The 126,324-nt window shown below is 38.6% G+C and overlaps 1 protein-coding gene across 1 annotated transcript; it reads left to right on the top strand.

The window, feature by feature from the left end:
* The first annotated feature begins 8,935 nt into the window (after positions 1 to 8,935).
* On the top strand, positions 8,936 to 119,894 carry MYOM1 (myomesin 1). The gene is made up of 37 exons (XM_081096938.1): positions 8,936 to 9,249; positions 21,966 to 22,106; positions 26,727 to 26,958; positions 29,056 to 29,213; positions 38,104 to 38,196; positions 40,152 to 40,240; positions 40,349 to 40,411; positions 41,481 to 41,645; positions 43,503 to 43,664; positions 50,262 to 50,403; positions 53,281 to 53,480; positions 55,328 to 55,384; positions 60,290 to 60,414; positions 65,438 to 65,621; positions 66,463 to 66,637; positions 72,736 to 72,857; positions 74,060 to 74,347; positions 77,176 to 77,372; positions 80,562 to 80,688; positions 81,658 to 81,842; positions 86,475 to 86,589; positions 95,211 to 95,367; positions 97,040 to 97,146; positions 97,269 to 97,313; positions 99,791 to 99,927; positions 102,211 to 102,355; positions 103,088 to 103,147; positions 103,672 to 103,739; positions 107,186 to 107,299; positions 107,918 to 108,005; positions 109,032 to 109,070; positions 109,161 to 109,266; positions 112,421 to 112,587; positions 115,098 to 115,134; positions 115,393 to 115,415; positions 117,682 to 117,737; positions 119,131 to 119,894. The coding sequence occupies exons 1-37, from the start codon at positions 8,939 to 8,941 to the stop codon at positions 119,419 to 119,421; spliced, it is 4,971 nt and encodes a 1,656-aa protein (XP_080953064.1). The 5' UTR covers positions 8,936 to 8,938; the 3' UTR covers positions 119,422 to 119,894.
* Positions 119,895 to 126,324: the final 6,430 nt, after the last annotated feature.

The raw sequence follows: 126,324 nt of genomic DNA, 5'->3' as shown, positions 1-126,324 counted from the left end.
TTTTTTTTTTTTAATTATATTTTATTGATTTTTTTACAGAGAGGAAGAGAGAGAGATAGAGAGTCAGAAACATCGATGAGAGAAACATCGATGAGAGAGAAACATCGACCAGCCGCCTCCTGCACATCCCCCACCGGGGAAGTGCCCACAACCCAGGTACATGCCCCTGACCGGAATCGAACCCGGGACCCTTCAGTCCGCAGGCCGACGCTCCATCCACTGAGCCAAACCGGCTTCGGCTGGAATTTGCATTTTCTTTCTGAGCTACCTCGCTACCATGGTTATTCATGGTATGTGTTGGTCTCTTCTGTCTAGGCATCTATGTATAGTATTGACCCTTCTCTAGCAGGTTTCTCTGAAGAGGTATTTCTACTGTTTTCCAGTAGGTGGCGCTGAATCACAAAATTTTTACTTCTGTGATCTACCTCAGCTAACTTCCCTGGCTGCCATTAGACAGTATAGCCATGCTGTTTGCTGCTTGGAGGTGGGGGTTTGTTTTGCCCTCACTGTAATGGTGACCCTGGACCTCCAAAGGGTACTCTCCCTCCCACCCCCGATGCATCCGACTGGGGATCAGTCACAGAGGGATTCTGCTGCAATAGCTGTCCATTTACAGGTAATGTACTCCTCAACCCAACACCAAGGGCGACAGAAGGCGAGTTTTGGGAGTCCAAGGGGTGACAGGGCTCTGTGGTCCCATTTCTTTGTCTGAAACACCAATCACCTGGCAGTGGATGCCATGGCAGAACCCTTGTGCTATGTCCTTGCCCCAGACTATCAGCAGAATCAGCCTGCTCTTCACACCACTCCCGCTGGAGTGCCCACCAAGATTCCCTTTTGCTCATGCTTTCTTCAGTGGAGTAGCCAGGTTTTTGGTATGGTTTTTCAAACATTTTTTTCTTATATTTTTATTGATTTCAGAGAGGAAGGGAGAGGGAGAGAGAGAGAAATATCAGTGATGAGAGAGAATATTTGATCGTTGCCTCCTGCACGTCCCTGCACTGGGCCCGCAATCTGGGCATGTGCCCTTGACCAGAATCGAACCTGGGACCCTTCCCTCTGCAGGCTGAAGCTCTATCCACCGAGCCAAACCGGCTGGATTGTCGTAGCCAGTTTTATTATCTTTCTCAGAGGGCTGCCAGATATATTTATACTACTGGGGATGTGGGTTAGCTTGGTAACCAGCTCCTCTTCCTCAGAGATCTTAAGAACATGGGCTGTATAGTCAACCACCATAGTGGGTAGGTCAGGATGGCCAGAGAGCTCAAAGATGTGCTCAGTGTAGGAGAGGTTGTCTTTGTCCAGCTTGTTGTGGCTTTCCAAGAAGCTAAACCAGGCACTGCCTGTTGTGATCTCCTCAGGCTTCTCACCTGGGAATGTCCTCCTGATTTGAGCTGTTCCAGATCATCGAGGGTGATGTTGTTGGTCAGGTCCTGGAGGAGGGTCCTGTACTTGGCCTTGACACCTCTGAGCTGAGTGCACATGGTACAGGCACTCCAGGGTCCCTGGTTCCTGAGCAGTGTCTGGAGCCTCCTCCTCGGGTCCCACCACCCCAGAATTGTATCATTTTTAAGTTGCTCTGATAGCACAGAGGATTAGCAGAAGGTAAGCCTAGGAGAAGAAGAAATCAGGATATCTGACAATAATGTCAGTCACTGAAATAAGGAACATGGGAAGAAATAGTTTGGAATAAGGGGTATGGTAATGGTAGGAAATGACAGTTTGAGGTAGTGGATTAGAAGACAGTATTGAAGCTTACCTAAAATAGCACAGAGAGATAAAAATATAAAAGAGCTGTCAAAAGTCATGGAGGATGTATTGAGATAATCCATTGTATATATAATAGGAAATCCAGAACAAAATAAAAAAGGGAATGGTGGAAAACAATTTTAAAAGAGATAATGACTGAGAGTTTTCCAGAATTGAAAGAATAAAAAGTCTTCATTCAGGTTGAACGTGCACGTTGAATATGAAGCAGGAAAAATAAAAGTAAATCTATACCAGGTCACATCACAGTGAAACTTATGTACATGAAGGGCTAAAGGAAAATAGTAAAAACTTCCAGAAAGAAAAGACAGATTCCCTACAATAGAACAGTAATTAGACCAGCAGTATGCTTTCCTCCAGCAATAGTAATACATGCTGAAGGTGGTGCAGTAATATCTTTAAAGTGCAATGAAAAGCACCACCCACTCATCACACAATGTGTGTGTGGAATTAATTCACAAAATCCTTACAACTCCCTCCAGAAAATTCTGGATGCTCGTCTTTCTAAATTCTCTCAGGTTTAAAGATTGATCTCTGCCTCTTATCATCCTGAGGTAGATTATTATTATTTTTAAAATATATTTTTATTGATTTCAGAGAGGAAGGGAGAGGGAGAGAGAGATAGAAACATCAATGATGAGAGAATCATTGATTAGCTGCCTTCTGCACACCCCACTGGGGATCGAGCCTGCAACCTGGGTATGTGCCCTGACTGGGAATTGAACTGTGACCTCCTGGTTCATAGGTCGATGCTTAGCCACTGAGCCATGTCGGCTGGGCCTGAGGTAGATAATTAACTAAAACTCACAAAATTGATTTCAAATGTCTTGAATTGATTTGGCGTGTCCTGAATTGCTCTTCTATTAATGCCCTCAGCCTTTGGGACATCTGCCAGAATTCTGAAATAACATTAACCTCATATTTACCATCCTATTGCACTAAAAAGTATTAAACCAATTTTGATTGCTCTCTATTTTTTTATTGACTTAGAGAGAAAGGGAGAGGGAGAGAGAAAAACATCAATGATGAGAGAGAATCACTGGCCGGCTGCCTCCTGCATGCCCCCACTGGGGATCGAGTCTGCAACCCGGCTATGTGCCCTTGACCAGAATCAAATCCAGGACCCTTCAGTCCGCAGTCTGATGCTCTACCCACTGAGCCAAACCAGCTAAGGCAGATTGCTCTCTATTTTCTAAAAAAGTTATTTTTTATTTTGGCAGTATTACAGATGTCCCCCATTCCCCTCCTTACTGCCCTCTCCAGCCAGCCCTTGCCCCACCCCAGGCCTTCACCATACTATTGTCTGTGCCCATGGGTTATGCATATATTCATATAAGCTCTTTGGTTAATCTCTTCCCTCCCCGCTACTCCCCTTCCTTCTGGATCTGTCAGTTTGTTCCATGCATCCATGTCTCTGGACCTATTTGTTCATTCATTGTTTCGACTCTAAAACAAACATTGCTAGGTGGCTAAATACAATTTAGACATTTATTTTAGCTTCTAGGATACAATACTGTTAGTTAAACTCATCACTTCACACTTATAAAAATATTAATATGCTTACAGTTAGTTTAAAGAGAAAATGTATCTACTTAAAAAATTTCTTAAGAAATGAACTATAATTCTGGAAGCAAATATTTTCTTAATTTCCAGACTTTTGTAGCTACACACTTCTTTTAAAAATATATATTTTATTGATTTTTTTACAGAGAGGAAGGGAGAGGGATAGAGAGTTAGAAACATCGATGAGAGAGAAACATCGATCAGCTGCCTCCTGCACATCTCCCACTGGGGATATGCCCGCAACCCAGGTACATGCCCTTGACCGGAATCGAACCTGGGACCTTTCAGTCCGCAGGCCGACGCTCTATCCCCTGAGCCAAACCGGTTTCGGCGGTAATAGTTTTCTTTCCTTCTAATTGACATTATTGGCACATGGCTCACTCTGTTATCTATCTATCTATCTATCTATCTATCTATCTATCTATCTATCTATCTATCTATCCATTTATAGACACACATGCACACACATACAAAGAGCTAAATGGTTAAAAGCTAATATAATATGATAGGAGAGCAGGCTCTGTGTAGAACAGACCTATATTTGAACTTTCTGTCGTATTCTAGTTGTGTAACTATAAGAATATTAATCTCTCTAAATCTCAATTTCCTAATTCATAAAAAGTTTTTATGTGTGTGTGATGACCAAATAAGATATTGTAAAGCAGTTAGCATTAAGTAGCATATAGCAAGTGATCATTAAATATTAGCTTGTATTGTGACCATTTATATCTCTTATTTTTGTTTATTTTTCCTCTTTCCTGTTTGGCGTTTGTAGCAATTTACCATGTTCTTTAGAGAAATAGCTCAATGGGAACCATTCCAATGGCTGGTGAACAAAACTTAGAAGAGCCACTGCCATTTTGTTTTGGGTGTCTAGAGAACAAATGAATAATTGGGGAACATAAAGCTTTGGAAAATTCTCCTGTGGATTCCAGACCGCTAAAATACACTTATACACACCAACAAGGGGTGTATTTAGATAAAGAAATGCCAGGTTAAATTTTATCAGAACTAAGTGAAATACATTCTTTTATATCATTTAGGAAGCTCAGAAGCTGACCAGTTGTAAGTGGAGACCTATATTGCAATTGAAAAACTATTTCCAAATATTTTGTTTCTAATAAACAAAGTGTCACTGGAGGGTGGATATGACAATGCATGACAAAAAGTTTATGGGCTTTGGAATTCACATATCTCTGAATGTATTGCATTTATGTCATTCACCAGCGGTGTGCTCTTTGGCAAATGACTTGGCCTCTCACAGCCTCCGTTTTCTCAGCTATAAATTGAACCTAATGATACCTGCCTTTCAGAACATTATGAGAAATAGTGAGGTTATGTATCTAAAGTGCCTATCACAGTGTCTGCACTTGATAGGTCCTCAATAGTGTTAACTGTGGTTATCAAGAAAGTACTTATAAAGTAGACTACAACATAATAGCGCTATCAGAACATAAGCTGCTCAATACAATGACTTTAAGATTATTGCTATCAGTCATAATAATTGACATTTACTTAGTCTTTATTCTATGGCAATCCTGGGCTGTGTGTTCTCTGCATTATCACATTTAATCTCCACAGCACTCCCACCATTTGGATGTTGTCATCCCCATTTTAGAGAGCAGGAAAATGAAGCTTAGGGAGAAGAAATAAAATGCTTGAGGTTATGTGGCTATTAAGTGCAAAAAATAGCCTGGGATCTAGGTTGAGTCTGAATCAAAAGTGCAGCCTCTAACTACCAGGTTTTACCACCTCTTACTTAGTTATACAGCCTGAAAAAAACAAAGAAAAAGAATCTCTTGTTAGATAGAATGACCCTACTCAACCTTTAGCAAAGATAAAACATGTTACTTCTCAAAGGCCTTAGTTAATGAATAGGAAATCAAACATTCAAACTTTAAGCTCTGACTTTGTAAATTTTCCTGAAATGAAAAAAAAAACAACCCATGGCTGTATCATCAGGTCACAATTGCCATCACGTGTAATTCATTTCTTACTTGTTTTGCCTCTGGTTAGCCTCCAGTTCTTTTTCACCTGTATCTTTTAAGTGTAGTCTACATGCGTTATGAACAGCACACCCAGAAACATATCTTGGCATTAAAATTCCATGAGGTCCATGTTGGGAATCAGATTACTACCCTTATTTTTAGCTCTCAACATTGTACTCTTTCCATTGCACTTTTAAATATCCAGTGATAAAGTGATATTGAAAATAGCTCTTCTAGCCAAATAAATATCCTAACTTTGGTTTAATCAAGCCAGACCCATTGAGTGGCATTAATGTAATTACATTAGTGAGGCAGCTACCAGCCTGTGCCTTTCTTTTCCTCTCAGTTTAGGACTACCCTCATTTGCTGCTATATTTATCTGCCTTCTTGGCCATAAAAGGCTGGCTGTGTGGCTCTGACATTCTACTGCCTGACCACATGCATTATTTTTGAACTGGCCCCCAGGGTCCTGTCTTCAGCCCTGCCTCTTAACTTTTTCTGGGATTCAAACTACGTGGGTTTTTCATCTCTCATCCAGTCCTACAACCACGTCGGAACGTTTTTACCACCGTCACTCTTTTGGAAACTGGTAAGTGTGACATTGAGACAGAAAAATGCACTAGATATTTTATGTGCTTAACAGCACTATGATGTGTGTGGTTTCTTACTATTTTCTGAGCTCAGCAATTCTCTCTAAGAGATGTCAGAATAGCAGAGAAATAGGAAAGTGGAGCCCCTGGGAAGGAAGACAAGAGCAACCAAGTGCCAGTTTTTGCTGGCACAGCTATTCTCTCAGCTCATTGTATTATTTTTAAATCAGGCTACCATTCCTGGAAATAATGGCTGTCTCAGATGGAACTGTAAGCGTGAGTTAGGTACTCTTTACAACTTACAATTCAGTGGTTTGATTGAAATATGGAATGGAGATGCGGTGACAGGAAATCATGTACTTTCTATCCTCCGTATGCCCACAATACTCCCTGATTACAAATCAGACCTGAAGGAAGTAAATTAACTCTGAAGTCACCAGTTTCCAATTCAGTGATTTTGCTCTGACAGTGCCATGTAGGTAAATGTAAGAGTGCATTATTATGATATTCCTGACCTGAAAAGGGCCAGACAGTATTTCAGAGGCAACATAGATCCCCACGTAATGACCCTGACATTAATTTAACACTTTCTGTGAATAATTTTTATCAGCTTTTGGCCTCTAATGCCTGCAACAAAAGTATCATATCAGGATTTCAACTATGGGGTTAGCATTTCTTCCTAAATTCCCAAATTATTTTCCAGCAGAAAACACAGGTCTTAGAGGAACAGAAGACAAACAAACCATCTTTCCTCCCCACATACTCTAGATGTCTTGTGTTGGGGATAATCCTCGCTTACTGAGGAAGAGACAGTAGTTGTACCTTGGTTCCAGAGGTCAGAGCTGTGACAATCAGCTCTGCTGACTTAAAGCCAAACCCTGTATACTTGTAATTCATTATCTATGTGCTTGGAATATTAGGTCTTATTAAAAATAAATATATCGGGGGAAAATAGAAATTGAGTGGAAAGTGTAATTGGGGCAAGATATTTAAAACTTTTATTTTGTGAAAATAACAGCATTTCAAGTCATCTGAGTTGTGAATTTAGCTTATAAAATAAAACATAGGAAGGTCATTAATTATTTATTTGAATCTTATTCTAATAACATTTGCCATGTTGCAGTGCAGTATGTATATTACAGAAATATCTAATATCTTTATAACTTCCAAACATGATATACTTTTATATGAATATATTCTAACCCTTTTGTTTTATCAAAATTTATGTAATAATTATTCATTACAAATGATAATTATGTATATTTTAGAACAGAAAACAGCAATCTATTTAAGGGTTGAAGCAAAGTTGCTTGCTAGTCGCTATTTCTTTCCTCTTGGGAAATGCGATATAGACTGATATCTTTCATGAGCCCTAAGGTAAATATTTCTGGAGTGAAGTTTACTGGATTTTCTTCTCTAGGGAATACATGCTGACTTTTTAAATAGTTTAAATAAAAAGTAGATTTAAACTTTGACAAACAATATGGCAAATTTCAAAGGATTCACTCCTCATTTAGAACTTAAAAACGTTTTGGAAAAAATGACCATTTTACTTGTAAAATTTAAAAATAACATTTCAGAACATAGGAAACGCATTAAAATTGGAATGGGGACTCCATAAAACTGTTACTACATCCAGGATTGTCAATGTGGCTGATAGGCTTCTGTCAGTGGACAGATTATTCAAGAAAACTAATGAAATCTCCCCAGTCTATGCTAAGCAAACATATTTAACTTTCAGTAGAACTGTTAGCTCAAGTTCACAATGCAAATTGCTACACTGATGACTTCTTTATGTTAGAGAATTAGAAACCTTCATATTCTTAATGGAGCAAATTTCTATGGTTTGACACTATACCTTTTTTAAGTATTTGTGAGAACTCATTATACAATATAAGCACACTCCAGGGTTCAGTCTTTGGACTTCCTTTTCCATATACAATGTCTCTCTCTCTCTCTCTCTCTCTCTCTCTCTCTCTCTCTCTGTCTCTGTCTCTCTCTCTCTCTCGATTTAAATATCATGTGTAAGCTGGTGAGTCCCAATTGTTGGTCTTCATCCTGGACCTTTATCCTGTACTCCAAAGTCACATACCCAACTTTCCATTTTACATCTCCACTTGGATGTCTAGCAGGTATCTCAAATGTACAATGCCTTAAATCAATCTTCTAACTTTCAATCCAAACTGCTACTTTCTTACATTCTTGCCCATCTGAATTAATAGCAACTTCAGTCTTGCAATTATGCAAAAAACTTGGAGTCATTTCTCACTCTTTTCCCTTCACATCCCAAACCAGTACTTTCAGCAAATACTACTGGTTCTGCCTTCAAAACATGTGGGGAGTCTGATCACTTCTCACACTTCCATTGCTGCCACTATCATCTCTAGCCTGGACTATTGCAATGGCCTTTATATTAATTTGCTAGGGCTCCCAAAGTACCATAGTCTGGGTGGCTTAAACAACAGAGATTAATCTTCTCACAGTTCTGGAGGCTAGAGATCAAGGTGTTGGCAGACTTAGTTTTTCTGAGAAGGTCACGTTTGATTTCCATTCAGGGCACATGCCGTGGTTTCAGGCTCCATCTCCAGTAGGGGGCGTGCAGGAGGCAGCTGACCATGATTCTCAAAGTTGATGTTTCTCTCCCTCTCTCTGAAATCATAAAAATATATTTTAAAAAAAAGTTCTGAGGAAAAGCACAATAGCCAGGAAAGGGAAACTTTGTAAAAACCTAATATATATATGAAAGGAAGGAGGTAAGGAGGAAAAGAGAAGAAGGGGAGGGGAGAAGAGGAAGAGAGAAGAAAGGAAAAAGAAAGTTGCACAAGGACAGCTGGGCATGAAGTAGGAAGTTCATTGAGTAGCCAGTTAAGCAGTATTTCACATCAATTTCCACTTACTCTTGGGAAAAGATAAGAGTATTAATGTTTACACATTGGTTTTGATTACTTCTTCTATAGGATTTGTTCCTTAATAATTTACTCAAAAAATGGTTACTTTCTTATAGGTTGCCTGGTTCCCTGGGGGCACACGATGTCTCTGCCGTTTTATCAGAAATTGCATGAGCACTATGATCGCAGCTACCGTAACAAGGACCTTCGCACCACCATGAGCCAGTACCATGAGCAGGAGAAGAAAAGTTCTGCCATCTACACACATGGCTCAACAGCCTACAGCAGCCGCTCATTGGCTGCGCGCCGCCAGGAATCCCAGGCCTTTAGCCAGGCGTCCTTGTCATCAGCCTCCTACCTGCAGCAGGCGTCCCAGGCCACCACCGAGTCCTCCCTGTCATCTGCAGTCAGTCGGAAGGCGGCCTCAGCCTACGATTATGGTTACTCCCATGGGTATGTCAAAAGCAGCCTTCCAACCTTAGGGCAAAGGCTCATTCTTCAAATACCCCTCCCACATCACGTTTTCTTTTCTTCTTAAATCTGGCATCTCTGCAAGTGTGTGTATTTGGGAGAACTGGGACCTCCTATTTCCCTTCACCCCATCTCTTTGAGTTTCTCAAAGTGCTTCACAGTCACCCTGGGAATCCTTGCTTGATTTTTAGAAGCAGATATGGTTTGCCACAGGTTGCATTTGTAGTAGAGAGCCAGAAAATATCATTTCAACACTCATAACAGGTTTCCTGGCTTTCAGAATGTTTCTACTTAGATGAGAAGGCAGTAGAGAATCTAAAATTCACAGGTCACAGGAATCCACAACACCATGAAGATGGGTTCTAATTTTTCAGTATCTGAAAGCCAGTGTTAAAATTCAGCACTGTTATTCAGGCAGCAGACATTTTCTCCAGCTGGAGCATTTAATTAAAACATGCCCCACCTCACTCACTCAGCCTAAGAATACCAGGAACAAACCTGGAGTCCCACAAAATTACATTTATCGACCCATTTCAAAGAAAGAGTTAGTATAGGACTCTAGAAAGAGTGGAATTTAGATGCAAGTCTGGTCTGCAAAGGGAACCCAGGATGCTGTTTTTTGGAAACAGTGAGTTGAGGGAAGCATGGACTGTCCTATTAAACCCTTTATGTGGAATCAGCTCTGGGCCTGGGGATCAAGCTGCTTTTCTGTGTCAGCAGCTCCTGAGGTCTTCCAGGCAAGAGTGCGATGTCACATTCTTACTGATAAAATTTCAAACAGCAACCTGATAGTCTTTTTTAAAAAAATATATATATTTTATTGATTTTTTTACAGAGAGGAAGGGAGAGGGATAGAGAGTTAGAAACATCCATGAGAGAGAAACATCGATCAGCTGCCTCCTGCACACCCCCTACTGGGGATGTGCCCACAACCAAGGTACATCCCCTTGACCGGAATCGAACCTGGGACTCTTCAGTCCACAGGCCGACACTCTAGCCACTGAGCCAAACTGGTCAGGGCCAACCTGATAGTCTTTATATTAGAGATGAAAGTTTCAGTGGTCACTCAAAGAAGGAAGTTGCCATGACACTTTATAGCACTAGTGTTCCTTGGGAGAAATGTTTCCTGTGACTTTGCTTTTGGCTTCTCTGTCTGTTGTTCCAGCCTGCTGAGTAGATATTTACTTTCTCAGTCCAAGCTAATTTTAATTTGTTCAATACCCAGAATGAAATGTTTTAGGGGATTAAAGCCCCCTGGCAAGATGCATGTGATTTTTATTAAAAAATCAAACTATTGTCCTCACAAAGAATTGCTGAATTTCAACACTGGGCTATGTGGTAAATAATGACCTGCTGCCTCAAATTCTTTCCAAACCATCTGACATAGGTTGCATTTTTGTTCTAAACATAATGAAAATTTAAGCCTTACAAAATTTGACCCCACAAAATATCTGTTAGGACACCTGGAAAAGGCATGTATTTCTGGGAATTAAAATAGTTATTGAGGAAATAACACAGTGGTTTGTATGAACAAAAGTGAAGAAGGTTTCTGAAGGCAGAAATTCCTGATTTCTTATTGGGATTAAGGAGCACCTGAAGTAGGGCTGTCATTTCATGGGCACTGACAGTGACCTCCTGGGAGCTTCTGCTATGTTCAGTAACAGAGCCAGAGTCCAGTGGGGTTTACCTGGAATGTATGATGTCAACATTCTTAAATTCCATTTAAAATGGAACAGGCTCATTTTGCAATCTCACTTTCATGAGTCATATTCTGCCATAGGATATTCATTAGGATCTCAAATTGGCTGCAAATGTGGAAATATTGTCACTGACAGAAATTCATTTCTTTTAGCACTTGCTTCAAATGAACTGCCTTGCAAAGGAAAGTTGGGAGGAATTAACACCGTCTGTATGTGATAGCATCATTTTGCTCTCCTGAACAATATTCCATAGATATGTTTAATAACCTCATTTAGGAAAGCAGCTGTCTTATAAAAGAGGAGGGTTGTATTTTAAATATCCATTTTCCTGCACTATCTGTGCTGAGTCTATAGAAGATGGGTATTTTCATTATCATACCACTATTAATGTACTTCCTTGTGTACTTACTGATGCTTGTAGAATCTATAGAATTTATGAATTTGTGTTTTTGTGTTCTTTACTTCAACTCTATTGCTAAATTTTATGTTAAAATTATTTTAACTTTACACAAATACTTTTAACCACATATGCAGTATTTATATTTATTCATAATCTGATCTATTACACCAAACATTAGTAATTAATCTTTTGAGAATTTTTATATTTTATTTAGAAAACATTTGCTCTATGTAATCATTGGAAGACTTAGCCATTTTAGCTATAAAGAGTCTCACATAATAAACTTTCTATAGGAAACAGTACTGTAGTTATTTTTCTATAGTCAACCTCATATCTTGTTCCTTCCTGCTATGTATGTATTTATGTAGGTAGGTATTTATTAATGGCTTTTTGTATTTGAATAACTAAAACTTCTTGGTAAAAACATGTTGACCTAGAAATGAGAGGGAAGAAAATGCCACTATTTTTCCTTTGTATAATGCAATGTAAAAGAAAAGAAAGCCAACCTAATTCTGGGAGTATTTTAGTCTTTCTTTTTTTAGACCTAGAGCTAATAGGTGCAGATAATATTCCTTGAACATTTAAAAATCTTCATAATTCCTATAAGTCCTATTTAACCTTTTCAAAGTGGAGCAACTTTTTCCTGCTAAATGAAATATCTCTCTTTAGATTGTGGTCAATGTTGTTTATTAAAACCCCTAGGGTTGAAACTACAATTCTTTGGAGTATATGTACGTACTAGGTGTGATCTAATTTTAGCCTCTGCTTTGTAGTTAGATGTCTAGTGTTAAAGTGGAAACTACAGAGATTTATACTGTGCTCAGGATTTGGCTGACCTCAGTTTTACAAACAATGGCTCATCCAGAGTCAATGTGGTTATAGCACGGATCAGTTACCAATTGCATTCCGAGCCAAGGGTTATCAAATAAATTCTGGAGGCTTATTCTAAATGCCTTTATTATTAGTCACAGTGACAAAAGAAAGTATTTCAGGAAAACAAAATGATACAAATTACTGTTTTATGCTAGTAGTCCACAAATATTATCAGGGACTAAAAGAGAAATGGTACTCATGGCCACTTTATAACCATTAGGCAAAGGTTCTTAAACTCTGTCCATAAATAGGTTTCAACCGAATCTTGGATGATCTGAAATTATGTGCAAAATTAGGCACAGATGAGAATTTTTTTGTTGAAGCTTTTATCAGATTCTCAGAGAACTTTGTGACTCAACAATGGTCAGAACCACTGCACTAGAAAGTCAACACATGTACCAGACAGCCCAGTGCATGGCCTGAGGATCCCTTTCCTAATGCCAACAGTATTAGGAGTTGAGATGAAATAAGGCAGAGGCCTACAGATAATATGGCATTATGGAAAATAAGTTACTTTCTTTTCTTTTGAGTAAGCTGGATCACACATTAAGGTGGAAATAATAGCCCTGGACGGAGTTGGTAAGTGGTTAGAGCATTTGCCAGTGCACTGACGGATCGAGGGTTCAGATTCCTGGTCAAGGCAAGTACCTAGGTTGCCAGTTCCATCCCTGGCTCTGCTCGGGTTGTGTGCAGAAGGCAACCAATCAATGTGTCTCTCTTGCATCAATGTTTGTTTTTTTTCCTCTCTCTCTCCCTCCCTCCCACTCTCTCTAAAAATCAATGGAAAAAGTATCATCAGGTGAAGATAAAAAAATATGGAAATAAAAAATATTTTGTTATTCTTGATAAGTAGGAATGAATAACTTAAAAAAAAATAGTAACAACATAGCACATAGTTCTTGAATGATAGAAGAATTTGGGGATGTCTCAACCCTCTGTGGTAATGGTAGACATTTAATTGTCTGATTCTAAACAAATTAAAATTCGGTCCCCATAATGTAATTAACATAGCATCCTCTGTACCACTATATCTTTATATTAGCCCTGAGAAGTAGAAATTCTTATCCTTACTTTACAAAAGAGAAAATTGGAGGCCAAAAAGATTAAATGACCTTCCTTACACGAAAAAGGGATGGAATAGCAATTTGACCCCCTTTACGAACGTTCCCCACCCCTTTCCATGGGAACATGAGCCAGTTAATGGTCAACAACCCCCCTTGACCACACTGCCACCAGTTTTTTCTTGAAGCATCAATATATAGGTTTGTGTTATGCTTATTTATTTGCCCTTCTCCTGGAGAAGCCATTAAACACCAAAATAACCAAGATTTAGAGCAGGGAACAATAGATGGAAAGGCACAAATTCTAAGACAAAAAAATCCCAGGGCATTTATTAATGGAACCTCTCTTTCCCTCTCCCTTCCTCTCTGAAATCAATAAAGATATTAAAAAAAAAAAAAGACCAGTGAGGAAATAGAGGAGTGAGGGGAAGAATAGATGGAAAGATGTCCGAAAGGTCATGGACAGAGTAGGGCCAATCATGTAGGCCCTTGTGGGCCTTGTAAAGACTTTATTCTGAGTTAAAGGGGGCTGGGGCAGAGTTTTGAGCAGGAGAGTGACATGATCTGACTTAAGTTGTATTGGGATCACTGTGGCTATTGTGTGGAGAACAAACTATGGGACACAATAGAGGCAGGTCAGCCAGTTAGGAGGTTAATGCTATAGTCCAGGCAAGATCTGGTGATGCACAATAAAAAAGGCTGTGGTGATCAGTGGTCATGTTTTTGGATCTATTAGTTTTAGCCAAATTCTAAATTCCATCAGATTTTTCACGGAGTTTTAAGTTCCCTTAAGCTCTTAAGTTCTCTTAAGTTCCTATGGAGTTTTGAGGCTGTGAAAAGATCCATGTGGATGTTCTGTATACAGTGGATCTTTTGAGACTACCTAGCAGTATGATGATGATAAAACCATTTGTTTATTCTCCATTCCAAAGATTCCAATGAAGTATCTTGTTTTGTTGTTACTGCTTTTTATGGTACTTAGTAAGAAAAACACATGAAATGATCATAATTGTATGGAGATTAAAACCCATCTGTAGATTTAAGTGGCTGAACCTGAATTATGTAAAACTACTGAACCAATCCGTGGCTTTCAACCTTCCTAATGCCGTGACCCTTTAATACAGTTCCTCATGTTGTGGTGACCCCCAACCATAAAATTATTTTTGTTGCTACTTCATAACTGTAATTTTGCTACTGTTATGAATCATAATGTAAATATCTGATATGCTATATGTGTTTTCTGATGGTTACGACCCACAGGTTGACAACTGCTGCAATAGACTCTTATGGGAAACTAGAGGCCCGGTGCACAAAATGCATGCCCCGGTGCAGGGGGGAGGAGGGTCCCTCAGCCCGGCCTGCACCCTCTCTCAGTCTGGGAGTCCTTGGGGGATGCCTGACTGATGACTTGGGCCCAAACATCCGCCTAAGCCAGCAGTCAGACATCCTCAGTGCTGCGGTGGAGGCGGGAGAGGCTCCTGCCACTGCTGCTGCACTTGTGGTGCTCCCCTTGTGGGAGCGCACTGATCACCTGGGGGCAGCTCTTGCATTGAGTGTCTGCCCTCTGGTGGTCAGTATGTGTCATAGCCACCAGTTGTTCAGTCATTCAGTTGATTTGCATATTCGCCTTTTATTATATAGGGTAAGTTTGTTTGAAAGCTGCTGTTATATCAGGGTTTTATATTCTGGAAATAGTCATATAGCCTCTTCTATAAATAAAAAGTATTATTCTATATAATAAAAGCCTAATATGCTAAGTGTCTGACCGTTTGTTTGCCCATTCAACCAGTTGCTGTGACGTACACTGACTACCAGGGGGTAGATGCTCCGACCGGTAGGTTAGCTTGCTGCTGGGGTCCGGCTGATCAGGACTGGGCAAGATGGGCCAGACATGCCCTGGAGCACTCCTACGGTTCCTCCCCGCCCTCAGTTGTGCACCAGTGGGGTCCCTCGGCCTGGCCTACGGGGATTGGGCCAAAACCGGCTTTCCAACATCCCCCGAGGGGCCCCAGATTGTGAGAGGGAGCAGGCTAGGCCAAGGGACCCCAACGAATTCGTGCACCAGGCCTCTAGTTATACATAAGGAAAAATATACATATATTGTATATTGGGTATTGCAGCCTGCACCCTACCCCAATATAACACTTTCATTTCTGCTTAAAAATATTATATATCGGGTGAATAATCAATACGGCAGGTCCTCAAATAATTTTGTTTCATTCAATGTCATTTTGTTATAATGTTGACAAGGAAAAATAAATTGATTCTCAGCCGAAGCTACTGTCTGTGTGGAGTTTGCATGTTCTCCCCATGCATGTGTGGGTTTTCTCTAAGTATTCCAGTTTTCTCCCACTTCCCAAAGATGTGCATGTGAGGTGAGTTGGCTTGTCTATATTGTCTCAGTCTGAGTGAGTGTGGGTGTGGGTACTTCTCGCAATGGAATGGCATTCTGTCCAGGGTGGGCTCTCACCTTGCACCCTGAGCTACCAGGATAGGCTTTGGCCACCCATGGCCCTGTTTTAGGATATGGACGTTAGAAAATTATTATCTTACTTGTTTTTATTAATCTTTCTTAAATGTCTGTATAGCTTACATTTATTTCAATACTTAATATTAGAAGTGCTTGAGTCTTTATTTAGAAGTTTAGTGATATTTTTGTGACCAAAAATATGCTGTAGGAATGTAAGAATTATTCATAATTCTTATCTATATCAATTAATCTATGATAAAATAGGTTTTATTATACACCCTTTCACTTAAAGTTGCAGTTTCCAAGGACCTATTGAAGATGTTCAGTGAGGATGTACTGTACAACATTCTGGGATTTGTCTTCCAGAATTTAAGAAATTTAAGAAATTGACAAGTCGCATTGCTTCCTATTCAGTAGGAGAAGGTCAGAGGAAAATCAAATGCAAGCAGAAAAGCCACTTAGTTCTTTAAAAGGCAGTTATGTTCTGAATCCCAAAGATAAACGCTGAGTCCCAGGAGAGGAGCTCTCACCAGGCACCAATCTCCTGCGTCCAGTCTCACGGCTATAAATGTGCAGCTCGTTGGCAGAAAAAGAGTCTCACTTCTGGTGATACCAGTTTCATATAATCAGCAATTTGTAGATGAATAGAACTGTGGAATGTTAAAGCAGGAAGAGACCAAAAGTTCACCTAAATCAAGCCCCTCCTTTTATAGGCATTTTAACTGAGGCCCAGAAAGACGTGATTCATTCTCTGCTTCCTGTGCAAATACTATTTGCAGGTAAAACTCAAGTTTAGATGATACAAGATACTCTCAGAATGACATTAATCTTCCATAGGCAGGTGAGTTATGCTGTGAGAAGGAAAGCATGTCCTTTAATAGAGTAGGAATGGAATGAGTCAGCTAAAGGTAGGGGAAGGACAAAGCCGTTACCTCCCAGAGCTTGGAGGTGAAATGTTAGCTGTGTCCACTGTTAGCTCTGCCACGCAGTTGGGTGTAACTGAGCTTCCCTGCAGAGATCTCGGAGTTCTGGAGGGTCAGAGGATCCATTGCAACAGGCTTGACCTTTTCCACAACCGCCTTTCTAAATGAAACGAGAGAAATCAGGAGCACCTCAAATGAGGAAGGGAACTTTCATAAAATGTCTAGTAAACCACAGGGACCATCCCCAAAGTGGAGTGGGATGTGGGTTTCTGGGTGACCTTGTAAATAAGTTAATAAGACTAACCTTTATAAAAACCCTGGACAATGTTTGGTCTGCAGACTTAGACTCCCTAAGGCATCTCCCATTGTCAAGTGTCCTGCATAATATGATTTCTAGGAAATATGAAGTAAATTCTTTCACTTCTGCTTAAAAATAGGTCATAAGCTAGTCTACTTAAATTAATTTCTTAAATAGTTAGAAACAGATAAAAACTGAATAGTGTATGTAGATAAGAACCATAAAAAATTTAAATCTCTCAGTGTTTTACCCACATACCCTTTCTGGAACACATGACTGTTCTACATTTATGGTGAGAAGTGTTTCGGACCCTCATGGTATTTGCTTTTAGTTCAGCTGAGAAGAGTTACTGAAAAGAAGAGTTCAATATTACTTCTCAGTGGAAATTTAAATAATAAAAAAGCAATAACTACAAGAAAAAACTGTGGTTATATTTCTATTTAACCTCTCAGTTTCTTCATCTGTAAAATGAGGAAAGAAATTGTCCCTTAAGTTGGGAGATCTTAGCTAAAAAAATTTTTTTTAAAAACTAAGAGTGAGATTTTTATGGCCATGAGATTGAAATGAAAAGGGGGGGAAAAAAGCTAAGTGTATGGTAACTAATGCAAAAAATAAAAACAAAAAGCCAAGGGATACTTATTTATTATGACACTACATGTCAATAAATTTCAAGGGTGATGTTGGTCAAACTAAATTCATGCTTGCCCAGCTGGTGTGGCTCAGTGGTTGAGCATCAGCCTATAAACCAGGAGGTCATGGTTCAATTCTAGGTCAGGGTACATGCCTGGGTTGCAGGCTCGATCCACCGTAGGGGGTGTGCAGGAGGCAGCCAATCAATGATTTTCTCTAATCATTGATGTTTCTATCTTTCTCTCCCTCCCTTCCTCTCTGAAATAAATAAAAATATTTTTTAAAAAATAAAAATAAATTCATGCTTGTATCTTACAAGATATGTTTTCTGCAAAGTGTATTAACACAAGATGGGCTCTTTTTGGTATCCTACATGTCTACTAACTTTGATGTTTTCCTGAGACCTACATAAGTGTCCATATTAGGAAACCAGAGAATGAAAGGTCAATAGACAGTATTGAGGCTGACATGATGACAATATCAAAGGAACAGCATAGAACAAAACTGCTCTAATTCAAAAGTATACCGAAAATAACTTTTTCACAAAAGCCTAAAGAAAGTATTTTCTTTCAGGGGAGGAAATATGGGTGATAGAAAAGTTGAGATGAGAAAATAGAATGTGAAGTTCAAGTGCTTGTTTCTGACCCTCCTGGAAGTTTTGAAGGTGAAATAAATGGAACTTCAGATACCAGAAGTCCTGAGTAATGATAGCCAAAAAGTGCATTCTTGAGAAGCTGTCCCATAGGTCACTAAAACCACTGCCTCTTTCTCCTCTGGTAAATAGTTGTTTATAAGCAACAGTACTAAGTTGTAAATGTATATAAAGATTTTAGTTTTAAAGGGACAATTTTAGAATAATAAAAATGAGTTTAGCTCTTTAATGGCCACTCAGTAAAGTCTAATGGCAAAACATAGATAATTCAGCAATGAAAATTAAGCTTTAATTTTTAGGCTTTTGTACATACAGCCCATTCTGGGATGTCTTACCCATCTTCCAGTGCCCAGCTTTTCACAAAGGATTCCCTGATAAGCCCAGACAGAAATTCTCTGTCAAGCCTGTGAATTCTAATTTTGTTTGCATTTGTCTTTCTGCTTATTTGCCCACCTTCCTTCTGTTCTTCCATCCTTTTTTCCATTGACATAATACAACTTGCCAGGCCTGGTAGCATTTACTCCCCTACTAGATATAAAGCTCTCAGAAAACAATGGTATTTATCTTCATATCTCCCTCTCATCCCAGTGTTAAGCACAGCACAGTATTTTTCATACAATGAACGCTGAATAAGTTTCTGTTGAAAAATGAAATTGCTATAGAAAGTTCAAAAATAAATCCTGAAAATTTCAGTGGTACTCTAACATATAACACAATCTGAAAGTCTATTGTTCCATAACATTTGAATTGAACTTATAACTGTACTTTCTAAAGTATCAGCTGGTTTGGATGCTAAGTTTATGGTCAACTTTATAAGGAACTACACCATTGTTTTCCAAAATAGTTATACCATTTTACATTCCCAAAACAATGTATGAGGAGCCCAGTTTATAAATATTTTCTTTTATTCTGTGCCTTGTCTTTTCATTCTCTTAACAATGTCTTTAAAAGATCAGAATTTTTAATTTCAATGAAGTTTAATTCTCCAATTTTTCTTTTGAATCATGCTACTGGTATTATATCTAAGAACTCTTTACCTAACTCAGCACCATAAGGAGTTCCTCTTATCTTCTAAGAGTTTTATAATTTTAGCTTTTATATTTAAAAATATAGTCTACTAGTATTATGAATTATTTTGTGTGTGTGATGTTGAATAAAATTATAAATTCACCCTTTGGCAAATGGATGTACAATAATCTCAGCACCATTTGTTGAAAAGATATCCTTTTATTCATTAAATTCCTTACCACCTTTGTCAAAAATCAATTGACCATGAATGTAATGGTTTACCAATATTTCTGGACTCTCAATTCTGTTCCATTGAACTATATGCCTATCCTTACAATGTAAATTTTTTTTTAAGACAAATTGCTTTGGCTAGAAGCATCAATAAAATGTTGAATAGAAGTGGTAAGAACAATATTATAACCTTGTTTCTAACTTTAGGAGGAAAGCATTTAGTTTTTACTATTAGATATGATATTAACTATAAATTTTTTATAAATGGCCTCAATCTGGCTGAAGAAGTTTCCTTTTATTCCTCTTTTGGCAGGAGTTTTTAAAATGAATGAATGCTGAATTTTGCCAAGTATTTTTTCTGGATCTATTAATTGATAATGTGGTTTCTGTTTTTTATTCTATTATACTAATTGATTTTTCAAATGTTAAATAAACTTTGCACTCCTGTGATAAACTCCACTTGGTTTTATATGTTGCTGGATTTAGTTTGGCAACATTTTTTAAAGGATTTTTACCTCTATGTTCATGAGTAACATGGGTCTTAGTTTAAAACTTTTTTTTAAATGTTTATGTTTTTTAAAAATTGATTTGAGAGAGAGAGAGAGAGGAAGGGAGAGAGAAATATTGATTGGTTGTTTCACTTATTTATGCATTCATTGGTTGCTTCTTGTATATGCCCTAACTGAATATGGAACCTGCAACTTTGGCATATCGGGACTATGCCCTAACTAACTAAGCTACCTGGCTAGGGCACTTTGTTTAGTTTTGATATTAGGTAACTAGAGGCCCAGTGCATGAAACTCATGCACTCGGGTGGGGGGGAGTTCCCCCAGCCTGGCCTGTGCCCTCTCACAGTGCGGGAGCCCCACGATCAATCTTCCCAAAGAGGTAGGCCCCGCCCACCCATCTGGGGCTCCTCTATGGATTGCCCCAAAGAGGTAGGCCAGAGCTGGGGGTCCTGCCCCCAGTGTCGCTGTGCAGAGCTGCCAGGACCCGCCCCCAGCATCGCTGTGTGGAGCCGCAGGACCTGTCTCCATGCCACACATGCAGCCTCAAGTCCCCGCCCACCCACACACACTCACTGTGCACACAACCTCCTGGTGATGGATTGTAACCATGTGAGGGTGTGAGGGCATCACAGCATTAGGGCGTGACAACCACATAGGCTTTTATTAGTATAGATAGTGGCCTTATAGAATGAGTTGAGAAGTGTTCCCAACTCATTGGCCTAAAGGCCCTGCATCTGAATTGCCTGAGCTCCCTATCCAGAATATTTTTTAATCCCCCAAAAGATTTGGATGCACAGTGTATACAAACCATTTATATATATACTAGAGGCCTGGTGCATGAAAATTCGTGAACTGGAGGGGGTGTCCATCAGACCAGCCTGCCCACTCTCACAGTCCGGGAGCCCTCAGGGGATGTCCTACCGATGGCTTAGGCCCACTACCTGCTCTGTGGTAGGTGACCAGCCAATCAGGGTAAGGTGCCACCCCCATCACCCTCTTGCTGCTGCTGCCTCTGGCCTCCCTCTGCAGGAGGTGACCGGGTGGATCAGGGGAAGGCAACACCCCCATCATGCCTCTGCTGCAGCCACTGCTGGCCACCACAGTTGCCTGATCCTTGGCCCAGCCCTCACAGCGACAGCCGCCATCCGCAGCTTGCCTGAGCCTCAGGCAGCCACTGCGGCTTTGTCTGGAAGGATGTCTGGAAGATGTCTGCCCTAATTAGCATATTACCCTTTTATTAGTATAGATATAGACTGTCTACATTGTGGACATTAACTTAACAGCAAAAAGTATTTGGAACTATTACAAAAACACTGCCTCGACCTGCATGGTGGGGTTCAGGATCTGTAGGAGGGGCCAATGTGCAAATGAAAATGCTATATAAGAAATATGAATTTTGGGGGCCAGGTGGAAACCTCTTTTGTGAAGAGGCACAGAGAGACCAAGACCTGTCCATCTGCTTTTACTTACTTTGAATACACATTTGCCCTTTAACAATGCATACAGGCAGATCAAAGGTAAAGTTTGGTAAATAATGTAAGGGTTATCAGGAAATCGCCTTGAGCCATTGCAATCACAGCAGGGAAGTCTTGTGCTGATATTCAGCCTTGCTGAATATCAAAGTCCATTGGTCTTCCAATGTCTCTTTTGTACTTTTATGCTAATTGCTGTTTGCTTTAGCCTCTGGCAAAGCACTGCTGTTTTCCCTTGAAACTTAGGTGGGAAAGCCATGAAATTTCTATAGGCCTATTTTTCTCTTATGTCTGTCTAGAGGGCTTTCTCATTCACTTTAGTTCTAAAGATAAAAGATAATTATAACGTTAGAGATCTAGGATTCTGTGACACCCCCCTACCACCCCCCAGGTAAAACCTTATTTTATAAGTATTTTGAATATTTTAAAGACATTTTTTGTTATTGTCTGATATTAGGGCTTTTGTTTCAGACTTACAGATTCCAATCTGATGTTAGAAGATTATTCATCCAAGTTGAGCCCCCAAATGAAGAGAGCCAAGAAAAGCCTTCTCTCTGGGGAGGAGAAGGAAAACCTGCCAAGTGACTATATGGTACCTATTTTCTCAGGACGGTGAGTATGCATTCTGTTCCTGGCCTTAATTATAATAAAGTGGAGAGTAAATGTCAAGTAATAATAATAATAGCAGCTACCATTTATTGAGCATTCACTATATACTATTGAGAAAAGTCTGAAGAACCTTGGAACTCTATGCAGAGGGAGATGTGTTCATTGTTAAAGTCTTTACCATCACATAGGATGGCTACATGAGAAAAGAGAATGATCAGGAACTTTAAAAAAAACTGATTTCTAAAAGGAAGGGAGAGAGAGAGAAAGATAAAAATATTAATGATGAGAGAGAATCACCGATTGACTGCCTCCTGCACACCTCACACTGGGGTTTGAGCCCGCAACCCTGGCATGTGCCCTGACCTGGAATTGAAGCTCAACCACCAAGCCAACACCAGCCAGGCAGTAACTTTATTCTACTTATGTAACTAGTTGAAATTAGAAAGAGACTGTTGGATGCTAGTGATCAAATACTATATCTAGTCACTATAGAGTGAAAGAAAGATTCAAAACTCTAAGATGTTGGATGAACTAAAAAAACAAAATAAAATGATATGTTAGGTAAATGGAAAATGTCTTGGTTGCCTGTGTGGTTTTAATTATTATTCATTAGGAGGAAAAAATGTTAGAAAACATAGACTAAGTAAAAGAATTACATCATGCCGTAACCGATTTGGCTCAGTGGATAGAGCGTTGGCCTGCGGACTGAAGGATCCCAGGTTCGATTCCGGTCAAGGGCATGTACCTTGGTTGGGGGCACATCCCCAGTAGGGGGTGTGCAGGAGGCAGCTGATCGATGTTTCTCTCTCATGGATGTTTCTAACTCTCTATCCCTCTCCCTTCCTCTCTGTAAAAAAATCAATTATATATATATATATATATATATATATATATATATATATATGAATTACCTCATAATTTGATGCCTGGCTTATATTTATTGAATGTAGAATAGATTATTTGAGGTAAATATCAAACAAAATAATCACTAAATCACAAGTCTGAGTAATGCCAAATTTCAGTGTTTATAATATAAACATGTTTTTTGAATGATAATAATATCCAAAGGAATCTTGAAAGGAAACTTGTCTGAGACACCAAATTAAAATTTAAGGGGAACTTTATGAGCTTTCTCCTGTTGATTTTCCTTTGAATGGAGGACTATTAACAGAGTTAATAGTGATACTCAAAATGAGGTCATTCTCTCAGGAAATTCAGTAGGCAATAATGTAGTTATGATTTTTGTTTTCCTGTGTTTTTCTTCCCCCTGCTCTCTGATGGCTCCTTTCTGAATCGTTTCAGAGGCTAATGTCACAATTGCTCTGAACCCAATTAGGAAGGTAAGGGAATAAATCATATCCTATTTTTAGCCTTTTATTTGATATCTTTGATTTTTTGATACCTGATTTTTAAGTGAACTCTCCAGAGAAACCTGCTTATATTACTAAGTATGCCTGCTCAGACTTAAGCCTCTTCACAGTTAGTGTAATATGTATTCACATTCGTTATAGGAGATGGGTAGGAGAGAGGAGTGAGCTATTTTATTTTTTGTTTCATCCTCACTGTTTTAAAAAAATTATTTAAAAATCATCAACTTAGCATTAACCATCATGGCATGCTTCTCCACCTGTGTGGGCATGAAATGAAGCTTTCCACTGTCTTCTCCCACCAAACAATTTTGTGTTTTCCAGGCCAGTCTCAAGAAATCATCATTTATAAAATAAACTGTGATAAAAGAAAATGTGACTTTAAAAAGATCTTATAGGTTTTATTTCCAGTTCTCCTTTATTTTTTAAATGGAGTCATCTCCTATACTTATTACTATTTTGAAAATAATACTTCATAATGTGCTGATGGTATTAGCAATCTAAGAGGAGGATGGGAAGGAAATGAACATTTGTTGAGTACCTATTTTTTTTCTGGGAGTCATACTTTATAGAAACTATCTTGCTAAATCCTCAATACAGCCCTGGAGAGGTATTAGTATATCAATTTTTGGAACAGAAAATCAAGGTTCAGTGACTTGCTACAAGTCTCATGGCAGATGGTAGAAGAGCTGAGAGTCCCCCTAGCATTGGGCAATGCAACATACATGCATAGTATGTGTATTTCTGGAAAATACAATTTTTTTTGCATGGCACTTGAAAATTCTACTTCTTATACTGACATACTTTGAGCTTACTGTGTCACCACAGGTTTTAAGTTGAGACCATCAGAGGTAATCACAGCATCAAGGAGGATTTAAATTTATTTTAAACTAGAGGCCTGATGCACAAAATTCGTGCCAAAGTAGACCTTCCTTTCCCCAGCTGCCAGCACCGGCTCCCTCTGTCACCTGGGACCCGGGTTTCCCTCCAGCCACCAGCAGGCACCCAGGACCTGGGCTTCCCTCACAGCCCTGGCTTTGTCTGGAAGGTCATCAGGAAGGATGTCTGGTCTAATTAGCATATAATGCTTTTATTATGATAGATTAGTAGCAGCATATGTTTGTCAGCATGTTAGCATCATATTCTTGTACCCAGATTATAGCAGGGTTATCACTGATCTGCATTTATATTTACTTAAAGGCAAATATTCTTGCTGTTCTGGGTCAAAAATATTTTTTAAGTGTACTTGAGTTCTCATGTGAAATACTTAAAGCTTTTTTTAGGTTAAGCGTATTTGTAAATGGAAAAGGCATAGAAACTGTGACTCCATTCTGCCCTCTAGAGCTATGCCAACATGTCTCGGTTAGAGGTAATGTGAGTTAAAATTAATGTTCTCTTACATAGAGTTATCGAAACTCAGGGCAAAACTAGCACTGAATATAATCCGTTAAATATATATATGTATATATATATATATGTAAATATATATATATGTAAATATATATATATATATATATATATATATATATATATATATGAGAGAGAGAGAGAGAGAGAGAGGAAGTATCCTATTAGAAGTTCATTTCAAATCTTTCTATTGTATTTTAACCTCTATAGAGAATTCCAGGCACTTTCATTATGGTTTGTTTTGTATTCAGTTATTAATTCATTCCCAATCTCACTAAAAAGAGAGAGAGAGAGGTAATTATATCAAGACACTAAGCTAAAACTGTTTCATTTTTCTTTTTCTCTTCCTAAATTATACTGGATATACTACTAAATTCCTTAGTAGAGACTGGGTTATTCATATTTGGAGAAATAGAGATATGGAAAATGAAATTACAACTTATTAAGTTTAGTGAGAAACAGAGTAGACTAGTCTTGTCTACCAGATATTTTAGTAATATTCCATATGAAATTCCAAGCTTGAGAAAATGTTGATTCATGCTCTTCAGCAAGTTGCATAGATTCAGGTGCCAGGAACTTGTAAACACAATGGCAGTGTTTGCTTAAATTTAGAGGTAATTATTATTATAAGAAAAGCAAATATACAATTCTGCCTTGAGAGGTCTAGGGAGACTCGATTTCAAAAGAATCTTCAACCTAATCAATATACTTACTCACTGAAACATCTAATGGGGTTCATGACAAAGGTATTGAAGAAGGTTAAAAATAATCCAAATATTTTTGACAACATTAATAAACCACAGCACAAATTCTATCATAAACTACTGCAGAGCACTTTTGGGTGTTACTACTCACTTGGCCTTATAAAGGTCACTTCAAATGCAAGTTTTAACATCTCATCAGAACTATGTGCAAGTATAAATAAAGACCATCATATTAAATATATACACATACATGTATACATACACAATCATATATGCACATGAAATCTTTATTATTTAGAAAAGAAACCCAGTAAGCATAAGGATCTCAGGTAAATTTAGAACTTATTTATACATGCAACAGCTCTGGCCAATGCATTACATCAATTGATTTATAGATTCAGATTAAGCACATTAGTCATGTATCAGAATCAAAGCACACAAACTGCATTTTGTTTTATAGTATCACTAGAGGCTGGTGCATGGAATTATGCACTGGTGGGGGGCATGGCCTGCGGGGATCGGCCCCCTGTGGGAGCGCCGCTCATCCCAGTTAGCCAAGCGGCGTTCCCACTGTGGGATCGCACTGACCACCAGGGGGCAGCTCTTGCATTGAGCCTCTGCCCCCTGTTGTTCAGTGTGCGTCATAGCGACTGGTTGACTGGTTGTTCTGGTCATTCCACAGTTCAGTTGCTGGGCTTTTATTATATAGGATGTTTTCTGGAAGGAAGTCATAAATTAATCTTTTATTATAGACTCAATCATATTTATACACACCAAGGAAATGACCATGGGCAAGTTATCTAACTTCTCTGAGCCTTGTTATCATATATCTAAAATTGAAATGATAAAGTTTTAAAGTTTACCTCATAAGGTTGTTGTGGTGGTAAAATGAGCAAATGTGTGTAAAAAGCACTTGGCAAAACTCCAGGGCCACCATAGATATTATTATCGTTGTTACCACTTTTTGTTAAGGTGACAATCACTTCATACGTGAAGAGTTAGTTCCTGATTAACAGGTTTTTCTATCAAGTTTTCTTTGGGCATGGTGCACAATGTCTGAGGCCTGGTACCTTGAACTTAGTAAAATTAGGCAATATTATCACTGCCATCCACAATATCTCTATTTTGCCATTGTTATATTCTAGCCAAGTGCATGTCAGTGGAATAACAGACACAGAAGAAGAAAGAATTAAAGAAGCTGCTGCTTATATAGCCCAGAGGAATCTTCTTGCTAGTGAAGAAGGAATCACAACATCCAAGCAGTCCACAGTATCGAAACAGTCTCTGTCCACTCTCCACCAGGAGGAAGTTTTTGAGAAGAAGTCAAGAAAAGTTGCAATTCGAGAAAAGGCAGAACGTCTGTCACTAAGAAAAACAGTAAGAAAAGACAAGTTAATATAGCTTACAAAAGTAGAAATGCATATAGTGTGTGTGTGTGTGTGTGTGTGTGTGTGTGTGTGTGTGTGTGTATAGATAGAAATTGACTTGTTTCAAATGAAGAGATATGTGATCTTGTGGAGAAACAAAGAAACTAAGAAGAAGACATCAAAATATATAGGTCAGAGAAAGACAAACAATCATTTTAAACTCCATGTAATTTTAGGTTCTACAGAAATTAAGGTTTTAAAGAATCTTAAGAAGTCCACCTTTGGGAAATAAAATATGTACCTTGGCCTTAAAATGTTAAAAATTAAATGGTGTAGCTTTTAAAATTTTTCTTATTTTTTAAATCATTGTTTATTTTTCAATTACTGTTGACATGCAACATTATATTAGTTTCAGGTGTACACCCTAGTGATTAGACATTGTATAATTTACTAAGTGATCATCTCACTAAATCTCATACCCATCTGATACCATACATAATTATTAGAGTATTATTGAGTCTGTTCCCTATGTTGTACTTTACATCCCATGACTATTTTGTAACTTCCTAATCCCTTTCACCCATCCCCAGAACCCCAGCCCCCCAAATCTGACAACCATCAAAATGTTCTTTGTATCTATGAGTCTGTTTCTGTTCTGCTTATGCATTTATTTTGAGTTTTAGATTTGGTTGTTGATATATATATTTATTGTCTTTTATTATCCATTTAAAAATATTTTTATTAATTTCAGAGAGGAAGGGAGAGGAAGAGAGAGTTAGAAACATTAATGATGAGAGAGAATCATTGATCGCTGCCTCCTGCATGCCTCCCACTGGGGATCAAGCCCACAATCTGGGCATGTGTCCTTGACCAGAATCAAACCTGGGTCCCTTCAGTCCACAGGCTGACACTTTATCCACTGAGCTAAACCAGCTAGGGTCATATTTTTTAAAATTTATTTTCTTCTTCTTAAAGAACACTCTAGTATTTCATTTAATACTGGTTTGGTGGTGATGAACTCCAGCTTTTTCTTGTTTGGGAAGCTCTTTATCTGTCCTTTAATTCTAAATTATAGCTTTGCTGGGTAGAATAATCTTGGTTGTAGGTTCTTGCTTTTCATCACTTTGAATATTTCATGCCAGTCCCTTCTGGCCTGCAAAGTTTCTGTTGAGAAATTGAGTACCACATTAACCTATACTGCCATCTTTTTTTTTTTTTTCATTTCTTATAAATTTATTACATAATATTATAATAATTATTATCAATAATAATAATAATATAAGAAACATAGATCTCTGTGGGGTGTATCACAACATCAGGGTCAGGAGGCCTCAGGACTGGAGCAGGGGGAAAGCCCCTGGATGGAACTCCATACAAAAGGAGGGTGAAGCGGTACTGACCCTGTAAAGTTAAAAACCCAAATTGAACGGAACCAAAAACCCACAGGTGAGTGTGAGACCGAGTGTGTATGTGGCAGCCTGTTACAGTCACAGTTGCTGTGTGATCTGGTCTGTTAGTGAAGCGTGGCTGGATGTGACTCTGCCCAGGGAATGAGACCGCTGGGCTGGGATGGGGTGGGCGGGCACAGACTGGCGTGCCAGGCCCCTGGGCTGTGAAAATGTCTGTTTTCTGGGTTTTTTATTTTTATTTAAAAAAGCTAGAAATATAAACAGAAACTTGTGAGTGACGTGGATGGAGCTTAGTCCAGACGCCAAACCCTAGGTTTAAAAACGTCCCAGGGCCCCCCCACCCCACAGGTCATTGCTGAGTGTGGGGAGTCACAGTAAGGGGGGCTGGGATGCCCTCGGGGGTCTCTGCTTCTCCCCAGGGTTTACGGTGGCCTGACTCTAGGGTTCTCCCTAGGATCCCCCAGAAGCCTGGTAGGGGGTATACTGCCATCTTGACCAGAAGTCTTAAATGGTGTATTTATTTTAAAAAGGAGCAAGGAATATGCATTTGATTTAAATATAAAAATCAGGCTCCAAATGGAAAAATTGTAATTTTGGTTTCTGCTTGTTATTTTTATTTTTGGCTGCTATTTTTTTCTTGCGTGTTATTTTTATAGTACAAGTTACTTTGAGTTTATAATACTTTGATTTTTTTCCAGTTAGAAGAAACTGAGGCATTTCATAGAAAAATGAATGAAGATCATCTTCTCCATGCTCCTGAGTTTGTCATCAAACCTCGTTCCCACACTGTTTGGGAGAAGGAAAATGTGAAGTTACACTGTTCGGTATCTGGCTGGCCAGCACCTCGTGTCACATGGTATGTTATCTTTTTGAAAACTACTCCTATAATCAACTATACAAAATTAATTTAACCTCTAGTGAAAATATTCAGCATTATAAATATGCAGGGGTCATTGAAAGCATTTACAAATTTGTATAGATTTTTAAAATAGTGAAGAAAGTATACTGAGATTAATATTTTATGTATGGGAAAACAGTATTGCATACGTTATGATACATTATAATTATATTAGAGGCCCAGCGCATGAAATCGTGAGCCGGGGTTGGGGGGGTGGGGGGCAGGGACCGAGAGGTGGTCAATGCACCTCATGGCGACTGGTGGAGCGGTTATTCTGGTTGTTACACTTATGGTCCCTGGCCTTTTATTATGTAGAATTATACGATGGGTCTTTATCTTATTAAAGTGTTAAAATTTTATCAACATATTTACATACAAAGAAAATGTATATCTATAATTTCTATAGATCATAAAAATTTGTTCTCATTAAATATAGGTATCATTTTGTGATGACAAGCAATACTGCCTTTTAAAAAATAATTAAAACCCAAAGGGTTCCAATTCTACTAATCATCTGAGCTGAGGTTCAATGTGTTTTTTCTAAAGCCAAGAAAAAAGAGGGGATTTGATGGGAAATATTACTTAATATGGGGCCTGAAGGAATCTTCTTTCCATAAAGAATAAATGCTCCCTTTCCCCTTCCATTATATATGGTAGCTCCCCGCCCCCAAAAAATTATACACACTAAGAAAGATTACAAAGTCCGTATTTGTTAACATACAGTTCATTTTAAAATTTTAAAAGAATCTACAGAAATGGGTAACTTTTTTTGTCAATGCCTGTTTTCAAACTGATAACCATTTTGGTCCAGGCACTGCTGATAATGTGTGCCCTCAGTTCATCAACTATTGCTTGTTTTGTACTGTAAACTCTATCCTTTTGTAACCCCATAAAAAAGTCTAGTGGATAAATTTACTTTGTTTAAAGCTTAGTCTGGCTTCACCCATTATTTCAAATCAGTTAAACCTGAAAAGGAGCGAAAATTGAGTTATCAGCTGTTAAAGTATGTATGCATTTATGGGGGGACACCCTGTGACCCCAAAAATGTATGCACACTTTGAATAATTATAAATGTATACATACTTTGAAAATGTTTGTACTTCAACTGCATTTTCAAACTTCTAGTAGCATTTTAGGATGAATTTCTTTTGTTCAAAGCTTAGTCTGGCTGAAAAGAGAGAAACATCAATTGAGCTATCAGCTGTTAAAGTGTGTATACATGTTTTGGACATCCTGTATATCCTATTGCAATTGTCAGTGATATTTTGATTCCTAAGCTCAGAATTTTCTTATTATGTGTCATGCATATCTGCCACAGAGAGCGGAAGTATGAAAATGATTGAGCCAACTCAAAAGGCATTTTTCACTTTATTCTCTGACATGGATATTTTGCATGCTATTTTTTTTTTTTATCAGGAGTGGTGGTAAATGCACCCTATATTGCAGTATAAACACTACACCGAAGGACATTGTCACTTGCGGAGTCCCTGCTTCCTTCTCCTTTTTTCCCATGATCTCTAACGTTGGTCAGACACATGGCTAGCATAAATGGAGGTAGCTGACAAGATAGATCCAGTTACCTGACTAAGGTTATTCTTAAGAAGCAGGTGGAGAGTTTTTAAAAATTCACCTATGATGTCAACCTGCCTTTAATAACATTGGCTTTACTTGCAATTTTTCTTACATGTAAACTTTTTTCAGGGTTCTTGAGTTTGAAAATCAAAGAATGAAAATCCAAGCCATATATATTATCAAGGCAAATAATTTATAATACTCAAAGGTGAGAAATGTAGGAACATATTTCAATGCAAATAAAGTTAAAAAAAATAAATTTATAAACTTTAAAGTCTAAAAGTATACTATAGTAAGCTAAGAATCAACTTATCTTTGCCTCATCTCTCTCTGTGACTACAGAGTTGCATAATTTGGCCTATTAAAGGGATATTTCCTCTTAAAAAATGGATGACATGTCACCTAAAAAAAAGAAATCCAGACTTTCCTATAGAAATGCATGAAGGATAACAAATTTCCAGCTCCGAGAAATATTATTTGGTCATTAAAAACTCTTCTTTCATAAAATTCAAATGTACTGCTAATAAACAAATACTCAGAGTCCTTAGTTAGGTACGTATATTTATTACATAGCATCCTATCTCTGCTTTAAAAAAATTAGAGTTAAAGGTGATTTTTAAAAGTAAAATCTGGCAGGTAAATATTCATTTCTTAAGCATTTATTTATTCTACTAAATTCACAGCAACTAGAGTACAAGCATGCAAGTGGACATTGATGGTGTTAATTATTAAACTGGAGTTACAGGCTCCACAAAGGCAGAGCTCAGATATGTCAAAGATTAAACTTCTTATATTCTGTTTTGTTGGCTGGAAAATTAGTGATTTAAAAACAAAATATTTATATAAAAAATAAAAACTCTCCAGAAAAATTTGAGATGACCAAACTGTCGACTCTTAGAATTCCAGTTAAATTGAAAAATAGAAATACTGTCAATTTTTAGTTATCCTCACTAATGGAATTGAGCAGTAGTATGATTTTTTACTAAAATTTTATATCTGGCTTTGGAATATTCATTTCCTCAACATGTGAATTTTATGTCCAACAGGCTCCTTTTAAACAAAAACCAAGGGACAGAGGCAAGATTTGCCTCAGGAATGATTGGGAGACTGTTAATTTACTGGGAAAGCCTTCCCTAGTTTCTACACTCCCTTTAGTGCTTGGAGAAGACAACTTCATTCTTACCCCAGATTCTTCCAGTAGGGGCAGATCAGAGCATTTCACAGAAAGTCCTGTTGTCCTGCAAGTCAAAGAAAAAGTAAATATTAAAACAAAAGAAGTAGTGGACCACCAAGAAAATATTTAACCATACTTCTGAGAGCAAGATTTTCTCTCCTTCTGAAAGCTGAAATTTGGACAATCAGCTAGTAGATAACTGAAAATTGCCTATGGCAATAAAAAAGGTCAGATCCAGTCTTTGTGGGGCATGAGGTTTATTCATTTTGGGGGTAGTCTTTACAAAGAAGAACATAAAGTTAGTGTAAATTAGACATACAGTCTTGTGGAGACCCGTGCTAGTGGGAGACGGTACAACTTCAGCCTTATTGGCTCCAAGGTAGATAAATCCACTTCTGGAAGTAAACTTCTGTGTGGGATTAGTATACATTCCTGCATATGTTGTCTATTAATGAAGCTCTGACTTACTTTGCAATACTGCTAATGCAATCTTCAGAAGTCATCCATCCCCTCAATGAGCAGGGAATCCACAGCCCAAGCAAGAACCCAGGTGGTTGGTGATTTCTTTGCTGGCATTTATGTTTTTGTGGTTCCCAACTTCAGCTTCCTGGGTCTGACACTGAAGACAAGTATGAAAGAAATAATTGAGAATGACCTTCCTGAATAGAAGGAGGTAAATAATAGGATAAATGTGTGATAATGCTTCATGTAGTCATGTTGCCTCTGTTTGCAACAGTTAGTCCTTAGCCACGTATTTCAAAGGCATGTGTGCCTGGTGCCTGGTGCCTGGCTCCCTTAGAGCCCTTTCCAAACTTGATTCCAAGTTTCCACTAGGCACCCTCAGGTCATGGAAGTCCCTGAGGTCTAGCAAATGTTACGCACATGCAGCAGCTGCTCTTTGGTCAGTCCCACGTTGTTTTTCTTAATAGGCAATATTTATGTAATAACTTGTATGGCAGGCTATATATTGGTTTAAAAGGTAGGGGAACATTTATATCTGTATAGTCAGGAAACTCCATATCCACAGTTTCACACCCACGGATTCAACCAGCTGCAGAATGAAAATATTCCGGAGAAAAAATCCCAGAAAGTTCTAAAAAGTAGAACTTGAATTTGAAACATGCCAAGCACTATGCTGAATCCACACAAATGAAGTTATGTGTAGACATGCTTTATTGTAGCCTATTTGCAAATATAGGTTACATGCAAATATTACACAATTTTATATAAGGGACTTGAGCATCTGTGGATTTTGGTATCTTCAGGTGTCCTGGAACCAACCTCCTGTGCATACCAAGGGAAAATTGTATTTGTTTTATTTGTGTAAAGGAACTCTGGAAGAAGAGGTAAAAATGGTTGAGAGTTGATCTATATGAACCAGGAGGTCATGATTCGGTTCCCAGTCAGGGAACATTCTCAGGTTGGAGGCTCAATCCCCGATGGGGGATGTGCAGGAGGCAACCAATCAATGATTCTCTTTCATCATTGATGTTTCTATCTATCTCTCTCTCCTCTCTGAAAGCAATAAAAAATATATTAAAAAAACCCCACGAATCTAAGGGGAGCAATAAGCTGTGGGAAGGAGCTGGGTAGAAGGCAGACAAGTGTGAGGAAGGAGACTGTTCCCTGGGCACCCTTATACTTTCTAGTTCTTGGACCATACAAATGTATTGCTTAGTCATTTTAAAAAATTATATGAATTACCGGAAAAGAGAACAATTCTCTTTAAAAGAAGGAAAGAATTGAGTTAAAAAGAACCAGATTTCATTGGGTTTCCAACCCAAAGTCTAGATCAATTTTATCAATGAGAATATGGATTGTAGTCTGCAAGGAGATTCACACAAACTCACTGGAGCATGTGTTGGTATTGGTGAGCAGCATTCTTTCAACACCTTTTTGAATCTATATGTGGATACTGGGCTAGATCCTTAAGCGAGACACTTAAAAATACATGTTTGGAATTCTTCACATTGCTCCTAAGGTCATTGGCAAATAGACACTTAAAGAAATTGTCATTAGGCATGATAATAATTTAAAATGTAGGAATGAAATAATATGATAAATATATCGTAGAAAAATGGAGATTTGGAAAGGTCTTATTCTATTTTTGCATATTATGAGAATTTATAAATTCTATTATAGACTATGTATTGAATTTGTTTATAAGAGTAGAGTTATTCACAATATATTTAAATTTAGTATTTGCTGCCATATTATTTTAGGAAAACAACCTACATTTAGAATAGTTAAAATTATTTGTAATTTTTAATTACCTCCCAACATAAGGGTTGGGGTTTTATTTTAGATTTTTTTCTATTTATATAATTTCAAAATCTATCCAAATGGGATAGATCTCTCTCAGCTCTTTGGTTTTTAAATTGGGTAATAACTATTTACTCAAAACATAAGGTTGAATTCTAAGCAACAGTCACCTTTGTGATGGGATTCAATATGATAAATACCATTTTGCATGCATTATTTGCTGATAGAAAAAAATTAGGCTGAAGCCTTTTTACTTGACAATGTTTTACACCACCAAAGACCTTCCATTGTTACCTTTGTATCCAAACAGACATTTGTTTAGGGGCATTTAGTGTGTGTTTTACACACATAAACTAAGAGTTTATTCTAGAAATAGTTATAGTAAAATGCAAACTCATTAATTGTTTATAAAAGCTACATGAAAATGATAAGTGAAATAGTATACATCTGAATATTCATGAGAATTTCAGAAACCTCTTGACAAAATATCCCAGGTTGTAGATTGCTCTCCAGAATTAGCTGATGACTGGCCAGTTTGGAATTTCACTTTCCAGAAATAACAAGCTGTGAAGCATTTACTAATACAGAGTAGGCCAAACATCCTTCCTTTCTTTTCTGACTTAATACTGAAGATAGCCAATGTCAAGTGACCCAGAATTTGAATGCCTCAGTGACTTCCTTGGAAAACAGAGTTGAATTGCTTTTTACTCCTTGCCTGGTGATTTAAAACAGACGTTTCTTACAGTGACAGCTGGCGTACCAGAGGAAAAACTAGGAAGACCCTCAAATGGTGTGTGTGTGTGTGTGTGTGTGTGTGTGTGTTTTAAACTGATTTCATGTGCCATGTGGTCAACTTAAAAAAGTCGTCAGGTGCTAAGTTGGTTAGTACTGGAGAGCAAGGAAGGGGAAACAACCCTGGGAGCTGCAAAATCCTGTTCTAACTCAAACTTTATGGAGATATGAACAACATTTTTGTCAGAAGCCAAATTGAGTGTCACCCAGTTGTTGGGTCAAGTAGCACATACACAGCCTTTGGTGTCATATTTCTCTTCTTATGCTAAAAGGAACTACTGAAAACACCCAACACATGAAAACTGAGAAAGAGGGAGCTTTGAGTCAAGTGTGAAATTACCTAACCTAATTCAATCAAAAGAACATGTCAATTAACAGATTCTACCCTGTCATTCGTCAAAATGAGGCATGTTTGGAATTAGAAGCCGCCAGCAGAGTTCTTGTTACAAGCCACCTGATCAGATAGTCCTGTCTGCCTGGGGCCCTGTGGGGAGGGAGGCAGCTGTCTGAAGCTGCTTCTGGGCTAGCAGGAAGCAGCTGGCAGTGTGTTCTATGGGTTGGGTAGGTTATGCCGCTACAACTGCCACACAACGGCAATTCTTTTTCCACTTAAAAAAATTTTCATTTTCCAATTACAGTTAATGTATAATATTAAATTAGTTTCAGGTGTTCAACCCAGTAATTAGACATTTACATAGCTTATGAAGTGATCACCCTGATAAATCTAGTACCCACCTGACATCATACATGCAACTGCAATTCTTAAGCCAGTCCAGCCCTCTCATTTTAGATATGAGAAAACCGAGACACAAAGAGCCTCAACTTACTGTTCTCATATGCACTTATTTTAAATTATCCATACCAGAACTCTGTTTCTTTGGCCCAAAATTATAAAGCTATAATTAATCTATTGCATTACACAATAATTCCATTCAATTTAACAAACACAGAGTGCCAAATATGTGCCCATGACTCAAATTCCCATGAGAGTGGGAATAGAAGTAAATATGGATCAGACACAGTCCCCATCATCAAGGTACTGGGAGCTTAGTAGGAGTGATACATAGTTAGCAATAATTTAATATGTTATACCTTGCAATTTGATCCAAATAACAGTGATGCAGAGAGGCAGGAAAAGGTAATATTGTGCGGGGTTTTAGGGAGGAGTTTATTGAAGTGGCATTGGATATGAACCTTGAAGGATGAGTTGGGATTTTGCTAAATGGAGCAGGAGAATGATAACATTTTTAAAAAGTATAGAAAATGGTCCTCGTGGGGTGGCTCATTTGGTCATCCCATGCACCAAAAGGTTGTGGGTTCGATTCCTGGTCAGAGCACACACCTAGGTTGTGGGTTAGATCCCCAGTCAAGGCACGTAGGGAGGCAACCAGTAGATGTTTCTCACCCATTTCGATGTTTCTCTCTTTCTCTCTCTTCCCCCCTTCCTCTCTCTCTAAATTCAATAAAAACATATCCTCAGGTGAGGATTAAAAATAAAATAAAGCATAAATACTAAGTATAGAAAATGGATTTGTGTTTTAGGGGCATAGAGCCTGTGTGTACACACGTGTGTGTGAGTGTGCAAGTTGGCAAGGGGAAGGAACTAATTGAAGATTATTATTATTTTCTTTCCCCTTTCACCACTTTCCCTGATCCCAAACCTCTTTATAACCATTTCCAGAAGTCTAAAGAAATAAAATGCAGCTAAATAGAGAAAATGGAAGCATCACGTGTTGTCAGGAGCCAGACTGACTGTGTTCAAATCCCAGCTCTGCTATTTCTAGCTGTGTGAACTGGGACAAGTTATTTAGCCTCTTCATGCCGGGGCTTCTTCATCTGGAAAATGATGTTAGAAACAGTTCTGCCTCATGTGGTTGTTGTGAGGGCTGGATTTACAATCTATTCATAAAGCACTTAGGACCTTGCCTGGCTCTACTAAATGTTCTGTGTCAGTTGTGGTTATTCGTGTTATTTATGTTACCTGTGCACATAAAGTGGCATGTCTGAAAGGAAAACAAGTGAAATCTAGCTCCTCTTTTGGGAGGAAATGGCTTAAGCAGGAGAGACTGGTTTGGCACCGTAGCCACCGGCTATTCAGACCTTGAGGACACGGTAGAGAATCAAGGTGCCACTTCTAGACTTGGGAGACAGTGTCTCAGAAAGGACCCTTCCATGTAACCTCTCTCTCTGAGGTCTGAGAGGCTTAACTAGGGGAGGGACAGTCAGAAAAGGGGAATCCTTCAGCTTATATTTGTCAGATTTTTTTTCATGATTATTATTTTAACTTCTTCCAAGCCAAGAGCCATGCTTGCTTATGAGTGAATAAAACACTTAAATATAATGAGCTTTCAATACAACTGATACTGTTTTTTCACAACATGCAAGAATGTTAGTAGGAAGAATGTTTTACTTTCATCCTACATAGACAGCCAACAATAAAACCCCTAACACGAAAACTTCCCCTCTGTCGTGTCAGCAATGGTTAAGTTTTTCTTTAGCTCTTTTACGAAGGATATGCACACCAAAAGTGCATATTATATATGAATGTAGAACTTTGATGGATTTCTGTAGGCTGCACACACCCATGTAACCAAGCATGCAAGCTGCCTCCTTCATAATTCCCCCACCCACCCCACTGCCCTCCCTCACCCCAGGGGGAAATCACTCTCCTGACTTCTAGCAGCATGAATCGGTCTTTTCTGGTTTTGCACTTTATATAAAAGCAACCATTGTACTGTGTACTCTCTTGTTTCTCTCTCTTCCACTCAACATTATACATGTAAGATTCAACCACATTGTTATGAATGGTCAGCTTCTTAAATGTACTTTTTATGATGAAGGACAGGAAAGTAAGTACATTGAGAAGTTTTATTGCATTAACTGTGCATTTTATTTAATCTACTGTAGACTTGCCTTTATTGAACAGAGGTTGCTGCTGACCTCAGTGCCATGTTTACAGGTGTTCCTTCAAGAATTGTGTGTGCTTTTAATCACGAAGCTATTTATATACACTTCAACTTACTCCCCCTTGTTTCCATTGTCTCGTAGGTATAAAAACCAGGTGCCAATAAATGTCCATGCAAACCCTGGAAAGTATATTATCGAAAGTCGATATGGAATGCACACGCTGGAAATTAACAAGTAAGAAAACATCAGGGTCTGTATGTGTTGCCTTACAGTCACTCAGGAGGCACCTCGCCGCCCCAATAACAGCTGCCCTCCCCCCTTGTTCCCAAATGCAGCATGATCATAATGGGGGCACGCACATGCATTGCTTCTCTAGGTGCCCAACTGAGAATGCTATGCATGACTCATTCTTACCAAGCCCACTTTACCTACTAAAGTGATCTTAAGTTTGAATTTAGTCAAAGATGAGAAAAAATTCACATCTTTTAATTTATCTCTTATATACTGGAGAGTTTTTCTTAGACATCAGTAAGAAAATGAGTTACATAAATAGACATTAATATTCAATTATTTTTTTAATATATTTTATTGATTTTTTTTACAGAGAGGAAGGGAGAGGGATAGAGAGTTAGAAACATCCATCAGCTGCCTCCTGCACACCCCCTACTGGGGATGTGCCCGCAACCAAGGTACATGCCCTTGACCGGAATCGAACCTGGGACCCTTCAGTCCGCAGGCCGACGCTCTATCCACTGAGTCAAACTGGCTACGGCTCAATTATTTTTTAGTGTTCCAAATCATCATCATCATCATCATATTCTTTTGCCTTTACTTAGTAAAGGCCATGAAGGTTGGGGTGGGTGGCAATGAAAGAAAGTAAGCTGGACTAGGAGAAATTGCTCTTTCCTTCTGCTCACCAGGAACTGTGGAAAATGATGCATCTGCCTATCAGCCTGTAGATGGAGGCAGGGTGGACATTGGGATGTTTTTAAAGCAAAATTCGAAAGCAAAACCCACATTAAAATTTCTAAGTCCTCAAAAGTTTATTGTGTCTCCTCAGATGGCTTTGCTGTCCAACCCTAGTTATGTGGATAAAAAGTTAAACAAGCTCCCACCCTCTTCAGTTCATATAAAACCACGACATGCTGAGATGTCAAAGTAAAACCTACAGCATTCTGATCTCAAGAGATTTATAGCCTTCTCTTCAGGTCAGAGCAATTGACACGTGATGCTGGGCTTCAAAGAGTTGCCTGGCACCATGTGACATTCACCAAGCTCTGACCCTGACCTAAAGTCACGTCAATTCTGCGGGTCAGTTGTTCTATAGAGACAACAGTGAGCTGTGTGGCTGCTTGATAATTAAATAGTTATGAGAAATACAATTGCATTGACCTTCCTGGGGTTCTATTCATGTCTATAAAATTTCAGCAAGAAATAAGTTTATATGACTGAAACTAAACTTTCAGGGACAATGAATAACACAGACACTGGTAGTGATAAGACACAAAACAACCTGCTTGGTAATTTTAGCCTGTTCACCTCTCTGTGAGATCATTGTCTCCCTAAATCCATTATTAAGATATCCCAATTTCTGTATTATAACTCAGGGGACCTAACAAATGGCAGTTCTTGTGTCATGCTGTGGGCCAAAACTCCAAGTGTGGCCTGAACCTTAGTAGAATTAAGGGATGAATAACTTATTTGTACTTTGAGGCTAGAAACACACATTAGGCCCACCTGGATCTGGTCTGGGCTGAGGGAGGCCGTGGAAGTCTACAAGGAGAGGTTGTTTCTTTCCCTGTCGCCCCCAGACTGAAACTCACCCTGAGGGAAGCCAGCAGGGAGGCTGTGTCCCCAGTTTATCTATCATAATGCTCTTCATGCTGTAATGTATGTGCTTAGCATTTTATTAACATTTTTTGGACATTAAAAATGAATCCGGGCAAGGGTAACAATGGACTATAGATCTTCTCCCATTCTGTGCTGCTGGCTTGAATCTGCTGTAAATCTCTGGAGCTACATAAAATCCCACAGGGAGCCAGATCAGAGAGTAGCTTCTTCAAGTTCCTTAGAGCCACGCTAGCCACTGGCTTACAGTGTGCCGTGGTAGCAAAGACCCCTTGCAGGAGCAGCTAGTAACTGCAGGGAGTGTCACTGTGACGGCCACGCATTTCTGTACGTTCTTTCAGGTGTGATTTCGAGGACACCGCGCAGTACCGGGCCTCGGCGATGAATGCTAAAGGAGAGCTTTCAGCGTATGCCTCGGTTGTGGTAAAGAGTAGGTTTGCTGACTTGTTTTATTCAAAATGCACCTTTTTATTATTTATTCGCATTGCTAACAAGTAAATTAGAAGAAGTTCACATGCATTTATGCTTTCTTTTCTAGGATATAAGGGAGAGTTTGATGAGACTCGCTTCCATGCTGGGGCTTCCACCCTGCCCCTCAGCTGTGAGTTTAAAAATAGATTTGCTAAGTGCCATCTCCATTTAAAATACAGCATAATATGCTGTACACCTGAAACTAATATAATATTGAGTATTATTAAAATAGAGATAACAATAGCACTTACCTAATAGGGTTATTATGTAGCTTGAGTTAATAGATATTAAACACTTGGAACAATACTTGGCACAAATTGAACTCAATAAACGTTAGCTTGCCTTTTCAAATTAATACTAAGAGATCTTAGGAAGAGAGATGAAACATGAGAGAAAGGGCCTAAGTGTTGGGAGTTGAGCAGTTATAGGTTTGAGTTTTAATTTCACGTGTGATACCTTTGAAACCTTGTCATTAGCTGTATATTTGTGAACTACTATATCCTATCTGGAAGAGAGGAAAAACTAATATTTATGCCAAGGTTTAAATGGCATGCCAATGGTAGCTTGCCTGGCATATAATAACCCACAAATAAATAGTTGTTATTTTCTCAAGCCCTTTCCTTTGAGAAAAGAGAAAATAAAACCTGGGAGAGTTTATGATGCAGGCATTTATACAATCTATTAATAAGACATTTCTAAGAAAAATATTTTTAAAGTTACCATATTTTAAGCTTTTCATTTTCTCTATTGACATTTCTTGTAATATATCTTTTACTCAGATTTTTAAAGAAACTAAAGCAACTTACTGAAAAACTCAATTTTTATGATGAATTGATATAGCTATTTGTTCCAAGATTACAAGCAACAAAGTTTAGATGACTCAGAATCTAAAATTAAAAAGTGAAAGTGTATATTGCAACTAAGTCTAAGCTAAATGTGGTATTAATTTATGTTTTATATACAATGACCTTTAAATTATATTAATTATAAATAAGCTTTTTTGACCAATGAAGCAAGAATTTTCATGCATAGAATTTCCATTTCTCACAATGTACTTCTTTTATAAGACTTAATTTTTGCTTAGATAAATTATTTGATCAGTATTTGTTGTGACTGCTCTCTGCCTGTGGTTATTAAAATGCTTGTGTCTCTTTGATGAAAAGAAATAAATTGCTGATATTTGTTTTTGTTGTACCCAGTTGCCGTGACCCCTTATGGTTATGCATCCAAGTTTGATATCCACTTTGATGACAAGTTTGATGTGTCTTTTGGGAGAGAGGGCGAGACGTTGAGTCTAGGCTGCCGTGTAGTTATCACTCCTGAAATTAAGCATTTCCAGCCGGAGATCCAGTGGTACAGAAATGGTGAGCCTTGATAATGAATTCTCACTTAGGTTCTTATTCACAGAAGGTCACAGACTGGGATTGGCACCACAGCATGAACGTCCATGAGACTGCAGATCTGTTTATCAGGGCTGGCAGAATTTGAACGTTAGAGGATGTTTAAAAAAGTTTTTACACATACATCAAAGTAGTAGAACTTTCATAATATTTGTGAAAATTATAACATTATCAAGTAACATGGAAAGGATTACAAAAAATGTGTTTTTGCTGTTGTAAGTTGGATATACATTCATTTTGTAAGTTACTTTTATTTAGTAAAATAAATGAAGTTTATAAACCAGTGGGACTAGGAAGCATGCTAGTTGTGCATGGGGCACCTGGGCAGTCTGGGACAGCGTGGGGTCCCAGGGCAATGGCTGGGACCTGGACCTGGGCTTGGACTGAAACCAGCATGGCAGCAGTAGCAGCAGCACTGATGGGGACATGTCCCTAGAGGAGGAGAGGGGCACCACGGGAGCCACCGTGGAGGCCAGCTTGCCTGTCCATCCCCAGGACTTACCTTTGTGGCATCTGCATAGATATGAACTCCCTGGCCTGAACGCTGTCAAGAACTGCCAGCAATCAGGCAGTTAACTTTGTCAGTAAAATATTACAAAATAAATGTGTGTACGTAGACATTGCAATAAAGCACATAAGATAGTTGTTAGGATTCTTTAAAGAATTTAGAATCTCTGGTTATGAAAATTGCCACAACATTGCAAAGCAACTATCTACAGACTTAGAAATAGAAACTAAGTTTAAAGATTGTCCCATTCAATGTAAAGAACACTATTTTTATATAGAACTTTGGATGAAGCAATTATTAACAAGGAAGACAATTTTTAAATTAATTTTTCCTCTTAATTGAAGAGATAATGATAGAATGCATAAATAGGTGTTTGAATTATATAGAAACCATGAAGTTATTTTCAGTTTCTTGTATGACCACCACAAATTATGGGGCATGTAAAAGAAAACATTAAGATGCAATTATATAAATTACATTTAAGTTAAATTTAAATATACATGAAACTTATTTGTATGGAAGTTAAATCTTTTTAGAAAAATTCTTTTTCAAGAATAATCAGCTCTAGAGTAGTAAAATTTATATTTTAAAATAGTTTATCAGAAAGTTAACTTTATAATCCCCTAACTATATGGTACTATTTAATATAAATTTATGTAATACTATAAGTAAGTAACACTCTTAACAGCTGTAATAGTAGTGGCATCTTTGAGGAAAGATTCTCCTCAAAATGAAAAATTTTTTAATCTCCTTTGTGATCTTGCATTTGTACAGCATGAGTGATGTTGCTTTCAATTACATCCTCTTAAAATGAAATTATTAAAGGTATGAATTTGATGGCCTAATTAACTGAATTGCAGAAAATCAAGCCAGAAATATTAACAGTCAAGATATCACAGTAATAAAGTATTATTTTTTTGTAAAATCATGGCACAAAAATATTAGTTCTTGCAGTTTGTATCATTCCTATTATATTTTATAAGTGATAAACTTTTTTAGAAGAAAAAGCCTTATATTTTTTAATGTACTTTTTTCTCTGCCTTTTGAACAAGAGGCCTTGCCATTTCATTTGCACTGGAGATTATGCATCTGGCACTGGTCCCTCGCTTCTGATTTAGTATTTTTACCAATATAAACATGGCAGAATGACTTAAAGCCCTAGAGAATTGCTCTTGTAGTCAAATAGCCTTCAATATAGAAGGAAAGGAATAGAGAAAGGGTAGAGGGGGAGAGAAAGAGAGCATTGGAGGGGAGAGAGGAAGAAGGGAGAAATAGAGGAAAAAATCAGTTAATTTGTTGACTTCTTTCCCCAGGAATACCTGTTTCTTCATCAAAATGGGTGCAACCTCATTGGAGTGGAGATCGGGCAACACTGACATTTTCTCATCTCAATAAAGAAGATGAAGGCCTCTACACAATCCGTGTACGAATGGGAGAATATTACGAACAATATAGTGCTTATGTCTTTGTTCGAGGTAAGACCTAGCAGAAAGCATCTTTAAAGAATATTTAAAACACCGAGACCAAATCAATCTACCAAAACATGTTTTATGTAATGATTAAAGAGCCGTTTGGAAATTCTTCCAGATTACATGGCATAGGTATATCAACTTCCAGACATGATATAAAAATTAACTCTGAAGGCACCAACCCAAAAGTAACTAGTTTCAAAACTGTGTTACTATCCCTAATGTTAGTACTTTCCTCGTCAGTTCTCTATAGGTGTTCGAGTAGAGATGTTAAATCCTTTATGAAAAGCCATCTTAGTTTATGGGAGCTGCAACAAAAGGATGATGTGTTATTTGGGAACTTATTCTTTAATATCTATTTGGGGAGCAAATTTATTATTTCTTATCTTTAAAAAAATAGTTTTAGCTTTAATGAACTAGTAAACAAAGTGCTACAACTTAATTCTTCATTTTTTAAGATTTAAAAAAATCGATTTTTAGAGAAAGAGGAAGGGAGAGGGAGAGAGAGAAACATCCATGTGAGAGCAAGACAGTGATGGCTGCCTACCTAGGATTGAGCCTACAAACCAGGCATGTGCTCTGACTGGGAACTGAACTAACAATCTTTCTGTTCACAGGATGATGCCCAACCAACTGAGCCACACCGGCCAGGGCTATAACTTAATTCTTAAGACAAACTATAATCATCAATTTTAGGATACTTTCTTTTTTTTTCAGCAGTGTCCTGAATGGATCATATATGTACAAGTGGGAATGTTATTTCTACATGAGGCCCTAGCACATTGGGAGGACCATTAATACCTCCAGGCTACAAGGGTGGTTTTCTGTGTTCTTTTTTGTGATGATCAGCCAGGTGTGGCTACAACAGGAGTCAGAGGAGAGGCTCAGGGAAACAGAGTATTTAATTTTATTTTTTATTTTTATATATATTTTTTATTGATTTCAGAGAGGAAGGGAAAGGGAGAGAGAGAAACTTCAGTGATGAGAGAGACTCACTGATCAGCTGCCTCCTGCAAGTCCCCTACTGGCATTTTAGTCTGAAACCCAGGCATGTAGCCTGACCAGCAATTGAACTGTGACCTCCTGATTCATAGTTCAATGCTCAACCATTGAGCCACACTGGCCAGGCAAAACCGAGTATTTATACTTACAAATCCAGAGACAGAGGCAGGGCATACCATGCAGGACCACATGGGAAAGAACCTGCATTGATTGGTCAGGAGGCAAGAGTTAGGGGAGAGCCTAGATCATGGCCTTTACTGAAGTTTCTGTGGGAAAGGCAAGACAGAACAAAGCAGTTTAGGATTGAGTTGTGTGAATAATTTAGGGATGGTACCTAGTTACGTAGTACCTGGCCCTGGGATGATTAAGGCAGAGGAATATTTCCCCCTAGGGTGCATGGGCCAGACAAAAAAGGCCCGGCTCTGGATGAATTAGTTTACATATCAAAGACATGCTCCAGGCTGAACCCTCTTTTATCTCCAAGAATTGGCTAGCTCCAGCCAGAAAGGTGTATAAGATGTCAAAATATATGTTCAGAAAATAAAAATATAAACAATACAGGTTGACTTGCTAATTTTTTTAGACTTACCATGGGAATGGTCCAGATAGTTATCTTCAGTCTTGTTTTTCAGAGTCTTAGATCCCATCTATGTTGTTCCACTACCCACTATGATGCTGTCCCATGATCCCATTCCAGTCTATGGGAAGAGGAGAGGAAGGAAGCGGAGGAGGAGAGCAGAGATGCACACAGCACTTCTGCATGTGAACACTTAGCCACATGCACACATCTCACAGTAAGGGAAGCTAGGGCAATGTGTTCCCTGCTAAAGCTCAGTAGTTTAAGTACTAAAAGGAGGCAGGAAGAGTGGATACTGAGAACAGTTAGCAGTTTATACCACACCAGTATTCAACAGCAATCAATGTTCATTGAATTTAGCCACTGACCAGCAACTGACAAAGATACACGAATATCTATACCAACGGAAAAATGTGTTAGATTTTTCTCCTACATGAAAGCATTATGGGAAAAGTCATTATTGCCACAGGGAAGAAAGAAGCTAGCCTTCTGGGTAAATTGCAATGAAAACAGACACATGGGAATTTATCAGCAAGTAAGTTTCTTTAACCAAACCATCTGGATAAACCTGACTAAATGAGGACTGAATAAGCAGTCTTTGCTTTTGTTCTCAGTTATCTTACCTGAACCAGAGAATATCCCTGATGACCCCAAAATACTTAGTTATGCCTTGGTGATTTCTCCTGGACTCCTTCTGGGCACTCTGACATAGTCTAGAGTACCCCAACATTTTTCAGTGCCCACGCTCAGAACTGTAGCTCTCTGTCACATTTAGGCCAAACTTCAGATAACTAACTATAGATGGGGCTGGGGGGGGGGGATTTAAATTAGAAATTTATACTTAAGCCAGTTTTCAAATTCATAAAATAAAGAAATGGAAAGATTCTAAAATTTGTCAGATAGTGATATGAGAGAATTGAAAAGGTAAATAGGAAAGACAAAATTGGAAAGACAATTTCAGCAATTCCTGAATAAATTATGTATTTTAGATTCTTTTTTTAAAATCTTTTTTGAGGTATAATTTACATCTATAAGATTCAACCATGTTAAGTGGACAGTGCTTTTTAGAATATGTATGGAGTTGTGTAACTATCATCCACAATCCAGCTTTAGAGCATTTCTATGACACCAAGGAGATTTCTTATGCCCATTCTCCACTTATCCCCAGTCTGGCTCCTAGGCAACCTCTAATCTGCTTTCTGTCTCAATAGATTCATCTTTTCTGGACATTTCTGTATATATGATCTTTTACATCTATCTTCTTTTCTTGAGCATATATTTTGAGGTTCATTATGTTAGTAGTTTGTTCCTTTTTATTGCTGACTAGTATTGCACTGTATGGATATGTCTCATTTTGTCTATCCATTCACCAGCTGATAGATTGTTTCTACTCTGGCTATTATGAATAAGACTGCAATGAACATTTGTGTTCATATTCATGGACCTCGGTCTTAATTTCTCTTGGGTAGATAGATACCTGTAAGTGGAATTGCTGTGTCATGTGTTAAATTTATATTTAACTCTTTAAGAAATATTTAAATGACATTTTATGTGTGTGCTTTTTAAACTTTGCATCCATTAAGCTGCATGAGGCCATTTCAATGCTAGAGCTCTGGTATTTTTGCTGCTTAAAAAATAGCTTCCAAACTATAACGTGCAGTGTATAAAGCACCATATGTCATTTCCAAAGACATATGGTGCTTTATACACTGCACAAAGACATTCCAAAGCTGTGCTCATTTGGACAGGATTTTATTCCATAGATAATACGTGTTCTTCGTGGGGAAGAAAAGAGATAATATAAATAAGAAAAAAGAGAAAAGCCTATCATTAGTTTACCATTTAGAGATATCCAGTGTTATAATTTTGTTACATAGCTTTCTAGACTCTTATATGTGGGGTGGGCAAATATAGGTTTATAGTTGTGAATACACAAAACAGTTTATTCTTGTATTATTATTTTTCAATTATTGTATTATTTTCCATACTAAAACTATAAACCTACTTTTGCCCACCCCTGTGTTCTTTCCTCACCATTCCCTATAGAGAGAGGATGGAGGGAAGAGTTGATAATATGATAAAGGATGGGATAGAAATGTCATGAAAAAAAAATTACAAATGGCAAATAAGTATGTAAAAAAGTTATCATTAGCAATCAAAGTAATTAAAATGATACAATGTGCTAATCTATCATATTGAAGAGAATGAAAATATTTTTTTATTAATTTTTATTTTTTTAAATATATTTTGATTTTTTTACAGAGAGGAGGGGGAGAGATAGAGTTAGAAACATCGATCAGCTGCCTCTTGCACAACCCCTACTGGGGATGTACCCACAACTAAGGTACATGCCCTTGACCGGAATCGAACCTGGGATCCTTGCATCCGCAGGCTGATGCTCTATCCACTGAGCCAAACCAGTTAGGGCTGGGATAAAGGAATGGAGGGACCAATTCCTATTGTAGTGAGTGTAAATCTGCTTGACTTTTCTCAGTGTGTTTTGTCACTATGCATTGTAGGCACATTTTCAATAATTCTAGGAACTTGAGTGGACAAAGTTGAAAAACAAGTTGTATGCTTACATGAAAACTAATGATGTATACTTATATATATACTAGAGGCCTGTTACAGGAAGATTCCTGCAAGAATAGGGCTTCCTACGGCTGGAGCGAAGCAGAGAAGGGAGCAAAACCCGCTGAGGCAGGCTTTGCTCCCGTCTTTGCCGCCCAGCTTGTTTTGCCCCCGCCTCCCTCCGCCGCCCGGCTTGTTTCACTCCTGCCTCCGCTTCCCGGCTTGTTTTCGGCCGCCTGGCTTGCTACGCTCCCAGCTGGTATATGCAAATTAACTGCCATCTTTGTTGGCGGTTAATTTGCATATCTTGCTGATTAGTCAATGGGAGGCATAGCGAAGGTATGGTCAATTACCATGTTAGTCTATTATTAGATAGAATGGTAATATATCTAAAAAAATCAGTTTACATGAAATTACTAGTATATAGTACCATTCCATTTTATTTTAAAAACAGTTACTTTTGAGTTATAAATATAGGGAAAAGAATCTAGAAAAATATAGGCCGTTAGTAGCAGTAATCTCTGAATTATGGCATTTAAAAGATATTTTCATGTATTTTTTGACTATCATATATTTAACAAGCATGCAGTACTTTTATATATATAAACATTAGAATTATTTACATTTTGGAAAAAGTTTTTAATAGCCTATGTCAGATGTCAAAAGATAAAGAGTAGCAGGATAGTCTTTGACCTAATTAATCAAACCTACAAAAAGTTTGGCTATTTGGAGGGTTGGGAGAAGGCAGGGCAGAGACTAAGGAAAGGATTCACATTGACTGATGGGGCTGTGAGCCAGATAGTCCATAGCAGCTGCTAGGAGCCAAGAGCACAAGTGTGAAGTAACATAACACAGTATTTGGATTTGGCTTCCAGCAGCTGCTAAAGAGAAGCTGTTTTTGAAAGATCCTCAAGCCCACATCTTATAAGCAATTTTATAAAAGTGCTGAAAAATGACTCCCTAAGCGCCGACTGTTAAATACAATGGATATTCAGTGAACTAAATTTCTTTTAATGTATTTTTAAAAATATATTTTTATTGATTTCAGAGAGGAAGGGAAAGGGAAAGAGAAATAGAAGCATCAATGATGAGATACTCATTGATTGGCCACCTCCTGCATGCCCAACTGGGGGTGAGCCTGCAATTGACTGGAATTGAATCTGGGACCCTTCAGTTCGCAGGCCAATGCTCTATCCACTAGCCAAACCAGACAGAGCTTAATTTTTTTAAAAAAATATATTTTTATTGATTTCAGAGACGAAATCACTCCCTGTTGTGTGGCATGTAGGCATTCTGCATTAGGTTTCAGGCACCGATTAGTTTTCCTATAGCAGGAGACATTTCCCCAGAGACACTTTCCTGCAGATCTCATGGGGCAGGAAATAGAATGTTCAAAATCGAAGTGACTTGAACTATTCACAGGTAATGTGCACCTATTAAATTCAGAAGTAGACAAATATTTCTGCCCTGATATCAAATGTTTTAGTAACTCAGAAGACTTCACAAGTGTAGCAGATAGAAAAACAAAGTGTTTATTCAGTCAACAAGAGTGTTTTCCCTTGGGTAAGTGGCTCCTGCATGGCTCAGCCTCCTTTCAGACTAACTCCAATTATGAAAGGGTTGACCAGATGTCAGAAGAAAGTGTCAAACGTGGATTCCTTCCCTTAGGGACTTTGCCTCCTGTCTTAATTGTTCTCATTTAAAAGGCTACTGATTATTTTTATTATTCTTCCTCTCCTCCTAAAAACATCCCTGATTCACCAACTTAGCTGTGCTTGAAGACGCTGCTGAGAGGACCCCGCTGTCAGAGGATCCCATTTCATAAATAGTCACTGTCCTCTGTTGCTTGTATAATCCTGGACTTTTACTAAACTCAGATAAGCCAAACTCAGATGTGGGTATTGCATCAGAGTTCCTTTCGCAAATATCTTCAGTTCGGAACAAACATTTGATTGAAATGAATGTTTTCCTTTCTTTTCCAAAACAGTAGTGCCCAGCACAGGAATGGGCAAAGCTTCATGGTTCTTATTCTCTCGTGGATGCATCCAGAAGGTAACAGAGGGGGCTATTTGTTCCTCTTTGGAGCCATTCATAGTTTCTGAGTAACATTACACAATAAATATCTTAAGAACAGACTTTCTGGCACAACTTACATTTGACTTTTCTGATAGCAATCCTCGACATCTACATATTTATTTTCTTTTAGAACATTTGGACAGTCAGGGTCCATGAGGCAAAGGGCATGGGTCCTTTTTAGAGCCCTTTCTAACATAATGTTCTTTGTACTGATGGTGAAAAGCACACATTGTTATGTTGGTAAGCGAATTAAAAGCCTGAAGCTTGCTCTACTGGGGTCAAAGATGTAGCCACTGAAATGTGTGCACTAAGAACCCAGTCTGAGGGCTTCAGAGCACATCTAAGAGGGCTAATGGGATCCTTCTGTGTCTCCACAGATGGTGATGCAGAGATTGAAGGAGCCCCAGCCTCTCCCTTGGATGTGGTGTGCGTGGATGCCAACAAAGATTATATCATCGTCACCTGGAAACAGCCAGCTGTGGATGGAGGGAGTCCTATTCTGGGATATTTTATTGATAAGTTAGTACTTAGTCTAACTTTAGTTAGAGTGATTTGGCCATAGAGATGCATGCTTGATTTCTCCCACCATTTCTAGGTGAAATATTTTCTTTTCTGGTCTCCTCTCACTCCTTCTCCCTCTCCCTATCTCCCTTTTTCTCTCTCTCTCTCTCTCTCTCTCTCTCTCTCTCTCTCTCGCTCTTGCTCTCTCTCTCATATAAATACATTTATATATATGTATATACACATGTAAATGTGTATATACATATATATATGTGTATGTATAGATGATGTAGACTGATATAGATATAACTATAGATAGGTATATACCTAAATTCCAAAGATAACCTTTGAATTTGATGACCAGCACAAGTCACTAATTTGGCAAGAAAACTATAAATTCATAGACCTAATAGAGGTCACTTTAGAAGTGAAATAAGTGGTATTTAATATATTTAATGTCCATAATCCTAGTATGTCGACAATTTAAGAATATTACATGAATAATAATACTTTATGAATACTAACAAAATTTTATTTAAATCTCAGGAAGTGATTTCAAATTAGAAAAAGAAATCACAAATATCAGTAGTATTAAATTATGTTCTATCTACAAGTGCTTACTTTTTACATTCTCTAAAACTTAGAGACTTTGATTTATGGTAATTGGGTCTTACATATTACTTATACACTAACTTTAGACAACAAAGATAAAAATTTTATATTATCAACCTAAATAAATTATTGTCTGACTTAGTTCCTATTCAAATAGTTGCTCTAATTCTCTTTCCATTTTTTGAGTAATAAAATTTGGTTGTAAAAACTATTAGGAACAGATAATTTAGCTACTATGATACAACGAAGTTGTACCAAGGTATATTAAGCCTGATATTTATAGCAGTAAATATATATATATATATATATATATATATATATATATATATATATATCTCAATACCATCCAGAGAAAACTTTATAATAAATTATATACTATTTAATTGTATACTAAATGCTTCTACATTTTTTATTTTTTGGTAACGAAGAACAGTGAAGTTTTAGACAGATTCTTTTGCATCCTTACAATTTCTGCCTTATTATCTTTGGCAAATTTCTAAGGGATTTTCAAACTTTGATCATTGAAAAACCAGAGACAATAAGTACATTTTGTTTTTCTCTTGCCTTAGTCAAAATAAAAAAATAACAATACTATGAGTAATATTTATTCATCATTTGCCATGTGAATGGCACTGTTCTAAGCCCTTCTCATATATTGACCACTACCCCATAACCATCCTTTGAAAGGTAGGTATGTACTCTTACTATGATTAGGAAATGAGTAGCTGACCGAAGGCCACATGCTAATGAGGAAACACAGTCACATAGTGTAATTCTAGCAGAACTAGAACTCAGAGAGCAGCCCGGCTGTGTGTGTTCTTTCTGCTCCACCATGCTGTAGACAGCTCCAGAGCAGCGGCTCTCCGCTTTTGTCCTGCCCACAGGAGGGTTAGGAAGCATGTTGTAAGATCATTGGGTCACCACAACAGAATCTACAGAGAGAGGGTAGGGGGCAGGGGCAGTTTGGAGAATTGTCCTAGCCTCACACATTCATTTATAACAGCTCCATAATTTCTACAAAGGAAGATTTAGGGGAAAAGTGGATGTAAGGCAAGGAGTGAAGCTATATTTGCTAACACTTTACATAAAGTTGAGGAAAATATTTATCTCCAAGAGGAAGGGTGATGGTAAGGAAATAAAGGTAAATCCCCTGCTACAATCACCTTTGCATTGCCATTGGAACCACTCCCCTCCCCATGAGAATCATTTGGGAATTATACATGTTGGACATAAAGCTGTGCTGGGGAAATGATATAAATGAAAAGTCCAGTACTCTACTCATGAAAAATGATGAGTTACTCCAATTACATGTTGAGCCTCTAAAGCCCTGTGGATCAGGCTATAACATGATAGAACTCACATCTTTGTCTCCTGGGGTGTAGCCACTCTGTCCCCAGGCATCAACTGTTGAAAGCACCCAGTTAAAAATCTGAGGTTTCAAGTGTTTAAATCCAGGCCTGGGAATTTCACTGCATCTCATGAATCTCATCTGCTAAGAAACAATTACTGTACCCTCCTCGCCCTCCCACCTGCACAGCAGGCAGTGGCCTTCAAGTGAGCTCTCTCCAAACTACAGTACAGATAAGGATCTTTTAAGGTGCTAACTTTCTCAGCAATAGTTCCATAATTTAAACAAAAATGCCTAAAGAAGTCGCTAATGGTGGAACTGAAGACATCAGCCAGGCAGATGTTTGACCAATCCTCCCCTTAGTCTATTCAATGTAGAGACTGTACATACCAGCCTGCTTCTCCCCACCAGCCCCATCCCAGATCATATCTCCTCTACTTAACACCCAAGGCCCTTAGCTGCATATATATTTTTTTAAATATATTTTTATTGATTGTTTACAGAGAGGAAGGGAGAGGGATAGAGAGCTAGAAACATCGATGGGAGAGAAACATCCATCAGCTGCCTCCTGCACACCCCCTACTGGGGATGTGCCTGCAACCAAGGTACATGCTCTTGACCGGAATCGAACCTGGGACCCTTCAGTCCACAGGCCGACGCTCTATCTACTGAGCCAAACTGGTTAGGGCAGCTGCATATTTTTAGTGTGGTCAAAGGACATGTCTGTGTCAAGAAGGAGCTGAGCTTCTTTTCCTTGTTAGAGAAGATACATTACAGTTGAGTGGAATTGAGTTCAATTAAATAACTATTGAACCGCGCTGGAGCTGGATATTTTGTAGAAAAATCTGAAGCAACTGGGTAGGTTTGCAGCGTTGAAACTATGAATTTAGCCATACTTCTCTTAACATTCTTATGGATCGCTCTTTTTTCCTTAGATGTGAGGTGGGCACAGATAGCTGGTCTCAATGCAATGACACACCTGTGAAGTTTGCTCGCTTCCCAGTCACTGGATTGTTAGAAGGTCGTTCTTATATATTCCGAGTACGGGCTGTGAATAAATCTGGAATAGGTCTACCATCTCGTGTTTCTGAGCCTGCAGCTGCTCTGGACCCAGCTGAGAAAGCAAGACTTAAAAGTAAGCATTTTTCATTTTCTAGGGTCTTCCTGAACCTTTAAAAAATTTTTTTTAATAGAACTACAGATCTCATTGCAAAGTTATTCCTCCCCCTTCCACTAGAGGGCACAGAGAATAAGAAATCCTTTATTGATCAGAAAATCCTTAAGGTGGGGAGGAGGACTGAGGAGCATGAGAACAAAAAAGTATTTGTTTTTTGACTCATCTATTCACTATTAATATCTCAATACAATGAGTTTCTTTATATTAAAGGAAAAACAACATTATATCTGATCTATACTTGAGTTTCCTTATAGACAGTCAAAAATAATCCGTTCATCCAGTTAGCCTCCAAGTATCGACGTCAAAACTACGGTACATGAATTATGCCCTGCATTTGTTTCATGGGAACCCATATGGCACCCTCAATAAAAGGAACCATAAACTGGCATTAGAATAATTGTTGTAAATTAACATTTCACTCTATACCAGATTTTTCAACCTTGGTCCTGTTGATATTTTAGGCCAGATAATTCTATGTTATGGGGAGTCTACACTGTACATTATAGGATGTTAGCAGCTTCCCTGGCCTCTACTTACTACAGGCCAATAGCACTCCCCCACCCCCTCCGCCCCTTGTGACAAAATTATCTCCAGACATTACCAAATGTCTCTGGGGAGCAAAGTCACCTTAGATGAGGACTACTGGTCTGTGGTTTATTTGCAGTATTGTTGTTGTTGTTGTTGTTAATTTTCACCCAAGGATATTTTTCCATTGATTTTAGAGAAAGTGGAAGGGAGAGGGAGAGACAGAGAGAAACATTGATGTGAGAGAGACACATCAATTGGTTGCCTCCTGCACGCACCCCAATCAGGGCCCAGGAACCTGCAACTAAGGTTAGTGCCCTTGACCGGGAATCAAACCTGGGACCCTTCAGTCCACAGGCTGATGCTGTATTCACTGAGCCAAACTGACTAGGGCTGCAGTGTTACTTTTTTTTTTTCTTTTACCTTAAGTACATGTAGTAGCATCATAAAAATCTAAGTAAAATAATGCTACTTTTTCTCTGGAGACTTTTTCTAATCACACTACTTGACAGCTCTCTGATCACTTTTCACCTAACATCCAGCTTCCATCTCTTTTTCCTAATTCCATCTCATATATTCATTTACTCTTTTTCTATAAATTCCAATAAAAATAAGATTTTTTTGAGCTGAAAATAAGTTATACTGTTTATTACCTTTCTGTTTTTGCACAAAATCTGGTCAAAAGTCCTTTGATTAGAGCAGGAGTTGAATAATTTTCTCTTTCTGGTGCCTGTGGGATCACAGACATGAATTTCCTTTTTAAGTTTATACTCCTCATCTCATCCATTTCCCACACTTAAGATCTAAACTGGTTTCCTTTGTAGACAACAGTTTTTGAATGCAATGGCAAGAAATCGCTTTTGTTGAGCTTTACTGCACCATCAGCGCTCCATTCCTCTTTCATCTTTGTTATGACAGATAAATAGCTACTGGGCTTGCAATTGTTCCAGAAAGGTTTCTCCCTTAAGAAGGTATGAGAGAGCCCACATGTTTCAAGAGATCTATATGGAACAGTAATTGAACACAGGTTATTTACCTCCCTTGTGTAAATACAATTCTAGAAATGGCGACTCAGTTCAGGCGGGTTCCAAGCTCCAGCAGATTGTGAATTCTTCAAGGACACAATACCGTATACATGCTCAGTAAGGTTCTTTAGAACAATACATAAGTCAACTAGTAACAAACCCATTTGTGACTAACCTGGCCAGTTAATCGGTTTATAAGTGCAGTTGAAACTGCTGTTGTGAATGTTTGCGGTTTTTATTTTTATCTCTGTTCAGGTCACCCTTCAGCACCCTGGACTGGACAGATCATTGTCACTGAAGAGGAACCTAGAGGTAAAAGCTACATTTTCCTCAAATACTATTGCCAGTGTTTTGCTTTGCTGGTTAGCTGTAGTGGATGGTACACTGCATATTAAGATGTTTTGGAAAGAACATTCTGGAACATTTGGATATCATAAAATAACTTATATTGTCAGAGAAACACTTTTCCTAAAACATTTTATTGAGATATAATTGACATACACTAAACCACATGCTTGTAAAATGTACAATTTGACAATATTTACAGATGTGTTCACGTGTGAAACCTGTGATCCGAATAATGAACATATCCATCACCCCTAAAATTTCCTCACATCCCTTTGTAATACCTCCCTTTTATTTCTTCCCCATCTCCAGGCCATCAGTGATTTGCTTTCTGTCACTATAATTTGCATTGCCCACTATTTTAGATAAATGGAATCATACTCATTTTTGTCTGGTTTCTTTTACTCAGCATAATTATTTTTAGTTTTATTCATGTTGATGTTTGTATCAATTCATTTCAGTTTATCCATTCACCATTGAAAGTTTCTATGAAAGCTTTGTGAAGTGTTTGTGTGACGTATGCTTTCACTTCTCTTGGATAAATACCGATGAGTAGAATGGATAGGTCATATGGTAGGTTTATGTTTAATTTTTAAGAAACTGCTAACTGTTTTCCAAAATAGTTGTACCATTTTACATTCCCATCAGTAGTTTCTCTATGGGAGTTCCCCAGTTGCTCCACATTGTCACCAGTACTTGGCATGCAGTCTTTTAAACTTTAGACATTCTAGTAGTGTATAGTGGTACTTCGTAGTGTGGGTGCATAGTGGTTTCAATTTGCATTTCCCAAGTAACGTGGAATTTGATTGCATGTTTGTGGATCTATTTCTGCAATCTCTATTGATAAATTTTATTTTCTCTTTTATGTAGCTATAGAAGCCTTATGGGTGTTTTTATTTTTTAAGTTTCATAGTTTTGAAATCAGATAGTATAAACTCTAATCTCCCCCCACCCCCCAAGGTTTATTTGGCTATTCTAAGTATTTGCATTTTTTATGTAAAATTTAAAACCAGCTTATAAATTTCTACAAAAATCTGCTGGGATTCCAATTGTCTTTTATATCCTTAACTAGAGGCCAATGCATGAAATCCGTGCAAGAGTAGGCCTTCCTTCCCTCGGCTACCAGCATTGGCTTCCCCCTAGCACCCAGGACCCGGGCTTCCCTCTGGGACTGGGCTTTCCTCCCAGCCCTGGCTTCATCCAGAAGATCATCCAGAAGGATGCCTGGTCTAATTAGCATATTATGCTTTTATTATTATAGATGGATTTCTATCTACTGTTCTATCAATTATTGCTAGTGATGAAACCTCTGATTAAATGATATGTTTATCAGTTTCTTGTTTTAATTCTACAAGGTTTGCTTCATGTGTTTTGATGCTGTTATGAGATGCATAAACATTTTTATTGTTATATTCTCTTATGAATTGACCACTTTATTATTATGAAGTAAGTCCCTTTATCCATAGTAATGTGTTTTTTCCTTCTTGGAAATCTACTTTGCCTGGTATTAATATAACCTTTCAAGTTTATATTGATTAGTTTTAGCATGGCATCTGATTTTCATCCTTTTACTTTTAACTTATGTGTGTGTTTATATTTAAATCATGTTTCTTGTAGGCAGTATAAAAAAGCTAGATCTATGCAATCTGGTAATCTTTGCCTTTTCATTGGGGTGTTTGAGCCATTTACATTTTGTGTGATTATTGATATGATTTGACTTAAACCTACCATCTTGCTATTTGTTTTCTGTCTATTCCATCTGTTTGTTTTTCTTTTCATCTTTTTCTACTTTCTTTTTGTATTAAGTATTTTTTATTATTTTGTTTTCTGTGTTATCTTATTAGCTATAATTCTTTGTTTTACTTTATAGTAGTTTGGAATTTATATAATACATTGTGTCACAACCTATCTTCAGGTAATATTATATTACTTCACAAGTAGTATAAGAACTTTCAATGGTATTATTTCATTTCCCCTCTGAACCATGGTGCTATTGTTATCATATATTTTATTTGTGTATTTATTTTAAACCATATAGTACAATGTTATTATTTTTGTTCAAATCATAGCTTATCTTTCAAAAAGACTTAAAAAGTAAGAAAAAATTTTCGATGTTCACTCATTTTTACCATTTCTGTTGCTCATTTCTTTGTATAGATCTCAATTTCCATCTGATATTACTTTCTACCTAAGACATTTCATTTAATATTTTTTGTAGTGCTGGCTTCATGGTTATGACTTATTTTATTTTTTCTTTGTTGAGTCTCTATTTCATCTTCATTTTAAAATATGTCTTCACTGTGTGTATGATTCTGATGGACAGTTTTTAAAAAATATATTTTTATTGATTTCAGAGAGGAAGGAAGAAGGAGAGAAAGGTAGAAACATCAATGATGAGAGAGAATCATTGATTGGCTGCCTCCTATATGCCCCCCACTGGGGATCGAGCCCGCAACCTGGGCATGTGCCCTGACCTGAATCGAACTGTGTTCTCCTGGTTCATAGGTTGACACTCAACCACTGGGCCACAGCGGCTGGGCATCCTTTTCTTCATTGCTGTTTGACCTGCTGTGAATTCCAGCCAGTGGTGTTTTTTTCTTTATAAATCTTTGAATTTGTGTATCATTTTAATATTTTTCATTGTTTTAATTAACATGTTCAATCTTTATCTTCTTGGACATAACTTCTTTATGTCCTTGTCTACTAATTCTATCATCTGTGACATTATCTGGTTTTGTTTTTATTGATTGATTTTTTTTGTCCTCATTATGGTTTGTATTTTCTTGCATACTTGATTTTTTTTAATGAGATGCCAGACATTTTGAATTTACAGTGTTTGGTGATGGATATTTTTGTATTTTTATAAATACTCTTAAGCTTTGTTCTGGGGAAATAATCCTTTCAAGGCTTGCTTTTGTTGAGTGTAATCAGAGAAGCCTTTAGTCTAGTAATTTGGCCTCACTACAGAGGAAATGCCCTCCTGAGTACTGTTCCGGATGCCCCATGAATTAGATTTCCATTCCGGCTGGTGGGAACATGAATTCTCTCAGGCCCAACGTGAGCTTTGAAGATTGTTCCCTTCAATTCTTTTGTGTGGGTTTTCCCCATTTCAGGTGGATTCCTCACATGTATGTGCTGATCAGCACTCATGTGAGCACTCTAGAGGGACCCTCTGCAGATCTCTGAAGCCTGCTCTCTGGGCAGCCCTTTCCTCCAGTGTTCATCCCTATGATTCTTTCTGTGGATGCCTTACTCTCCTGAGAAGTCCAGCTTCTCCTCCACTCGGGGAGACTGCCAGGCTCTACCTGGGCTCCTCTTCGTGAGCTGCTGCCTTGAAACTCTCCACACAGCAAGCTAGGACTATAGCAGGACTCACCAAATTGTTTCCTATCTATAGGGAATCATTGTCCTATGCCAGTGATGGCGAACCTATGACACGCATGTCAGAGGTGACACGCAAACTCATTTTTTTGGTTGATTTTTCTTTGTTAAATGGCATTTAAATATATAAAATAAATATCAAAAATATAAGTCTTTGTTTAACTATGGTTGCAAATATCAAAAAATTTCTATATGTGACACGGCACCAGAGTTAAGTTAGGATTTTTCAAAATGCTGACATGCCGAGCTCAAAAGGTTCGCCATCACTGTCCTATGCTGACTAATATCTGATGTCTGTAAACAGTCATTTCATATATTTTGCTCAGTATTGTAGTTGTTTCACATTTAGGGATCACATTGATGTCAGGAACCACGGAGGGTCTAAAAGTTTACCCTACTTTTGAGCTAATGTTTCCTATTAGTTTCACAGATACTGGCAAGAGACATGAGACTCCTGGGACTCTTCTCCTCACAGCACTGCAGACAGCATGAGCTTCATATTCTCATTAGTTTCCCTTGCCCCTCCCCACCAATCCCACAGGGTTATGTGGGGCAGCAGAGGTGGATGCTGCACACACAGTAGATTTGTGTGTCTCAACTGAGAAGCCTTACACTAAGGAAACCACAATCTTATTAGGGGGCGTCTACCAAACCTAACCATACTTTCTCTGGAGAACTATATCACCTTTTGTTATCCTGGTCAGAGAACAGTCAACTCTTTGCCCTAGAGCAGTCGTCGGCAAACTGCGGCTCGCGAGCCACATGCGGCTCTTTGGCCCCTTGAGTGTGGCTCTTCCTAAGCCTTAGGAGTACCCTAATTAAGTTAATAACAATGTACCTCCCTATATAGTTTAAGTTTAAAAAATTTGGCTCTCAAAAGAAATTTCAATCGTTGTACTGTTGATATTTGGCTCTGTTGACTAATAAGTTTGACGACCCCTGCCCTAGAGGATATGCTGTCTATATTCCAATGTTGTTTGCTATTCAAACATCCTTGAAAAGATATTCTATTTTAAAAAAGCTAATAGAAGTTGTGCCCCACTCTGTCCTGTAGTAACTCTGTATTGTGCCAGGTGGGTTCTAGGAAGAGGGATCACCTTGTAAACTATATAAATGTCTAACCATATGTTGTACAACTGAAACGAATATATTATATAAATTGTAATTTAAAGAATTAGAAAACTCTAATCAATCAATCAATTGCATTAGAAAACTATTATTCCACTCCTTTTGGTAAATATATAAAAGATAACTTGTGTCATTACAGCTGCTTTTTAGGACTAATAAAGAAATTAAAATTGTCCAGCAAAGAAAGTAAAACTGTGGCTTTGAATTAGGAATGACTGTCTTAGGAGGAATTTTAGAAACAAGGTACTTCTTTATCCTACGAAGCAGTAACTAAGTCTTCCTTCAACGATAGAGAAACATCTGTGCCTGAGTGTCCTGGGTTTCCCAGAGTGTGTGCCCCTCACTTTCCTTATTGTTTTTCAGAGGGTATTGTTCCTGGACCTCCCACAGACCTCTCTGTCACCGAGGCAACCCAGAGTTACGTGGTGCTGAGTTGGAAACCCCCTGGCCAGCGTGGCCATGAGGGCATCCTGTACTTCGTGGAAAAGGTAAGACTCTGGGAGCAGCATTATTACCTCATGCCACTTTCTGAAGACTTCTTTTAAAAGTAGAGATTACATTTTCATTTTGTCCTGAACTCTTTAAAACTTTATAAACTGTGAACAACCTCCACAGAAAAATATATATCACACAGAACTTTGCTGGAAAGTTGAGGGGATTTCTGGACCCTAAGACTCATCCATTGACTTCTAAGAGGTCCACGGGCCCCAAATCATGATCCCTTTATGAAGAGAGGTTCCTGAAACTGCAGATTTCCTGTAGAACACAGTTTTCTGGAGACTTTCTCTGCCTCTCTTGCCCTAGTGATGGCTTTTCACCTCTCTACCCCTTGTCCCTCTGCAGTAGGGAATGAGCATCAGCAAGGGTAGATGCATGAGAGGAGTAGAAGTTAAAATACTTTCTAATGGCTGAGAAAGTTGAAGACAGAAAGTCCTCACATGCTGCCACACATTTGACCAGCACTACTCTATGTACAGTTTGTAGGATGCAGTCAGAGATTAAGAAACAACATAACATATTGGCTAGTTCTTTCCCTCAAATATCTTACAAGTATATTGTACTTATGTTAGAAAGGGCAGCATACAATGCAGGCCTAAAATGAGTGAAATCGTGAGAATTGTTTGTGAATCTATCATATACTCATACTTGAGGAGAGTTCTAGAAAGTATTTATGCCCAGAAAATGGAGAAGAGCCAATACCTGCACAGGCCATTGTTTGGGGAGCTGCCCCAGCTGCAAAGGCAGATCCATAGGAGACCTAGCCAGGTACAGTGCCTAGGAGTGGAAGAAGTTCTTGACCAAAAGGATAATTGCTACTAGGAAAGATATGTAAAGAGAATTTGACTAAAATGAGGTTTAACTCTTATAGATCATTGGTGGAATGTAAATTGGTCCAACCACTAGAGAATACAATATAAAAGTTCTCAAAAAATTAAAAATATGTCTACTGTCTATCCAGCAATCCCACTTCTGGGTAGATGGAAACAGGATTTAAAGGAAGCACCCAGGCAATAGAAATCAGATACTGGCTACATTTAAAGGTAAATCCCATAGATAAGGACACTAACTTCACAAGTAGTACTGGAGGTGACTCAGTGTCTTCAAAAAATACATGGCATGGGGGTGGCAGGAGGAGGGAGATGAAGAAAACATATCAAAGCAAAACAGGATTTTGATGAGATATATGCACTTACATGTTTATCGCAGCATTATTTACAATAGCCAAGATATGGAAACAACCTAATTGCCCATCAGTGGATAAAATGATGTGGTGGTAAATACACAATGGAATATTATTCAGCCATGAGAAAGGAGGATATTCTCCAGTTTGCAAACAACGTGGATGGACCTTGAGGACATTATGCTAAGGGAGATAGGTCAGATAGAAAGCCAAGTACTGTATGATATCACTTATATGTGGACTCTAAAAAAGTAAACTGTTAAAAACAGAGAGTAATATTGTGGTTTCCAGGTAATGGGAAGGGAGCATAAGAGTGATGGTGTTTAAAGGTTCAAACTTGTAACGAATAGTAAGTAAGCCATAGAGATCTACTGTATAGTATCATGAACATAGACAATAATATTATACCATAATTATGCAATGTGATAAATATTGCTATATTGGCAACTATATTACAATATACAAATGTATCAAAGTAACATGCTGTACACCTTAAATATACACAGTGTTATAAGTCAAATATATTCAATAAAAAATAAATATGATAAATTAATTAAAGAGGTTCAAAATCCATTTGTTAGAAAAGTTTTGATTAAGATATAATTTTTTTTCTTAAGATATAATTTTTAAAATGAAATAAAAATAAGTTTATATATAAGAATATTTACATTTTTATTGGCAGCTCTGCACCATTTTTTTAGAACAATCAATGAAACAAGCGTTTATACTTTTTTGTGTGTTTTATTTATTTTTTACAATACGGTATTATTAACTATAGTCACCAGGTTGTACATTACCTGACATTTGATAACTGGAAATTTGTATCTTTTGAACCTCTTTACCCATTTTGCACAGCTCTCCACACCTAGCTTCTGGCAACCATCAATCTGTTCTCTGTATCATTGAGTTCGGTTTTTGGGAGGATTGTTTGGGATTGTTGTTTTTTTTGTTTGCTTGTTTTTAGGTTCTACATGTGAGATCATACAGTATTTGTCCTTGAGAGAAAATTTTATAAAAGTGTGAAATAGCTTGATAACATATTATTTACTTTACAATTTATTGTCACAGCAAAAATCAGAGAAAATATATATTTTTGCAAAAATATTGTGGGGCTCAATTAACTTTCCTAAAAGCCCCTCTCTTTTCTCTTAATGCTATTCTGACCATTTAATTTCACAACTCTAATTAGGTCACCTTTCCTGACTATTATTATCAGAAAATAAATATAGCTATAGATATATAGGTATATACAAATTATGTAAAATCATAAAATTGATATATAAACATCTTTATGGCTTTTTAATTATTTCAAATCAGTGGCTCTTGAGAAAAATGTACTGGAGCTTAAAATGCTAGGGTCTGTGGTTCCCCTTGATTAATTTCTTTTCTTTGATCAGGACATTTAGCTCAGCCTTTGAGGAGGATGCCTCACTTCCTTCTTATCCGTAGCGAATATTTTTTTCTTCTAATGGAGAGCAAGAATAGAATGATAAATGTTCACCCCCTATTGTGTTTAATACGCACCCTCACTGAATCTGTTTGAAGTGCTCCACAGGAAGAGTTCTGAATAAGCACTGTGACAGCAGTGACAATCTTTTCTGTAGGAATGACACAGTAACCACTGAGTTCTGAGGCAGTTTCTCCCGATGAGTCAGTTGGCTTCTGTTGAACATGTCCTCTGGCCACATAAACTAATTTCTCCACCAAAGTCTGTAACTCCCCTAAGTTTCGCTCCTCGTCATTTCCTTAAAGCATTAAGGGAGGGGAAAAATGGATTCCTGGCCTGGGGCCACTGTCTCCGTGGAGTTTGTAGGTTTTTCATGTCTGTGTAGGTTTTCTCGGGGTACTCCAGTTTCCTGCCACATCTCAGAGATTCATGTGAGATGAATTGGTGTGTCTGAAGTGTCCCAGTCTGAGTGAGTGTGGGGGTGTGAGTGGCCCTGTGACAGAATGGTGTCCTGTCCAGGATACCTTCCTGCCGTGTGTCTTGAGCTGCCAAGACAGTATCAGGTCGCCCACAACCCTGAACTGGAATAAGCATGTTGGAAAAGCATTATCTTACTTGTTTTTATTCATCATTCTTAAATCTGTGTATAGCTCACATTTATTTCAGTGTTTAATATTAGATGTGTTTTAGGTCTTTATTTAGAAATTTGGTGTTTTTTTGTGACAGAAATATGCTGTAGAAATGTAATTCTTTTTTAAAATATATTTTATTGATTTTTTTACAGAGAGGAAGGGAGAGGGATAGAGAGTTAGAAACATCAATGAGAGAGAAACATCGATCAGCTGCCTCCTGCACACACCTTACTAGGGATCGCCCACAACCAATGTACATGCCCTTGACCGGAATCAAACCTGGGACCCTTGAGTCTGAAGGCTGACGCCCTATCCGCTGAGCCAAACTGGTTAGGGCAGAAATGTAATTCTTGTTTATATCAATTAGCCTATGATAAAATTGTTTTCATTATACATCCTTTCGCTTAAAGTTGCAGTTTCCACGAACCTATCGGCAGTGTTAAGACTCACTGTGTAGCCCGAGTAGAGAGGCTTGTACAGGCACAGGTGTCACATTCAAAAAGTCAGAGATGTTAAGGTGTTGGGGGAGCAGCACAGGTCCAGGGCCACATTCACAGAACTATCCACATGCCAGATCCTCTGAGCTGAGTCTCAAATGATTTCTGATAATGGCTTCTCATACATTGACCTCTCAAAGGGGAAATGCTCCCGTGCTCATGTTCTGTGGCGAGTTTCCATCTCCAGAATGCTCAGGCCCACAGCAGTGCTGCCTCTGTGGTGATTGCCATGCCTGCACTTCTCTGTGGAGCTTTTTAGCTGGGATTTGCATGCACATAAAGCACTTGCCTGACATGGCCACAGGCTTAACATCAGTTACAGCATGTCCCTAAGCCCTGAAATGGTTGAAAATGAGGGGTTTATTAACAAGGGAATCAGATGAATTGGTCTCTAGGGCTCCCAGCCTCCTTATCCTACTGTGGTCTTTTCCTTGGGTGTCTTATGTCTTGAGCTCTTCCTCTCATTCCCCTGTCAAAATCTGGTCATGTCAGAGACAGGGGCAGCATCCCTCAATAGCTCTGTTCCTACCAACAGGAATGCTGCTCAGGACCAGGCACTGTTTATAGCACTGCATGCCTGTCAACCCACTTAATCCTTATGGTAACTCTAAGAGGGAAATACTTTTATTTTCATCATGCTTATTTTGTAGATGAGGAAATTGAGGCACCCATCGGGTAGATAATTGACCCAAGGCCACACAGTTAGTAAGAGGCAGAGCTAGGATTTGAACCTGCCGTCTGGCTTAGGTTCATATACACCCAACTATTACACATTGCTGCTTTTAAACCTCCCCAAGCCTAAGTCCTCCCTCAGGAAAACTTTGATAATCACAAAATACTACCCCCACAATGCCTACTTCAGAGCATAGTTTAGATTTGAAGAATGACAATAGTGAATAAAGCTCTTAGCACAGTGAAAGGCAGCTATTATTTTTATTGAGAAAGTATAAATGACTGATAATTGCTTCTGTGTTCCCCAGGGAAGAGTATGTCAAAATGAATGAAAGCCATAAACTAACGGATTAAAAGCATGGGAGAATTTTATTCCTCAGTGGGCAGATCGACTAGGGGGAGTTTACACTCTCTACCCTCACACACACAAATGACATTATCATGAAAGGCACTGCAAGGATTTTAGAGGTTACCCTCTCAACTCAAATAACAGGAAACACATAAATAGCCCTGAGATGCCCTGCCTGGAGTTCCCATTTATTCCTACTGTGCTTTCAATGGGTCTCACTGTTCTGGCTGCAGTGTGACATGGAAACAGAAAACTGGCAGCGGGTGAACACAGAGCTCCCCGTGAAGTCTCCCCGTTTCGCTCTGTTCGACTTGACTGAGGGGAAATCCTACCGATTCCGTGTCCGCTGTTCCAATTCAGCAGGAGTTGGTGAGCCCTCAGAGGCAACGGAAGTGACTGTGGTTGGGGACAAACTTGGTAAGTGTAGAGCTTGGTTGAACAGCTATAAACTTATTGTACTTCAATTCAAGGGAAAATTCCAAAGCAAAAATTTTATTAGAATATACATATATATATATATATATATATATATACATCATATTTATACATATTATGAAGTAAAAGTGGTGACATCTTTATTATCTATTATAAGTTTAATTGATGACTATATTTGATGGATACATTTTTAAAATTTATTATTATGTAGTATCAAATTTTGAAAGTAAATTTCTTCAGGAGTTTCAACAGTATTGATAATGTATTTTTTCTGGAGTGGGTTACTGTGTTCCTGGGTATTTGATTTATCATCATTCTCTCAACCTAATATATTTATTAGTTTTAACAATCCTGTATAATAAGAGGGTAATATGCAAATTGATTGAATGGCAGAATGACTGATCGCTATGACATGCACTGACCACCAGGGGGCATACGCTCAATGCAGGAGCTGCCCCTTGGTGGTCAGTGCGCTCCCACAAGGGGAGCACCGCTCAGCCACAAGCCAGGCTGACAGCTGGCGAGCACAGCGGTGGTGGTGAGAGCCTCTCCCTCCTCCACAGCAGCGCTAAGGATGTCTGACTTTTGGACATCCCTCGAGGGCTCCCAGACTGCTAAAGGGTGCAGGCTGGGCTGAGGGGTCCCCTTCCCCCCAAGTGCACGAATGTCATGCACCAAGCCTCTAGTATATTATAAAATAAAGCAACCATATATTTGATATGATTAGTTATATAAAATTTATGTGTGTGTGTTTGTTCACATGTGTTAAGAATGAATTTTTTAAAGTGACCTTGAGTTCAGCATTATTTTTCTCTTTTCTCAGATATCCCCAAGGCTCCAGGCAACATCATCCCAAGCAGAAATACAGACACATCAGTGGTAGTTTCATGGGAGGAATCCAAAGATGCTAAGGAGCTGGTTGGCTACTACATAGAGTCTAGTGTTGTTGGCTCTGGCAAGTGGGAGCCCTGCAACAACAACCCGGTGAAGGGCCCACGGTAACTGCACTCTGTGTATGTGTGTGTGTGTGTGTGGTCATGTGGTAGGGACATTTGACTAGAGCTACAGAGTCTGTGAAGAGGAAATACAGCCATGGACCCACACAGCAGCAAAAACATCCAATGGAGGGATTTTAAAAAATAGTTCAATACTTCCTTATAATTTTTATTGGGTGACATTGGTTAACAAAACCGTAAAAATTTCAAGTGTACAACTCAATAAAACATCATCTGCATACTGCGTTGTGTGCCCATTACCCAAAGTAAAGTCCCTTTCTGTCCCCGTTTATCCCCTCTTTGCACTTGTCCACCAACACCCACCCCCTTTCCCTCTGGCTATCACCATTTGTTGTCTATGCCTATGTGTTATATATATTATTTTCTTTTTGCTTAACCCCTTCACCTCCTTTTCATCTACCACTTACCCCACACACACAGCCTCTAGCCTACTCTCTACATCTATGCCTCTGCTTCCACCCTGTTTGTTAAAATATTTTGTTCATTAAATTACACATATAAGTGAGATCATATGATATTTGTCTTTCTCTGACGGCTTATTTTACTTAGGATAATACATTACAGGTCTATCCATGCTGTCACAAAAGGTAAGATGACTTTTTTTTTTTTACAGCTGAGTAGTATTCCATTGTGTAAATGTACCACTGCTATTTTTTTTTTATTCTTTTTTTTTTAATTAAATCTTCATTGTTCAGATTATTACATTTGTTCCTCTTTTTTCCCCCCCATAACTCCCGTCCTCCCAGTTCCCGCCCCACCCTCCGCCCTCACTCCCCACCCACTGTCCTCATCCATAGGTGCACGATTTTTGTCCAGTCTCTTCCCGCATCTCCCACACCCCTTTCCCCCCCAAGAATAGTCAGTCCATTCCCTTTCTATGTCCCTGATTCTAGTATAATCACCAGTTCATTCTGTTCATCGGATTATTTATTCACTTGATTCTTAGATTCACTTGTTGATAGATGCATATTTGTTGTTCATAATTTGTATCTTTACCTTTTTCTTCCTCTTCCTCTTCTTAAAGGATACCTTTCAGCATTTCATATAATCCTGGTTTGGTGGTGATGAACTCCTTTAGCTTTTCCTTATCTGTGAAGCTCTTTATCTGACCTTCAGTTCTGAATGATAGCTTTGCTGGATAAAGTAATCTTGGTTGTAGGTTCTTGGTGTTCATCACTTTGAATATTTCTTGCCACTCCCTTCTGGCCTGCAAAGTTTCTGTTGAGAAATCAGCTGACAGTCGTATGGGTATTCCCTTGTAGGTAACTGAGTTTCTTTCTCTTGCTGTTTTTAAGATTCTCTCTTTATCTTTTGCTCTTGGCATTTTAATTATGATGTGTCTTGGTGTGGTCCTCTTTGGATTCCTTTTGTTTGGGGTTCTCTGCGCTTCTTGGACCTGTAAGTCCATTTCTTTCACCAGGTGAGGGAAGTTTTCTGTCATTATTTCTTCAAATAGGTTTTCAATATCTTGCTCTCTCTCATCTTCTGGCACCCCTATAATTCTGATGTTGGTACGCTTGAAGCTGTCCCAGAGGCTCCTTACACTATCCTCTCATTTTTGGATTCTTTTTTCATTTTGCTTTTCCGGTTGGGTGTTTTTTGCTTCCTTGCATTTCAAATCATTGACTTGATTCTTGCGCTCCTCTGTTCTGCTGTCGGGAGTCTGTATAATATTCTTTATTTCAGTCAGTGTATGCTTAATTTCTAGTTGGTTCCCCAATATAAGATCGAGGGTCTCATTAGTTTTCTTGTAGATCTCATTAAGTTTATCGGCGGCTTCTAAACAGTTCTTGAGAGACCTTAAAAGTGTGGTTCTGAACTCTATATCTTCCATTGACAATTTTGTCCTGTTTCTTTGTCTCCGCATTTTGTTATGCTTCCTTGATGCACCCCCTAGTGGTCTTTGTTTGTGGTCTTATAGTTAAATTTTGATTGTTGTAGCTAATTCCAGGGAGGGTTTGACCTCCAGGCCAAGTGGCTATGAGAATCAGCTGTGTCAGCAGTGAGAGAACTTCTGTCCTCTAGGGAGGTGCTAATCTGGCGTTTGCCTGAGGCTATCCAGCAAATGCCTCGGTGCAGGGCTTGGGCGGGGCGGGTCGCACAGGATCAACAGGGTGGGCCGGAGAGAGCAGTTATGGCGGCTCTCAGTCCTGTCCCCGGGGGCTCTGCCTCTCTCAGTCCCAGCAATGGCTGCAAAGCTCGGAGAGAAAGCTGCACTCGCTCTGACCGAAGCCAGACAGTCTCGCTTCTCCCGTTTGAGTCTGGGTCCCTAAAGACTCGCCTGTATCTGGAGCTCAGAGTCTGCGACTCCCTCCCGATTGAAAACGCCAGCCGCGCCCTCGGCCGCCAGCCCACTCCGCGCACTCCGCACCTCAGAATTTGACTTCAGCACTGCGCCTCCTCTGAGTGTCCGTATGCGTTTCTCTTTCCTCCTAGTTGTAGGACTTCCACTCAGCCAGCGTTCCAGTGGTTCTGGGTGATGTCCCTCCGTCTTTTAGTTTCACTTTTGAAGTAGTTGTTCAAAGCAGCAAACTCCGGCGTTAACCTATGCCGCCATCTTGGTTCTCTCTGATCCCACTGCTATTTTTTTTAAAATCCTATCTTGAGGATATTTTTTCTAATGATTTCTATAAGAGAAGAAGGAGGGAGAAGATAGAGAGAGAGAGAAAGATCCATGTGAGAGAGACACATTGATTGGTTGCCTCCCGCACACACCCCTACAAGGGCTGATAAACCTGATATCAAACTATACTACAAGGCCATATCAAACAGTATGGAATAAGCATACAGATCAATGGAATAGAACGGAGAGTATGTGCCCTTGACTGGGAATCAAACCCGAGACCCTTTGGTCCACAGGTCGATGCTTTAGCCACTGAGCCAAACCAGACAGGGCCACCACTGCTTTTTTATTTACTCATCTACTGATGGACACTTGGGCTGTTTCCAGATCTTGGTTATTGTAAATAATGCTGCAGTGAACACAGGGTTGCATATATTTTTTCTAGTTAGTTTTTTAGATTTCTTCAAATGTATTCCCAGAAGTAGAATCACTGGGTCAAAAGGCAGTTCCATTTTTCATATTTTGAGGAACCTCCATGTTGTTTTCCACAGAGGCTACAGCATTCTACATTCCCACCAGCAGTTGTACTAGGGCTCCCTTTTCCCCACATCCTCTCCAACACTTGTTTGTTGATTTATTGATGATAGCCATTCTGACAGGAGTGAGATGGTATCTCATTGTGATTTTAATTTGCATTTCTCTGATGCTTAGTGACGTTGAGCATCTATTCACATGTCTATGGACCATCTGTATGTCCTCTTTGGTAAAGTTCTTTATAAATTTTGGATATTAAACACTTTTCAAATGTATCATTGACAAATAAGTTCTCCCACTCAATTTATTGATAGTTTCTTTTGCCGTGCGAAAGCTTTTTAATTTGATGTAGTCCTATTTGTTTATTTTTCCTTTGTCTCCCTTGCCTGAGGAGATATAGCAGAAAAAATATTGCTGAGAGATAGCTGAGATTTTACTACCTATGTTTTCTTCTAGGGTTTTAATAGTTTGCAACTTATATTTAAATCTTTAATCCATTTTGAATTTATTCTTGTGTATGTTGTAAATTGGTGGTTTAGTTTCATTTTTTTGCATGTATCTGTCCAATTTTCCCAGTGCCATTTATTGAATAGACTGTCTTTACCCCATTGTATATTCCTCCCTCCTTTGTCAAGTATTAATTGACCATAAAGTGTGGGTTTATTTCTGGACTCTCTGTTCTATTCCATTGATCTGTATGCTTGTTCCATACTGTTTTATATGGCCTTGTAGTATAGTTTGATATCAGGTAGCATGATACCTCCAACTTTGTTTTTCTTTTTCCAGATTGATTGCTAAAGCTATTCGGGGTCTTTTGTGGTTCTCTATACATTTTGGAATACTTGTTCTAGATTCATGAGATATGCCATTGGTATTATAATAGGAATTGTGTTGAATCTGTTGATTGCTTTAGGTAGTATGGACATTTTAATGATGTTAATTCTTCCAATCCATAAATACAGTATATGCTTCCACTTACTTGTATCTTCTTTAATTTCTTTCTCATTATCCTATAATTTCAATTAGGGAGATTGAAAAAAATACTGTACTTTAAATGTCCAAATGAATTTAAAATTGAATAGGTCTACTACTATATATTTGATAAAAGGCTTACTTGTTATATTAAACACTTAGAAATACTTAATGCCAGCTATGATAAGAGTTCATTTCGTAGGTCTTTTCTGGTTCTTTCCTTTATGCTATTTGCCTTTTTTACCCCTCTGTTCTTGTCTTTAATAGCCAATGTTATACTAGATTCTAAGGATCTAATAGGCTCTAGCTAACCAAATTGCCCAGGTATTTTAAATGAACAGAAGAAAACATCAAACTCTGAACATCAACATGATTACACTCGGTGCTAATGAGACATAAATAACCAAACCAAGGACACTCCGAATAGTTTGCCAACACTTTGCTTCTAATGTGAGGAAGGTTATTTTTCTTGCTCTCAAATAATTTATCAACCAGCATTGCACGTTGATGATGAACTCTGGCCTGCACCCAAAATCTGGGCCTCCTTTGATTTAGGGCCAGTCTGAGAGGAGAATTCCACCCACACAATTGGCAGCTTATTAGGCAGCTCCTTCTTTGACCACTTGTACCTGCTAAATCCAAAGACGCCCCCATAGGACGCTTCTTTTCTAAAACTTGAGAGAATAGAGACAAACCACTTAATGGGAGAAGGCAATGTGTTTTACAAGAGATTCATTACTCTTGTTTGTTCATTTCACTTTTACTCTGCATTCCCAGCATTTTCCTGGGACTATTTAGAAACATTCATGGAGGAAAGCCTGCCTTTCCAGAAACTGATGGGAGCTTCTCAAGGATGGGCACCATGTTTTATTCGTCATTGTATCCACAGTACCCAGCTTAGTGTCTGGAACACTGATGTGCTCAAATAAATATTCACTGAACTGAGCTGGCCTAAGGGTTGGCCTAAATTTAAGATTGGTGTAAATTGTAGCTGCCTTTGTTAAATATTTCAACATGCAAATAGTAATAGAGTCATTAGCAGATCTGTTATTTCCTCTGGTTACAGTCCTTAGAATGGATTAAAACGTTACAGTGATTCATGAAACAGCTTTTTATAACCAGAATAGCTATTAAAGAGTGAGGTTGTTTTGTGTGAAACTTCCCATGAATTCACACCTTATTGTTGAATTTTTATATCTTAGTGGCAATTCTGGAGCCAATTTTTCACCTTACTTTCAAATTCAAGTAAAATTTCTCAAGTAATTATACCTCCCCTGGCATGCAGAAAGGCAGGGAATAGGCCTCAGTGATGAGGAGCCACCTATGCTAATGGCTATAAGGATGCACCTGAAATAGCCATTAATAATATTATTTATGCCACCTGTTATTTATTAAATGACTCCTATATGCAGGCCCTGTAATAGGTACTTTAAATACTTTATGGACAATATTTACACAAAATTATTATGTAGATATAATTATCCCCATTTTGCTGATGAGCACGCAGAGGCTCAGAAAGGTTAAGGGACTTATGCAGGGGAATACCAGGGCTCCTCATTGTTTGACAATTGCCTTAACAGCCTTCTTGTCTAAAGCACATGTTACCTGCATCTCTCTACACCTTTTTATTCCTTTTAAAAAATGAATCGTGCCCTTAGCCAGTTTGCATCAGTGGATAGAGACTGTCAGCCTGCAAACCAAAGGATCCTGGGTTCGATTCCTATCAGGGGCAAGTACCTTGATTGGACACTTCTCCCTGGCCTGGGCCCTGGTTGGGGCTCATGCAGGAGGCAACCAATCGATGTGTTTCTCTCACATTGATGTTTCTCTCTGTCTTTCCCTCTCTCTTCCACTCTCTCTAAAAGACCAATGGAAAAATATCCTTGGGTGAGGATTAACAACAACAACAAAAAATGACTCTTTTTCATAAAGCCAGATCATTCATTAAGTTAACAACCATCTTCTCTAATTTTCTCCTAGGAAAGTTTTTTGAAACTTCCTTTCCTTTCAGATTTACGTGCCATGGATTGGCGACTGGTCAAAGTTATATTTTCCGGGTCAGAGCAGTTAATGCAGCTGGACTTAGTGAATATTCACAGGATTCAGAAGCAATTGAAGTAAAAGCTGCTATTGGTAAGTTCCTTATGCATAACTTTGCTAAGGAAAAAAAATGATTTTTTCTAAGTTATAAAGGCAGATATCACCCTTTCCAGAAATTGTTTAAAGCTTCTAATATTGCTCCATGATTCCACCCTCAAATGATCATTTTCTCTGACTCCAGGTGACATCTTATTAACCTTCCATAGCTGTCATTTTACAGATCTTCATCACTTATCCAGATTCTGTGCATCTGTAGCCTTTTCATCTTCACAAGTCCAAGTTTCCTCAGATATTTCCCATTGTGGGAAACTCCATTCTAACTTCGTGCTCATCACGGGAATGTGAAGGGCCATCCAATTCCATGAAGTGGTATATCACCCATAACACAGATCATCTTGTACCTAAAAGCCATTTCATCTGCAACACAGCCTGGCTTATTTTCACTAACAGCACATTAGCATGCTTTTTATAAACTCCTCTACAATTCCTGCAAAGACACATGTGGTGGCTTAATCCTGTTTCATCTCTGCTTGCAAAGTAACCAACAGAATAAAACCAGTAACAAAGTAATTCTATGTATGTACGTGATGTACCTCACAATCTTAGATGACATGGGGAATGGTCCCTGAAATTTCAGAGCAATCAAAATGAAATTTGTCATATAGTAACACATTTAAAGAGAAGGGTCATTAAATATCAATTGTCTTCAGTCAGTATTCCATATTACTTTTTAATATTTCTTATAATATGGACAATAGTGAACATGCTGCTTTGAGGTTGAGAGGTACAGACCATTAATATTTCACTAATGTGCATCATTCTGTTATAAAATCAGGATCGTTAATGTTACGTCTTTTGTGTACTTTATGGTTCTTCCCCCCCCCCCCCATTCTGTTGAATAATACAACTTATATCTTCCAAGAAATATCTGAGATTTGCTTTCTCTTGTGTACACTTGGGTTCTGCAAATCCAAAATTGTTCCTGTTCCGTCTGTAGTTTTTTTGTTCTCATTTCTCCTTTTTCCAGAATATGGAGAATTGAAATATTTCCTTGGTGTACATTATGTGAAATCTATGCTCTCCATATTTCTGACAAATCCAAGTGATTTCCATTAAACCGAGATTGTTTTTGTTCTGTCTGTGGTGCTAATGTTTTTCTCTTTGTTCTATTAAGTAAGAGCAGTTTACACTGTGCCTGGGCTTAAAGTGTTTCTGTTGTTATCTGGCGATTGTAGGGGGAGGAGTGTCTCCAGATGTGTGGCCTGAACTGAACGATGCACCTGGTGGACTAACAGATTCCAGGGGAGGCATGCATGAAACCTCCCAGCCAACCTTTAAGAAAGATGCTTTACTTGATAGCAAACTTAGCAAACCTTCACTACCCAGTAGCTCTCACAACCTGGGCCAAAAAGAAGTGAGTAAAGTAAGTGAAACAGTTCAGGAGGAGCTTACCCCACCACCACAGAAAGCAGCTCTTAAGGGGGAAAGTAAGTCTGATGATCCAAAAAAGAAGAAGAATCTAGGTGAGAGCTCAAAGAGTAAAAATGTTCCATCTGTCTCCATCAGCATCCTCACCTCTCATTGTCTAGATCACTTTCTTCCATCTGTGTTCACTTTCATGTTTATTCTTAAGTTTATGTTTTCAGCTATTTATTGCAATACTTTTGTAATCTTTTATGGGTTGGCTTTTATACATAACTCATTGTGCTTAATGATAATAGCATATTTAAAGTAATTTGGTAATACAGTCCTTTTAGGTTTCTGAGACAGATATACCCCTTGCCTCATTTTGCTAAGGGAGTTAGAGATGAGAGCAGGAAAGGTTTGATCATCATAGCTTTGTGAGGTTCTTTGCAACAGTCTTAGTACACGCATAGGAAAAGGATTTCACAAAGAAGGGAGATTTTACCAAGATTAGAGTTATCAACTTCTGTTGTTCATCCTCAGGTTTTCAAATTACCCTTCACATTTAATTAAAATAAGTAAAAGTAACATTACTCCTTGAATTGCCATGAACAGTTTAACAGGGTATTATAATCACATATAGCTATGTTCTATAATATATGTACCACATGTCCAGTACTGATTTATTTAAGACTATCAGTAAGTTAAGGATTTTATGATTAAGATAATTGGTACTTGTGACATATATTCTAGGAGACAATGTTTTTTTTTTAAATAAAATAAAAATGAAATAATAAGCATGTAATGATACATTAAAACATGACTCTCATCTATCCCCTATTTCTACCCCACCTTCAACTTCTGTCACAGCTTCTATTTTTTTTTGACACTTTTATCTGTCCCTTCAACTCAGTGTAAGATGGGATATTCTTGTTTAACATTGCTCTGAAATAGGGAGAAAGAGAGAAAGAGTGCTCTTTTGTAAAATGTAGAGAATGAAGGAGGTTGGGGTTGGGGAGAGAGAAACAAATGTATTTTATTTTTAAAATATTTACTGTTCTGAGATTCTTTTTGAATGGTAATGAGATAGTTTCTTTATATTTGATAAGCCAAATAAATATTTAGAAAATTCTTTTTAGTCATTGCATATCTAGATAGATTTCTTTCTACCACCACATCCTCTCTATCTTTATTAAAAACTATAATTTCAGTAGTTGATCAGCAAAGCCACATAAATGAAGAAAGATTTTTAAAACATCCTCCAAATATTTTTATGGCTAGACATCAATACACACGGAAATAGCTATATAATATTTTTTACTATATGAATAATATTCCAACATCAGGTTAAAAATAATGAGACAAAAAGTATTATGTACTAAAAAAAAATCACATAGAAGATTGTGCCTATTTATAAAAAAATTTTAAAGGTGACATTTAACCTCAGAAGATTTTTCCTGTTTGTAGATAGAACCTATCTACACTAATAAAAGAGAAAAATGGTAATTGGCGTACGGCGATACCGTTTTCATTGGCTAATCAGGGCTATATGCAAATTAACTGCCAACTAAGATTGGCAGTTAACTGCCAACAAGATGGCGGCTAATTTGCATATGTAGGCACAATGCAGGGAGGCGAAAGGGAAAGCAGGAAGAAGCCCCCTGCCCCCCAGCCATGATCGGAGAATCAGGCGCCTTTGCCGCCCTGGCCAGTGATAGCAGGAAGTAGGGGTGGAGCCAGCGATGGGAGCTGGGCACGGTTGAAGCTGGCAGTCCCAGGAGCTAGGGGTCCCTTGCCTGGGCCTAAAGCAAAGCCCACAATCGCGGCGCCCCCCGCTGCCACTGCAGGTCCCTGCTGCCCGGGCCGGACGCCTAGGCCAGAGGCGTTAGGCCTGGGCAGGGGCGGAGCCTGCAACCGCGGGGAGCTGGGGGTCCCCTGCCCAGGCCTGACACCTCTGCCGGAGGCCTCAGGCCTGGTCAAGGGGCCGATCCGGTGATTGGTGATCGGAGGGTGATGAGGGTCAACTCCTCTGGCCAAGGCATCAGGCCTGGATGGGGGGCGGAGCCGGGGGTTGGGGGGATATGATGGTCCCCTTGCCCAGGCCTGAAGCCTGGGTCAGAGGCATCAGGCTTGGGCGGGGGGTGGAGCAAGCGATCAGAGGGAGATGGGGGTCCCCTGCCCAGGCATGATTCCTGGGCCAGAGGCCTCAGGCCTGGGCGGGGGCCAGAGCCAGTGATCGGGGGGAGATGGGGGTCCCCTGTCCAAGCCTGACACCTCTGGCGGAGGCGTCAGGCCTGGGCAAGGGGCCGATCAGGCGATCGGAGGGTGATGGGGGTCAATGCCTGAGGGCTCCCAGTATGTGAGAGGGGGCAGGCTGGGCTGAGGGACACTCTCCCCCCACACACACACCCAGTGCACGAATTTCGTGCACTGGGCCCCTAGTATAGTTATAATGTCTCACCAGGGTACCTGCGCCTGAATGGTTAAATGCTAATAACTCTGTAAATACTTGGAAATTCTCAATAAATGAATTGAAGCAGAACTTGATTTACATATTCCATTTTCCTCAAGGATCAAATAAAAACAAAATGACATAATGAAACAAAAATGTATATCTTGAGGAAAATATTCCTTTTTTAGGGGAATGGAATCATTTTGCTGGATATTGCACCATTTTGCTTTTAATGTTTCAAACTTATCCCTCTTGGGGGCTGGGAGGTAGTTTTTTTTTTTTAAATCTTTAGAATAATAATTGCAGTGCCTTTTTGGCCCTGCGTGAATTTGTTTCTCATACACCAAATCAGATGCCAAGTTACTGATCAGTGCCACATTTTAATTTTATACCACAAGACCCAGTGCCTTCACCATGGAACCAGTGAAACAAGTTTAATGTATATAGAATCATAGATGCATTTCTGTCTACTCACAAGTATTCATATTGCAACAGCGGCACCATCTCCACCCTATGATATCACTTGTCTTGAAAGTTTTCGTGACTCAATGGTTCTTGGATGGAAGCAACCAGATAAGAGTGGAGGGGCTGAAATTACTGGCTATTATGTGAACTATCGTGAGGTAATTGATGGGGTACCAGGAAAATGGAGAGAAGCCAACATCAAAGCTGTCAGTGAGGAAGCATATAAGGTAAGAATGTGACCTTCTGTAGTGTGGAGTGTCACATGTATGACATACTCAACACGCACACATTTGCACATGCATGCACATGCCCAGCACCTTGTAAAAGATCCATGTCATTTCTCCAGTGTTCATTGCCTGCAATGACATGAGTTTTGTAAAATGTATATGAAGATAAATAGGATGTATGTTTATTCATACACATAAGCATAATTTCTTAGAATGTTTATTATGAAATGTATACTTACGGTGAAGACTAATGTTTCTTACAAAAATTAACTTACAAAGTATCTATAACAAATATGCCACTAGCTTCAAGAATCCCAGAATCCAAATGAATCTGGGTGTTTTTTTTAATTGAGAGAGAAAAACATTGATGCAACAGAGAAACATTGGTTGGTTGCCTCACACACATGCCCTGATGGGAGATCAAACCCACAACCTGGTAATGTGCCCTGGGAATTGAACCTGCCACCCTTTGACATACAGGACAATGCTCCAACCAACTGAACCACACAGGTCAGGGCTGGGATTCTCCTAATTTTAACACACATATGTCCTAATCCTTGGGAACCCGGTACTCCCAGGAAAACTGTAATGGTTGGTCACAGTAATAGAGCCCCAAAGCAACCCTGGTACCTAAATAAAGGACTTTGAGATCCAAGTTTTCTACCTCATGGTTTCACCATAATTAAAAAGATGTTTTCTTCTTAAAGGGAGTGTATGTGTTTAATCAAAAAGGGTGTTTATATTAATCTGCTACTATAATACATAGCCACTATATTCTACTTATATCCTAAAATAACTGACAAGAAAAGCCCACTTTTGGATGAACTTATGACTTTCTGATCAAATCAGATGTAGACTGGATCATGGATTTATATTTGTTTTGGCTTAAGTCATACAATAGGTAAGCTTTGTTAATGCAGCTATTTCCAGCAATACTTCCATTTATTAAGCCTTTTTAATGTTTAAAGGATTGTATAGTCCATGGATTTTTTTACACTAATATATTCCATCATTTCTATTTTGCAAATGTGTTCATATTCCTTATTTTATTACATATATTTGCCCTCACAATGACCTAGTTCCTACTGAGGGATATAGAAAATATTAGGTCACTCAGTAAAGAGCAGAAACATTACAAGAATTTGAATTTTTTTATTCCTAGTCTAGAATTCATTTAATTTTCATCTGTACATGCATTAGTTTTCTATTACTGTATAACAAGTTACCATACACCTTGTGGCTTAAAATAATCCATGTTTGTTATAGCACCATTTCCACAAGTTAGAAGTTTAGGCTCAGCTTAGCTAGGTCCTCTGCTCGGGTTCTCACAAGGCAGCAATCTAGGAGTGAGCTGGGCTGCATTCTCCTCTGGAGCTTGAGGTTGTTGGTAGAATTGAGTTCCTGGCAGCTGTAGGTCTGAGGCTGCCCTTCTCCAAATGCCAGGGGCTAGGCAGGTCTCAAAATGGCATTTGCTTCTTGATGACCATTGAGACAGTGTTTCTATTCAGGAAGTTTCCAAACCCCATTTTATGAATCCCTATCTGATTAAAGTCAGTCCTTCAAAAAAAACTCCACTCTTTCTCCTGTGTGTTTCTCCTTTATTCTTTGTTTTTTAATATATTTTTATTGATTTTAGAGAGAAAAGGAGAGAGAGAGAGAGAGAGAGAGAGAGAGAGAGAGAGAGAGAGAGAAAGAAACATCAATGACGAGAGAGAATCATTGATCGACTGCCTCCTGCACACCCCACACTAAGGATCGAGCCTGCAACCAGCATGCGCCCCCACCAGGAATCCAACCGTGATCTCCTTGTTCATAAGTGGACACCCCACCACTGAGCTATGTTGGCTGGGCTCTCCTTTATTCTTACACTGCCATCACACCCAACATTTCCCTGACAACAGCTGGGTGTCCTACAATTTAACTCAATTTTGACAATATCCGGAGATAGAATCAGACCCCACAGGTAAAGGGTTTGATCCCACAAATCTGCCCCTGCTCCTTCAGATTCTAGTGCTAAGTCTAGGTTGTCTCTGAGCTTCTGACCTGACTGATTGGTTATATATCAGAGGTTCCCACAGCCTCCTCCTCAGGTTCCATTAATCTGTTAGAGTGACTCCCAGAATTCAGAGAAACATTTTATTTATTAGATCATCAGTTTATTATAAAGGGATATACAACTCAGGAACAGCTAGATGGAAGAGATGCACAGGGCAAGATATATGGGACAGGCCAATGAGCTTTCATGACCTCTCCAGAGTGCCACTCCCCCAGCACCAACCTGGATGCTCTCTGAACCCTGTTCTTTTGGAAGTTTTATGAAGACTTCATTATATAGACATGGAATAAATCATTAGCCAACTCAACCTAGCCTCTCTTCTCTCCCCAGAGATTCCAGTGGTGAGGCTGAAAATTCCAACCTTCTAATCACATGATTGGTTTCCCTAGCAACCAGCCCAATACCTAGACTACCTAAGGGCTTCCCCATTTCATTAACATTAACAAAAGAACATTTAAAGTTTGCATCACTCTGTAAAACTTAATGGGTTTTAGGAGGCCTGTGCCTGGAATGTTGGCAAAGACCAAATATATATTTCTTTTTTAAAAAAAATATATTTTATTGATTTTTTACAGACAGGAAGGGAGAGGGATAGAGAGTTAGAAACATCGATGAGCGAGAAACATCAATCGGTTGCCTTCTACACACCTCCCACTGGGGATGTGCCCACAACCAAGGTATATGTCCTTGACTGGAATCGAACCTGGGACCTTTCAGTCCGCAGGCCGATGCTCTATCTACTGAGCCAAACCGGGTAGGGCCCAAATATATATTTCTTCTTATAAATTACAATATCAAAGTCAGGCAGGCCCACCAAGGATAATCTGGCTCTCTTTTTATTAACTCAAAATTAACTGATTCAGAACCTTAATTACATATGAAATATCCTTTCTTCTTTGCCTTATAATGTAACATAACTTCAGAACTGATATTCCAATACCCTTACCATATTATGTTGGCTAGAAGCAGGTCACTTGTTTCGCCCACACTCAAGGAGAGTTTACAAAAAGATATGATTCACTGAGAGTCATTCTAGAGTGTGTTCAACACAGGAAGTAAATAAATAAAATGTTGAACAATTATAGAAAACAAACCTGAAACATTCACTCTCTGTGATATTATCTATGTTGCAGATCAGCAACTTGAAGGAAAACACGGTGTATCAGTTCCAAGTGGCAGCTATGAACATCGCTGGGTTGGGAGTGCCTTCGGCAGTAAGCAAATGCTTCAAATGTGAAGAGTGGACCATTGCTGTTCCAGGTAAATCCTGAAAACTCAGACTTTCTTCCAATAGACCCTACCACTTGGAGCTAAATTTAAGTGCTGTATAGACAAGTTCTACGGGAAATGAATTCTCTTGGTTCCTCATGTTTACATAAAATATTTTTACAATACTATTAAATAACTAGAGGCCCAGTACAAGAAATTCATGCACGGGTGGGGTCCCTAGGCCTGGCCAGCGATCAGGGCTGAGATCAGGGCCTTCCTTCCAGCCTCTGAGGAGCATCTTGAACTGACCTTAACCACCTGCTGCCCATACCGGGTCTTAATAGGATGATGTAGAGCAGTGATGGCGAACCTATGACACAAGTGTCAGAGGTGACACGCGAACTCATTTTTTTGGTTGATTTTTCTTTGTTAAATGGCATTTAAATATATAAAATAAATATCAAAAATATAAGCCTTGCCCTGACCAGTTTGGCTCAGTGGATAGAGCGTCGTCCTGCAGACTCAAGGGTCCCAGGTTCAAGTCTGGTCAAGGGCATGTACCTTGGTTGCGGGCACATCCCCATTAGGGAGTATGCAAGAGGCAGCTGATTGATGTTTCTCTCTCATCGATATTTCTAGCTCTCTATCCCTCTCCCTTCCTCTCTGTAAAAAAAATCAATAAAATATATTTTAAAATATATATGTAAGTCTTTGTTTTACTATGGTTGCAAATATCAAAACATTTCTATACGTGATACAGCACCAGAGTTAAGTTAGGGTTTTTCAAAATGCTGACATGCCGAGCTCAAAAGGTTCGCCATCACTGATGTAGAGCAATGAGGAAACTTGATATGTAATGACCACAAAATACCTATTTCTATGGAAATGGTAGATTTGAAAACAAAACAAAAAACAGCCTCAGATTCAGTTGTAAGACCTTAAATGTGGTTCTAGATTTATACGTATTTGAGTTTTCTTATCTCCATTATGACTTTGATGCACTTTCTCTCTCTTTCTCAGGACCACCACACAATCTCAAGTATAGTGAAGTCAGGAAAACCTCCCTGGTTCTGCAGTGGAAGCCTCCAGTCCACTCTGGACGGACTCCAGTCACTGGCTACTTTGTGGACGTGAAGGAGGCCAATGCCAAAGATGACCAATGGCGAGGACTCAATGAGGCAGCTCTTACAAACAAATACCTGAAGGTAGGAGGATGCTCGTCATCTGAGAAACCTGTTTAAAAAGATAAAAGGCTCTTCTAATGATATTAACTTAAAAGTTAGCAAGGTAAGACAATACTTCTGCTTTGGTCTGTGTCAGACATTGGGCTCCTGGTAAGTTTTCATTTGGCAGTGGTTGGGGATTGGCAAGGTTTCTGATGCTTAAAACAATGTGGTTAGATTGTACCTGAATTCCTAGCCTAGCGTTGGAAAACACCCACAAGTCCTCTTCTCTCCAGTCTTCCCCTTCTTGCCTCCACTTACCCAACATTTTGTTACTCACAGTCTTAAGACATTTTTACTTACCATTCCTCAAAGCTGACTTTCTTATTCCTTCGTATAATTCTTTTGAAGGTGTTTTTTGACTTAAGGGTCTATTTTTATAGTTCTCATGCCAGTAAGCCTTTAACTGCTGATTCCTTTGAGTCTTGCCCAGTCTCACTTAACCTGCGCCCTCACGTTTGTGCTCATGTGAGCTCTCAGAAGCGAGTAGAATGGGTTCACTCAACTCTTGACCTTATCCTCACCCTTATCTATGTCATTGCCTTCCAGATTCCTCTAGAGTGTTCTAATTGAACCAGTTTCCAATTCTGTCTTCCAAAGACTGTTCTGCTAAAACCACTGAATCTCTCACCTGTCCCAAATGGAAATCTCAAAAGAATGTTTTCCCCTTATTGTCAGCAGTATCCAGAGACCCTGACTCCACTGTAGGGCCTCAGAAACTAGGGGCTGTCTGATTCTAGTTCTTGTTACTTGGAATGAAATGTGGCTTCACCACAGTCATACAGAAAGCTGAACACTACATTTAGTGTGCCACCCCATCTGTTGACAAAATAGGCACTCTCTAGAGGGTGGGCCTTAAAAGATATTCAAAGTATACCTGGTCTAAAAGATCACTCCTGTAGACCTGCCACTATGGACTAAAGTTCATACCATCTGTCAGCTAATCTCTGGAGTGAAGGCGTTTATAGCCCCATAACAAATGTATATATGTGCTCCAGGAGAAATGACCCTTAAGCCATTACACCCAATATGCCATTGACTCAATTTAGCATATACCAATTTAGCAAAAGGTCAAGGACGGTCTGGAGCCAAGGATGCTGTTTAATTGTCCAGATGATTCAGGAGGCCCCTAGATGCAAAGAAACCCCCAGAGGCCAAAGTAAAATAAAGGCCAGGCGCATCCTGGATAATGGTGGTAAGTGTTTAGGGCCAGGATGACTTCTAAATCAGTCTAGCAAGAGCCTGAAGTTGGACCTGACTGGGGTGAAGTAAGGCCAGAGGTCATTATTCCTTTAAGAGTGGAAGGGTGTTACTGTCACTCCAGTGACTAGACACCAGGATGTGGATTCACCTCCTGTGTCATGATGCAAAAATCTGACTCACAGCCACATGTTACCTTAGTGGCAGGTGCAGATGTGGCACACACCTGGCAACTGTTCTATTTTTATCACAACAAGGAAATGTTTCTGTTCCTTTCTGTAAATCCACACTTACCTGGCATTATTTCTAAACATAGAATTTGAATACTTCAAACTCTGTAAATTTAGCCTGTACCTAAATCAAGTATTTACAGATGAAAATTCACTTCAAAACTCTGTTAGCTACAGTGAAAGCTATCACTACATCGTGACATTCCATCATCATAAACACAATACAATTAAATTATTAGATTAAAATCCTAATGATTTAACACATAGCTCATTTAAATGAATAGTCACAAACACTTTGCTTTGTTTGATTTAAATCACATTTTGGATAATGATCTCTATCCCAACATTATGGGGAAAAATTGTACCCTCTGTGTGTAATAAATTTATCTTTCAAATGAAATATAGCTTTTAAACATATAATAAAAAGATAATATTTGGTGAAATAGTAACACTTTTTATAATAGTAATAAGATTGTGCTGAACCCAAAGAAAGTCACAAAAAGTTATAAAGTGTAACTGTCATATAAAAACATATTTAAATTTTTTTATAACCCTTATACTCCTATAACTCTAGGTCAGTACACACATGTAATAACTTTTTAGCAAACATCTTCTTAAACAATGAAAATCTGGGGGTTTAAAATTTGAAACCAGAGTGAAAGTAGAGGAAACATATCTCAGCATAATAAAGGCCATATATGACAGACCCACATTCAATATTATGTTCAATGGGCAAAAATTAAAAGGGTTTCCTTTAAGATTAAGAACAAGACAGGGATGTCTGGTTTTACCACTCTTATTCAACATAGTACTGGAAATATTAGCCATAGCAATCAGACAAGAAGAAGAAATAAGAGGCATCCAAATTGAAAAGGAAGAAGTAAAACTGTCATTATTTGCAGGTGATATAAAACTGTATATAGAAAACGCTAAAGGCTCCACCAAAAGACAACTGGAATTGATAAATGAATTCAGTAAAGTAGCAGGATACAAAATTAATATCCAGAAATAAGTGGCATATTTATACACCAATAATGAACTATTATTAAGAAACTAAGAAAACAATCCCATGTATAATTTTAAAAAGAAAAAGAAACTAAGAAAACAATCCCATATATAATTTCATCAAAAATATACCCAGGAATAAATATAACCAAGGATGTATAAGACCTATACTTAGAAAACTATGAGATACTGAAGAAAGAAATTAAAGATATAAATAAGTGAAGTCAAATACTCTGTTCATGAATAAGAATAATTGAGATTATTTAAATGTCCATACTACCCAAAGAAAGCAATCTATAGATTCAATGCAATTCCCCTCTCAAGATACCAATGACATATTTCACAAAAGTAGAGCAAATATTCCCAAAATGTGTATGGAACCACAAAACACCCCAAATAGCCTCAGCAATCTGGAGAAAGAAAAACAAAGTTGGAGGTATCACATTACCTGATATCAAACTATATTATAAGGCCATAGTAATCAAAACAGCCCATGATTGGCACAAAAAGAGGCACACAGATCAATGGAACAGAATAGAGAGTCCAGAAATAAACCCATACATCTATGGTCAATTAATATTGACAAAGGGGGCAAGAACACACAATGGGGTAAAGACAGTCAATAAATGGTGCTGCGGAAATTGGACAGGTACATGCAAAAAAAAAAAAAAAAAAAAAGGAAAGAAAAGGAAAAGGAAAAGAAAAGAAAAGAAAAGAAAAGACAGAATCTTCTTACACCATACAAGAAAAAAATTCAAAATGGGCTAAAGACTTAAATGTAAGACTTGGAACCATAAAAATCTTAGAAGAAAACATAGACAGGAAAATCTCAGACATTTATACTTTTCCTGATATATTTCTTTGGGCAAGGGAAACAAAAGAAAATAAATAAATGGGACTACATCAAATTAAAAATTTTTGCACAGAAAAGGAAACCAACAACAAAATGAAAAGACAACCCACTGAATGAGAGAACACATTCATCAGTGATACATCTGATAAAGGATTAATATCCAAAATTTACAAAGAACTTATACAACTCAACACCAAGAAAACAAACAATCCAATTAAAAAATGGGCAAAGGATCTCCAAAGAGGACATACAGATGGCCAATAGACACATGAAAAGATGCTCAATGTCAGTAATCATCAGAGAAATGCAAATTAAAACCACAAGGAGATATTACCTCACACCAGTCAGTATGGCTATCATCAATAAATCAACAAACAAATGTTGGCGGGGATGTGGATAAAAGGAAACCCTTGTACACTGTTGGAATGCAGATTGGTGTAGCCACTGTGGAAAACAGTATGGAGGTTCCTCAAAAAAATTAAAAATGGAACTGCCTTATGACCCAGCAATTCCACTTCTAGGAATGTATCTGAAGAAATTCAAAACACTAACTCAAAAGAATATATGCACCCCTATGTTCATTGCAGTGTGATTTACAATAGCTATGTATTGGAAGAAGCCCAAGTGCCAATCAGTAGATAAGTGGATAAAAAAGCAGCAGTACATTTAGACAATGGAATACTACTGTAAAAAAAGAAAGAAATCTTATCTTTTGCAACAGCATGGATTGACCTGGAGAGTATTATGCTAAGTGAAATACGCCAGTTAGAGAAAGACAAATACCATATGATTTCACTTATATGTGTAATCTAATGAACAAAATAAGCAAACAAAAAATAGAAACAGTCTCATAGATACAGAAAACAGACTATCAGCCATCAGAGGGTAGAAGATTTGGGGAGCTGGGTGAAAAAGGTGAAGGAATTAAGCAAAAAAAAAAAAAAAAAAAACAAAACAAACCCCAAACACTCATAAACATAGACAACAATATGGTGACTACCATAGGGAAAGGGGTATGGGGGGAGATAGAAGGCAAAGAGGGGATAAATGGTGATGGAAAGAGACTTAACTTTGGATGGAGAACGCACAATACAATATATAGATGATGTATTGTAGAATTGTATACTTGAAACCTATATAATTTATTAACCAATCATAAATTCAATATGATTTTTTTCAAAAGAAAGAAAAACTTTGCGCATAATTGACCCATGCAGTTCAAATCTATGTTGTTCAAGGGTCAACTATAAATTGTTATTACAGAGGAAGAGCACTTATGTTTAAGTGACACAAAATGCCCATTGTATTTATACCTGTTTCTTCCAGGTGCAAGGCCTCCAGGAGGGTGTCAGCTATGTGTTCCGCGTCCGAGCCATAAACCAGGCTGGAGTTGGCAAACCGTCCGACCTTGCTGGGCCTGTTGTGGCAGAAACTCGACCAGGTGGGCTTTTGCTCTTTCATGTGTAAGATACCAAAGTAACATTCAACCTAACTTTCTGTGCTTTCCCTAGTTTTCAAAATCATCAATATATGGGTATCTGAATAGTTGATAAGTATTACCTTAGGCATGACAGTCATTTACCACATCATAGGAGCCTCAGTACAGGGCTGAGCCAGGTTTGAGATGGTCCAGGGCTATTCTGGTTCATACCTAAAAACAGGGATGTTCTTGATCAAATTATGAGTCCTGGACTAACTGTTTGAAGCATACATTCCTGGGACATTATTCCTATTATACCATGGTCATAAAATCCACAAGAATGTTTTTCCAGCCATAGGGAAAGCTAGAACAGCAGTTAGCAATCACAATTCTTAAACAACCGCAAGATTTTTAAATTAGTTTAAACCAGGGGTCAGCAAACTTTTCCTGTGAAGGACTAGATAGTAAATATTTTTTACTCTATGGCCACCTGGTTCCTGTTGCAATATTCAAAAGCAGCCATAGACAATGCATAAACTAGTAAGCATGGCTATGTTCCAAGAAAACTTTCTTGTGCGCATTATATGCATTATATAATACAATGTATTATATACATTGTGAAATTTGAATTTTCAATAATTTCACATGTCCTGGAATATTAATCTTCTTTTGATTTTTAAAAACTGTTTAAAAATGTAAAAATCATGTTTAGCTTGCAGGCCATAAAAAAAGAGGCAGTGGGCCATGTTTAGCCCACAGGCCATAGTTTGCTGACCCCTGGGTTAAACTAACAGCAGGTCTGACTGAATGATCTATAGAGTTGAGGCAGCCCTCACTTCACAGTTTTAAGAGCTGTTATGATTGGACTAGGCAAGACAGTCTTTCCCTTTGTTATGGGAACAAAGTCTATAGTGTTCACAGTGCAAATAGTTTCAAATCAATATATGATAATTGTTTGCTTTGTCATTTAACCTCTATCACTTTTCAGTGTTATATATTTCAGTTCATTAAAGTTACATAAGGTAAAGCACTAGAAATTAGAGAGGATAAAAAAATATTAACCAGTTATTTTAAGTTTATATTCATTCTAATCCAAGCAGTTACACTTTAATTTATCCTTATTTTCAGATGAGAAATAAAGAGCAGATAAATAATGTAGTACTTATTTTTATGATGAGAAAACAATGTAAACACAGAAAACTCTGCTCTCACTTTGTTATATGGAGAGTACCTCAAATGTACCCTTTGAAGGAAGTATTTGTCCCTTTCATCCTATTATTCATAACCTGCTTTCAACTATTCTTATTACTTCTCTCTAGAGCTAGGTGGTACAAAAGTGACCTTCTTATAACAAAGTGTGGTAAGTGTGCTGGTGAGAGTGCCATACCTCTATAAGTCCCCTTTGCAAAATTTTACAAGAAAACAGAAAAAATGCTAGGAACATATATGCCAAGTAAAAGGGAATACACAAAGACACCAGCACACATATTCCTATAGAAATCAGATCCTTCATGTGCCAACTAGGAGGAAATATAAGGTGGCAAATGGACACGTAAAAGGACCCAACTACAGAGTCTATCCCTGTAAGTAGAACATTGAAACTACTATAAAAGTAAACTCTTAATCTAGTCATGGGTAAATTAAACTCTTAATCTAGTCACTTTAAGCACCGGAATCCAAATCCGATTGGCTGAAGAAAGCTTAAATTGATTTATTATTTTCTCATCAATAGCTTCTGAGTGGTAGGTGACCATGCATGCCGTAATGAAGCCTTCACTATGAAAAATTTACCACCAAAAAAGGATCTGCTGGTGGGCTCCTGAGTAGAGTTTTGTCTCATTGATTTGGAATAGGCACCAAAAGTCACATTTTGGTATGGCCATTCCATCCCCAGAATGTAACTACAAACAACAGCTACAGACACATTATCACAAAATAGCACCAGATTAACCCCACTTGGGAACCACTGGATCCCAGCCTAGAAAAGAATCCTGGGGTGCACAAAGTCAAAATGTTTTGCCACGAAGAAGCACCAAGACCCAGGAGACACTTGGACTTGTTCCATATGTAGCAGGCACATTCATTCTTGCAACATGTGTTTTTTGAGATGTGGTGTGGACACCAGAAGTAGAGTAATGTAGCATTTGTCATGTATACTAGGCTTATGATCTGGTGGAAAAGCCAGAGTTTACAACATGTGAGAGCTAGATAGATGTTCATAAAATATTTCCTATAGCTGAAAAGGCCATGAGCTAGGTATTAAAGTTTTATAACTCCTTGTAAAAATTTATATGTAGCATAAGATTGTCTGTATTTGTTAATTTTGTTAAATGCTAATATATTACTTTTAACCAGGTATTTATTTTATGTTAGAATGGATGGGAAGAGGTGGGGAGCATGTTATCAATTTCAAGATTTGGGATATAAAACCCACATTGTTATTTCAGAAGAACGACTTCTTTTGGAATGCATTATTAAAATTTCTGATAGAAAATCAAGCTTATCATGTAACAGCAAACCTTGAATACATCTAACAGGACACCTCAAGTGTAATTTGATTTCCAGTTAAAAGTTAACCTAATCCACTGGGTTTGTAGGATCACGGGTATCCCTTTGATGTCAACTAAGATGCCAGTAGAAATAGCTCAGCCACTGCCACAAAATCTAATAGTAATGAGGATCTAGAAAATGGATTGTGCCATGTTCTACCAAGAAATCTATTAGCAAAAAAATACTTACAAGAAGAATAAGCTGAAAATTATTTAGTGTATATTTGTTGGTAGATGACAGGCACTTCTATTCTTGATATTCGATATTTATCAAACAGTATCTGGGTTGATTACATCAGGCCTGGGGTGAGATGGAGATGGAAGCAAGGTGAGCCAGATCAGACGGGAGACAAGAAAGAGACCTGCCAAGGTGTGGCAGGTGATCTGGAGGGCAACAAATAACTGGCAGTACAGGCTACAGCTATTCTTAGCAGAGAAACAGCACTGGGCAGGAGGCTTCAGGTGATGGCAAAAGAACCCAGGCACAAGGCAGAGTCCCAAGCAGAAACTGGATTACTGGAAAGTAGGACCTGGTCACCTAGAGCAAGGCAGGTTAGAAGAACACAGCACCAGATGAAATAATGATCTGGGATTGGGCCGACGTCCCACTAACCAATCCCAGTTTCTAAAAACTGGTTAGTCATAGAACATGGTAGGGCTGAGAATGTAAATATGTGCTCAGTGGCCTAATGGTGGTCTTGAAGGATTCTGAAGGAGGAAGCCAGGCTTACTATTAAAGATTAGGTCAACTGATTTAGAAAACTGCACTTGTATTTACTTAATCACTGGTCTCTTTCATCCATTAAAACAGTGCTTCCCAACCTTCATGCAAATACTTTCTGAAAATACTGCCTGCATTCCAGACTCCATTCCAGGCCATTGTATCAGAATCTCCAGTACTGAGCCTGGGCACAGTTTCATTTTTGTTTGTTTGTTTGCTTGTTTGTTTAACTCCTTGGGTAAACATTATAGCATGAAACTGGCTTGTAAACTATGGCCTCCTTCAAAATAGAAACTGTCTTTACTTTCTATAAGCCGAGAGCCTCGTACCTAGTGTATAGTAGTCACTTATTAAATGAAAAACTAATGAATGACTACCATGTTTAGGTCAGTGAATGTGACTCTGGTTTGAAGCCACAGCATGTATACTGAACCCTAGATATCTTGTAATGAACACCCTGGTCATGAAGCTGGAAGAGAAGCTGGGAGAGAAGCATCAATAGGGGCTGCAATATGGAAGCAAAGTGGTGGGTCAGCCAGCGGTCCTCCTTTAAATATAGGGGAGCCCAGTATTACTTGTAACTGATTACATTAATTCACTTTTTTTCCGTTAAATGTTTATAAAAAGAACCATTCATTTGAATAGTGTATTATATATCTTTTGTAAAATTGGAATAGAATTTTTTGCCCACTCTGCGTCAAGTACCCCTTTATTTAAGGAATCTTACTAATTAACTTCTCTGAGATTTTAATATGTGGAAAAATTGGTCCTTCCAGATTAACATATACACTGTCTTTATTATACAAAGAGAAATCTACAATCCAACATGTCTTTCCTTTTCAGATACAAAAAACTCTGAGCTCATTTTTTAAATTTTTTGTCTACTTTAAAATTTTCCAAGAAATGTCTTTTGTTTTAAACTCTTCTAATTTATTCTTTGTTGTTTCAAATAGTTTTAAAGTATTTCCAAAAATACCCAGAATGCAAGAAGGGTCTACCTTTTTTTCCAAATGCAACTCCAATTTCTCATTCTAGGTATTATTGTAAAATACTTGGTCTACTAAGTCACTCTTTAAAAACACCTTTATTGCCTGGTCAGCATGGCTTAGTGATTGAGTGTCAACCTATGAACCCAGAGGTTACAGCTTGATTCCTGGTCAGGGCACGTGCCTGGGTTTTGGGCTCCATCCACAATAGGGAGCATGCAAGAGGCAGCCAATCAATGATTCTCTCTCATCATCACTGATGTTTCTCTCCCACTCCCTCTCCCTCTCCCTTCCTCTCTGAAATCAATAAAAATATATTTTTAAAAAATAAAAAAATAGCACCTTTATTCAAAGAATTATGTTAACAAATTAATTAAAACTTAATAACAGAACTTTTTAAATTTGAAAAGCCTATTTAAAGAGTCTGATAGCATCAGCATTGTAATTCATGTGACAAATAGGCAACAAGCTTGTAGCACTGACCATTTTTTTTTTGCACTGACCATTTTTAAGACAATAAACCAATAACATTGTCTTATGTTTGCACAGAGATACTATTGAAACTGCATTCTTTCTCTACAATACAGTATTAAGTTATTCTAACTAAACATTATTTTCTAATGAAAATTTTTGGAGTTCAAGAAATATGCTTAAATAACTAATATTGCAATTATTTTCAGTAAATTTGATTTTTCAAAGTTTTGAGATTCTGATTATATTATTTTTAGAATGATATTTTCAGCCAATTTGTGGCAGGATAGTAAGAAACTAGAAAAATTCCTGGGCAAGTGGAATGGGAAAACTGAGACAAGAAAATTAAACAAGGCCAAACAGTTTGGAGAGCTTACAGGCAGCTTGTGAATCAAAAGACCTTATCTTCCCCAACCAAGGACACTTGAGAGCAAATGGTTTATACCTCTCCTCCCTAACCAGATAATACGTAGCTTAAATCACCCTGTTCTGGGAAAATAGAGAACAAAGATCCAATTAATGACATTTGTGCCAGCTAAACCCAAGGACAAATATCACTTGAGGAATGTTAGGCAGGATAGATAGCTGCTAGGGCAGCAAAGTGGGGAAGGGGAGAAGAAGTGGGAATTTTATCTCACCTACTAGGCAAAAAACTCAGCCGGCTTAGAATAAGATAATCAGATGTATGTACAAACATTCCAAGATAAGCCCCAACAATGTAGACGAGAACTTCAAAACCTAGTCTGCTACCCAAGATATCCGGCAGGGGACTTTGAAACCTATAGAAGGAAAGGTGTAAGACCCCTTGAACCTCCACAGGAGGGCACACTCAGCCTAGCTGAGTTGCCCACTTGTGCTTTATGCCAAGTATATTTTTAATAAATTGGCTTGCTTTGCTTCTTTAATAAATTCACTTGCCTTGCTTCAATGCTGCTTTATGTCATTCGCCTGAATTCCTCTCATGAGAGTGACAAGAGCCATAGAGAAGGGGAGAGCCCTCCACACACACTCAGGGAGCTGTCCTGTAACAAGTTGACAGCATCATTGATTTGTCGAAGAGGAAATCAAACTTTGCATTCTGAGTATAAAATTAAGTAGGAAACCCACTGTGCCTAGAATGTTTTCTTTATTGTGACTTTCATTTTATCTATCAAAATTTTGCTTTTACACTCAAGTTTTGAAAACAAATTCCAATAAGTAAATGTTGCAATTCTAAACTGACATTTTTCTTTTAAATCTGTTTGGGTTTTTTTCAATCCAATCCCTGGCACATATAAATACATATGGAAAATATGGAAGAAAAAATCCCTACTCTTGTAGAATTTAACCCTATACTCAATTAAAATAACTAACCAGTGAAGTTTTTGAAAAGTGAAAGTCTAATGAAATACTCATCTTAATAAGTATTTGATTTTTAAAACTGAAGTGTTAAATATAGTTTAAATAAATCAACCAATAGCACTCATCAGAGCCACAACTTTGTGCACAAATTGAAGAAATATTCATGCCTTTCTTTCCGATCCACTATATTGTCTACAATGTGCTGATTTGACCTGATTGATCAAGAAAAGCTTCACAGATGAGAAAAACTCTCTTATGTACTAGTTGACATTACATCTTCTGACTCTCCCGACAATCACTTATTTTTAAATTACAAATTTTAATCTAAAACTTGCTATAATGTCTTTGGGCCTGCTTTTTAGTTTTCTGTCTCCTCTCCTGCTGTCATGTTCCTTATTCTCAGTGTGCCTGTTAATAGTAGCATCTTACTTCTCTCTCTTTGGGGAATTTAATCTACTGAGATTCTAACAATGAGGCTTGTTAGAATCATCTCAAGCTAAGTATAGATTCCAAGTGACAACCTATGGAGTTCTCCAGTGAGTTTCCAGAAATACTACTAATGTGTGGGCTTTGTCACATTAGCACTAGCTCTTAGAGGCTTGTTTTCCTTACTTCTTAGTTTTGGGCAATATTCCAGATGGGTGAAGTATTAGAGTGCAAAGGTTATCTATGGAATTGAGAGAAAGGCTAAGCTAATTAAATTGTTCCTAGTTTTTAAGTTTTATGACTCCTTTGCCAGAAAAGTCAAATGTTTGACTTAGTAAAAAACAAGATTCTTAACCTAAGCAATATTTTTTTCTGTTGTAAACCTAGGGCGTACCTCTAATATAATAAACAGCAATCATATGGGTGATTCACTTCCTTTTAAAAGGGACTACAGATAAGCAATGAATGATTAATATGAACAATTGCCGTGCCTTCAAAATGGGCTTTATACAAATAGCAAGAAAGGTTTAGATAACTTCCATGGCTTTCTTTCCCTCTTCATAACAATACAAATATATAGAATATTTCCGATTTACATTCTCACTGTGACTCAGTCATGCTAACTGTGTATTATAACTGCCTAAACCTCAACACACTTAGGTGTTACTCTTTTCTTAGGTTTTAAGTACAGTACTTGTTCACTATTTGTTATACAACAATGGATTGTAAGGATTAGTCGTGTGTTACTGGGAATAGAAGTAACACATGGTCTGCACTGTCCAATGGAGTAGACACAGCCCCTTAAAAGTAATACATGGTAGACATTTCACTTAAGAAATAACTCTTTAACTGATTATATTTCCTTTTACCCATATAGCCAAATATAAAATTAACCCTGTTTGTTGTTTAAAAAGTCATTTTTAAAATCTTCTAGACCTAGTCTTCCCTAAGCTTCCCATGTGTAAAAAATCACTTTTTAGACATTTATAATTGAAGCACACACTGCCATCAACAAGGACACAAATTAGATCAACTGCCAGGCTTAGGAGCCTCGCACCGCTCACTCTTTGGGCACTCATATTCTTTTGGCCTTCCCTTGAATGACATTTTGCAGTTTTTTCCCCTGACAGTAGGCCACGATGCGAGGTATCTTATGATACCGTATAAAAAGAAAACCTTTGATCCCTTGGGAAGCATCTATTGGAAAAGATTTTGTGCTTTTAAAAAATAAAGTTGCACCTTTTGAGATCAAATATATGTTTTTTCTGATACGTGAAAACACACCACGTTTAGACTGGTAATTGAATGCATGTCAATTTAAAAAGAGCATTTTACCTGTCAAACTGGATTTAGATGTAGATGTGAACATTTTACATGCTGTACAAACTCTCTTTGAATTGCTATATTATATGCAGGTGCAATTTAGTATAACTCTCAAAAATAAAAGAAGTCAAAACATGAACAGAATTGTTTTCTTTTAAATTCTAAATGCCAATCTTGAAACATATGGGTCTCTTGAAATTTGTTTCCATTTAAATTTCCATACAGTTTCATAACAGTCATTTCTAAGTTGCTGTTGTTCCCATTCAGAGGGGCATCTTCAGATTTATTTATGGTTGCCTGATCAGCGGAACAAGTTTTCATCTATTTCTCCATTCTTAAATGATCTACAAAATTTGAACATGTGACTATAGACAGTTCTTAGAGCCTCTACTTTCTCCCCTTCAATTTCTCTTTGGTTTTCTTATCTCTTATCTATCCTTTACTGATGATGAGTTGGATATAGGTGTTTCTAACGCAAAGTCATGAGTTAAGTCCAGATGAGGATCATTCAACCAACTTTCCTTTTTCCCAATGCTGCCTTTCTCTCCTTATTTGTGATCAACCCACTTCCATAACTGAGCCATCAGTCACATCACCTAGTTTTTATTCAGCCCTGGCCAAACATGACACTTTTATTTAATTCCCTGTTACAGTATAAAAGTTGAATTGTAGAACAAAATGTCAGTCACAGTGAGCAGTTGGGGCTTTTCCCTGCACAAGCTCAAAGCCCTGCTTTAAGGCTAAAGTAAAGGATATCAAGGAATTCTTGGTTGATTTTTACCAGAAAATATCAGTGTCTCTTTCTTCTTCTTCTTTTTCTTCTAGGAACCAAAGAACTTGTTGTAAGTGTGAATGATGATGGAATCATTTCCTTGAACTTTGAGTGTGATCAGATGGCTCCAAATTCTGAGTTCACCTGGTCCAAGGATTATGTAGCCACTGAGGACTCTGCACGTTTGGAAGTTGAAAGCAAAGGAAACAAGTACGGACTGTTTCAGTTATAATCATGGGTTTCCTTTTCATAATAGAAGGGTGAAGTAAGCTCTTTGCTTTCCATTTCAAATAGTATAAAGAGATGAATCACAAATATTTTATATCTAGTATGTAATATAAAAAGTAATAATCAGTATAAACCTTAAAAAGTAACAAACCTTGCCCTGTCTGGGTTTGCTAAGTGGTTAGAGCAGCCATGGGCAAACTACGGCCCGTGGGCCGGATCCGGCCTGTTCGGCTGTTCTATCCGGCCATGGGAGCCGAAAGAGCGGAGGGGTCTCTTGCTCTCCCCTCCGCTCCTTCATCAGCAGCAGTGTTAACATGTATTAGTTCACACAAACACTCCGTCCATGCTTTTGTTCCGGCCCTCCGGTCCAGTTTAAGAACCCATTGTGGCCCTCGAGTCAAAAAGTTTGCCCACCCCTGGGTTAGAGTGTCAGCCCATGCAGCAAAGGATACCAGGTTCAATTCCTAGTCAATAGGTCAAGAGCATGTACCTGGGTTGCAGGTTCAATCCCTGGCCCCGGTTGGGGTGCATGCGGGAGGCAACCATCGATGTGCGTGTGTGTGTGTGTGTGTGTGTGTGTGTGTGTGTGTCTCCCCCTCACTCCCTCCCTTTCACTCTTTCTAAAAACAGCAAAGGAAAAAATATCCATGGGTTAGAATTAACAAAAAACAACAACAAAGAAATCCTTATAAAGTACTTTTCACATTATTTCATTTAAAGTGCTATCTCATTTATGGTATTAGAAGAGCTTTGATTGACATAAAAGTAAGCTTTAAAAATGATTCTAATTATACTACAGATTTTGAAATCTTAAAGTAATGGTGAGGATGCTTGTAGGGAGGGAGCAAGGAAGAACTTGCTGGTTGCCAATTCAAGTTAGGGTAAATTAAACGGGGTAGGTATAATCTGCTCTGCTTTTTTCACCACCACTTGTAAGTGACACAGTAATGCACTGGAAAGAACTCTATGTGGGAAGCACAGAATAGATGAGTTCTAGTTCCAGCTCTGCCAGGAGATGGCTGTGTGACCTGGAGCAGTTTTTAATTTCCACAAACCTCCAATTACTTTTCTGTAGAATGGGTGAGAGTGAAGGAGATTGATTTTATGATCTAATCCTTTTAGCCCCAAGAGTCTGAGTTTTCTTTTTACTTTGCCTTACTTATCCAGGTGTATATCTTTATAATACCAATCATACTGGATTGCAAAATATTCCCAAGTATTATTTCTATTATAAAGTACCCCAATATATATCAAAAATTAAAAAAATAATAATTTTGTTAGAGAATGGCAAGTTCAGGGGATGACAACTCAGGCACCAGAATTACCAACAGCAGGTTCTGCCCTGTTGCGGGGAGGCCAGAGGGGTGAACCAGGTTCCCTAGCAAGGTCTGATCAGCTAAAATTGTCTTTATTTGACATGTGTATAGGTATGGAGCATAGCTTGGGCATGGGAAATTTGTACCAGCTCCCCACTCCGATCACCATCACCCCTAGGAAAATGTCAGGAAAGACTTCGAGAAACAGCAAGAATGACTAGGTCACTAAGGACTCCAAAGGAAAGGGGTAACATGTGCAAATGCCTAGAAACAATGCAGGACCCAGGTCCCCAGATGCCATGTGGAGTCATTTATTACACAAATATTCTGTTCTTAAGGACAAAAATTACCTTCAAAGAACTCGGGATGGAAGACTTGGGCATTTACTCCTGTGATGTAACAGAAACTGATGGAATAGCAGCAAGCTACTTGATAGATGAGGAAGGTAAGTTTAAAGCCAGCTCATTCACAAGTCCAAGCTGCTTTGAGTTCTCAATGATGTTCTATCATCAAGTGACGTTTGTTTTAGTAATTCAAGGTTTAATTGTTCTTTTTTTCTCCCTACAGAGTTGAAACGTTTACTTGCTCTCAGCCAAGAGCACAAGTTCCCAAGTAAGTGTCCACAATACTTTCACAGTTTAGCAATCCTACTAGGTGGTGACTTCTGGAATAGGGCAGATAACAACTCTGACAGGATTAAGAGAAGAGGCTCTAGAGAACAAATAATGGAACATAGCTTGATAGCTACAGATGCACTTTCTAGAAGTGCTGCTTTTATCTTTGTCATTGTTCTCAAGAGCTGAAGAGAATACTAACATAGGTACCATATTTCATGCTCTGTTTCATAGAGAAGTGGCAGATTACATAGGCATAACAGCTGCAGTTCTCTTTTTGCCTACACATTTTAGAATCATATATTTTTTTTTTTCTGGGCACATTAATTCCTGTGTCTTTTAGGCAAAGTAATCTCCTAATCAATTTAATGTTGGCACTTAATAGAAGAATCATACCTCTAAATAAAGATATTACCTGCCGATCACTTTAAAGTCCTGAAAAATAAGTCAAAGATGCCTTGGTCAGAAAAAGAATTTCTCTGAACTATCTACAAACCTTCCAATAAAACATTTTCCACATAAAAAATTAAATTTCACATTTGACACCTAAAAGAGAAAGAAGTCCGAAATGACACTCGGAAAGTTCCACTGGCCTGATAAGATCTCTTGTCATTGGTACCTATTGACCAAAATAGGGACTTATCCAGAAAGTTGCACCCTAGAGTTTGAGAAAACAAATAGAAAGGTATTTCATATACTCACTCTTTTACATCACGATTTTTTTAAACTCATTAATCCCTAAACTATAACTCCTTCACTACTATGGGAATTTCAGAACCAGGAAACGATACTGTGACCCAGATTATAGACAAAACTTTGTATGTTTGTATATGTGCATTTTTCTAGGAAGAGGGTGTATGGCTTTCCTGAAATTCTCAAATGAGACTGCAATTTTTAAAAAATTGATGCTCTAAAATCAATTTCCTGGTATCTTTTCCATTCCTAAGGAATGATTGATCATGGTACTTGATAGATAAGGTTGATGACTATTGGCCTCAGCTGTAATGTTCTCAAAACCAACTTTGTTCAGCAAAGCAGCATAGGAAGGTGTAAATGTAGGACACAGACTTCCTGAATTCCAGGGGAAAACCATTTCTCTTTTGTATGCTTTGTCACCATAAAACTGGAAACATAATACCATGAGTGGTGTCTTAACAGTTATATATATTTTAAAATTGTATGGAAGGTAGAGGTTTGGTCTGAGCCTCTTTTTAGCTTTGTATTGGAACAACTGAGTTTTACAGTGAATATAAAAGTGCGAATAAAAGGCATCCCTTAAAGCTTGAAAAGGGTAGTTTTAGGATAAATACAAATAAATATTAATATACATTTGGTACAAGTTTAAGAAGCTTATAATTTAAAATGTAGTAGGGCAACATAAAATTGTGAGATAGGTTTAAGGGTGAAGATTTCTCCTAAAGGAAGTAGAAGGACTACTAAACTTTGAGAAACAACCATGCTTTTCCTGCAAAGTATGCCCTGGAGCCGCCTCTAGTACAGAACTATTGACTGAAGGAGGCTTTGTAGAGAACATTTTCACATTACAGGAAATTTAGAAACTAGTTTTAAGAGATGTCAGCCAACTTTTAAAATTTCACTCAGACTCAAATGGCTTAAGTGATACAAGTATAAATCAGAGATACATGGTTCTTTCACTTTCTTTGTGAGGTAATCCATGTGATATTTTAATGTAGCTTCTCAATAGTGACTCGCTATTTGCCTCTGAAATTTTTTGTTTGGTCTGAGAACTTGAACTGGTATACTATGGGGGTTAGGTAGGGTTTAAATGACAAGCTAGGTTCATCTTATATATATAATTAAAATTAATTCTTTCTAAAATTTATTTTTAAAAACATTTTAAAGAACCTCCAGAGGGAGATAAATTGTTGAAAAAATAAAATTGAACTCCTTTCCAAATATTTTGAAGTAACTTTAAGATCACAGAATGGTGAAACAGGAGAATATCTTGATTAATTAGGACTTTCAGTTCAATTTCATTCATTTATAAATGAATTGAATGAGGCCCAGATATACAAAATGGCCTGCCTACTATCACAGCTTGTTAGTAGCTGACCTTGGACTAGGCTCCAGCTCTCCTGGGGCCAGCCCAAGACTCTTTTCATCGCACTTTGTTTTCATCCCTACATACCAGTATACATAACCAAAGCCACAGTAGAGAGTCACAAAGGTTAACTGAAGGACCTCAGGGTGCAAGTTCATCCTCTGCATTTTTACAGTGGAGACATCTGTGCCTCAGAGAAGGCAGATGACTTGCCCAGAGTGACAGTCAGAATTAGAACCCAGGTCTTCCATCCTTCCATGCCATGCTTTCCCTCCAACACTCTCACTGCCTCCAGGCTTTTCAAGAAGCAAGGTGCTCCATTGCCATTTCCATTGAGTGTGTTTTCACTTGTTGGAAGAATCTGTGTCAATAAAATTGGATACCAATATAATTATTATTTCTATTTGTCATAGCTGTCGCAGTTAAATCAGATTTGGCAGTTGAAATTTTGGAGAAAGGTCAGGTCCGGTTTTGGATGCAGGCTGAGAAGCTGTCTGGCAATGCCAAAGTCAACTACGTATTTAATGAAAAGGAAGTCTTTGAAGGGCCGGTAGGTTTTACACTTCTAGATTTCTAAACATGTTATTATAGAATGTGCTGGGGGAGCCTATTAGAATGTGAAAACCACTAGGTGTGGGGGGGGGGGAGTCTAAATTTCACATGTAAAAAATGCAGAGAAAAACATAAATTGATTGTCTCATACTGTCCAAAGTGGAGCCCTTTTGAGAATGAAAGAGGATACTAGTAATTTTCCCAGTCATAAAACACAACTGTCTCAGGCAAATCAGGAAGTTTAATCACCCATGAAATAGAGCTGCTCCCTTTAGAAGGCAGAGGAGCCAGCACCCTGACCCAAACTCACATCAGAACCCCCAGCAGGGACTTGGTTCTTTATATGGAGGAAATGGCCTCAATTGTTTCAATGGCTCAGAAAAAAACTGCAGTAAGATATATTTATTGCTTTTCTGGTTAAAAATGCAATACATCCTTATTGTAAAAAACTTTAAAGACTTAGAAAGAACAAGTCACAAATTTTTACAACTTTTTGATGTACATATTGGTATGTACTTTTTGGTCTTTTTCTATACATCTGTGTGTATATGTCCATTCGTATCTTATTTACATGGGTGATTGTGTATATCTATATTTACTTCTTCACTTTTAACATAACATAGTTTCCATAGAAGGAATGACAACATCTCTGCTTTGTTTGTCGTCTCCAGTCATCAGTAGAGCCAGGATCCGGCCAGGGCCTGGTGGGACTGAAAAAAGTGGGTTTAGGGGCCCTGGCTCTCACCTGTGTTACCAGGGGTGTAAATGGGAGACTGAAAAGTCAGGGGAGAGATATGGTTTGTGGCCACTATTAACAACCTATTCTCCTCTGATCAAGATATGTTTTTGAAACATTTGAGGGGTCATTAGTGAGGGGAAGAATGAGTATTATAATGAGCAGATGGGTATGCATTTTATTCCTTTTCAACTCATACAGTAATTGTGTGTAGATACGGGTCCACCATGGCCCATCTCTTCCCTGTTTTCAAATGTTCTCATAAACTGCTGTGGCCAGTGGAAAGGAAGGAAAAACTTTGTTGGCATCACTCTGTGCCACCACAGCCATTGAGGGAACACTCGTGCACATGTGTGCAGAGACCCACTCCCTGTCATGTGCTCACACACGTTTACATGTTGCTGCATGCACACACAGTTTATTGTCATTGCATTAGGCTCTAATCATACTGTTTCATTGGGTGGAAAATGCTGTCTTAGGTCAGGTTTTCTAGAAGGAGATTCTGAAGTAGAGTTTCAAGTGATTTATGGGGAACTACTCTCAGGAGAAGAGGGTCAGGGAAACAAGGAAGGTAGAAGAAAGCTAAGCCAAAAGTGATCTCAATTGGAGACTGGCTTCCTTGGGGGAGGCTCCAGAACCTGAATTGCACCACAGAGTTGATCCCAGACCTGAGTCTTCATGGGCACTTTATAGAAAAACTTATTAATTCAAATTCATTATGGAACTTGCCCAAGGGCTAAGATTTATCTTTACACTGAAAAAAACAGTTGCCCAAGCAACAGGATAAAATAAGCATAGTCTAATAGGGCAATTTCATTAGGAGCCAATGGATTTCAAATGCTTTGGAAGCATTTTTTTTCTCATATTAATTCATTGCCTGCTACATACCATGCATGTGCTAGATACTAGGGATATAGCAATAATGAGACAAATACTTCCCTCATACTGCCTATAATTAATTTTGCATTATTCTGGTAATTAAAACAAATGTAATCTGGAATGTAAATGGAAATCTAAGAACAACTTTTTTTACTCACATGATTTATTGGATGCCGCTATAATTAACAGTGGGTAATTAAATTTGGAGATGTTGGACTTTCTAATTAATTAATTAATTATTCTTCATTTTTATTGTTGACCCTATTGTGGATGTTCCCACCCACCCCTTCTTTCCCCCCTTCCCTCTGGTCATCACCACACTGTTGTCTGTGACCATGGGTTATGCATATATGTTTTTTATGAAAGAAGGTGAAGAGATTAGCTAAAAACAACTTTTGGATAACATTTTGTGACTTGGGATAACAAAACTCTATATTTAAAAATTAAATTTCAGTCTTTTAGTAATCATTTCTGGTCACAGTCATATATTCCACATAATATTTTACTTTTCCTGGGTACAAGATTTTGAAAATGTGCTCATCTAAAAAAAGTGTTAACAAGAAATTTTATTAAAATTATGATTCTTTGGAGTTGGTATTTCTTTTATCAGGCTATTGTCATCGTAGCTACCTCATTAATTTCTCTTTTTTCCTTTTCACATTGAAGAAATATAAGATGCATATTGACCGAAACACTGGTATAATTGAAATGTTCATGGACAAGCTCCTGGATGAGGATGAGGGAACATATACTTTCCAGCTTCAAGATGGAAGAGCAACTGGCCATTCTACTCTTGTTCTCATTGGAGATGGTAAGAACTCTGTGGAACATTAACCGGGATTCTTTTAATGAAAATGGCACAAAAGTGGTCATGTGGAAGGTAGTAGGAATTGTTCTTGTTTGGATTCCCTAGCTTGAAATACAATTCTCAGTTAATACTTTCCATAGTACTTCATTACATAGAAGTGAAAGTTAATTTCAAAGAATACCAAATTTATCCCTGGCCTACAGGCAGAACTATATATAAATTATCTCATCTATAAACAAATATTTACTACTAAAAGTAGTAAAGTGAAGACATTGCAGTACAACCAGGATTGTATATGTGTCTCAGAAACAAACTGTGATACTATCTTATGATGTGTGTTTATCTTAAATTGCTTAAATTAAGAAGAAAAATATGCAAAAGTAGAGCATACCTCATTAATTAATCATACATCCGATTGTATTTCAGCTGCCATAAATACCACTGTGGGAACCATCAAGATTTAAAATGTGGCATTTAACAAAGCAATGGGAGGGTGGCCTGCTCTCTTCACTTCCAATATCCAGTACTATTTCACTATTTCCTAGCTCCATGACCTTGAACAAATTGCTTAACCTTTCCAAGCCTATTTCTTCATCTATGAAGACTGAAAATGAATAAAGTGGTCATGATGTACTAATGTTATAATAATGAACATAAATCACTTAGCACAGTGACTGTCATGCACATTTATACCACTCCACTCAGTTTCTTACGTTCTTGTTTTTCAATTTCTAGTTTATAAAAATCTCCAGAAAGAAGCTGAATTCCAGAGGCAAGAATGGATCAGGAAACAAGGTAAAAACAATCAGTGAGTAAAGAAATAGCTTCAGTTTCTTGAACAAAATATTCCGAGATTATTTATACAACAAATTAAAATCAATGTTACTACTTATGTTAATACGGCTACAAATAATTGAAAATATTTATTATTAAATAGGTATTCATCTAAAATGTTTAAAAATGGAATCTTGAATTTTAAAAAATTCACTTTAAATATAAATCACATTAGAATTTAAGAATGAGCTTTCATGGTTGGAGCATTTTCTAAAGACCAAAATGTTGCAGGTTTGATTCCCAGTCCGGGCATATGCCTGGGTTGTGGTTATGATCCTAGTCAGGCGAGTATAGGAGGCAACTGATTAATGTTTCTCTCACACATTCATGTTTCTCTCTCTCTTTCCCTTCCTGTCTCTCTCTAAAAAAATTTTTTTAAATCAATAAAAACATCCTTGGGTGAGGATTAAAAAAAAAAAGAATGAGCTTTGATTTTTGCTTTCATGACTAATAGGGTGATCGCTGATATTATTAATATTTTCTAGGTCCACATTTTGCTGAGTATTTGAGCTGGGAAGTGACTGGTGAATGTAATGTACTATTGAAGTGTAAGGTAAGAAGTAGATAAATTTTTAACATTTGAAACAAGGGAAATAAAGATAAAATAGAATATGAGAAGAGGAAGATCAACTTTTCATCTCCATTTGAACCAAATGATAAGCAACACATCCTTACTGCTGAATGTTACTGTAATGGTTGGTTTGTAAGAAACATTTAACATAAAACAACATAAAAATATGGGAAGGCAACATGATCATTCTTATTCATTACCCACACCCTAGTCAATAAGGACAGACTATTCTGTGTGTGCTTTTAAGTAAGACTTTTTTTCAGAGCAGCTTTAAGTTCACAGTAAATTGAAGGGAAGGTACAGAGATTTCCCATATAACCCCCTGTCCCCACACATGCACAGCTTCCCCCAATGACAACATCCCCCACCAGAGTGGTTCAAGTGTTACAACTGACATTAGGCTTCACTCTTGATGTTGTACATTCTGTGGACATGGACAACTGTATAAATGACATGTGTCCACCATTATAGTATCGTACAAAGTATTTTGACTGCTCTCAAAAGCCTCTGTGCTCCACCTGTTCAACACACCCCCTTTATTTTTAAATTATTTTATTTTATTTTATTTTTTTTATTGCTTAAAGTATTACAAAGGGTATTACATATGTGTCCATTTTATCCCCCCGCCCTAGACAGTCCCCCAGCCTCCCCTATCCCCCAGTGTCTTATGTCCATTGGTTATGCTTATACGCATGCATACAAGTCCTTTAGTTGATCTCTTACCCCCCTACCTCCTGCCCCCCAACCCTCCCCAGCCTTCCCGCTGCAGTTTGACAATCTGTTTGAGGCAGCTCTGCCTCTGTATCTATTATTGTTCAAAAGTTTATAATGGTCTCTATTATCCATGAATGAGTGAGATCATGTGGTATTTTTTCTTCATTGACTGGCTTATTTCACTTAGCATAATGCTCTCCAGTTCCATCCATGACATTGCAAATGGTAAGAGTTCCTTCCTTTTTAGAGCAGCATAGTATTCCATCGTGTAGATGTACCACAGTTTTCTAATCCATTCATCTACTGATGGACACTTAGGCTGTTTCCAGATCTTAGCTATGGTGAATTGTGCTGCTATGAACATAGGGGTGCATATATCTTTTCTGATTGGTTATTTTTAAATTATTAATCTCAGAAGAATCTCACATTGTCTTCATTTTAGGTCAAATCTACATTTTAAGTGGTAGATCTATTCCAGAATAATTCTAGCTACACTGCTTTCCATGAAAATTTAGCAATTTCTTATCTAAATTGTGTGACTAGTACGATAATACTTTTGTGTATTGGCCAGCTCTGCTACTGGTTTTGAGACCACCATGCTGCCATGAGGGAGAGGTAAAGTGTTTGCAGCCCAGAATCAATTGTTTAATTAGGCCTTTGGAAAGATTTAGAAGAAACAATTCACATTGCGTCCTGAATTATTTTGTACCTTAGCACATGGTGTTCAGCTGAGTGAGTCATCAAAATGTTTTGGATAAGGAACTCTGCTGGATGAAGTTGAAGTGTGAAGGTTGTGATGGTGAACAGGTGCTCCAAGGTAGAAGTGAAGCTTTGGCATTTGGCATGTAGTTGTCATATAAAAGCCAGAATCCAAGTGCCCCAGTCTCTTCTATGTCTGATGAAATTTAAAGAAACAGCAGTCTATCATAAATGTATAAGAAAAATAAATTCTAGGTTTTATCCTCTCAGGAAATGGCAAAGCTTAAAAAAACAATTTCTCAGGCAGCAGCTAAAACCCTCACTACCTCTTCTCCTAGCTGTCCACTTCCATGTTGCCCCCTACTGACTTTCTCCTGCACACTGCCTACCCCATAAACCAGGGAGGCCCACATGTCCCTCTTCCTTCTTTCTGTGCTACCTATTGCAGTAGCCTTCTGGGCGGTGAGCTCTAGCGTTCCATCTGATGGCTTTCCTCAGGAGAATTAGCCCCTTACCCAGATTCTGGACAATCAAGGGGAGCCTAGAAAGAGGTTCTGAATATTTATAATACTGTATTGATGTTGTTACAATGTCTGGAATGGCTGCCTTCTTTCAGTTTCTCTGATAAAATCTTTTCTCAACGCCCATGTCAGTCATCTCTTCCATAAAGCCTTCACCTTCTCAGTCTAGGTAGAATGAACCTTTCTCTGTCCTTTTATAGCTCTTTGTTGCATTATTATAGCAATTTATGTACATTTAGCAATTACATATTCATTATAGTTAATGCAGTATGTGTAGCCAAACATTCAGACTCATGGGACTATCATGGGCCCCACTTGGAACTAGTCTATTCAAAAGAATATAGGGTAAGAACCCCAGGTTTCCCGCAAGGCGGTACGGGGCATGCCTCTCCTGTAGGAGTGCATATTGAAAGCGCCACCTCCAGATGACAGCTCAGTTGCAAGGAGGTAAGATCCGCTTTGGTCAGGTATAGGAAACACTGTAGCTTTTAAAATTCCTCACTCCCCAAGGCGCCCATATCCCTTGTAACAACTCCCTAGACAGAGCTTCCAGGATCCCCACAAGGGACATGCACAAGTTACAAGAATCAGTACACTTGAGGAAGCCCAAAGCTATGGGGTCCATTTCCAGTCCTGGGAGGGATGGCTGCAGCTCTCCAGTCAGGGGTACTTTCTATTGTAAGCAATGTCGCCTAGCAACACACGTTCTATAATTCAGAAACCAGTTTACAGGATCATAAAGAGCATTTGTATTGGTTTTACTATGTTGTTACCAGTGTTGGTTCTTATTTTATTAACCAAAATGTTTTAACATTTTAAAACTTGAATAACCTTGTTTTTAATGAGTTATAATTGACATATAACCCAGAAGTTTAAAGTGTACAACATAATGATTAGATGTATGTATAGTGAGATGATTAGCTGAATAACTGGACAAATGTATTTACAATTCCCCAAAGAGGAAATATAACTATAAACAAACAGATGAAAATTTGTAATCTTATTTTTAAAATTTAAACATAGTCCCCCTCCAAATTTCTTTGCAAAGCTTCATTTATCTTTTAAAAAATATTTAGATCTATATTTCGAGGCTTACTTGTTCTGTTCTTTTGATAAGCCATTTGTTTTATCATGTGACATAGACCATACTTTAATCTGATAGGATTTGTCTTCCTATAGTTTTCAGATCTTTATTTTCATTTAAGTCTGTCTGTATGTTAATGTGTATGTATCTATTTTTTCTTTTCTTGTCCACTAGAACTATTAAAGTCAAGTTTTACTGCTGGAAAATAAGATGCTACTGATTTAGGTTTATCCATTTGTATTCACTTTATTCTAAACTCTTTACCAATTAAAATTGCTTTGAATTAATTCCTTTAGCATCTTCTAACTCTAAGGTTAGTGCTTTTCCTTCTATCTGAGGCCACATTAACAACTACTCGTAAGAGCTGCATTCCCTTATTACAAGAAGTGTAATTATGGTTTTTCTTCTAGGTGGCAAATATTAAGAAGGAGACCCATATTTTGTGGTATAAAGATGAAAGGGAGATATCGGTGGATGAAAAGCATGACTTTAAGGACGGTATATGTACCCTGCTTATAACAGAGGTAGGTGACTATAAGTGTAAAATGTATACATTAGTTCTGCACCCTACTTTCTCTCCAGAAGCAGAGACTAGATTCTGTATTCCTTTGTCCTGGGCATTTGTAGTATCTTACTTCTAACTGCTCCAAAGATCCGTGCCCTGACTTCATCTAAAAAGCAAGCTGTAGGAACACAAAAGCCTCTCTCACCTTGTGATATGCATGGATTTGTCACATATCCAACCAATATCAGCTGGGAGTTAAGTGGATCCTTCTTCATTTGCTCTTAACCTAACGATAACTTGTGTCCTAAAAGTACAATCAGAATAGTATTCATATAAGTGTAGATTTTTATCTCCTTTTTGTTTAAAAGAGCATACCTTTCAAATATATGAAGGCAGAGCAAAAGATATGGACTTATTAAGTCTCAAATCAATTATAGCCATAGAGGGTGAAAAATCAGGACTGCTAGGTCAAATTATAATGGATAGGTTTATCTGCAAACTATTCATTGCTCACATGGTTAAATGTTGTTCAGTGTGTGTTTTGATGGCAGTTCTATAAATAACAGGGCTTTAAAAATGCAAACACCAACTCTGAGCCACGATAAGCTACAATGTGGTATATGTATCCCTCCCTTAGTTTTCCAAAAAAGATGCTGGGATTTATGAAGTTATTCTGAAAGACGACAGAGGAAAAGATAAGAGCAGATTGAAGCTTGTGGATGAAGGTCAGTCCAGCAGCTGCTGGGGTCTGTTTTGTGTGTTCTACATACAGGTTACCAGAATTACAAGTGAGACTGAGCTGGTGATCAAAGTCACGCTGATTTTTTTATCCACAGATTTTGCTTTAATGGAAATTCCAGCAGAGTGAACTACTGTTATATTGAAAAATACTTCATTCTAAGTTCCCCTAGAAATCAGAAGTGTACTTTTGATCCTCAGAGAATTTATAGTCCACAGTCCACCAGGGGTTTATTTTCAATATAAATCATCATTTTTGTTTCAACCCTATAAAAAATGTTACAGGATCAAAAACTGTGAGAAGCATGTTGCAAAATAATCCACCCTTAAATGATGACAAGAAAGATTTATATATGAAACTCTAAGCCTCTAAGTTATTAGCAGAGCATGAAAGTAATTTCCACTTTTCAGAGACTACTAAGGACATAATACATCATGATAGCAAAGACCTATATGTGACCCACAAACTTCCAATTTTGTTCCTGAACAAGATCTTTAACATATTGCTAACAAACAGCAGAAGTCTGACTTTGATTTCACCTTCCTAACTCTTGGTGGAGACAGGACTAACTGTGTTTATTGGCAAAAAAACATTATTAGGCTACAAAATATCAGATTTATAGATGGTTAATGTATTATGAATTGATAACACAGATAAGAAAACTTCCTCTAATAGGAACTAAGGCTTCCTGGGACTTAAGAAGAGACTCTTAAAGCCAAGAAACTTCCTGGAAATCTTATTGTGGCTCTTTCTCTAGAATGTAAATGTGGCAAAAGTTAGAGAATTGGAGGGGAAAATATCAAAATAAGAGCAAGGACCTTTTACAACTTGATAAAAGTGGAATTATTCACTCCAAGAACACTTATTTTCAATTGGTCAACAAATTTATCTTGTGACCAGTACCCTCCACCAGATAGAATGTTTTTGAGAGCACAATGCTGATAGTTCCGAGATTTGACCTTAAAATGAGCATTTCTTTGCTAAAGTTTTGTCTGTGAATCTCCATCCACAGCCTTTCAAGAACTGATGACTGAAGTATGTAAAAAAATAGGTAAGTTAAAATGTTCTCACCATGACAGTGCTTCATTATTCTTCTGGATGGGTTTACAGGTGTATGAAATATGCTATTTTCTTCTTTCAGCTTTGTCTGCTTCAGACCTGAAAATTCAGAGCACAGCTGAGGGCATCCGGCTGTACTCTCTTGTTACTTACTACCTGGATGACCTGAAAGTTAACTGGTCCCACAAGTAAGTAATGGGAACTTAATTGCTGTGTAGAAATTCCTTTTCCATTGAAGTGAAGAAAAAAAAAAGTTGGAAAAACAACAGCAACTCTCTGTACTCTCAGCTAAGGAGTCTTCTGACCTCTGAGGCCTGATGTTGATGAGTATAGGACAGAAGCACCCAGGCTATTCCCTTTGTGTGAGTTAGCACTTTGCCTCAACACATATAGGGTGAAACCGGTGAGGCCTAGGAGCATGTCTCTGTGACCAGGGAAGTGCCATAATTCGTGCACATCTTTATAATGTGATCTCCACCTCCAGACAGTTGTGTTTGGGCTCCCTCTGCTTTGCAAGTATCCAGAGCCAGGTGCTGATTCTTTCTTTCTACACACAGCTACCCATGCTATGATCTGGAACAAAACTGAAGCAGCATGTACCAAGAGACACTAAATTTCCCACTGTATTAATTAGTGGCCTAATTCACCAAAGAAGCCTAATCTGAGAAGTTCCCAGCTTTGTTATTGTTGTTTGTAGCAATTGGCATAGTTGGTTCATTAGCATGTTTCTTGTCCTCCCTCGGAAGGCTTTGAAGATCTCAAGATCACTTTGGGAAAATGTAGTTGAACTGAATTGAGCCTGAAGATCTGTTCTGATCTCGGGCTTCCTTTGTGGAGTTCTAGAGGGGTTCCATTCAGGTTGACCTCTGGGATTCCAAGAGCCAAGATGGGTTTGTAAGTCAAACCAGTTCTCCCATTTATACTGTGGATGTTATCCTAACCTCTGTGCTTCCTTGAAATTTCCTGAGCTGAAAGAGAGCAGCAGCCTGGCAGAGAAATCTGATGGGGCACAGCCGCCTTCAGTCCACACTAAGGATGCAGCTGACACTCATTCCCCAAGTCTGATGAGACCCCCTGAGCAGTAGGTCACTGCGGCACCCCCAGGAGGACACAGATAACAATGGTTATATCTTCCCTTCAGTGGGTATTTACAATATACCCGGTACTTCCAAGCCATTTAGATGTATGAATTCATTTAACATATCCAACTCTTTGGAGAAGATACTTCTTACTTCAGTGAAGAGGAAGTTCGGGCTGAGGGAGGTGACTTGCCTGAGGTCATACAGCAAAGTGGTGGATGAGGGCTCAGTCCAGGCAGCCTGGCTCCAGAGGCCCCCTGTCATGGCACTGGCCCTGTGTTCAAGTTGCATTAGAAGTCTTGGTTAACATTTAACCAGAGCTGGGTCCCACAGAACAACCATTTGTGTTTTCTTTAAAATGACTTTCCTATTATGTAGAACAGTGTCTTATTTATTATTATTATTAATTTCCTGAATTCTTAAAAAATGAGAAGTGAAAGTCCAATGTAGAATTCTTGGGGTTTCATTCCTTTATCCAATTTCTTTCAGAATATATTGTAGGAAAGTATAAATTAAAATAGATCAAATTCCAGGAAATTCCTCTGTGACATCTAAGACATTCTAATATATCAGTCTGAAGAATAAGAGAAAATGAGGTAATTGAATCATCAATCAAAAAGCTTTATACATCATCTCTAAAAGAATTACTTGTTCAGAAAACTTAGAACACTGAGTTCTGAACAAATTGCTATTAGACTAACAAGGTATAAACTTCTTACATCACTTGGTTTACTAGTCATTTAAATAAATGTTTTTTTGTGTCCACCTGCCTATGAAAGATTCAGGAGTCAAGGATTGTGTTCACTGTCTTTATGTAGGTATGTGACATGATGAAAAAAATACTTGAAATGGGTTTTAGTCTTGACATTGCTCCTCTCTTTCCATTGATATTAAGCAAGTTATTTAATTTTCTGAATCTCACTGAATAATACCTGCTTTATCTCATAACACTGATGGATCCAACAAATGAATGAAATTAATGGCACTTTGTAAACCATAAAGTGCTTTACAAATTTAAGGTACTATTATGCATGTTAGCCAGAGATTAAAGAATTCAAACATTTATTCTGTCTTTCTAGCAAAGCAGAGAACTGTCTGTCTTTCTAGCTCTCTAAGACAAATATATTGCTCAGGTTAAAGTCTATAGATACAGATGGGTTCCTTTGTCTTACATTTTATGGCATTTTAATTTTAATATCTTTTATAGAATGTGCTGTATAAGAAAAAGCTGACTGTTTGAAAACAGAAACTTTTTGGTGGAGATTTTTATTTTTCAAGGTTTTTTAAAAGTTTATTTTGCATATTGTAACTATAAACAGAATTAGAAAATACATTTATAATATCATATTATAAGTTAGAAAGTATTTATAACATATTATCCATAGTTTTCCTAGTCATATTATGAACATTTCGGGATTATACCTTAGTCTTTTCTCTTTGCATAATTGTTAATAAAATTAGGTAGTTCTAGTGCCTTTTCCCCTTATTTCTTTGAAGTTACTTTTAACATCATTGAGAGTACATCTACCTGTACCTTTCTCTTACTTCCTCTATAACAGCGACATTTCTAGATCCTCAGATCACAAAACAAAGGGTTCTATTTGCTTGTATTCTCTTGCAAAGAACACAATGCTTGGGTCTGCTCTTGACCTACTGTAGAACACTGCGAAACTCACATCCAGGGACAGAGAAGGTGCCTCATTCATTTTGGCAGCAACTCTTCTTTTCATTCACTCTTGGCCTTACTAGTGCATAATTACTTGTGTTTTAAATAGCTCTCTAACAACATATGTCAATAGATGCCAGCCGCATGTGAACCTCCTTAGGCCTGTTTTTGATTAGCTTGTAAAATCCGATTTATATTCATAGAGCATCTGCATGAAATACGCAGTAACATAATATGTTCCCTGGCCTTTTCACTTTAAAGATTCCCTTAGTCCTACAAATAAGCCCAAGCAAAAACAAAGATAATTAATACCACTGAGAAGTATTGATGTTGCAATCTGCCTGGGCCCCACACTGCTATTGTGAGTTAAATGTGAGCCTCTCAGACGCCCTCCCTCACCCTTCACCCTGGGTCTTGAAATCCAAGTTTAGTGACTCAGGCAGGGCCCATCATTGCTCTGAAGCTGTAGACCACATGTGGATCCCATATTATTTGAAAGCCTGTAAAACTTTATGGTAAGACCATCAATAAGAGACAAAGTAAAGGTCAGCTCTGGATGAAAGCAAACAATAATGATGTTTTCTTTGATTTGAACAGTGGGACTGCTATTAAGTACACAGACAGAGTTAAGAGCGGAGTCACCGGGGAGCAGCAGATCTGGCTGCAAATCAGTGAGCCCACTCCGAATGACCAAGGGAAATATGTAATGGAGCTTTTTGATGGCAAAACAGGACACCAGAAGACAGTGGATCTTTCTGGACAAGGTAAATGGATATTCTGCAGGTTCAAACTTACTATAGAGGAGTGGGCTTTTTAAAAAGAATGAAAGGTGAGCCCTAGTGGTTTGGCTCAGAGGATAGAGTGTCAGCCTGCGGACTGAAGGGTCCCGGGTTCGATTCCAGTCAAGGGCACATGCTCAGGTTCCGGGTTCGATCAATGATTCTCTCTCATCATTGATATTTCTATCTCTCTCTCCCTCTCCCTTCCTCTCTGAAGTCAATAAAAACATATTAAAAAATAAAATAAATAAAAATAATGAAGGGTGATAAGAGGTCAATACACTTACCTATTGGAAGATGATTGGAGATTTTAGTAAAGCAATTTAAATTCAACCACAGTGGTAGAAGTCAAGAATTTCAATGGTTGCAGAATCATTGAAAAGTAAGCACTACTCTTTCAAGATGCATACAAAAGAAAGGCAGATTGATTTACTATCACTTGAGCAAGGACAAACACTGGAAAAGCATAGTTTTTATGGGGATTGAAATGTGATCATGTTCATGGATTCCAAGAAATCCACTGAGTTGGAAGGACTAAAGATGTGAGTGAAGGAAATAATTGATGTATCAGAGTTCAGAAGGATGGAAGGGTGGAGATCCAGGGCAGGGGTGGGAATAAGTGTGACTAAGCAATGACAAATACTGAGGACAGAAAGAAGCTGGAAAAGTTGGATCCTTATGGTTATCGGTTGAAAGAATAGGGGTGGAGGGGTGGTTCTGGAGAGACAAGGTAAGAGAATAAAGTCACAGGAGATGAGGAAAAAGGGCTTCCACCTAAGAACATAGAAAAAAGGCGATGTGTAGCTATTACTTAAAATATAAAAAGTTAACACATACAGTCATAAATAAAAAATTAAAAACACTGTGTGCCATTTCTCTCTCCTAGTACTGTATTCTTCATCTTATTTATTATTTCCTTAAAAAAATAAAATAGTCTGTATGAAGTTACCAGAAAAGATTGGGGACTGACTTTTTCTTCCACTTCTTCACATATTAAAATATAACGTAGCCCTAGCTGATTTGGCTCAGTGGATAGAGCATCAGCTTGCGGACTGAAGGGTCCTGGGTTTGATTCCAGTAAAGGGCACATGCCCAGGTTGCAGGCTTGATCCCCAGTGGGGGGTGTGCAGGAGGCAGCCAATCAATGATTCTCTCTCATCATTGATGTTTCTATCTCTCCCTCTCCCTTCCCCTCTGAAAAAAAAAAAAAATGCAACCTAAATATGTAATAGCTCTCAGTGTTTTAATCCTCAGAGAGTAGATTCATAATTTAGAGAACAGTCTTTCAACCCTGCCTTAAGTGGTTTTGTAATGTCTCTTAACCTTGCCCCGCCCACCATCATTGCTGAAGGGTCTCTGTAGGGAATGAGAGGCTGCCCCCTGGAGCTACACTCTCTGGGCCACACTGTGTCTGAGTCACATCCCACAGTGACAGGGGATTTCTTCTGCAGACCATTGGATACTTTGAAACACAGTAGAAAAAGGAAAATAAGAAGTGGATAGATTTAAAACTTAAAATTTTTTTTCTTTTACCCTCTGGCCCATCAGGGCTTATTTAACTACCCTGCTCTCAAGTCCCCCTTAAGCAAAAGGCTGTGGATTGTCTTACAGCCGGACACAGCCACCCAATGCAGATTGGTTCCCCCGTTCCTGACTTTCTCAGTCTGGCGTGGGCAGAAAGAGTACTGAACTCTTAGCCTGGTTTAGCCTAACTAGTCTACCTCCAGAGACGTTAAGCCTGGCTTTATGCTTTCATTTTTCCATCTAGAAAAGGAAGGGGGTGGGCTAGTGTTATATAAATGTTTTCTGTACAATATTATGATTCCTAGACCACAGAGGCTCTTTAAAGGCAAGGTGGGAGGGACTTCAAAACGAGGTTGCCTTTTCAGCTGAAGTCTTCAAAGTGGCTCACCCTGCAGTCTCAGGGAAACAGATTATTTAGAACTCTGTAGCTCTCCTTTCCTCGTCTCCCTCGCCTTTTATCTCTTCTCTGCACAGCGGAGAAGCATTGTTTCAGGCAAGCACGGGCACGCCTGTGGCTGCAGGAATTCCTTGTGCTCTTTAATACAAATAGGTGGGCCAGACCACGGGACATCGAAACATTTAACTGTCCAGCTAGGAGGCGATGGCATGTGGGATGATTTAATAGGAGAAAGGCCTATTTGAAGCTCAGGATGCTTATTAGACAACCAACTTTTATTTGAAACAGACCTTTATTCCCTTTTTATCTCTGGTGGAGCTAATTCTTGGCCTTCCCGTTTGAAGAGTTGAAGGCCTCTCACAGAACTGAGAACTTCTAAAGTCCACTATTTCATATTTTCTACCTAGAAAGTATTTGCTTAAGTCCATCAACTTGTAGAGTGAACACATAGGCACGGGGTCAGCTTATTTTTATCTGCACTGATCACATTGACCTCATGCTGCGAATTTAAACAGCCCCTCTGTGTTGTCAATTCTGGCTGAGCAAATTCTAACTTCTCTTTTTCCCCTTAAAGATTATGAGGAAGCCTTTGCTGAATTCCAAAGATTAAAGTAAGTCTGCTTTTGCCTCGCAAAGGCCAAGTGCATGCACTAATTTCTCTGCAACACCCTGCGTGCTGCTCCCCCACCTGAATAACAGGGAGGGCCTTTCCTTTAGACAAGGGCAGTGAAACCAGTGCTCCCCACTGCTGTGTTGAACAGCAGAATGTCTGTGGGGCCATGAGACACAGTCAAGGTTAGCTACTCTGAAACACCACTAAAGCCACATTCTTCTTTGTTTGTGTGTTTGTTTGTTTCTCTCAACCACAGACAAGCTGCCATTGCCGAGAAAAGTAAGTAAACCTTGTTCTTGCTTATTCCTAGCATAGTTTCAAAATGTAACTTTTATTTTCTATTATAACTGCAGATGGAAAAGAGTAAAAGCAGTTTTTTTGTTTTGTTTTGTTTTGTTTTTAATCTTAGGCCTTCTACATATGTTTTCATTTAGTCTCTTGAGTAAGGATGTCTATGAAAAGAAGGTCTCAGGTTACAGTGTAGGAATGTCACCCAGCTCTTAACTTGAGCCAGCGATTTAGAAAAATCTCCAGGCTGCAACTCATAAAATAGGTTGTTAATCACCTGCAGCAGGCACAGCGTATCAGAAACATTTGGGTACATTAAAGAAGAAAAGAAATGAGAATCTTCGTACATTTATATGAGGTAAATCACAAGCACTCCAGGTGTTCCTGAGAGCCCCGTAGGAGAGACAACCCCCAGTAAGGAAGGCCTCCCCTTCATTTCACTGGACACAGTCCCGGTGAACACACACCAAACTGTCAAGTCCACCCAGAAACGTGTTCTATCAACTGTTTGCTTCACACATAGAGATTTCAAGAAGGACTCGGTCTTATGGCATTCCATAAGTCACAGACTGATTCGTCATAATAACTCTGGTTCTTTAGCAGTGGGGGAGGCATGACTTGAAAAATGTTGAGGTTTAAAACTTGGAGTTGTCCTGAGCTGGAGTGGAAAGGGCCTGAGCAGGGGAAGGACTAGGAAGTGAAGTCATCTGTCTGCCTCGCAGTGAGTGGCTCCAGGCGACTCAGAATGGAACTTTACACCTTTGCCATGAGCTGCTGTCCTCCACCTTCTGCTCTTTCCCTCTCCCGCTCAGGCCCTGGCTTGTGAAGTGGCCGCTAGTGGTGAATAGGGCAGACGGCAGCACCAGGGGCCTGTGGGGAGTGTCCAGGGACAGGGAGTTTTTCTTGTTGGCACCCGAGTATGGCCCTCCCACTCAGACACACAAGCAAAGCCAAGCCTGAGGCAGCAGCAGTTGACAGCCACGCCCCATTCTTGAACTCTCTAGTGGGCAAGAAGCCCAACCTTCCCTCCAGTTCATGCACAGTTTCCTAAGATCACTGGGTCACCGCAGTTTAGAGCTGGAAGAGATGTTAGAGCTTTTCTAGCTCTCTGTTTTTAAACTTTTCCAAGCCATGGAACACTTAATTCACACAAAATCTTCCACACAGACCCAATATATAAAGTAGGTAAAAGCAGACTTACCTTCATTGGCTCCTTGACGCAATACCCCATCCTGACCTTCTCTCCGGCCCCCTCAGAGGAATCCCATGGACTCTGTGCACATTCTAACCAACCCTCCCCCCATTCTATAGATGAGAAGACTGAGGGGCACACAGTGGTGTGACACACTGAATATCACACAGCACGTGGCACAGGGACCCAGATGATGGCTTGGGCTTATGAGTGGTGTAAGGTGCAGTGAAGTCAGTGGGAGAATGCAGTCAACACTCAGCTAAAGCTTTAGCCTGACTTAGTGGAGAAGGGAATTGTAGAAATATGGGTCAAGAGCTACACATTCATGAAGCAGGCCTACAAATGAGACAGCGGCAGCCACAGCATTGGTATCAGAGAGGGTGATTTTGAGTAAATTACAGAAGGCATCCTTCCCTGGGGCTGAGCAGTCACACACAGGATACATGGCTCGGCTAGGGAGTTAGCCCTGTATTTCAGCACCTTGGCTGCACTTTGTCCCTTCACCTTGAAGCCTTTATACTCATGGCCATAGACAGCAGCCCTGCATAGTGCTACCAAGAACTCTCAGGATACGAGAAAGGGAAGGTTTATAGGGAAAGCCTCAAAGAAAGCCCATGTCTGCACGAACCGCCAGATCTCCCTGACATAACACTTCCAATTATGCAACCTTTTTTCATCATAGGGAAGCCCATAAAAGAGGCCACACTGAGCTTGGAGGCTGTCCATAGTGATCTGCTCTGCCTCCTCGAGCTGAGCCCCACTGAGCTGCAGAAGGGCCAGGACTGAAAATAGCCATGAAAATGATAGAGCAGGTCTTGATCCAACAAAGAGATCTCAAGCTGATATTTGAGGCACAGATAGAGGCTCCTGCACTCATGAAATATGTGTGTGAAGAAGGATTAACATTTCAGCATCACTGGATCATTTTTAACTTTTGCATATTAAAAGCAGGTATAAAGTTACTGTAAGGAGAAGGAGACTAAATTGGAAAGTTAGTTCCCTGGGGTGGTTTTGTGAATGATGCTCAATGTTTCAGTGATTAACCAGAAATGCCTATTCTTGCAGATCGCGCCCGGGTGGTGGGTGGTCTCCCCGATGTGGTCACCATCCAGGAGGGCAAGGTAAGCATGGAGCACTCCTGTCCCTGCTTCTTCCACACAAGGAATGGGTTCCAGTGCCTCAGACTTTGTTCTACCTTTTACGACACATACCATCCTATGCAATGGCTGCTTATGCTTGACTTCAGAATAGCCAATACAAGGTTCAAAATGCAGCCATTTTTCCAATCATCTTAATATGTTGAGCCAAGCATCAGGATGCAAGTATGTCTAATGTGGGCACTTGTAGACCACTTAGTATCTTTCTAGAGTTACCCTCTAAAATCACAAGGAGTAGAAAATGTTCAATCATAACTACGTGCCAAATGTAATTGAAGAAAGAAGTGACTTCTAACACCTAGTGGCAAAGGGGCTGTCTTATTAAACACCTCACCTTTGAAAGGAGACATGCTACTCCATGAATGTCAATAGGCTCTATTTCAATTGAAAACTGATTTCTGTTTGTAAGTTTTAAATTAGTATCACCTGGCTCCATAATAATCTCTGAAAAGCAATGAACATAATTTCTAACCTGGATTCTCTTTCTTCATCCCTGTTTCATTAAAAACAGGTTTAATGTCAACCCATGAACCAGGAGGTCACGGTTGATTTCCAGTCAGGGCACATGATCAGGTTTTGGGCTCAATCCTCAGTAGGGAGCGTGCAGGAAGCATCTGATCAATGTTTCTCTCTCATCGATGTTTCTATCCATCCATCTCCCTTCTTCTCTCTCTCTAAAATCAATAAAAACAAAAAACAAGTTTAATATACCAGTCATAGGGGTATGGGTATTCATAGTAGAATAAAACATTTTCTCACCTCAAAATGATAATGAAGACATATGATGGGTGATTGGAACTAGAGTGATAAAACAAGGTATATCTAAAGTTGAGTGAGAGGTAGGTTTCATCCACCTGTGTTTCTTCGTAGTGAAACATGACAACTGTATATGAAACAGATTGGGTAGAGTCTGGGGGAGAAATAAAACAAGGAAATGGAATTTGAAAATTAGTCACATTATCTGAAACAGCTGTTAGGATTCTGCTGCTGGGCTCTGTGACACAGTTGAAATGCACATGTGAGCAGGTGGTGATTATGGCAATGAGATGTCTCTACTGAGACAGAGTTTGAAATGCCATTTTAGAGTAAAAGGCATCTATTTATGTGTTTATGAAAGTGAAAATGGAGATGGGATCTGGAATAAGCATTCTCAAATCCGAGTCCCTAAGAAACCTTCTCAGGTTTGTGTTCAAACTGTAATTCACACAGGTGCATATACATAACAAGTTCAAACCCTGATCCGGGAGGTTTATATTTATCCTCCATTGAGTCATGCCACACCATCAGAAGAACTTTGAAGTTGGGTCATCATTATAGCTGATATCTCTCCTTTCCTCTCATAAAACCTGTTTTGCAGACACTTAATCTCACTTGCACCGTGTGGGGCGACCCGACTCCAGAGATCTCCTGGCTGAAGAACGAGAAGTCCCTGGACTCGGATGACCACTGCAACCTCAGGTTCGAAGCCGGCAAGACGGCCTTCTTTACTGTCACCGGGGTGACCACCGCCGACTCCGGCAAGTACGGGCTGGTTGTGAAGAACAAGTATGGCTCGGAGACAATCGATTTCACCATCAGTGTGTTTATCCCAGAGGAGGAGGCGAGGATGGCTGCCGCGAAGCCTCAGAAAGGCGACAAGTCCAAGTGATCAGACCCGCTGGGAGGGCACGCGAAGGAATCTGGCCTAGGCTACCTTGTGCGACTCGTGTGCAAATGGTTTGGCTAAGTGTAAGGAAGTCTTTGTGCTTTCTACTCCCTATTTTGGTTTAGGGGAGGAGAGTGGGGATTGTCAAATCTTTTATTCATATTTTTTAAAAGCACCAACTAATATTTTAATAGTTAAGAAAATACCATTGGTAGCACAGATGTTAGGAAAGGGTTTTAAGCAAAAGACCAGAAAAAGAGGGACATTGAATAATGATCAGAAAGCAGACGAATGTGCTGTGGAGCAGAGTTTGGATGTAGGTTGCAGTTACGCCCCAGTGTCCTATGAGAACGCGACTAGTTGTTAAGCAAACCAGTATGTCCGTGTGTTGTGGAGATAGCGGTGTGTATTTCGGTTGGCGGTCTTTTGATTTGGAGCCTCCTCGGTATTAATAAACAGTCCTCACACCTTTTCTCTTCTTCATCAGTGTTTCTCTCATTGTTACTGTTTGGCTGCTCATTTGGGTCTCTGCTGCATCTCTCTTGTCGCTTCTTGTAGCTCGTCTTCTGATTTAAATTCTTTGGGTTTAAAGCTGTACCTTCAGAGTAACATCAGGTAAGTCACCCAAGGTCCATTGAGGTTCAGAGGTGTGAAATTGCTCTGTCACTGTACATCTGTTATCTTACTGGACAATTAATTTATTCCATTGTTAAGATGCCCCAAGTAATTGAATGAGTTGTGTCAATTAAGGATGATAAAAGGGTCAGGGATGTCTAGTGCTAGAATTGGTGACTAAGGAAAAAAGAGCCCTCATTCTAAATTCAGAGAACTGCCAGATTCGGGGCCTACTCCTCTTCGCAGGACATGCCTACAGGCAGCATTCTGCTTTAGAAAATTTGGTTCTTCTCCAACTCCTAGTCCCAACCTCCCCCACTCCACACACACACACACACACACACACATGCGCGCACACACACACAATTGCTCACACACCACTGGAGCAAAATAGTAATGGTGAAATTCCTGTCAAGGGTCAGGAATGGGACAACAGACTCTCTTACACTGTTAGAAGGGGCACCTAAAATCCTCTCCTATGCAAAGTTCTGAACTGGAAACTGCATCTCATTTGACTGTTGCCAATTCCCTTGTCCAGCCAAGTGCCCCAAGCTATTGCTGTGACATTGAACATGGGCAGGAGAGAGATGCTGTACTGTCACTAGCAGGCATGGCAAGTAATGAGATCCCTGAGAGTCCAGGGGACCCAATGGAGGGCCGCTGACCTTAAGCAGTCTAAAGCTCTCCCTCCCTCAGCAAGGAGGCTCCTTCTGGGCAAGGGGACCCAGAAGGAAAGTGGACACAGCCTGGGAGCAGAGAGAGGAGGAAGGGATGAAGTAGGGGTGGGTTTATGTGTCAAGGAGCTGTGCAGGTGAGAGGCCCCTAAGACTTTACACAGAACCTAAATGCACCCCTCACGAGACCAACAGCAGAGTCCCAGTGTTGGGAGAAGGTGGAGAGGGAGGTGTGTTCTAACAGAACCCACTACCCGATTCCTCATTTCCATGCCACTGGAGTCAAATTGGGGAGAAAAAAGAAGGATTTGAATCCAATAAAAACACAATTTTAAAACAATGTGTTCTAGCCCCGGTCAGTGTGGGTCAGTTGGTTGGAGCATCATCCCCTACACTGAAAGGTCTCAGGTTTGATTCCCAGTCAGGGCACATAGTTGTGGGTTTGATCCCTGGCTGTTCCGAGCATCTACAGGAGGCAACCAATCGATGTTTCTCTCTCACATAAATGTTTCTTTCTCTCTCTTTCCCTCTCCCTTCCTCTTTTTCTAAAACAAACAGAAACACATCCTCGGGGAGGATTAAAAACAACAGCATTTAAAACAATGTGTTCTAAATTCTGAAATTGTTTGAAAGCTTAGGAAATCAAAGTAGACTATCACTAAGATGCACGCCATCCAGCAGAGACTTTCTGGAACACCGTAACGGCGAGGGAGAAAAATGGCTTTCGTATTCATAGCTCAATAAAGTGGTTATTAGAATTATTTCAGCCATTATAATGACCAAACTGAATAAACTATTATTTGATGGCTTAGATAAAAAGCTGTTGTTTCTACAGGAGAAAAAAAACTAAAACTACACATCTATCAATTTGATATTGAAGGTCTTTTTAACATAAGAATTCTTGAATCTGTGACCTGCTAAATGTGATCTATTGGTATACAGAGGATTATCTGGGAACACAGAAAAGACTCGTCAGAGTTTAGGTTGGTTTTTTTTGTTTTGTTTTGTTTTTTTCAGATGATCAGTATAGTTGGGTTCTCTAGCCAGGTTCTCCAGCCAGATTCTCTCTCTCTCTCTCTCTCTCTCTCTCTCTCTCTCTCTCTCTCTCTCTCTTGTTTTATTGCTTAAAGTATTACAAAGAGTATTACATATGTCTCCTTTTTTTCCCCGCCCTTAACAATCCTCCGGCCTCCCCTACCCGCCAGTGTCTTATGTTCATTGGTTATGCTTATATGCATGCATACAAGTCCTTTGGTTGATCTCTTACCCCCCACCCCCCGTTTTATAAAATTAATATTCAATATATTAAAGTAATAAAATTAAAAATCGAGAGCTTCCTAAATTATTGAAATTGAGCTTTAAAATCTCATTTTTTTCATTTAAAAATCTATCTATTGAGAAAAGTTATTCTGAAGGTACTTTATAGTATAATTAAATTCCCTTTAACTTGTTAAACTGTATTTATAAATTAATATATTTTCTTTCCATTTTAAGTACTATTTTCTGACTTACCAAAAACTTTGCAAGACCTTGAATAACTTTAATTACCTATAAAATTAAGTACATAAATATGGAAAAAATTGAGTCCTCTTAAATGTACTTCTTTGTAGATAAACTTAGTAAGACTGTAACATAAAATCACAATCATTGAACATTTTAAGTCAGAATCATAAAACTAAGCTACTTACTAGGATAAATTTTCTAAGCTATTATAAGTACATAGAAATCAAATATGCACAGATGCCATAATGCAAAAATAATATTACCCAGTTACAGGCCCTATGGCCGGGGGCTAGAGTTTTAATACCCGTCAGAACGAGAGGTGTGAACTCAGATTGCTCATAATGGGGAGCTTCATACCAACATCTCTGCACAAGGCTGTGAGCACAAAGGGTAGCGTAGTAAAAAAACACAAAAGGGAATAGTAACAATATCACCAACTGACATGGAGGAGCTATATGGAAACTTGCCATCTGCCTGGGGGTGGTTCTGGATAGAAAAACAAAGTTAACGATTCCTCAAGCCAGTACTGCATACTTGTGGGATCCACACTTATAGCACCACACGGTTTAAGCATCCTAAGCCAAGAGTTCCCATAAAAATGGCTAATGTCTGGAGCCCCAGAGAAGCCAATGTAAAACTATACTACAAGGGACTTCTGTGTCTTCCCACAAAGGATTACTGTTATGGAAATTGTCCTTCCACCATAAACAACTAGAAAACCAGGTAAAATATATGGGGCGGGGGGGGGGGGGGAGAGACTGGGGCTTTGGCTCAATGGAAAGAGTGTCCGCCTGTGGACTGAAGGGTCCCAGGCTCGATTCTGGTCAAGGGCATGTACTTGCAGGCTTGATCTCCGGCCCTGGTCAGGGCCTGTGTGAAGGCACCAATTGATGTGTCTCTCTCACATGGATGTTTCTCTCTCTGTGTATCCCTTCCACTCTCTCTAAAAATGAGTGGGAAAATATCCTCAGGTGAAGATTAACAACAACAAAAAAAGAAAAAGGGTGAGTGAAAATACTGGGAACTCTGAATTTTTATGCCATATATTAAAAAACAAACAAACAAAAACACAAAACCTTCCCATCTTTGTGATGCATCAATAAACCTGCATTAGGGCAGCAAATCTTATACAACAGAGGAAATAAAATCCAGTTCTCTCAGGCATGGAATCAGGAAATTTTTTATTTTTATTTATTTATTTTTTTACTGCTTTGTCAGTTACTGGAACACTTCCAGGTACTCTCTAGTTTTTCTGGTACAAACTAACATTGTATTGTTATTAGCACAAACTGTGTGTTCTGATTACTTCTGAGAATCCACTACTTCAACTGAAAAGTGATTTGTACATTAATAATACCACTGGCACAATTTCAACTGTTTATTCTGTTCTACTCCTCAGCCTTGCTTTGCTTACCCGTAGAAACACATTTAGATAAAATTCACAGATTTTATGGGAACTCTGAATTTTTGTAATTTCATAATTATGTCCTGTCCTTAGATATTTGCATTTTGACCTTTACCTGAGGGCTTTATAGATAAAGTGTTTAACAAAAGTCTTAGATGATTTAAACACTTCTGAAGAATTAACTGAATATGTCTATTAAAATCTCAGTCTCTAAAATAACTATGAGCTAGGTAAAATTTCAAAAGTACCTAGCTCAAAGTTATTAGGACCTAAGTGACTTTTTATACTATTTTTTTTACATTCTTTCTCATAGTCTAGTGTTGAGAAGAGATAAGAATACAACACTTGTCCCAAAGCTCACACATATCCTGCAGGTACCCAGAGACACTACATGTGCCCTTCTATCTCTATTTAAGGACAAATGTCTTCATTCTGAAAAGGGGAGAGAAGAACATGCAACTCAGTTTCATTTAAAACACTTTGGCAACAAAATATACCCTGCCTTGAATAAATTATGAAAGGAGTATTCTCCTCCCTGATCTTGAGTTTCTTGGTCTCCCTTGCCTCTTCTCTCTCCTTTAAAAAGGACCAAAAAGGAGTTCCAGTGGCGCAATCGGTTAGCGCGCGGTACTTATAAAAAGGACCAAAAAAGACCCTGAATAGCCACAGCAATTTTGAGAAAGAGGAACAAAGTAGGAGGGATCATAATATCAGATATCAAATTATACTACAAAACCATTGTAACCAAAACATCCTGGTACTGGCACAAGAACACATATAGAGATAATTGGAACAGAACAGAGAACCCAGAAATCAATCCATTATGTTCAATTAATATCTGACATAGGAGACAAGAGCATACAGTGGAATAAAGACAGTCTCTTCAATAAATGGTGTGGGGAAAATTAGACTGGTATATGCAAAAAAAAAAGGCAAAAGGAAAAACTAGACCACCAACTTATACCATACAAGAAAATAAATTCAAAATGGATTAAAGACTTAAATGTAAGTCATGAAACCATAAAAATCTTAGAAGCAACCATAGGCAGCAAAATCTCAGACATCTCATGTAGCAGAATTTTCACTGATACATCACCTAGGGCAAAAGAAACAAAGAAAAATTAAACAAATGGGACTACATCAAAGTAAAAAGCTGCTCAGCAAAAGAAACCATCAATAAAATGAAAAGGGATCCCACTGCATGGGAGAACATATTTGCCAATGAAATATCTGATAAGGGGTTAATTTCTAAAAAATATAAAGAACTCATACAACTTAACAAAAGGAAGACAAACAGTCCAATTTAAAAATGGTAAAGGACCTAAATAGACACTTCTCTAAAGTGGACATACAGATGACCAAGAGACATATGAAAAAATGCTCAAAGTCACCAATCATCAGAAAAATGGAAATTAAAACAACAATGAGGTATCACCTCATACCTGTTACAATGGCTACTATCAACAAATCAACAAATGACCAGTGCTGGTAAGAATGTAGAGAAAAGCAATCCTAGTATACTGCTGGTGGGAATGTAGACTGGTACAGCCACTCTGGAAAGCAGTATGGAGTTTCTTCTAAAATTAAAAAATGGAACTCCCATTTGACCCAGAGATCCCACTTCTAAGAATAGATCCTCAAAATCCTGAAACATAATCAGGAAGAATATATGCATCCCTATGTTAACAGCAGTACCATTTACAATAGCTAAGATCTGGAAACAGCCCAAATGCCCATTAGTAGATGAGTGGGTAAAAAGGCAGTGGTACATTTACACAGTGGGAATATTATGCAGCTGTAAAAAGAAGGATCTCTTACTCTTTGAGACAGCATGGAAGGACCTGAAGAGTATTATGCTAAGTGAAATAAGCCAGTCAGAGAAAGACATGTATCACATGATCTCACTTATATTTGGAATCTAATGAACAAAATAAACTGGCAAACAAAATAGATCCAGAGACATGGAATCATAGAACAAACTGAGGGAACTTAGAGGAAAGCAGGAAAGAGGGGGGTAGGAAGAGATCAAAGAACTTGTATGCATATGTGTGTAACCCATGGACACAGATGATAGTGAGGTAAAGGCCTGGGGATGGGGAAGCGGGATGGAGATAGAGTGGGTCAATGAAGGAAAAGGGGGAGAATATCTGTAATACTTTCAACAATAAAGATAAAATATTTTTAAACTAACAAAATAAATAAAATAAAAAGGACAAGGAGCATAACCCATAGGAACAAGACCTCAGCCTAAAGTGTTACTAGTGCCCATGATATTATATGTAAGCCACCATTTGCCACAAGCTGGTTCTAAATGAGAGAGAGGTTGGCACCCCTGAAACCACATTGCTGGTCAAAGTGTTTTCTTTCAGAGAACAGGAAACATGTCCCAGAATCAGAGTGTTTATTATGTAGATTTTATTTTGATCACTTAGGTTGATCCTATTTATCTAAACACTAGAGGCCCGGTGCACAAAATTCATGCACTCGGGGGGGAGGGGTCGTCCCTCAGCCCAGCCTGCACCCTCTCACAGTCCAATAGCCCTCGGGGGAGGCTCCTGCCACCACCATTGCACTCGCCATTCATGAGCCCAGCTTCTGGCTGAGCGGCGCTCCCCCTGTGGGAGCGCACTGACCACCAGGGGGCAGCTCCTGCATTGAGGGTCTGCCCCCTGGCGGTCAGTGCATGTCATAGCGACCAGTCGTTCTGCT

The sequence above is a fragment of the Myotis nattereri genome, assembly GCF_964212035.1.
Source record: "Myotis nattereri genome assembly, chromosome: 8".
Lineage (NCBI taxonomy): Eukaryota > Metazoa > Chordata > Mammalia > Chiroptera > Vespertilionidae > Myotis > Myotis nattereri.
The sequence above is the reverse complement of the archived record's forward strand: the minus strand, read 5'-3'. Positions and strand labels throughout refer to the sequence as shown.

Excerpts from the sequence above, each read along its gene's own strand:
- MYOM1 (XM_081096938.1), top strand. The coding sequence starts at position 8,939 with ATGTCTCTGCCGTTTTATCAGAAATTGCATGAGCACTATGATCGCAGC. Across the intron at positions 65,622-66,462 it reads TGTGGTTGGGGACAAACTTG|ATATCCCCAAGGCTCCAGGC; the intron begins GTAAGTGTAGAG and ends CTCTTTTCTCAG. Across the intron at positions 77,373-80,561 it reads TCAGTGAGGAAGCATATAAG|ATCAGCAACTTGAAGGAAAA; the intron begins GTAAGAATGTGA and ends TCTATGTTGCAG.